At 37.0% G+C, this 144179-nt stretch overlaps 1 long non-coding RNA gene and 1 pseudogene across 1 annotated transcript; both read right to left on the bottom strand.

Moving 5' to 3' along the window:
* Positions 1 to 43611: 43611 nt before the first annotated feature.
* Positions 43612 to 78625, bottom strand: LOC104227415 (valine--tRNA ligase, mitochondrial 1-like; annotated as a pseudogene).
* Positions 78626 to 132355: 53730 nt separating this feature from the next.
* Positions 132356 to 137336, bottom strand: LOC138880417 (uncharacterized). Its single transcript, XR_011403056.1, has 2 exons — positions 136942 to 137336; positions 132356 to 132644 (listed from the first exon to the last, which is right to left on the bottom strand). It is a non-coding gene; the product is annotated as an uncharacterized lncRNA (long non-coding RNA).
* Between the last annotated feature and the right edge of the window lie 6843 nt (positions 137337 to 144179).

Here is a 144179-nt window from a genome sequence, read left to right as displayed (position 1 = left end):
TTTAGGGATTTTCATGGGAAATTGGGTGTTTTTGGGTGAAATTTGGGAATTTTGAAATTTGGGAATTTTGAAATTTGGGGTTTTAGACCTCAATTGAGGTCGGATTCCAAAACCAATTGCATATCTGGGCTCGGGGATGAATGGGTAATCGAGTTTTAATCCGAACTTCGGGTTTTGACCAAGCGGGCCCGGGGTTGATTGTTGACGTTTTGGAAAAAATATTGGAAAAACTATAATTAAGCATTGGGTTAGAGTTCTTTAGCATTTATTGATGTTATTAAGCTAATTATGACTAGATACAAGTGAATTGGAGGTGAAATCTAGAGGGAAAGCAGTATTTGAAGCTTGATTGGTGGCCGTGGAATCGAGATAAGTGTTTGGCTTAACGCTTGAGGGAATAGGTGTTGTGTCTTATTTACTACACGTTACTGTTGTGTACGACGTATAAGTGTGGTCACGAGTATCTATACGTTGGTGTCGAGTATGCCCGTGAGTTTTAAACTGTGACCGTTGTGATCCTTATTATGTACTATTCATGCTTAACTTGATAATTATCCATGTTGATGTTATTTTCTTGGTAATTGACCATTGTTGAGTATTGGCTCAAGTTGAGATTTGTTTTGCGAAGTTAACTGTTGAAACGAGATTGGTTATAGTTGATTTCCTTACAGGAATGTATTTATTTCTAATGTTGATCCCCTTGTCGGGATGTTATTGTTTCCACTATTTGGGTGAGGAAAGAGTAATAAAGCACGAAGGGTGATGCCATGCACATTCATAATTATGCATATGGTGAGGAAAGAGTGATAAAGCACGAAGGATGATACCGTGCATATTTACATTTATATTGATGCATATGGTGAGGAAGAGAGATAAAGCACGAAGGGTGATGCCGTGCACATTCCTATTATTCATATGGTGAGGAAGAGCGATAAAGCACGAAGGGTGATACCGTGCACATTTTCATTATTTATTGCATGGTGAGGATTGAGAGTAAAAGCACGAAGGGTGATACTGTGCATTTGTTTTTCTGTTACTGTGATTATTTGATGTTATCGGTTCAAGTGTCTTAATTGTTTTGTTTCCGTTATTTCTGTGTTCCCTTATTCTGGTACCCCCCCTCGTAGCATGTTTCCCCTTCCCGTAAATTTTTGTTAGCTTCTATTATTGTTATTCTGTTAGATATTGCCTAATTGCACAGGTTTATGATGTTGGTCGTGTCCTAGCCTCGTCACTACTTCGCCGAGGTTAGGCTCGGCACTTACCAGTACATGGGATCGGTTGTACTGATTCTACACTCTGCACATTTGTGCAGATCCCGATACTGGACCATACAGACCGTAGTTCGAGGTTGCTGCTTTCAGTCCAGTGTAAACCCGAGGTAGTCCTGCAGGCGTCCGCAGGCCTTGGCGTCCCCTTCTATCCTGCTTCTTTTCTGTTTTATCTATTTCTGAGACAGATTTGTATTCCTTTGTTCAGACCACTATTTGTAGTATTCGTAGACAGCCCGTGAAATTGCAACACCAGTTCTGGGTGGAGTTTTATTATGGATTTCGTATTTGTATTAAGTTAAATTGTTAAATTCTGTTCTTCTGCATTTTTGTTCCGCTGATTATCTTATATCGACTGGTAAATTTGATAAAGAATAAAGAAAAAAAGGTAAACTAATCAATAACGTTGGCTTGCCTAACCGGTTCAATGTTAGGCGTCATCACGATCCCGACGGTAAAAAATTCGGATCGTGACAAGAAACTTGGATGGGTCAGCTATCAATTTGAAATTGTTCCCAATTCAAACTAGGTTTGGTATAAGACTTCTATCAGAAACATGAATACTCTTGGGCTATTTGGACAACTAAACACGGTTCAATCAATTTTATGTATTTACAGCTCCTTGGAATTAATAGGCTTTGTCGATTTTCTTTATTAATTGGTGATGCTTTTTATTTTTCACCGTTATACTAATGATATTTAATTTTCAATTCAATAACTTACTTTTCACATTGTCTTTCTTTTGTTACAGATGGCAAATCTGTCATAAATTTGATGAGAAAATTTTAAATATCACCACGAAGTTCTAAACATCAATAATAGATCATATAAAATGTGTTGAACGATTGTTACGTTGCTACAACTCTTGGTTTAACAGTTTGATTGTACAGATAGCGGTGTTATGTATTGAATTTTGTTCTTACGGGTTTGGCGATTGAACGAGGTTACTTATTCCCATTTATGACAACTTGGGATTGGATGAAGACGAAGAATGGATCATATTTACATCTTAGTCGATACATATATATACTTCTAATAATCAAACTATTTTTTAGTATCTTTTAGTATTCTTTCGTGCGTAAACCATAACCACAAGATCTGAGAGGAAGCTGAGATCTCTATAGACTCTTTGAATAAACTTTGTGATGGAGGAAGGTTGTTTGTCGGGCGACGTGAAAGAACGTGGATGCCTTGCTAAGCAAGGATTCTACCCTTGGTTTGATAACTGTCATTTTGATGTTAATTACTCGGGGTTAATAAAATGTTTGATAGTATATATATATATATATATATATACGCACACATAGGCAATACTCAATAATTTCTTCTTTTTTGATTTTAAATTATACAATTGCTTGAGTTGTATGGTAGATAGTTGTGGGGTTAATGTTGTAGAATTTCTCTTGCTCATCAATGCTACTTGTTCTCTTCTATTTTGCTATATCGTGACTTAGACTTATATCACATAATTGAAGGTAAAGAACGGTCATATCTTTGAACATCTCATGCGTTGTTTTTGACCTTGAGGTATTATTACACGCTGATTTTTATTCGCAGAATAATTGAAAGATTGATCTTAACCTTTTGGGTGTCACTAAGATTTCATTAGAAATCACGGGGAGAGATCAGTGTTATATCGTTAGTCTATCAAATGGAAGATCCAAGTATCATCAATTTTTACTCTTATCATAAACAAATTGACTAAAGATCTACGTGCAACACACGTAATATAAAGACTAATACTATATTAAAAGTACGAACCCCTTTTTGCAAAATATCATTTGCCTTCCCCTACCCTTTAAAATAGGCTTCACAATAAATAAAAGTATAATTTAACTGTTTCCCTAATATTCAAGACTAAAAATTTAATTATTTTCCTAATATTTAGGAGTTATTTTCATTCTTTTTCCGAGAATAATAATTAGGAATTTGAATTCAACTATAATTCATTCAAAATGTGTAAGAAGGAAACCGTATATATCTTTGCTTAGAGAATATTCTGAAAACTTTGCTGCAGCTTATCAAACTGAAAAAAGAAAATTACACACTTAATTCCTCTTCTTTTTTGGAACCAAACCGTACGCGTTAGGATTCTTATGTTTTGTGCGTGTACACCAACTTGAGAATATAATTCCCCCAATCATTCAATTTTCTTAAATTATCCTCCAAAGCAATTAATAATTTAAATAAAAATAAATATATGCAGTTATAATTTTCTAATATAAATATACTTACGAAGAATAAAAAGTGATCTACATGCTAAAATATCTAACAAAAATTAAAAAAAAATAATTGGTTATTTCTTCTCATATGTACAAGTCTTGATAGACAGATTTACTTGGTACATATTACGTAAATAACAGGCATCCCATAAAATAAATCGAGATATGCACAAAGTGACTTTGACACTTACACAAAAAGTAAAAAAAATCATAAAATTCCTATCATAAAAAAATGGGAAAATAAATTTTTCAAGAAGGAATCGAAGGTTCTTCAATTGCTAAAATTCTAAACCAAATAAAAGAGAAAAGATAACTTTTCAAGAAGCAGTGAAAATTGTTTACACCTCCAAATTTGCTTTAAACATCAAATTCTCCCCTTAACTTTGAACAATAGACTTATATTTATTAGTTTAATGTTTAAACCTTTTATTTTATACACAAAACATACATTTTAATATATTACTAATCGAGAGCGAGATACACGCGCTGTTAGGGATATATTGGATATGACCTAGATCCAATGTCATATTTGATGATCTGAACGTATTTTTTTGAGAACGTTATTTCATATAAAATATATATATATGGCATTTGATATTCTTATATCATTGTTATTAATTGCTTGATTAATTTGATAAGGTCCTTAATTAAATTTTGAGACTTGACATTGTGATGGAGATCATGATAATGAGAGTGAAGTCTCTTATAATTTAATCTGAATTTTGTTCTTGATCATAGGATTATTAATTTGGACATTAATAATCCGGTTAGATCAATATCTATGTGATCATATTTATAGGATAAAGATTAGTTGATCTCATTAACTATATCACATAGATAAATGATGCATATAGAGATATGATCATTGAACCGAATCATTGGATAATTTCTAATGGTTAGAATTACCATAAACTGTCAATGGGATATTCTGTGGAAGAATGTGATGTAAGAACTTCTTTTGACCTGATATTATCATAGTAATTGACAAGTTATTTATTGTACTTTGATACTAGACACCTATGGCCCTAGGGCGAAAGTTGAAAGGATATTGAGTATGATTAACTACTTGTAGAATTAGTGATTGATCAAGATGGAATTTGTCAACTCTTGGTAATGAGTTTAAGCTTCATATTGTCATGAATTATAACCGATCAAATTAAGACCCTAGTCAGGGCGATTGAATGAAAGAAGAAAAGAGTTTCTTAGGTCATTCAATGGTTGATTATATTTTGACATAAACACATAGTTGGTCGCTTATTAGGATTTGACAGTTGAACCATATCCTAAGGTGACCCAGAGCTATAATGACAAAAGGAATTAATACATTATTCTTCTATAGGTTCTTGAGAGTAAATTGTATACTTCATGCTATTCCGTCGTTAAGGAGTGTTGTTAGACGTCACCCTTGATTAGTATATTGATGTGATCAATTTACTACCGGCTTAGTATTGAACCTATGGGGTCGCACACTAAAAAGTGTTTTGAACTTTGCTAAAGAATTAATTGCTTTATTATTTGATAATTAAATTAAAGAATTTAATTAGTCAAATAAATTTAGTTATTAGTCCAAATGAAATATTAATATATTCTTTGCTAACACAGAGGATATAATTAATATTGTGAATAAATTAAAATATATATATATATATATATATATATAATTAGCACTTATTTTATATAAAAAATATTACATAAAATATTAATAAAGTCTTGTTAGTAAATCTAATTCTGAATTGGATTAATTAACATGGAAAGTCCTTATGGTATTGTCTACAATTTTCAACCCATTTGATATTGTGACGACCCGGCCGGTCATCTTAAGAATTAACGCCCCGATCCCCGATTAACTTTTTTCCCTAAGTTTATTTCTGCTAATGTGATTTGCTGGGATGTTCGGTTTTGAGTTTCGGGGAGTTTTGGGACACTTAGTCCCTAAATGAGAGCCTAGTGTTGGAAAGTTGACCGTAGTCGGAATAGTGTGAAGACGGCCTCAGAATGGAAATCTGACGGTTCTGTTAGCTCCGTTGGGTGATTTGGGCTTAAAGGCATGATCGGATTGTGTTTTGGAGGTTCGTAGCTACTTTAGGCTTGAAATGGCGAGAGCCGAATTTTTGAAGTTTCCAGTTCGATAGTGAGATTTTGATCTAAGGGTCGGAATGGAATTCCGAAAATTGGAGTAGCTCCGTAGGGTTGAATGTGACGTGCTTGCAAAATTTCAGGTCATTCGGACGAGATTTGATAGACTTCTTGATCGAAAGCATAAGTTAAGAGTTCTTGGAGCTCTTAGGCTTGAATCCTATGTTAAATTTGTGATTTGATGTTGTTGTGAGCATTCTGAAGTTTTGAAAAAGTTTGAACGATGTCATGGGATGTGTTGATACAATTGGTTTGAAGTCCTGGGGGCTCGGGTGAGTTCCGGGTAGGTTCCGAAATGTTTTAGGTCGAAAATCATAGTTGTTGCAGGTCCATAAGAGTTGCAGGCCTCAGAACCCAGCAGTGCGGTCCGCACAAAGTCCAGTGCGTCCGCGGTGGGGGTTGTGCGGCCACACAAAATGCAGTGCGGTTCGCGGTGGGGGCTGTGCGGCCGCACAAAATGCAGTGCGGTCCGCGGTAAGGAAAATTTCACTGGTCCTACTTTGGAAGCACATATCTTTTGATCTACAAGGAATTTTGGGATGATTCTATACGAAAGTTGTAGCCCATCGTGTCTAGTTACCAGAAAGGTAAAGAAATCCCAATTTGGACATCTGTAGCAAAAGTTATGGCCAAAATACTAACGTCTGCCACTGCAATCAAAACCTGTGTGGCCGGCATCGTTTTTGTGCGGACCGCACTGGTTTTGTGCAGACCGTGGTCATTTTTGTGCGGCTCGCAGAGGTGGAAATCCAGGGGGTGCCCTATAAATACGAGGTTTTGGATTTTTATTTCATATTTTGACCTAGAGAGCTCGGATTTTGGCAATTTTTAGAAGGTTTTGTAAGAAATTCATCGGGGTAAGTGATTCTAACTCAGATTTGGCTAGAGTACATGAATCCATCATTGAATTCATCATTTAATTCGTGATTTCGGATAGAATTTGGGAAGAAAACTTGTGAAATCTTTCAAAAATGTAAAATGATGATTTGAATGACCAAATGGTATAGGAATTGGATAATTTTGGTATGGTTAGACTCGTGAGGGTATGAGGATTCAGAAAATGTAAATTTTACCCAATTTCGAGATGTGGGCCCGAAGGGCGTTTTGGTCATTTTATATAATTTCGCGTATTAGCTTAGAATTTAATTGTAGAATCAGCTACTTGAAGTGTTATTTACATTATGCAATTGAATTGAATAGATTTTGACCATTTGGAGTCGAGTACTCATGGCAAAGACGTGGTGTTGGGTTGATTTTGAGCCGGTTCGAGGTAAGTGGCTTGTCTAACCTTGTGTGGGGCACCTTCCCCTTAGGATTGGTATATTTGGTAATTGAAATGCCCTGTACGTAAGGTGACGAGTGCGTACTTGTGCTAGTTGTTGGAAATCCGGTTTTCTTAAGTAATTACTAATATGTTTCCTTTCCTGTTTCTATTTCTTGCACTATTAAGCCTGTTGTTAGCTTAGGAAAGCATGTCTAAGTGACTTAATTTGCTTTATTTGATTCAACCTGCCCTACTTGAATTCTGTGCAGCATGCTAGGCTAGAATCACTTGTTGCCTTAATATGAAATTTTGCCATTTCTGGATATCTTCCTGTTGTTGCTGTGTATTTATTTTGGGACTACGGATGTGGGATTCCGGTAGCTCACCCTTGTCTATTCACTTTGGGACTACGGGTTAGATTTCCGGTAGATCCCCTTGCACATTTACTTTGGGACTATGGGTTAGATTCCCGGTAGATCCCCATGTACAGTTATATGCTACGGGAATGCACCCGGTAGATTCCCCTAATACTGGGTATTTACATTTGGGACTACGGGACAGGATCCAGGGAGATCCTTCGGACATATGTATGATGGACTACGAGACGGTATCTCAGGAGATCCACCGGACAGTTGTAATTGGGACTACAGGATGGTATCCTAGAAGGCGCCTCGGTTGTTATCCTTGTGTTGAGCAGTATTTCTTTCCGTGGCTTGTTTTGTCTTTAATCTAGTTGTTGTTATTCTGTCAATTCTATGTTATTTCTTACTATTGCACTTATTTATACTGTTTTATTCCATATTGTTAACCCTCATATTGTATTTCACCTCAGCAGGGCCCTGACCTTCCTAGTCACTACCCAACTGAGGTTAGGCTTGGCACTTACTGAGTACTGTTGTGGTGTACGCATGCCCCTTCTGCTCATGTTTTTCATGTGCAGATCCAGGTACCGCTGATCAGGCCTACTATCATTGAGGAATGTGACTACTTAGAGACTCCGAGGTATATCAGTCGCGTCCGCAGACCAAGGAGTCTCTTTCTATTCCTGCTTTTAGTATTTAGCCCTTCTGTTCTTTACTAGAAATTCCAGAGTTAGAGCTATGTAGTATTTCTTTTCTTAGCTTGTGATTCATGGGTTTTCGGGTCTTGGATTTATGTTTGGTATTGAGAGTTAAACATGGTGTATGTCGAGCGGCACATTTATACACTAATACTGCTTTATTTCTGTTTTAAATTGTTTACTTCCGCAAGTTTTAGTTTTCTTCCGCAAATTAGACTTACCTAGTCGTAGAGACTAGGTATCGTCACGATGGTTCGTGGAGGGCGAACTGGGGTCGTGACAGATATGGAGATAATTTTTTAATAGGAAAATATTAATAAAAGAATTCAATTTAGAATTGAATTCTATAAATGTGTTGCATGTTTTTATTTTTAAATATTGACTATGTTATAAAATTCAATTTAGAATTGAATTCCATAAATGAGTTACATATTTTTATTTTAAAATGGTGACTAAGTTGTAGAATTCAATTTAGAATTGAATTCAATTTAGAATTGAATTCCAGAAATGAGTTACTTGTTTTTTTAAAAATGGTGACTAAGTTGTAGAACTAAATTTAGAATTGAATTCCATAAATGAGTTACATGTTTTTATTTTAAAATGTTGACTAAGTTGTAGAATTCAATTTAAAATTGAATTCCATAAATAAGTTACATGTTTTTTTAAAATATTTACCATAAGACATGTGATTTGTATTTTCCAATGGAATATATATATATATATATATATATATGTGTGTGTGTGTGTGTGTGTGTGTGTGTGAGTCTTAATTAAGAATTAATGAGACATAGATCTTATACATATTGTAAAGAAATCAAGAGAGTTATTCTTGAGAAGAAAAATTACTTTGAGAAAATAATAGTGCAATATAAAACCAAGATAGAAAATACTAGTACAAGAAAATTGTTTCTTGTTCTTCTACCTTTGAGTTGAGATTTTTGAGAAAAATTTCAACACAATATTTTAATTCAATTTGTTCACGGGGTTTCATTGATTAAGGAGTTGATAGCAAGGATCAGTCTCGGTGTGGATACACATTGAGTCTTCGCATTATCAAAGAAATTTAAAAACGAGACTCTCTTCACAAGGTACGTCTTAGATCTGATCTTTGATATGTAAATAAATTTTAAATATGAAAATTTCTACCTATGATTTCTTTTATCTTCCGCTGCGTATTATGAACACCTCTATGCAATCCTACAGTGGTATCAGAGCCGTGGTTTCTCGTATTTAAAATTTATTTACGAAATATTTTATGATTATATTTGAAAAGTTCAAACTATAATACATTTGTCTTGTGCACTAGACAAATTGTTTGAATGCATGGATTGATATTATTTTATTGTGAATAAAATAAGTATTCATAAAAGTTAAACTACTGAGATAGTTCGTAACTTGAATTTAAAATTTCGTATAAGATACGACGGTAATCTATAATAGTTATTAGATTATATAGTTATTTAAATTGTTATTACTTTATGAGGTATTAACTAATAATAATTTTCTGGCATGAATTATTTATGTGATATATGTGATATATAAGATAAACATGTTAGAAGTATGTTGAATTTCGTTTTTATGTCACATGCTTGTTCGGCATATGATTTTGAATTATTTATTACATGTGATGTAAATTAATTAAGGACAAAGCATGTAGACAACTTAGTTCAAATTCATGTGCTATGAAAGATTTGATCATCATATTATTAAAAGTTGTTTTAGTAACAATTCCCTCTTACTAAAATTTGAGTTCTTGAATAATAAAATATAAGATATTTTATTATAGAGTTATCCATCAAAGTAAATAATTTTACTTATATTTTGTTTATAAGGAGTGGCCTGACTACCAGGAGACTTATAGTTCAAGAATATGTTAAAATTATTTATTTGCATTAGATGTATGGATTGAAAGAATTATTCAATTTTACACTAGACGCCTGGACTACCCGGGGAGTATAAAATTTAATAAGTTTTTTGCTATCATGATGGTTGAACTCAACTATGCCAATAGGATTGACCTGACTACCAGGGGACTATTTGACATAGAGCTATTTAAGGAAGTTGTATAGGGATACAATTGGTAAGAGTACCTACCTTTAAGATATATGTGAGAAACGACTTGACTTCCTAGGGGCTTATACATATTGTTGAAGGTTTTTTTTACTCCACTAATAGAAATAAAGATTTCTTAAACTATAATGAGGGTAAATAGTTTAAAATAATTAGTGGAAATATCATTTAGATAAAAGTCCATGTCTTTATAATATATATAAATATGTTCTTATATTATTGCCTTTTATTTTCAATATTTTAGATTTCTCAATATGTCTGTTATATCACCGCGTGAAATACTTGAGACCAACACGTTAGTAGGACCAAACTTTGATGACTGGTATAGAAATTTGAGAATTGTTCTCATGCATGAAAAGCTTATTAATGTGATCGATAAGCCTGCAAAGATAATTCTACCAGAGAATGATGTTCAAAGCACCAAGGTTTATCAGAAACACTTGGAAGAATGCCTTGCTATTAAACACATCATTCACGCTTCTATGAGTTCTGAACTCCAGAGGAAACATCAGAATATGGATCCAACTGCAATTATTGAATATCTTAAGAAGATGGTTGATATACAGTTGGACATTGAAAACTCTCCGGTTGGACTCCTTGTCAATCATGTGATTTTTCTTGCCGAAGAACATGAGAAGTTGGGGTACAAGCTTGGTAAAGAGCTTTCTCAAGATTTGATCTTGCAATCGGTATATGATGAATGTTGTCACTGTAAGAAGAAAGGGTATTGGAGAGAAACTGCAAGGAGTATCTTGCAACTCTAAAGGACAAGAAACAAGCTGACATTAATGAAAAATGTTTTCAAGATTTCTTTAGATACTACTTATTCTTCATTGTGGGTATTAGATACTGGCAGTGGTTATAACATATGTAATATGTTGCAAGGGTTCAAGATAAGTAGGAGACTTAAGAAAGGAGAAATTAATCTACAAGTTGGAAATGGTGCAAAAGTTGCAGCCATAGATGTTGGATCAATTTCCTTACTAATGCCTTCGGGCAAAGTACTTATGTTAGATAATTGTTATTATATTCCTAAATTTATTTTGAACATAATTTCAGCTTCTATGTTGGACAAACGTGGTTTTCACATAAATATAGGTAATGGTATTTGCTCTATTTATTATGGTGATAATTTATATGTGAATGGCTATCTCCAACATGATGTTTATGTATTACCTAATGTAAATGCTAATTCGATTATACATGTTTCAAGTCTTAAGAGAAAAATAGATGATCAAGTAAATCATACATACCTTTGGCATTGTAGGCTTGGTCATATTGGAGAGAAAAGAATTAACAAGTTGTACAAGGAAGGGTACCTTGACAAATATGATTTTGAATCATATCCAACTTGTGAATCTTGTCTCAAAGGAAAAATGACCAAATCTCCATTTACTGAAACTGGAGAAAGAGCTAGTGAATTATTGGGACTAATTCATACTGATGTTTGTGGGCCCATGAAAATTCAAGCTAGGGGTGAATATTCTTACTTCATCACTTTCACTGATGATATGTCAAGATATGGATTTGTGTATCTTATGAAACACAAATCTGAATCTTTTGAAATGTTCAAAAGGTTCTGTAGTGAAGTTGAGAAACAGACGGGTAAAAGTATCAAGGTACTAAGGTCTGATAGAGGTGGAGAATATCTTAGTGAATATTTTACTAAGTATCCCAAAAAGAATGGAATACTCTCACAGTGTACACCTCCAGGAACACCACAACATAATGGTGTGTCTGAAAGGAGAAATCGAACCTTATTTGATATAGTAAGATCTATGATGGGGTTCACTGATCTTCCAATAAATTTATGGGGATATGCTTTGGAAGCAGCAACATACTTACTAAATAAAGTTCCAACTAATTCAGTCTCTACAACACCATATGAGATATGGAAAGTATGTAAGCCTAACCTTAAACATATTAAAGTTTGGGGTTGTCCAACTTATGTTAAGAGACTGCAGTCTGATAAACTTGACTCAAGATCTGATAAGTATAGGTTCATTGGGTATCCCAAAGAAACAATGAGATATTATTTCTATAACCCTTCTGACCATAAAGCGTTTGTGGCTAGAGGAACAACCTTTTTGGAAAGGGAATTTCTTTTGGAAGGAAATTATAGTGGAGATATAGAACTTGATGAAGTTCAGGAAACTAATGAATCAACACAAAATAAAGATCATGAGACCCAAGTTGAAGAACCTTTATTGGATGTTTTGAAGTTGCCAAGGAAGTTGTCATCTTCAACGGTTGAAGTTCAAGAACAGGTTAATGAACCAGTTCCAAACCAAATTTAAAAACAATCAAATCCAGCACAAGGTGAAAAAGTTGTACAAGTACCTCTTAGAAGGTCTACCCGAGAACATCATGTACCAACTAGATTAAATCAAATGGTACAAGATGATGTATCAAGTGAGGTTGATCATAATGATGATGACCCTAAGACCTATGAAGAGGCTATACAAAGTTCTGACTATGAGAGATGACAAAAGGCCATGGAATCCGAAATAGAATCCATGAAGGAAAATAAAGTATGGACTTTAGTTGAACCTTCAAAGGATATAAAACTTATAGGGTGTAAATGGGGTTTTAAGAAAAAGATTGGAGCAGACGGAAAGGTGGAGACCTACAAAGCTCGTATTATTACCAAGAGATATCGTCAAAAGGAAGGCATCGACTATGACGAGACTTTATCTCCTGTGGCAATGCTCAAATCAATTCGGATTCTACTTGCTATAGCGGCATACTATGATTATGCAATATGACAAATGGATGTGAAAACAGTTTTACTTAATGGTGAGCTATAAGAGGATGTGTATATGACACAACCTGAAGGTTTCACATCTCCGTCTGATCAAAATAAAATTTGCAAGCTACAAAGATCCATTTATGGACTGAAGCAAGCTTCTCGAAGTTGGAATATTCGCTTTAACAAGACAATTGAAAAGTTCAATTTTATTAGATGCGAAGAAGAACCTTGTGTGTACAAAAAGGTTAGTGGGAGCACAATTATATTGCTCATAGGGAATGATATACCGGCACTGCAAAGTACCAAGATTTGGCCATCTGAACAGTTCTCCATGAAAGACTTGGGAGAAGCAGCTTATATATTGGGAATAAAGATCTAGAGATAGATCGAGGAAGCTGCTTGGACTTTCCCAGTCTATGTATATTGATACCATTTTGAAAAGGTATAACATGGATAATTCCAAAAGAGGCTATCTACCGATAGGCACTAGAATTACTCTCAGTAGGGAGGATTGTCCTAAAACACCTTAAGAGAGAGAATGCATGAGTAGGGTCCCATACGCTAGTGTAGTAATAGCTATCATGTATACCATATCGTATGGCACCAGTAGAGTTGAAAGAATTGAAGGAGCAGCTTCAGGAGCTCCTAGACAAGTGGTTCATTCGGCCTAGTGTGTCACCGTGGGGTGCGCCAGTTCTGTTTGTGAAGAAGAAAGATGGCATAATGAGAATGTGCATTGACTACAGGAAGTTAAATAAGGTAACAATGAAGAACAAGTATCCTTTGCCTCACATTGATGACTTATTTGATCAGCTTCAGGGAGCGAGGGTGTTTTCAAAAATTGATCTCCGTTTGGGCTATCACCAGTTAAAAATCAGAGACTCGAATATTCTTACGACAGCTTTCAAGACTAGATATGGTCACTATGAGTTTCTAGTCATGTCTTTCGGGCTGACCAATTCCCCAACAGCGTTCATGCATTTGATGAAAAGTGTATTTTGGCCTTATCTAGATTCTTTTGTTATTGTATTTATTGATGACATTCTGGTGTACTCGCGTATCCAGGAGGAGCACGCCAAGTATTTGCGTGTAGTGTTGCAGAGATTGAGGTAGGAGAAATTTGATGCAAAATTCTCCAAGTGTGAATTTTGGCTAAGTTTTGTGGCATTCTTGGGACATATAGTGTCCAGCAATGGTATTCAGGTTGATCCAAAGAAGATAGAAGCAGTGCAGAGTTGGTCTCGACCGTCCTCAGCCACAGAAATCTGTAGTTTTCTCAGATTAGCAGGCTATTATCGCCGATTTATTCAGGGGTTTTCATCCATAGCGTCGCTTTTGACCAAGTTGACTCAGAAAGGTGCTCCATTTGAATGGTCAGACGAGTGTGAGGAGAGCTTTCAGAAGCTCAAGACAGTTTTGCCACAGCTCCAGTATTGGTTTTACCATCAGCTACAGGTTCATATACTGTATATTGTGATACTACGAGAGTTGGGATTGGTTGTGTGTTGATGCAGGAGGGTAGCGTTATTGCTTATGCTTCTCATCAGTTAAAGCCCCATGAGAAGAACTACCTTGTTCATGACCTAGAGTTGGCTGCAATAGTTCATGCCTTGAAGATTTGGAGGCACTATTTATATGGCGTATCTTGCGAGGTATTCACTTATCATTGCAGTCTTTAGTATTTGTTTAAGTATAAAGACCTTAATTTGAGGCAGCGGAGGTGGCTTGAGTTGCTAAAAGATTATGATATCACTATTTTATATCATCCGGGAAAAGCCAATGTAGTGGAAGATGCCTTGAGCCGAAAGGCAGTCAGTATGGGGAGTTTGGCGTACATTCTAGTTGGGGAGAGGACCTTTGCAGTTGATGTTCAAACCTTGGCTAATCGGTTTGTGAGACTGGACATTTCTGAGCCCAGTCGAGTGTTGGCTTGTGTGGTTTCTCGGTCTTCCTTATATGATCGCATCAGAGAACGCCAGTATGATGATCCGCATTTGCTTGTCCTTAAGGACAGAGTTCAGTATGATGATGCCAGGGATGTGACTATAGATGATGATGGCGTATTGAGGATGCAGGGTCGTATATGTGTGCCCAATGTAGATGGGCTTAGAGAGTTAATTCTGGAGGAGGCCCACAGCTCGCGGTATTCTATTCATCTGGGTGTCGCGAAGATGTATCAGGACTTGAGACAGCACTATTGGTGGAGAAGAATGAAGAAAGAAACTGTAGGTTATGTAGCTCGGTGTCTCAACTGTCAGCAGGTGAAATATGAGCATCAGAGACCGGGTGGTTTGCTTCAGCGGATGATTATCCCAGAATGGAAGTAGGAGAGAGTTACCATAGATTTTGTGAGTGGTCTTCCTCGGACTTTGAAGAAATTTGATTCTATTTGGGTGATTGTGGATCGGCTGACCAAGTCCGTGCACTTCATTCTAGTGTGTACTACTTATTCTTCGGAGCGGTTGGCAGGGATATTTATCCGAGAGATTGTGCGATTGCACGGTGTTCCAGTTTCCATTATCTCAGATATAGGTACTCAGTTTACTTCCCAGTTTTGGAGGACTTTTCAGCGAGAGTTGGGTACCCAGGTGGAGTTGAGCACAGCATTTCATCCTCAGACGGATGGACAGTCCGAGTGTACTATTCAGATATTGGAGGATATGTTGCGTGCCTGTATGATTAATTTCGGAGGTTCTTCGGATGAGTTTCTGCCACTTGCAGAGTTTGCCTACAATAACAGCTATCAGTCTAGCATTCAGATGGCACCATATGAGGCTTTGTATGGTAGGCGGTGTAGATCTCCAGTTGGTTGGTTCGAGCCCGGTGAGGCTAGGCTATTGGGGACAAATTTGGTTCATGATGCCTTAGATAAGGTAAAGGTGATTCAGGAGAGACTTCGTACAGTGCAGTCGCGTCAGAAGAGTTATGCGGACCAAAAAGTTCGAGATGTGTCCTACATGGTTGGTGAGAAGGTCTTGCTGAAGGTTTCGCCCATGAAGGGTGTTATGAGATTTGGAAAGAAAGGAAAGTTGAGTCCACGATTCATTGGACCTTTTGAGGTACTTAGGAGGATTGGTGAGGTGGACTATATGCTTGCTTTGCCACCCAGCTTGTCGAGTATGCATCCGGTATTTCATGTTTCTATGCTCCGGAAGTATGTTGGGGACGCATCCCATGTTTTGGATTTCAGCACGGTTCAGTTGGATGGTGATTTGACCTTTGATGTAGAGCCAGTGTCTATTTTGGGTCGTCAGGTTCGAAAATTGAGGTCAAAAGATATATCTTCTGTAAAAGTGCAGTGGAGAGGTCGGCCCGTGGGGGAAGCTACCTGGGAGACCGAGCGGGAGATGCGGAGTAGATATCCTCACCTGTTTGAGGCTTCAGGTATGTTTCTTGACTCGCTCGAGGACGAGCGTTTGTTTAAGTTGGGGAGGCTTTGACGACCCGGCCCGTAGTCTCATGAGTTATCACCCCATTTCCCCTATTTTTATGCTTCTTCATGTTTCGTTATCGGTATTCGGTGTTAGAGTTAAATCGGATTGGCTTTGATAGGAAATGAGACACTTAGTCTCTTTAAGGAAGGCTTGTTTTGGAAAAAGTCAACCGGATGTTAACTATTAAGTTAGAGGGCTCGGATGTGATTTACGGTGATTCGGTTAGCTTCGGGGGATGATATGTGGCTTAGGAGTGTGATCGGAATTTATTTTGGAGGTCTCGAGTAGAATTAGGCTTGAATTGGCAAAGTTAGTATTTTGGCAAATTCCGGTTGGCAGGTGAGATTTTGATACGGGGGTCGGAATGGAATTCCGAGAGTTGCAGTAGCTTTGTTAGGTGATTTTGGATGTGTGTGCAAAATTTTATATCATTCAAAGGTGTTTTGGTCGGGTTATTGATCAAATGCGTATTTCGGAAGTTTTTAAGAAATTAGGCTTGAATTCGATGAGTTTTGGGTAATTTAATGTTGTTTGAGGTGTTTTGATGATTGGAAGAGGTTTGAATAATGTTATGAATTATGTTGGCATCTTTGGTCGGGGTCCCATGAGGCTCGGATAAGTTTTGGAAGAGTTTTTGGAAGATTTTTACCGTTTGAGCATAAGCATGTAATGATCCAAAGGTCTATTTTTAGTTCTAGAGATCGAAATTTTATTTCGAGATTTCCAGAATTTAAACAATGAATTATAGGAGTGATCTGGAAAGTTTGGTCTAATTTCATCAAGTCACGATTGGGTTTTTGACCTCAGTCCAAGGTTTTAAATACTGTTTTACAAACTCAGCCATCTTTCTAAGATTTAAAAACTTAAATGATATTTCTAAATGATATTTTGGGTTGAGAACTACTGTTTTAGAAATGCCCAAGGGGCTTATGATGGTTTCTGGACAGAGCATGGATCGGGTTGCGCGCCGCAGTAGTATTACATTGATATTGAGGCCAAAAGCCTGGTTGAGTACATTGATATTTAGGCCGAGAGTCTGGTTGATTATACTGAGATTGATATGAGGCCGATAGCCTAGATTTGATGCCATGAGATGGCTTGATGTTGCGCTTGGGCTGTAGGAGCCCCTCCGGAGTCTGTACACACCCCCAGTGAGCACCGTCGATGATAAATAAATGGATGGCTCGGGTTGCACGCCGCAGTGGGTACTAGAGTGTACCATCATATGCATTGCATTGCACTCATGCATTTGTTTTTATCGGTTATACCTATCTCAGTATTTGGTACTCTGATTTAATTGACTTGTTGGTTCACTATTTGTTGTTCTAAACTGCCAGTTATAGTTTACTTTGTATTTTTCCATGATTTCTTATTCTCAACTTTTATTTATGTTTATTACTCACTGGGTCGGAGTACTCACATTACTCCCTGCACCCTGCGTGCAGATCCAGGTACACCACAGGCTGAGTGAGGATTTGTTTAGCTGAACATCAGTAACCATGAGTATTGAGGTAGCTGCATGGAATTCGCAGCCTTGATCTCTCCCCTCTATCTCTATCTTTTATTCCGCATTATTCCTAGACAGACTTGTAATAGGTGGATATTCTGTATTAGAGGCTCATATTCGTGACACCGGATTCTATTGGGCTATGGTGTGGTATTTTAATTGAACTTCCGTAGATTTTATTATTAATTATACACTTGAATGTAATGACTTAGTAAATTCTCAGTGATATTTATCTATAATCTGAATAAGAATTTGGGATAATATTGTTGAATAGTCAGGCTTGCCTAGCAGTGTGTTGGATGCCATCATGGCCGGGGTTGGGTCGTGACAGTGGTCAAGAACATTCTTAAGTACTTAAGAAGGACTAAAGATCAATTCCTCATTTATGAAGATTCTGAGTTGAAACTTGAAAGTTATACTGATGCAAGTTTATCTGCAGATAGAGATGATAGCAAATCTATTTCTGATTATGTATTCGCCATAAATGGTGGTGCAGTGAGTTGGAAAAGTTCCAAATAAGCTACAGTAGTTGATTCAGTAACTGAAGCAGAATATATAGCAGCTAGTGAAGCTGCTAAGGAAGCTGTATGGATGAAAAAGTTCTTAACTGAACTTGGTGTGGTTCCTTCAATAAAGGGTGCAATTCCATTGTAGTGTGACAATACTGGAGCCACTGTTGAAGCAAAAGAACCAAGATCACACCAAAAATCCAAACACATTCTACGGAGGTATCACTTGATAAGAGAAATCATTGAACGTCGTGACGTCGAGATTCAAAAGGTTGATGGAAAAGAAAATGTTGCAGACTCATTCACTAAAGCTCTTGGAGCAAAGGAGTTTGACAAGCACAAGTGGAAATTAGGAATGAAGTACAAGAGCGATTGGCTCTAGTGCAAGTGGGAGATTGTTAGGGATATATTAGATATGCCCTAGATCCAATGTCATATTTGATGATCTGAAGATATTTTTTTGTGAACGTTATTTCATATAAAATATATATATGGCATTTGATATTCTTTTATCATTGTTATTAATTGCTTGATTAATTTGATAAGGTCCTTGATTAAATTTTGAGACTTGACATTGTCATGGAGATCATGATAATGAGAGTAAAGTCTCTTATAATTTAATCTAAATTTTGTTCTTGATCATAGGATTATTAATTTGGACATTAATAATCCGGTTAGATAAATATTTATGTGATCATATTTATAGGATAAAGATTAGTTGATCTCATTAACTAAATCACATAGATAGATGATGCATATAGAGATATGCATCATTGAACCGACTCATTGGATAATTCCTAATGGTTAGAATTACCATAAACTCTCAATGGGATATTCTCTGGAAGCATGTGATGTAAGAACTTTCTTTGACCTGATATTATCATAGTAATTGACAAGTTACTTATTATACTTTGATACTAGACACCTATGGTCCTAGGGCGATAGTTGAAAGGATATTGAGTATGATTAAATACTTGTAGAATTAGTGATTGATCAAGATGAGATCTATCAACTCTTGGTAATGAGTTTAAGCTCCATGTTGTCATGAATTATAACCGACCAAATTAAGACCTTGGCCAGGGGCGATTAAATGAAAGAAGAAAAGAGTTTCTTAGGTCATTCAATGGTTGATTATATTTTGACATGAACACATAGTTGGTCGCTTTAAGCACGTGATTTTCTCCCTATATGAGAATTACTCCCAAAAAATTCAAAAATAAAATAATTTTTCTTGGTGTGCAATTTTGTGATATTTTGAATAATTATTTGTATGTTTGTCTGTGCATGTTTATTTGTTAAATTATTAAAAATACAAAAATATGTCGCATTTCGCATGTAAGATTTAATTATACAATTGTTAGTAATTAAGTTTGTTTTACAAAAAAATAAAAATTTACAAAAATAGGCATCGTTTGCATTTTTAGCATTTAATGTCCAAATATACAATTTTATGCTTAATTAATACTTAATTGTGCGTTAATTGTTATTGGGAGTTAATTTGCGCTTTTATAACTTAATTTAGTTCTTAATAATAGTTTAAGTATTTTTATAATTTAGTTTTAGAAAAATAAAAGAAGAAAAGAGAGCAAAATATAAAGAAAGTCGGAATTGGGCCTCTTCTTCGATTTCAAGCCACAGGCCCAAAAAATGGCCCAATCTTCCCAAACGACCCAGTCCATTTCGAACTGGGTCGACCCAGTCCAGTACCAACAACCCAACTCCCCCTCTTCATTTTCATTTTTCATTTTTTACAAAAACAAAAACAAAACAAACAAAAAAAGAAAAACAAAAGAAAACCCTAAAACTAAGAGATCCCCCCCCCTTTCTATCTTTCTTCTTCTTCTTCCTCAAGCAAGACCCCATCCATGGCTGCTCCCCCCACAAACCCCAGCCTGCAACGTCGACCACCCTCCCCCATGAACACCCCCTCACCCTGTCACACGCACCAACAACTCCATAGCTGCCCTCCTCCATCAAGCTTCGTCATCGTCGAGTTTGAGCTCATCCATGGCTTCCCCTACTGCGTTCAGCTGCTTCTCCTTCTTGCTGCGTTCAGCTGCTACTTCTTCTTCGTGTTTTCGTCGTCAACCCGTCGCGCTGCTTCTCCGTTCTCCAAACAAACAGGCCGCCACTGCTTCCCGTTTCTGCTCCCCGCGGCTACGGCTTCACGCCGCTTCTGCCGATGCTTCTTCTCCCGACGTCCTCCTCGACAAATTGCTGCTGCTGCTCGTCGTGGCAGTAGCTGCTGCTGTTACTCCTTTCCTCTTCGTTTCGTCAAAGGTCGAAGGTCTTTCGTTGAGTCGAAGCCCGGACAAATTTGTTTACAATCGAGTTCGTCGTTGATTCATCTCCGGTTAGTTGTTTTTGAGTTTTATTTTTTGTCCATATTTCGTTTTATATTTCTCGAAGTTAAAATCGTTAAATATTTGATCCTTGTTTTGTTCGTTGTTCATCGTTGAAATAATTTCTAGTGTGTTCATGTGTTTTGATTGAATTAATTTTCAGATTTCAAATGGAAAGTTAATTAGTGGTTTTTCATGTTTATTTCATGTTTGTTTTATTGTTTAAGTAAGAATTTGTTAGTTTGATATTTGTTAGATTCAAATTGAAATTTAATTGATTATTTCTTCAATTTGTTTCATGTTGTTATATATTTTCCAGAAATTATTAATGTTGTTTGAGTCATTTAAATCCGTCATGTTTGTTGTTTTAAAAAAAAAGATTCATTCATGTTCATACTTTGTTTGGATGATCTTGAATCCGAATTTTGTATAGTTTGATTTCTTGTTTATCATTTATGATTATTTCTTGAATTGGTCTCATAATCTTGTTTAAAGTTTAATATAAGAATTGTTTGTTGTAATGTTGTTAGAGTAGTTGATTTTAAGTTCAATATTATTGAATTTAGAAATCTAAATATACTTGTTTGTTGTTGTTGTTGAATCCGAAAATAGGATTGTTTGTTGCTAAAATATTGTTCAATCAAATTTTAGTTGTTCTTTGTTGTTCAATTTGTGTTCATGTGATTTGTTGTTGAAATGTTGTTGAAATCATGTTCATGTGATTTGTTGTTGAAATGTTGAAGAAATCATGTTCATGAAATTTGTTGTTTGAACATTGTTAGAAATTAATCATATTGTCTATATTTTGGTTAAGTTTGATTAATTGATGTGTTATAGCTGATGGGTAGTTTGGTAATTTGCAGTACGTTCAGGGGTAGTTTGGTAATTTCAGTAAGGTCAGAGGGGTAGTTTAGGAATTGTACATTTTGTAATTTTTTATGTGAAGCATGGGGGACAAAATGAAATGGGGTGGGTTGTGATGTAGTTGTTTAATATAAAGGGGGGACAAGACAAAATTTAGTGGGGGGAATCTTGTATTTGTTTATGTTAGGCATGGGGGACAAAATATAATGGGGTGGTGTGATATGTTTATTTAATGTAATGGGGATGAGTGGGAAGATAATGGGTTTGGTAGAGAAAAAGTATTGATTTTAATTGATTGAAAGATTTATGAGATGGGTTATATATAGGAAGTCTTGAAACAAGAACGAGGGAGAGAAAACGAATCTGAAAACAAGAGAGAGAAAAGGGCTGAACATTTAAGAGAGAGAAAATTCCGAAAAATATTTAAACTTTCAAATAAAAAAAACTAAAAAAAAATATTCTGCTTTCTTTCATTGTTTGAAATCAGAATTAATTGTTGTTTCATCAAAACTTGAAGCTTTTGTTTTTGGGATTACTGGTCTACTGGTTTGCAAACTCTTTTCCTGGTTTGTTACTGTTGCTGGGTTGTTGCTGCTGTGCTATACTGTTATTACTGCTGCTGATTCTCATCTTCATTTTCTTTTGCTTCCAATATCAGGTATATATTTTAGACTCATGTTGTGGAAAGCTTTAACATTGCCAAATAAATGAAGTTCGGAATTATAATTATGTCTTTTACTCGTTTAAATCTATTAGTTTAAATTTCAGTTTTGTTTCAGTTGGTTAATATAGTAGCTTACATTTGATGTGAGAACTGTTAGTTAATCATCCCTTTGAAATTCGCATAAGCTTTGTAATAATGTTATTTATTTCAGAATTTCATTAAGTATAGCTATATTCAAATTATAAGATAGAGAACATGGCAGAAAGCTAGCCATTAATTAAATCTTATGATATTGTTGGCTAAGTATGAAATAGTATGGAAGTATCAAGAAACTACATTACTAGCATATTTTGTCACAAAAGTCCGATTTTATTTAAAGCTAGATTGATGAAAGTTGTATGTTGTTCGTACATGGCGTGATAACAGTTACATGTATAACCATAAGTGAAAGGTGAGTTGATATAATTCGTTACGAGGTTAGAATATTAGGAATGGTTCAAACGTACAACTATATTGCATGTGATGCAATTTTATTGAATCAATTTGTATAATAGTTCTCTTTCTTATCAACTTGATTCTTATCTACCATTGTAAACAAATTAACCAAACAATTATAACTTTGGACTAAAAACAAGTATATGAGAAGGATATGGGATTTATAAGCACGAATTGCAACATTTTATGTCAAGGATATGTAGAAATAGAGTTCGCATTAAATATAACAATGAAAATTCTTCAGAAACTATTAATTTGTTTATCAAATTAATTCTTTTCCAGTTTTATATGCGATTCGATTTTTGGATATATTAATGTTGTATCCACGATAAAAATGGTAGTATTTTTAGTTACATGTTGTTTGTTTCTTTTTCATATCATTAATTCTTTAAAATTTGAATAGTTTTGAGGTATATAATTCATACGCGTAAAATAAGACTTGCGGTCAACACATAATAACTTTTGAATTTTTTTTCAAGAAAATTTGGAGACGTCTAAATCAGTGTTTCTCTATGGCTTTCATATAAAAATAAGTGGATGCAATAAACAATTTGTAGAGAATTTTATCAAGAATATTTTGTGAAATTAGGGATACGTTCGCGTGGCCTAAATTACATTTTTTAAGGCAGTTCGGATTATGCGTTCGCGCAACTTTGAGCCAAAATTTTAATAAAAAGAGATTCTTTGGAGGATATTAAATTAATTTCATAAAACCCGAGATGTGCGGTTCACTATTTAAGAAAGGCGAATGTTCTTAATTTTATTTTAAGCACAATTTCGAATATCAAATATTTATTTTTATAATAAAAATATAGAATATTACCAACCTTTTTGTGTACACGTATGCGTGGCACGATTCTCTACAATTATAAAAGGTATATAATACGAATATACGTACGCGTGATTCGTTTATATAATTGTAAACAATCTAAACAAAAGCGGTAATAAAATCGGGCAACAAGAAAAAAGGTATTTAGTAAATCAAGATAATTAAGCCAAATATAAAAATGGTTAAGCGACCGTGCTAGAACCACGGAATTCGGGAATGCCTAACACCTTCTCCCGAATTAACAGAATTCCTTACTCAGGATTTCTGGTTCGCAGAATAACAAACAGAGTCATATTCTCCTCGATTCAGGGATTAAAATCGGTGACTTGGGACGTCTTAAAATTCCCAGGTGGCGACTCTGAAACAAACAAACAAATCCCGTTTCGACTGTTCTTTAATTGGAGAAAACTCCTTGCACCCTCGCGGGGGCGGAAAAAAAAGGTGTGACAGCTCTGGCGACTCTGCTGGGGACGAACAGTGAAAACTGTAACCCAGAACCACTGGTTTAGGGTTTAAGAATTCGAGTTTAAAATAACTGTTATAGTTGGCATTATTTATTATCTGATTTTTACATGATATACGCCCAATATGCTAAATGATATTTTTACTGCTTTAATATTATTTGAATTGTGCATATACAACTGCTGTGAAACCCCCTTTCTTTCTGAGTCTTCTGAATTTATGGTGCACACGTGCGCGTGGCCCACCTTTCTGTTAAAAGTCATACCAAATAAGACGAAGTTGGGACAAGTAACTAGGCCGGGTAGACTTTCGCGCTCCCGGTACGTTTCCCCCACTTCGGCTCAAAATGTCCGTTTGGGTGAGCCAGGTCTAGAACAATATGCCTCAGGTTTTTTCACTTAGAATAACTCAGCTTCATGCCGGATCCCTAGTAGGAGCGATTGTTTGCATCACGTGCATTTGACTTTGGATGCTCAACACAGGGGTTGGGTCTGTCTAGGACAGGTGTACCAAAAAAAATGAAAATGACCATCCTGATGCATCTTACTTGCTGCTACTTGCGCATTTAATTGATCCGGATTTGTGTGTTGACTGACTTTTGAATATCAGGAATAATATTTTGAAATTGAAAAAAAAAATAGCGGTTAGGGAATTGATTGTTTATTTTTGAAAAAAAAACCAATGCCCAAATACTGTCAAAACTCTGCCGAGATTTTGAGAAAATGAAAAAAAAAATGTCTTATTAGTTTGTTTTATTAAAATCAAAGGAAAAATAGAAAAAAAAGAGAGATGTTCTGTATTGTTTTTCAAAAAAAAAAAAAATTAGAAAAAAAAATAGTTTGTCTTGCCATAAAAATGAAAATGAAAAAGAATCTTGTTTTTAAAATGGATTTTTATTTATTTATTTGTTTAGATGCCAAAATAAAAATAAAAATAATAAAATAAAAAGAGTTGGGCGTTGAAAGTAGTTTTATTATTTGTTGCAAATATATATATATATATATATATATATATATATATATATATATAAATCCAAAAAGTTTTTCTTTATTTCCAAAAAATGTATATATATCTTTATTTGTTGCAAAAATATTTGTCCTGCCAAAAAGTCTAGAAAAGTTTTTTTTAGACTCCCAATTTTCAAAACAAAAAATCCAAAAATATTTTCCATTATTGATTTCTTTAGAAAGTCTTTTTAATTATAAAAAAAATATATATAATAAAATAAAACAGATCCGAAAATATTTTCCTTCTTTTGAAAAGAAAATTCAAAATTCAAAAAAAAATTTAGAAAGCATTTCTTTTATTAGAGGTAAAATTCCAAAAAATATTTTCTTTCTTCTTTAGAATAAGAGAAAACAAATATGAATTCAAACAAAAAAATATCTTCCTTTTACTTTTGAAATTCTCAAAGTTCAAATCAAAAGAAAATGAATTCTTAGAAGTCTTTCTTTCAAAAAGAAAATCAATCAAAAATCCAAAAAAATAAATAAATAAATAAATAAATACTTCCTTTCTTCTTTTAAAGCAGTTCTTTTACAAATTAAAAAAAAATAATTTAAAATTAATTTATTTACTTTATTCATGACCTGCCCGAACTACGCGGGTTTGATTCTCACCGGATGTGAGATACGTAGGCAACCCTCATCGGGTCCAACCCCCATTTTTGCTAAAATAGCCAAAAACCAATAAATAATAAAAAAAAATATGTCAAATTTTAATTTTGTCATAAAGAAGTCGGGTGACGTTGTTTTATCAAGACATAGCCGAATGTTCCCGAAAGGGACGCCGGAAGGCTGACTTTGCATTAACAGCCACCCTTGGGTCATTTTTAAGATTTGGTCCAGTTGACCCACACAGCCTTAAAAATCTTCGTCCCCGAGACGTTGAAAGGTCGTGTTTGCAATATTGAGTTTGCTAATTTGGAAAACGATAAAAAGAGTCATGAATAAATCAGGTGACGTTGTTTTGTCATAAATAGACGAATGTTCCCGAAAGGGACGCCGGAAGGCGGACTTTGTATAAACAGCCACCTTTGGGTCATTGTTTTAGATTTTGTCCAGTTGACCCACACAGCCTTAAAAATCTTCGTCCCCGAGGCACTGAAGGGCCGTGTTTGCAACACCATGATTTCATTGTAATTTGAAAAAAAAAACAAAGAATCAGCGGTCAGGTGAATACCGTTTGGATTTTTGGTCAAAATAAGCCGAGCCAGCTTCGAACGCGTCTTAAACCGTTCTTGCCGAAATAGCCTTAGAGTATCTTTCAGTTGTCGAAAGGCTATTTTCGTAAAAGAATGAGCAAGTTTGTAAAGTGTCATAAAATAATCCTCTCCGACCTCAAAATTTGGAAGGGCTACATTTGCAAAAATAATCGTTCGGTTGCATTTGTCAAACGGAGAAAGGAAGCTTGCCGTTTGTTTTGGAGTTTGTAAATCTTTTAATTAGAATATGTGGGTTATTTGATTTTCGAGTTTGTAGGTCATCTTCAAACCTTTGAAACCCAGTTTATTTTAATATGAAAATTGAATAAAAAATGTTTATTGTTTATCTGTTATTGGTCCGAACTACGCAAGGTCTGATTCATGCGGGGTCATGATACGTAGGCAATCTCCATAAGATTCGACCACCACTGAAAAAGAAAAAAAAGGAAGAAAGAAAAATAAAGGAAAGCGCAAGTGCATCGCATCTCTGATAGAACGGTTTAACTGCTTAGGTGCATTGCATCTCTAATATATGATTATCTGTCAAATGCCCTGACACTAACGTGATGGCTTCCCTTTGCTGTGTTCATATATAGAAAAGTGGTTGGTTGTGGTAACTCCTCCCTGCAAAGCAAATGACACAGAACCTCAGAACAGGATGGGTCGGTACTGATGACCGACAACAATTGGTCGAACAGAACAACGGGTTGGTAGAAGAAGTGAAAATGCTTAGACAACATGTGGCAGACATGTATCAGGCATGGATAACTGGGAAAGCACCACCCCCACCACCGCCAAGCTTTTCAAACTCTGGCATTACCCATCCCCCATACTCTCCATCCCAACCCACTTATGACAGCTTTCCTAGCTACCCGAGTAGCTCCATCACTCGTCCACGCTACTCCCCTCCCCAATGCTACTTCTCTCCACGAGATTCCCAAAGATGGGCTTCACTTTCCAAATACCCAGCTCCACAGAAGGCCTATCCACCCTCACAAGCCTACCGGAAGCCCCCTGGATCAGGTTTCCGGCCCAATCAAGCATTTAGGAACGAAAGGTTGCTGAAACGAGGAAAGGCTCTCACCCCTATCGGAGTATCTTATGCAAGTCTGTTTGAAAGGCTAAAGCATGCTGGCTTGATTGAGCCGCTCCCCGCATATACTCCAGATCCACATGCAAGAAACTTTGATCCGGCAGCGCGATGCGCGTACCACTCCAATGTCATAGGGCACAACATTGAGAGTTGTCGTAATTTGAAAAAGGAAGTAGAGAAAATGATCCAAGAAGGGCGGATTGTGATCGATAACAGTGACATGGAGCACTCGAACCCTATCAAGAACTTGTTGACGGAGGTTGATGATGTGGAAGCTGATAATGGTCTTGGCAATACTAATGCAAAGCTTAGTGGCTAAGATGCCAATTTTGATAAAATGGGAGGACGCTCCGTTCCTTGGTTAGCAAGAGAGAAGCTGTTGGTGGTTTATTTTGTTGTCATTTCTGTTATCCGGATTATTCTTAGGGTTGTAATCCGAATATTGTCTTGTGTCAAACCTTCTTATCTTTCCATTTTTGTCGTATCAGTTTGTTTAAGTCTCGTTGATGTTGTGTTAAGATTTTATTCTGGTTGTTTTGTTTGTTTTTCTAACCATTTCGCCGGAAGTTTAATACAAAAGCCGGTCTTTTATTATTTCCAGTCATCTTTTTATTTAGTCCTTTTGTCATTTTCGTTCAATGCCGATTCTAGGGACATGACATGCGCACACAGTTTGGGCCTAGTCTATAAAGTTAATCATAAAACCCTGGGAAGGTGATCAAAGCATTTAAAGGAAATAAGAACGGTTTGAGATTATTTGAAGCCCGAGTCATGTGGAACTGGGGCAAGTAAAACATAAAGAAAACCGTTAAATGCAAGATTCGCCAAATTGGCATGAGGGTCGTGCATGAGAGTGAGAGTGTCGCCCAGCAGTGCTTTAGAAATGACAAATGAAAAAGCAAGTGTTTAACATAATTGTCAAGTCCAGCACCATCGGAAGAGACTATAAATCTATGTTCAATTGTGTTGTTTGCACTTGGCATGTTTTGAAGACTGGAATGACGAAGGCATTTTGTTCTGCTACCTAAACACTTTATCCTTCGTTACCCCTTTTGAGCCTTATTTTATTTTCTTTCATACCCCTCATTCGGAATCAATAGCAACGACTAGGAAATACGAGCCTGGAAGGTAAAGAAAAAAATCAACAAAAAAAAACAAAAAAAAAAGAGAAAAATGATTTAAAAAAAACAAAAGAAAATCAGTCATAGGGTGAATAGTGTGCATAATGTGCATGGTATGCATGGTGTAATAAATTAAAAAAAATTTAAATAAATAATCCCCAAGCAAGAAACTGGGGCAAGGGTTGCGCTCGTGGTAAGCAAAATTGGTTCCGAAGGTTGTAATTTTAAAACCCCAAATTTATTTTGTTTTTGAGCCTTTAATACCCTTTCTTTCTAGCCTATCTAAAACCCACATTACTGTCCAAAGAAAGACCTTCTGACCAGTCTGCAAAAGATGTCAAGTCAGACAAATGAGAGTCTTACCGGTGAACATAACACTCTGTTCCACAACAGAAAGGACTCTAATCTCCAGCATAGAGAGTCATACCGGCAACAGTCCAAATTCCCAGCGGGAAAGTGATACAAATGAGAGAGTCTTATCGGTGAAAATCTTCACGGACACCATAAGGCGATGAAAGCTGAGAGAAAAACCAAAATGAGAGAGGCTTGATAGTGAAAACCCTTCGGGCACTACAAGTCGAATAAGATTGGGAATCAGATGGGGAATTGCCAATTGAAGGTCTTGAAAGACGATTGACGGCAGAGGATAGGCCACATGTGCATGTCATGACCATTAGAGTCGGTATTTGCGTTTGATAGGTTTTTATTTATAGTTTCTTTTGTTAAAGAGTCATCTTTTTCCGTTGTCTTTTATTCTGTTCCCTTTTATCTTTTCCTTTCATAGAAATTTCCCCAGTAGAGTCTGTTTGGTCAGAACCAGTGGGAAATGACTTCAAAATAGGCCATCAGCTTTCCAAGATAAGATCTGACTAGTACATACAAATGGTATAGTCAGCAAGGAACAAGCGCGAGGCCAGTGTCAAGAAAGATATCCCCAGCAAAAGGGAATTGACAAAAGGATCAACGAGTGTCAAGAGAGATATCCTTGCCAAAATCAAAAGTTATTAAAACCTCAAGGCCAAGGCCCGTGGACAAACAAGGAGAGCAATAAGCATGATTTGGGAAATTCATGCGAGACTAAAAGGTCGGGAAAATACAAGTTTCTGAGCCATGCCACGAAAGAAGAGGGATATCCCCAGCAGAAATAGATTACCCCAGCAAATAATATCATCCCCAACAAGTTTTGGAACGCAGAGCAGGGAAGGAGAAAGGGAAAAGCCATCCCAATAGGCGTATCACAACCAACCACCATGTTTTAAACTAACAAATTTTGTTTAAATTGAAACAGGTAAGGGAAATGGCATTAATGACAGAAATGCATGCCATAAAGGAGACTGTCAAACTGGGGCAGAAAATTTTCCTTTCATTTGGAAAATTTTCTGGAAATCAGGTACCCATTTGGGGAAGAATAAAGATAGCACCAAGGAAGTGGTCTTTGAACCAGGGTTGCCCCCAACATAATAAGTTTCCAATGGAGGAAGTTGTTCCCCAGCAGACAGAACCAAAGAGATGAAACTGGTGTTTAGAAAACGCAAAAGCCATTGTCATCCCCAGCAGCTTCTAGAAGAATGAAGCATCGATTTGAAGGGATAAAATTCCCAAAGCAGCGTTATCCTCAACAACGTTATCCCAAGAAGATAACACTTTTATCCCCAGCAGTGTTGAGAGAAAATTAAAAAAAACAAAACAAAAAAAAACCAAAACAAAAAAAATTGAATTTGAAGGAGGGGAAGAAAGGAGACTCCCACAGTGGTATTATCCCCAGCAAGCAAGAACAAAACGACACAAAGGAAAAAGAAAAGAAAAGAAGAAATTGCAAAGGTAAGTTTCTCAAATCATTGATCTTTACATTTTTCTCCTAGGATAAAAAGTCCTAGTCTGATGAATTTCCCTCCCGATACAATTTTGGTCCGATGAAATTTTCTCCCAAGATAGGGTATTAAATCTTAGTCCGATGAATTTTTCTCCTAAGATATCAAATCTTAGTCCGATGAATCTTTCTCCTAAGATAGAAAATCTTAGTCCGATGAAATTTTCTCCTAAGATAGCAAATCTTAGTCCGATGAATCTTTCTCCTAAGATCACAACAAAATGGACCTAGTCTGACGATTTATCTCCTAGAGTCAAAATCTTGGTCTGATGAAATTTTTCTCCCAAGATAATATAATAAAATCTTAGTCCGATGAATCTTTCTCCTAAGATCACAACAAAATGGACCTAGTCTGACGATTTATCTCCTAGAGTCAAAATCTTGGTCTGATGAAATTTTTCTCCCAAGATAATATAATAAAATCTTAGTCCGATGAATCTTTCTCCTAAGATCACAACAAAATGGACCTAGTCTGACGATTTATCTCCTAGAGTCAAAATCTTGATCTGATGAAATTTTTCTCCCAAGATAATATAATAAAATCTTAGTCGGATGAATCTTCTCCTAGGATCAAAATCTAGTCTGATGAATTTTCTCCTAGGATAATTTGAAAAAAAAAAAAAGTTTGAATTTGAAAAAAAAAAATTGTTGTTGAAGTCAGGAGCCCGCCTGAAGAGAGGAATGGCGAATTATTTTCAAAGTTGTTGTTGAAGTCACGAGCCCGCCTGAAGAGAGGAAATGCGTTTTTTAAAAGTTGTTGAAATCTCGCCAACCTAAAGAAAGGAATGGCGATGTATGTCACGAAGTCAGGAGCCCCCCTGAAGAATAGAATGACGATTTAGTGGTTGAAGTCAGGAGCCCGCCTGGAGAGAGGAATGACGATTATTTTTAAAGTTGTTGTTGAAGTCAGGAGCCTGCCTGAAGAGAGGAATGACGAATTATTTTCAAAGTTGTTGTTAAAGTTAGGAGTCCGCCTGAAGAGAGGAAAGACGTTTTTAAAAGTTGTTGAAATCTCGCCAACCTAAAGAAAGGAATGGCGATGTATTGGTTGAAGTCAGGAGCCCCCCTGAATAATAGAATGGCGATTTATCGGTTGAAGTCAGGAGCCCGCTTGAAGAGAGGAAAGGCATTTTTTTTAAAAGTTGTTGAAATCTCGCCAACCTAAAGAAAGGAATGACGATGTATTGGTTGAAGTCAGGAGCCCGCCTGAAGAATAGAATGGTGATTTATTGATGGAAGTCAGGAGCTCGCCTGAAGAAAGGAAAGGCGTTTTTAAAAGTTGTTGAAATCTCGCCAACCTAAAGAAAGGAATGGCGATGTATTGGTTGAAGTCACGAGCCCGCCTGAAGAGAGGAAATGCGTTTTTTAAAAGTTGTTGAAATCTCGCCAACCTAAAGAAAGGAATGGCGATGTATTGGTTGAAGTCAGGAGCCCCCTGAAGAATAGAATGACGATTTACTGGTTGAAGTCAGGAGCCCGCCTGAAGAGAGGAATGGCGATTATTTTCAAAGTTGTTGTTGAAGTCAGGAGCCCGCCTGAAGAGAGGAATGACGAATTATTTTCAAAGTTGTTGTTGAAGTCAGGAGCCCGCCTGAAGAGAGGAAAGACGTTTTGAAAAGTTGTTGAAATCTCGCCAACCTAAAGAAAGGAATGGCGATGTATTGGTTGAAGTCAGGAGCCCCCTGAAGAATAGAATGGCGATTTAGTGGGTTAAAGTCAGGAGCCCGCCTGAAGAGAGGAAAGGCGTTTTTTTTAAAAGTTGTTGAAATCTCGCCAACCTAAAGAAAGGAATGGCGATGTATTGGTTGAAGTTAGGAGCCCCCCTGAAGAATAGAATGGTGATTTATTGATGGAAGTCAGGAGCCCGCCTGAAGAGAGGAAAGGCGTTTTTAAAAGTTGTTGAAATCTCGCCAACCTAAAGAAAGGAATGGCGATGTATTGGTTGAAGTCAGGAGCCCGCCTGAAGAGAGGAAAGGCGTTTATAAAAGTTGTTGAAATCTCGCCAACCTAAAGAAAGGAATGGTGATGTATTGGTTAAAGTCAGGAGCCCCCCTTGAAGAATAGAATGGCGATTAGTGGTTGAAGTCAGGAGCCCGCCTAAAGAGAGGAATGACGATTATTTTCAAAGTTGTGGTTGAAGTCAGGAGCCCGCCTGAAGAGAGGAATGGCGATTTATTTTCAAAGTTGTGGTTGAAGTCAGAAGCCCGCCTGAAGAGAGGAAAGGCGTTTTTAAAAGTTGTTGAAATCTCGCCAACCTAAAGAAAGGAATGGCGATGTATTGGTTGAAGTCAGGAGCCCCCTGAAGAATAGAATGGCGATTTAGTGGTTGAAGTCAGGAGCCCGCCTGAAGAGAGGAATGGCGATTATTTTCAAAGTTGTTGTTGAAGTCAGGAGCCCGGCTGAAGAGAGGAATGGCGATTTATTTTCAAAGGTGTGGTTGAAGTCAGAAGCCCGCCTGAAGAGAGGAAAGGCGTTTTTAAAAGTTGTTGAAATCTCGCCAACCTAAAGGAAGGAATGGCGATGTATTGGTTGAAGTCAGGAGCCCCCCTGAAGAATAGAATGGCGATTTAGTGGTTGAAGTCAAGAGCCCGCCTGAAGAGAGGAATGGCGATTTATTTTCAAAGTTGTTGTTGAAGTCAGGAGCCCGCCTGAAGAGAGGAAATGCGTTTATTTTAAAAGTTGTGTATTTGAAGTCAGGAGCCCGCCTGAAGAGAGGAATGACGCTTATTTTTTAAGTTGTTGTTGATGTTGGGAGCCCGCCCAGATAACAGAGGCATACATTTCAAATCTTTAATTTTCAAATATTGAAGTTGGGAGCCCGCCCATAAAACAGAGGCGTACATTTCAAGATCGAGTCAGAGGACAATAAAACAGAGGGTTACAATAGGAATCCTCAACAAGAAACAATAAAATTCCCCGGCACCGGGAAACAGAAGGTTGCAACAAAAGGTCCCAGCACAAACTCAAGTGATGTGTCAAAAAGAAGAAAAACACCGGAAAAAATGCAAGCAGACAATAAACCAAGGCAACAAGAAAAAATTGCAGTCTAGCCTAGCTTCTTGTTTTCTTTTAAGCACGGTGTAACAAGGAGATCGGTAAGCAGTAGTAATAGCATGCAACAACAGTAACATTGCAGTCCAACGGTAGTCCCAGCTACCAAAATTTCCCGAACTACATTGACCTGATTCCTGTTTAGCCCAGGATATGTAGGAAACCTTTGAAGCAAAGGTTCGGTCAAATCTTTTTCAAAAAAAAAAATGCTTCACACGGAGTACTCGGATGGGCAAAAATCGCTCGCTTTATCTTTACACGAAAACCCTTCGTGTCTTCGGGCAAAGAGGGGCAGCTGTAAGCACGTGATTTTCGCCCTATATGAGAATTACTCCCAAAAAATTCAAAAATAAAATAATTTTTCTTGGTGTGCAATTTTGTGATATTTTGAATAATTATTTGTATGTTTGTCTGTGCATGTTTATTTGTTAAATTATTAAAAATACAAAAATATGTCGCATTTCGCATGTAGGATTTAATTATACAATTGTTAGTAATTAAGTTTGTTTTACAAAAAAATAAAAATTTACAAAAATAGGCATCGTTTGCATTTTTAGCATTTAATGTCCAAATATAGTATTTTATGCTTAATTAATACTTAATTGTGCGTTAATTGTTATTGGGAGTTAATTTGCGCTTTGTTAACTTAATTTAGTTCTTAATAATAGTTTAAGTATTTTTATAATTTAGTATTAGAAAAATAAAAGAAGAAAAGAGAGCAAAATATAAAGAAAGTCGGAATTGGGCCTCTTCTTCGATTTCAAGCCACAGGTCCAAAAAATGGCCCAATCTTCCCAAACGACCCAGTACATTTCGAACTGGGTCGACCCAGTCCAGTACCAACAACCCAACTCCCCCTCTTCATTTTCATTTTTCATTTTTTACAAAAACAAAAAAAAAACAAAAAAAAAGAAAACCCTAAAACTAAGAGATCCCCCCCCCTTTCTATCTTTCTTCTTCTTCTTCTTCTTCCTCAAGCAAGACCCCATCCATGGATGCCCACCCACAAACCCCAGCCTGCAACGTCGACCACCCTCCCCCACGAACACCCCCTCACCCCGTCACACTCACGCACACACGCACCAACAACTCCATAGCTGCCCTCCTCCATCAAGCTTCGTCATCGTCGAGTTTGAGCTCATCCATGGCTTCCCCTACTGCGTTCAGCTGCTTCTCCTTCTTGCTGCGTTCAGCTGCTACTTCTTCTTCGTGTTTTCGTCGTCAACCCGTCGCGCTACTGCTCCATTCTCCAAACAAACAGGCCGCCACTGCTGCCCGTTTCTGCTCCCCGCGGCTACGGCTTCACGCCGCTTCTGCCGATGCTTCTTCTCCCGACGTCCTCCTCGACAAATTGCTGCTTCTGCTCGTCGCGGCAGTAGCTGCTGCTGTTACTCCTTTCCTCTTCGTTTCGTCAAAGTTCGAAGGTCTTTCGTTGAGTCGAAGCCCGGACAAATTTGTTTACAATCGAGTTCGTCGTTGATTCATCTCCGGTTAGTTGTTTTTGAGTTTTATTTTTTGTCCATATTTCGTTTTATATTTCTCGAAGTTAAAATCGTTAAATATTTGATCCTTGTTTTGTTCGTTGTTCATCGTTGAAATAATTTCTAGTGTGTTCATGTGTTTTGATTGAATTAATTTTCAGATTTCAAATGGAAAGTTAATTAGTGGTTTTTCATGTTTATTTCATGTTTGTTTTATTGTTTAAGTAAGAATTTGTTAGTTTGATATTTGTTAGATTCAAATTGAAATTTAATTGATTATTTCTTCAATTTGTTTCATGTTGTTATATATTTTCCAGAAATTATTAATGTTGTTTGAGTCATTTAAATCCGTCATGTTTGTTGTTTTAAAAAAAAAGATTCATTCATGTTCATACTTTGTTTGGATGATCTTGAATCCGAATTTTGTATAGTTTGATTTCTTGTTTATCATTTATGATTATTTCTTGAATTGGTCTCATAATCTTGTTTAAAGTTTAATATAAGAATTGTTTGTTGTAATGTTGTTAGAGTAGTTGATTTTAAGTTCAATATTATTGAATTTAGAAATCTAAATATACTTGTTTGTTGTTGTTGTTGAATCCGAAAATAGGATTGTTTGTTGCTAAAATATTGTTCAATCAAATTTTAGTTGTTCTTTGTTGTTCAATTTGTGTTCATGTGATTTGTTGTTGAAATGTTGTTGAAATCATGTTCATGTGATTTGTTGTTGAAATGTTGAAGAAATCATGTTCATGAAATTTGTTGTTTGAACATTGTTAGAAATTAATCATATTGTCTATATTTTGGTTAAGTTTGATTAATTGATGTGTTATAGCTGATGGGTAGTTTGGTAATTTGCAGTACGTTCAGGGGTAGTTTGGTAATTTCAGTAAGGTCGGAGGGGTAGTTTAGGAATTGTACATTTTGTAATTTTTTATGTGAAGCATGGGGGACAAAATGAAATGGGGTGGGTTGTGATGTAGTTGTTTAATATAAAGGGGGACAAGACAAATTTTAGTGTGGGGGAATCTTGTATTTGTTTATGTTAGGCATGGGGGACAAAATATAATGGGGTGGTGTGATATGTTTATTTAATGTAATGGGGATGAGTGGGAAGATAATGGGTTTGGTAGAGAAAAAGTATTGATTTTAATTGATTGAAAGATTTATGAGATGGGTTATATATAGGAAGTCTTGAAACAAGAACGAGGGAGAGAAAACGAATCTGAAAACAAGAGAGAGAAAAGGGCTGAACATTTAAGAGAGAGAAAATTCCGAAAAATATTTAAACTTTCAAATAAAAAAACTAAAAAAAAATATTCTGCTTTCTTTCATTGTTTGAAATCAGAATTAATTGTTGTTTCATCAAAACTTGAAGCTTTTGTTTTTGGGATTACTGGTCTACTGGTTTGCAAACTCTTTTCCTGGTTTGTTACTGTTGCTGGGTTGTTGCTGCTGTGCTATACTGTTATTACTGCTGCTGATTCTCATCTTCATTTTCTTTTGCTTCCAATATCAGGTATATATTTTAGACTCATGTTGTGGAAAGCTTTAACATTGCCAAATAAATGAAGTTCGGAATTATAATTATGTCTTTTACTCGTTTAAATCTATTAGTTTAAATTTCAGTTTTGTTTCAGTTGGTTAATATAGTAGCTTACATTTGATGTGAGAACTGTTAGTTAATCATCCCTTTGAAATTCGCATAAGCTTTGTAATAATGTTATTTATTTCAGAATTTCATTAAGTATAGCTATATTCAAATTATAAGATAGAGAACATGGCAGAAAGCTAGCCATTAATTAAATCTTATGATATTGTTGGCTAAGTATGAAATAGTATGGAAGTATCAAGAAACTACATTACTAGCATATTTTGTCACAAAAGTCCGATTTTATTTAAAGCTAGATTGATGAAAGTTGTATGTTGTTCGTACATGGCGTGATAACAGTTACATGTATAACCATAAGTGAAAGGTGAGTTGATATAATTCGTTACGAGGTTAGAATATTAGGAATGGTTCAAACGTACAACTATATTGCATGTGATGCAATTTTATTGAATCAATTTGTATAATAGTTCTCTTTCTTATCAACTTGATTCTTATCTACCATTGTAAACAAATTAACCAAACAATTATAACTTTGGACTAAAAACAAGTATATGAGAAGGATATGGGATTTATAAGCACGAATTGCAACATTTTATGTCAAGGATATGTAGAAATAGAGTTCGCATTAAATATAACAATGAAAATTCTTCAGAAACTATTAATTTGTTTATCAAATTAATTCTTTTCCAGTTTTATATGCGATTCGATTTTTGGATATATTAATGTTGTATCCACGATAAAAATGGTAGTATTTTTAGTTACATGTTGTTTGTTTCTTTTTCATATCATTAATTCTTTAAAATTTGAATAGTTTTGAGGTATATAATTCATACGCGTAAAATAAGACTTGCGGTCAACACATAATAACTTTTGAATTTTTTTTCAAGAAAATTTGGAGACGTCTAAATCAGTGTTTCTCTATGGCTTTCATATAAAAATAAGTGGATGCAATAAACAATTTGTAGAGAATTTTATCAAGAATATTTTGTGAAATTAGGGATACGTTCGCGTGGCCTAAATTACATTTTTTTAAGGCAGTTCGGATTATGCGTTCGCGCAACTTTGAGCCAAAATTTTAATAAAAAGAGATTCGTCGGAGGATATTAAATTAATTTCATAAAACCCGAGATGTGCGGTTCACTATTTAAGAAAGGCGAATGTTCTTAATTTTATTTTAAGCACAATTTCGAATATCAAATATTTATTTTTATAATAAAAATATAGAATATTACCAACCTTTTTGTGTACACGTATGCGTGGCACGATTCTCTACAATTATAAAAGGTATATAATACGAATATAAGTACGCGTGATTCGTTTATATAATTGTAAACAATCTAAACAAAAGCGGTAATAAAATCGGGCAACAAGAAAAAAGGTATTTAGTAAATCAAGATAATTAAGCCAAATATAAAAATGGTTAAGCGACCGTGCTAGAACCACGGAATTCGGGAATGCCTAACACCTTCTCCCGAATTAACAGAATTCCTTACTCAGGATTTCTGGTTCGCAGAATAACAAACAGAGTCATATTCTCCTCGATTCAGGGATTAAAACCGGTGACTTGGGACGCCTTAAAATTCCCAGGTGGCGACTCTGAAACAAACAAACAAATCCTGTTTCGATTGTCCTTTAATTGGAGAAAACTCCTTGCACCCTCGCGGGGGCAGAAAAAGGAGGTGTGACAGTCGCTTATTAGGATTTGACAGTTGAACCATATCCTAGGGTGACCCAGAGCTATAATGACAGAAGGAATTAATACATTATTCTTCTACAGGTTCTTGAGAGTAAATTGTATACTTCATGTTATCCGGTCGTTATGGAGTGTTGCTAGACGTCACCCTTGATTAGTATATTGATGTGATCAATTTACTACCGACTTAGTATTGAACCTATGGGGTCGCACACTAACGAGTGTTCTGATCTTTGCTAAAGGATTAATTGCTTTATTATTTGATAATTAAATTAAAGAATTTAATTAGTCAAATAAATTTAGTTATTAGTCCAAATGAAATATTATTATATTCTTTTCTAGCACAGAGGATATAATTAATATTGTGAACAAATTAAAATATTCTATTTAGAATAGAAAAATAAAATTATATCTCTTGGTTAAAAAATATATATATATATATATATATATATATATATATATATATATATATATATATATATATATATATATATAATTAGCACTTATTTTATATAAAATATTAATAAAGTCTTGTTAGTAAATCCAATTTTGAATTGGATTAATTAACATGGAAAGTCCTTATGGTGTTGTCCACAATTTTCAACCCATTTAATATGGGAGATAATTTTTTAATAAGAAAATATTAATAAAAGAATTCAATTTAGAATTGAAGTCTATAAATGTGTTGCATGTTTTTATTTTCAAATATTGACTAAGTTATAGAATTCAATTTAGAATAGAATTCCATAAATGAGTTACATGTTTTTATTTTAAAATGGTGACTAAGCTGTAGAATTCAATTTAGAATTGAATTCCATAAATAAGTTACATGTTCTTTTAAATATTTACCATAAGATATGTGATTTGTATTTTCCAATGGAAATTATGTATATATATATATATATATATATATGTGTGTGTGTGTGTGTGTGTGTGTGTGTGTGTGTGTGTGTGTGTGAGTCCTAATTAAGAATTAGTGAGACATAGATCTTATACATATTGTAAAGAAACCAAGAGAGTTATTCTTGAGAGGAAAAATTACGTTGAGAAAGTAATAATGCAATATAAACCAAGATAGAAAATACTAGTACAAGAAAATTGTTTCTTGTTCTTCTACCTTTGAGTTGAGATTTTTGAGAAAAATTTCAACCCAATATTTTCTTTCAATTTGTTCACGGGGTTTCATTGATCAAGGAATTGATAGCAAGGACCGGTGTCGGTGTGGATACACATAGTCTTCGCACTATCGAAAAATTTAAAAATGAGACTCTCTTCACAAGGTACGTCTTAGATCCGATCTTTGATATGTAAATAAATTTTAAATACGAAAATTTCTGCCTATGATTGCTTTTATCTTCCGATGTGTATCATGGCGCCGCATAAAGCCTATCTAAAGGGGAGCTCTCACTACACGAAATAAGCTAAGGATGTAAAGATCTTATTCATTCTATCACACCTCTTAGTGATAACTTTACCTGCTTAAATGTGAAGTATCATGATCAAGATAAGCTATAAAGAACAAAGAGCGACTAATTAATTTTGTGTAACAATTACATTGTCAGAATTTAGTGAAAATCATGATTTGAGACTTGGAGTTATGTTTAACAAGATGCACGATGACTCATACTACTACAGTTCTATATGTTTCGTGATAGTCTAAACAAATCCTTACACCATTAGCTTCTCCAAAAATTAAATAATTCGTAGTAAGTTTAGTAACTTGAAAAATAAAGCATATTGTTTGATACAACTAGTTCGAAGTCACTAAGAAGAAATTGAAAATAAAATATATATTATTTGTCACAATAGATTAAAAGACACTGATAGTAGTGTAAAAAATCTTTACACTATCAGAATATGTAAATTAGCTCTTTTCAAAGTGTACCTGTGAGTTCCTCCAAACACTTCAGATGGGCTTCGAACAACAACTTATGGAGAAGTAATTAAGTCCTCATGAATTGGTCAGGAGAACTCTAGGGAACAACCTGTTTACTTTATCAACCAACTTTTCCTTGCTATATTGTAAAAGTTCTTTACGCTATCAAAATATATAAATTAAATCCTTTCAAAGTGAATCCTGGAGTTCCCCCAAACACTTCAGCAGGGCTTTAAACAATAAGTTATGGAGAAGTAATCCCTCATGAAGCGGTCAAGGGAACTCTAGGGAACACCCTGATAACTACTAATCTACTTGTTTTTTTAAATCTGGCTACAACAGTCCTATTTATATTGTATTTTCAAGAGAAGCAAACCCCACATAAAAGAATTTCCATGACAAATGTGAAAGTGGGGTTTGCAGTGGGATAGGGGGTGACACTATTGAATCTGGCTACAAATATGGGTAATATTAAAGTTTGAGAATATATCAGAAAAAAGTACTTTACCATGCATATTGTACTTTACCATTTTTGTCCTTTCATCCCATGCATATTGTACTTTACCTTTTTTACTTTTTGTGTCTTAAAGTTCAGTGATGGCTTCACTTGTTAATTCTTATACCTATAGTTTTTTTGGGGCAAAAGTATTTTTTCTTTCTGCCAAAAATTAAAGTTTTTGGAAGGAAAAAAGTACTTTTGAAAAGAAGCAAAAGCATTTTTTGAGAAGCAAAAGCAGTTTTTGAGAAGCAAAAAAAAGTAGTTTCTCTCCAAAACGATTTTTCTGAGAAGCACTTTTGAGAAAAATACACATAGAAGCAGTTTTCAAAAGTTTGGCCAAACACTAATTATTGCTCAAAAGTGTTTTTCAAATTAATTACTCAAATACAAACTGTTTCTCACCAAAAATACTTTTTTAAAAAGTGCTTTTGAGAAAAATACTTCTCAAAATAAGCTGATTTTAAAAGCTTGGTCAAACATGCTATTAGTATTTTAACTTGTGATATTGAATTTGTACAACCTAATCAGTTATCAGCTTCACTTTACCTTTTTTTTTTTTTTTTTTTTCGGAATCTGCTGGAAATCTTTGCTGTATATGCCAATAAAGCATAAATATTTATGAAAGTTGATTAGGTTCCATACATCATTTTTCATAGCTGAACAAAATTTTATTTTGAGAGGGCAGAGAATCTGTATAACTACTTGATGAATGGTCATTCTCTAGCATTCACATGGCGTATGATACGAGCCAGGTTCACAATATAAAAGATTTTGGAAGCAAATGGATGATAAGATGCATCAAGGGAAAAATAGAAAAGAAAATAAAACCAACAATTATGTGTTTTACTGGTTATTCAGTTGTACACGAGGGCAAATAAAATAAGTAAAATAGTTTTTTGTACAAAAGGATATTCAACGTTGCACATCCACTCTTTGGGCTAATAGATGTCTATCCGTATTGAGTTTAACTTCTATCCAATGAAGAATTTTCACACTATTAAGTCTACTTAATAATAATTACAGGTAATTCACAAAAATGATACCAATCTGAAAAATGACACAAGTAACCTACTATACGAATAAAGTCTCACATTAGACCTTGATAAGAAAAAGACGCTACATATAACATGTAGTAATACCCTTAGGGGTGGTTTGGTATAATGTATAAGGCAATGAATCATGGTATAAGAATGTGTATAAAGTTAATACATTATTTGATTGTAATTTCAAATGTGGGATAATTAATTCATGTATTATTTAATACATCAATTGGTGTATTATTTTATCCCACCATTAACATAGAATAACTAATCCATGTATAAGCTATACATATATAGAAAAAGCGCCATAAGGATAAAATTATCTTTTTATCTTTTTCCAAGAAGCCTATGAAGACTAAATATCCTAGGGTATAATTGTAAATTCATTATTTTTTAGTTTAAAAGGCAGACAAATAATTTAGATGATACTTTGTATACTCAATTTTAGTGCAATGAACTAAACGACCAAACAAGAAATGATCCATGTACTATTAATCTCCAAATTATTAATTCTTGCATTACTAATCTTTGTATTATTAATCCATGTATAACTTGTCTTCAAACCAAACAATCTCTTAAAAACGTGAGGCTTTTGAGAGAAAACTATTTAGGCTTGGACCAAAACGAACAGTATAACACTATATATGTAAATAATGTATTTGGGTTGGCTTAGCAAAAACATTACTTGCCGGCCACTAGTGCAATACATGCATGAGTGGAACTGGGACTTTTCATCTCGGTACAAAGCACTTCCTTTTTAGAGTATAGCAGTAATATAGCCGAATTCATGTGAGCTACTGCCATGGATTTTAATAAAATTTTAAAAATAATAATATAAAAATATATTTTGTTGAAGTGTGTAACCATCTTATTTAAAAGCATATTAAACTATTGGATAAAGTATACTTTTATTTAGTAAAATACAATGTTATTTGGCGAAGGATGGAATGCAAGTTTACTTAAGCATAGTTAATATCAATAGTTTCAATTGGTTGTGTACTTGTGTTCATGTTGGCTGCTTGGCTGTGGATATGCAGTTGATCTTGGTAATTTCCATTTTCCATCCAACTTGGACCTGTGGATATTAGTTAAGATTGATGTGTCACTCTTATTAATTAAAGGATATTAGTTGATCACAACTTAAAACATTTCTAAATTTCAGGGAAATGGGAATTTTAAAGACATTAGCCTCTAAATTCTACTAACTCAATTTGGTCTACTATCCTCAAATGTTTACTCTGTAAAAAGTGAAGGAAATAAAAATATGATCAAATTGTTTGTTATCAGCTTTAACGGTTTCTACTACTCATTTTTCAGCTATCTTTTTTATATCAGTTTAAGTACTATTCCTTTTCAGATATATATTAACCCACAAAAGAAAAAACTTGATTGCAATAGCAACTCCTCAAGCGTCTTTCATCTCCTTCATAAGGCAATATGTCCGCATTTATCAATATCTTCAGCAATTTTGAATTGAGGGCAGAAATGTTAATAATATCATATAATGTTGAAATTAAATAAGTCAAAAGTTTAACTATAATTCAACTTTAATCTTTTAATTTACATTTTTAAGGAGATCTACAGCAAGTCTGATGATCAAAAGTTGTTGCTTAATTGGTAAAATATTATTTACAAGAGAATTTTAGTAGGAAATAGCCCATCTATACCAACTTCAATAACGTTACAAAAATATTATAAGTGTTGGAAAAGAAAAGTTACAAAAACCACTTTGGTATATCACAAATATGAGACTGAATATTTTGCGACTCAATTTAACATGGGATGCTCAATATTTTCTTCAATTGATTTCATTTCTTGCTTTAGGACACTAAGTTTCACTGTACTGTCTTCATGGATGTTAGGCGGAACTTTCTCTTTGTAGCCAGAGGCACTCATGATTTTGCTTTAGTACATTGTACATGGCAAATTGAACTGCTTGTGAACTTCACAATATAAACTGACTCAAATTTCACAATATCCACTTGAGTCCACTTTTGAATGAAGACAGCCGAGTGAACAAAAGCCAAATGTCATTCTGCACTATTCTTCAAACGGAAGCACTAATTGAACAGAAGTTGGTACAAATACCTTGGGATGAAAGCACTCACTTGCAGAACACAGGGGGAAAGGAGGAACATGATTTCGGATTAATCAAAGGAATAACATGCCAGTTGTATATTAACATCTAGTGAAAACCTAAATTGATCTTTTACACAATATCTTCAGCATCTTTCCTAACCTGTTTTTGCAAGCTAAAAAGCTATATATACTAAAAAAATTCTTTAAACGGAAAAGCGTCTTGTTTGCTTCTGTTTGACAGAAAATACAGATTGTTTAGCTCCGGGGAGAAATTCAGAGGCACTTATTCTACTAGTTAGAAAAACAATTTTGCAAACAAACAATAATACTCTATGAAATTTCACTTACTTCCTCGTCTCTTCTCTCTTCTTTTCAAGCCTTTCAACTTCAGTCTCTGAGTTACTAGTAGTCCCTTTTTCCTCTAGAAAAACTGTAACAGAATCATCCACTATTTTTGTCAGCCACCGAGTTGGAGTTGCATCACTGTCACTTGAGACCTGATGAAAATTAATGCAAGAAAAGTAGCTAGGCGGTAAGAAAAATGAGAAAATATAATTGAAAACCAATGCATATGCCATCACATGGTCTTTTCTGCTATTTCCAGCTTCATACTATGTGGGAGAGGAAAGGTATCAACGAAATAAGCATCTAGATTCTCTACTTATTAGTATACTTCTGTAGATGGGAAATTTTTCCATTATTAATAAAATCATTTGCTTTATCATAAAATAATAGGGAAGGCAAGGATGAATGACATGTTTTTTATGCAATTGCAAAACGACAAAACTAGTTTTTACAGCGCAGTTGCGGAAACTCACAAACCACATGCATTGGTTGGATTTATTTTCCCGGTGATACCGATGATCAATTAAAACAAAATTATAAACCATCCTTCTCAAATCAGACCATAAATAAGCAACAATACCAATACGACTTTTCTCTTCTTTCACAAACCGCAAAGATACCACAAGGAGGAGATGAAGACGTTTCGGATAAAAAACAAACAAACAAGACAGAGAAAGAGATACCTTCAAAGATGACAATGTAGCTAGAGTACAAATCTCCATTTTGCGTTTATTTATGGTCTCCACGGTATCAGTTGTCCGGCAAAGCACAAACGCTTCTAGCCTGAGGATAGCAAGATTCCATCGTTAGTTTGGAAAGTTAAAAGTCGTTATTGTCTTAATGAAAAGCTTTTTTCCTTGACTATCACATCAAGCCATAAAAAGAGAGCATAACACATCAATCTCTCGCAGTCACTTGTATGTATTAAAACTTTTTGAATGATTCACAAACACATAAGCAAGCAGATCATAGCATGCTGGTATCCTTCGTTAAAGTATCATACATTATTTATCTTGTGGACCTTTAGCATAGGTCCCTAAAGAAATTACAACTCAACAGTAATATCAACTGCAGCTGTATGAAAGCTGAAATAGCAAATTCCAATCTTCTAAAGATGGGCAAGGAAGATTGATATTATGAACAACCAAGATAAGAGATTGCATTAGGAATGAAAAATTAACTAATTCATTGATTGTCGATTATTTAATGAAAAGGCACTTGAAACTTCTTTATTTTTAATATACTCCCACCCAAACTTTGACTACTTTTAACTCTTTCCATATAGAACAAATTTGCTTTTAAGTTGTCTTACCATATAACTTTTCCCTCGAACAGATACCAAAGGAACCAAAAAATGTCACTTGAAATGTTCTTTATATGAAAAGATTAAGTTCACAGAAGATTACCTTGCAAATCTCTCTTTTGGAGGCAACAATGTCCTCTTTGACCTCAGTCCTTTAACAATTGATGAAACCTTTTCCATCTCAGCTTCCACACTATCATTATTCCAGCTCTGAAAAAATGAACAGACGTCAAAAAACATGGACATTAAACAACATAATAATCATGTAGCAGCTAGCATGGAGCATTATATTAAGTCATGTTTTCCACTACTAGACTCATCTTGATAATCTACCTTTTTCAGACCCTCAAGCAAGCTAACATATTCCAAATACATATTCTTGAAAAACAAATTGCGTACATTAGTTTCTTTTCACACATACTTGACGAGAAGTTTAACAACATACATGGGTGATCCGATATATAGATTTTTCGAAAATAGATCCCATACAGCTCAGAGTAATCATTAAGACTCTAGACCATAATCATTAAGACTCTAGACCATGACACTAAAACCAATGGCAAAAAGATAGAGGAAAAGAAGGGGGAAAAATTGTTATGTCGAGGAAGAGGCAAACCCGAAAATAAAGAAGATAAAGAACACCAAATTTTAACGTGGAAAACCCTTCAAATCGAAGGTAAAAACCACGGGATCACAAAGATCCAAAAAGCTCCACTATAACAATAAGAGGGTTACAAAAGTTCTCCAAATTGGCTACACAACAAGTGCCAAACACGGAGCAACAATAGCAACAAGAGCAACAACTAATCAATTGAAGAAAGAGTATAATCCACAAAAACGAAGCTGCTGTTCGAGGCTCGAAATAAGATACTACGAGACTCCAAATCCGATCTGCACTCTTCAAATCCAAGACAAAGATGTTACAAACACTCAGACAAACTTTCAGCCCGATCAAACGGTTAAAGAATTGGAAAACGTGATTTGAAGTTGGTTGGTCGGAATAAAAATCTGCAGCAAAACAAATATTTTTCTTCTCTCTTCTCTCTTGACGAAAGCTCTCTCAAAAACCACTCTTATGTGCTTAAGTCTTTCAAAGACTTGTATCAATGAGCATAGAATAATTCTCCAAGGTTGTCTTATTTATAGATCATGAGTGGTGCTTTCTCTTAAAGCCAAAACCCACTCAAAATAGGAATAAACCGAATCCAATTCCAAATAGGAATGGAAACCAAAAGAGAATAGGATTAGGCCATTGTGCCTTTGGCTGGACAACATGGGCATGTGCCCAAAAAAAACTACACTTTAACATGCACCAATGGAGGTAATATATCTAATATTCTGGTTTTTAAAATTTGTGCTTAAATCATACCTTTATAGTTGAAGGATAATCACTTATCACTATAGATTCTTTATTTATAGAATTCCCTCTAGCAGGAAGCCGCTGCCATAATTCTTCGGTGACAAACGGCATAAATGGATGAAGTAATCTCAACCCATTATCTAAACAAAGCCACAAAGTGTCTTGAGCAAATCTTCTTGCAGATACAAATTCTGGATTATCACTGACAAAGTATGGCTTGATTACTTCTATAAACACATCACACAGCTGGAACTGCCAAAATGAATATACCACTGTTGCTGCATCGGAGAAATCATAAGATTCAAGGGATGAGACAGTTTTCGCTATGGCCTTGTTAAGCGCTGAGAGTATCCACTGGCAGCTAAAAGGCATTTCACTAGGAACTATCTTTGTCTGAGGGGTGTAATCTTCACCCAGTTTATCCATGGCAAACCTAATGGCATTCCATAGTTTGTTACACCATTCACGATACCCAACCACTCTCTGGATATCCAGATTGATCTTATCGGACTGGAAGGACAAAACAAAAAGGTTAATAATATCCAAAGAAAGTTCAAAAGAAACATCTTATTAAATTTCAAGACACAAATGTGACAAACCTGGCCAGTATATGAGACTAGGGCAAATCGAAGAGCATCTGCACCACATTCGTGAATACCTTTAGGAAAGTCCTTTGAATGTCCCTCTTTCGCCCTCTCAAGTTCTTTGGCATCCAGGTTGCCCTCCTCTAATCTCTTATGAAGATCATCAAGGGTAATTCCATTAATAACTTCAAGAGGATCAACAACATTTCCCAATGATTTGGACATCTTACGTCCCTGTGCATCACGGATCATTGGATGCAAATAAACCTGCAAAACATATTAAAATAAATAAGATCTGTTATGATCTCAACAGAAAGATCAAGTTACATAACTACATGTAGATAAAATACGGATTTTTTTGTCTTTTTTATAAGTGGATAAAAAGAAAATTTAACTTTCAGAAGCACTCTACTTAAAATTCTGTTTAAAGCACTGAAAAAGCCATGGATCATGGAAACAGAACTATCTTAGCTATCAACTGCTCCTAAAATAGATTCAAAGAATCAAACCCACGTATACCATAAATCTCAATAAGAAAAATTGGCATTTTCTACGAGGGATGATGAAGTTTGCTAACCTTTGTAAATGGTACGTCATCTCCCAGTGTTATCCCCAACATCACCATACGTGCAACCCAGAAGAAGAGAATATCATGTCCAGTTTCAAGAACCGAAGTTGGATAAAACGTTTTTAAATCCGCAGTATCATCTGGCCACCCCAATACAGATAATGGGAAAAGACCAGATGAAAACTAAGTATCCAGCACATCTGGATCTTGAGAGAGCTCAACAATCTCCTTCCCTGAAAATTTCCTACAAACCAAATCTCGAGCCTCTTCTTCATTTCTAGCAACAATCCAGTGATCATCACAAACACCAAATTCCTTCTTCTTATCATCATGCAGTGTCACATACCAAGCAGGAATACGATGACCCCACCAAAGTTGTCTTGAGATGCACCAATCACAGAATATTCTCAAGCCATCTGCATGTTCACCACACAAGTCTTTGTGACATGGAACACAACAAATTTTTATGCAAGTGATGAATCAAGAAAAGAGCACAAAACATCCTTTATAAAGTTTATATTTAAAATCCATAACAAAAAACACAACCAAGTTTTTTGCATGTACACATCTATATCTGATGAGATAATTGCACAAAAGTAAATGATAGAATATCCATTTCCACCACAAACAAAAGACAATAACGAATAGAACCTAAAACAGTCATTAGACCCATCAAAATGCACTAGTCTACACATGGGTAGGGTAATGGGGACACAAATTAGCATCTCATTTAAACCATTGCAGTCATTTAATCAAAGCATTTTTAGGGGCTAGATCCGAAAGTACCTTTTCCATTCAGCAGCATATTGTTTTGGGATGATCTCCATTTTCCGATTGTCATCATCCATAACAGCATCCAAAGCCTGTTTGGCCATATTTTTGCAGTTGACAAACCACTGGGGCTTTATAAGAGGTTCCACTGCATCATTGTTGTTATGTCGAGGAAGAGGCAAACCCGAAAATAAAGAAGATAAAGAATACCAAATTTTAACGTGGAAATCCCTTCAAATCGAAGGTAAAAACTACGGGATCACAAAGATCCAAAAAGCTCCACTATAACAATAAGAGGGTTACAAAAATTCTCCAAATTGGCTACACAACAAGTGTCAAACACGAGTAACAAGAGCAACAACTAATCAATTGAAGAAAGAGTATAATCCACAAAAATGAAGCTGTTGTTCAAGGCTCTAAATAAGATACTACGAGCCACTAAATCCGATCTCCACCGTTCAAATCCAAAACCAAGATGTTACGAACACTCAGTCACAATTTCAGCCCGATCCAACGGTTAACGAATCGGAAAAGTGATTTGAAGTTGGCTGGTCGGAATAAAAATCTGCAGCAAAACAAATATTTTTCTTCTCTCTTCTCTTTTGACGAAAGCTCTCTCAAAAATCACTCTTATGTGCTTAAGTCTTTCAAAGACTTGTATCAATGAGCATAGAATAATTCTCCAAGGTTGTCCTATTTATAGATCATGAGTGGTGCTTTCTCTTAAAGTCATAACCCACTCAAAATAGGAATAAACCGAATCCAATTCCAAATAGGAATGAAAACCAAAAGAGAATAGGATTAGGCCATTGGGCCTTTGGCTAGACAACATGGGCATGTGCCCAACAAACTCCCCCTCCAGCCAAGGGGATAAATGTGTCTTCAAGTAGAGGAACTATTGACAGGCTTCATGCCTGCCAATTTTCTACAAAATTCATGTTTATCTGCAACCACCGCCTTTGTCAGCATATCCGAAGGATTTTCATCAGTGTGTATCTTCTCAACCTCAAATAATTTCACTTCCACGGCCATTCTTATCCAATGATACTTTCTATTTATATGTTTGGTCTTAGAATGAAAAGTGGAGTGCTTGGTGAGACAGATAGCACTCTGATTATCACAAAATAAGATGTACATTGGCTGCTCAAAGCCAAGATCAATAATAAACTCCTTCATCCATAATAGTTCTTTGGCACCTTCTGTGACAACAATATATTCGGCTTCTGTGGTGGATAGAGCTATGCACTTCTGTAGTCTAGATTGCCAAGAAACATCTCCCCCTGCAAAAGTGATCAAATAACCGGAAGTGCATCTTGAATTATCAAGATTGCCTCCTAAATCAGAGTCTGTGTAACAAACAAGTTCAGGCTTGCCATCGCCAAAGCATAGCTTTAAATCTGCAGTACCTTTCAAATACCTGTAAGCACGTGATTTTTGTCCTATATGAGAAATACTCCCAAAAAATGCAAAATAAAATGACTTTCCTTGGTGTGCAATTTTGAGTATTTTTTGTGATATTTTTTGGATAATTATTTGTATTTGTCTGTGTTTGCTTATTTGTTAAATTAATAAAAAATATAAAAATATGTCGCATTTTGCATGTAGGATTTAATTCTACAATTGTTAGTAATTAAATGAGTTTTACAAAAATTAAAAATTACAAAAATAGGCATCTTTTGCATTTTTAGCATTTTACGTCCAAATGAACAATTTTATGCTTAATTATTACCTAATTGTGCGTTAATTGTTATTGGGAGTTAATTTGCGCTTTTATAACTTAATTTATTTCTTAATAATAGTTTAAGTATTTTTATAATTTAGTTTTAGGAAATAAAAGAAGAAAAGATAATAAAAATACAAAGAAAAATCGGATTGGGCCACTTCTTCAAATTTCAACCTCAGGCCCAAATAATTGCCCAATCTTCTCCATGACCCAGTCCACTTCAGATCGGGTCGACCCGGTCCGCCCCATTAACCCATTGACCCAACACCCCTTCTTCATTTTTGTCCAACACAAAAACAAAACAAAAGGAAAGAAGACAAAAAACCCTAAAAAAGACCAAAAACATCCGCCCCCATTTTTGGCTTCTTCTTCTCCAAAATACCAAACACCCCAAGCCAACCATGGCTGCCCTCGCTACTTCCCTTCCCCCTCACGACCAACTTCTGCTCCTCCTCCTTCGTTCTTCATTCAAACCACCAAACGACACAACCACCCTCGCGTCCAAACGACCTCCCCGTCCTCCATTAATACCAAACAACCACCTTCAAGCTCGAGCTCGACATCCATGGTCGCTACTGCTGCGTCTTCGTCGTCAACAACCAGTCGTTGCTACTCCATTCCAGCTGCTTCTGTGTCCTCGCTCCAGCTGCGTCGTCCGCTTCTTCATCTGCATCTTTCGTCATCCGTTTCTTCAGATAATCGAGCTGCGACCATGAAGAGTGCCACTGATTTGGCTGCAATATGCCGTTGCTACTGTTTCAGCTTTCTTCACCTCCAACCATAACTGTTTCGTTTCCTCCTCCAAAAAAAATAGGAGTCCGCCATGGCTGCTTTCACTACTGCATTGTCGAGCTCCTACGGCTGCTGTCGCTGCTGCATCGACCAGCTTGTGCTTCAGTCGATGCGAGGCTGAACGTTCCCCTACGCCCCTCGCGGGGCGGAAAAAGGAGGTGTGACAGCTCTGGCGACTCTGCTGGGGATATAAACCCAGAACCACTGGTTCAGGGTTAGAAATTCGAGTTTAGATAAATTGTTATATTTGGTTTTATCTGATTTTTACATGTTTGAGCCTAATGTGCTAAATGCTGCTTTTACCGCTTTGATATTATTTGAACTGTACATATAAACTGTGCCGAAACCCTTCTCTTCTTACCTCCGGGGAGAAGCTCGCTGGTCGAGACTCCCTATTCTGTTAGTGTCAATACCTAAAATAAGAAAGAGGCCGGATAAGTTACAAAGTCGGACGACCCCGCGGGTCCCCGGTACGTAGCCCCCTCCTCGACTCGAGTTGTCCGCTCGGGTACACAGTCTAGAACAAATACCCATGTTATGAACCTAGAATAACTCAGCTTCATGCCGGATCCCTAGTAGGAACGTTTGTTTGCATCACGTGCATTTGACTTTGGAGGCTCAACACAGGGGTTGGGTCTGTCTAGGACAAGTGCACCAAAAAATGAAAATGACCATCCTGATGCATCTTACTTGCTACTACTTGCTCATTTATTTGATTCGGACTTGTGTGTTGACTGACTTGTGAATATCAGGAATAATATTTTGAAACTGAAAAAAAAAAAGAAATAGCGGTTAGGGAATTGATTGTTTATTTTTGAAAAAAAAAACCAATACCTAAATACTGTCAAAACTCTGCCGAAATTTTGAGAAAATAAAAAAAAATGTCCTATTAAAAAAAATAGAAAAAATAGTTTGTCTTGCCATGAAAATGAAAATGAAAAAAGAGTCTTATTTTTAAAAGAGTTTTTTTTTATGAAAATGCCAATAAAAAATAAAAAATAAAAAGAGTCGGGCGTTGAAAGTGGTTTTATTATTTGTTGCAAATATATCTATATATATATATATATATATATAAATCCAAAAAGTTTTTCTTTATTTCCAAATATATATATATATATATCTTTATTTTCCATTATTGATTTCTTTAGAAAGTCTTTTAAATTGTTTTTGGTTAAAATAAATAAATAAATAAAATAAAAATAAAAATAAAAATATTTTTCTTTTACAAAAATATAAAAATCCGAAAATATTTTGATTCGTTTTTCAAAATTGAAAAGAAAATTCAAAATTTTAAAAAATATTTTTTTAGAAGCATTTCTTTTATTAAAGGTAAAATTTCAAAAAAAAAATATTTTCTTTTATTTTCTTTAGAATAAGAAAAAAAAACAAATGAAAATTCAGAAAAAAAATATCTTCCTTTTACTTTTGAAATTCTCAAAGTTCAAATCAAAAGAAAAGGAATTCTTGGAAGTCTTTCTTTCAAAAAAAAATCAATCAAAAATCCAAAAAAATAATACTTCCTTTATTCTCTTAAAGCAGTTCTTTCACAAATTCAAAAAAAACAAAAAAAAAATTATTTACTTTATTCATGACTACCCGAACTACGCGGGTTTGATTCTCACCGGATGTGAGATACGTAGGCAACCCTCATTGGGTCCAACCCACCTTTTGCTAAAATAGCCAAAAACAAATAAATAATAAAAAAAAACATGTCAAAATTTTAATTTTGTCGTGAATAGGTCAGGTGATGTTGTTTTGTCATAAATAGCCGAATGTTCCCGAAAGGGACGCCGGAAGGCTGACTTTGCATAAACAGTCGCCTTTTGGGTCATGTTTAGGATTTTTTGTCCAGTTGACCCACACAGCCTTAATAACCTTCGTCCCCGAGACGCTGAAGGGCCATGTTTGCAACACCAGGTTTATATTGTAATTTAAAAAGAAGAAAAAAAAACAAAAAAAAAACAAAGAGTCAGCGGTCAGGTGAATACCGTTTGAATTTTTATCATAATAAGCCAAGCCAGCTTCGGCCGCGTCTTAAACCGTTCTTGCCGAAATAGCTTTAGAGTATCTTTCAGTTGTCGAAAGGCTATTTTCGTAAAAGGATGGACAAGTTTGTAAAGTGTCATAAAATAATCCTCCCGACCTCAAAATTCATATGAATGCAGAAGGGGCCACATTTGCAAAAATAACCATTTGGTTGCATTTGTCAAACGAAGAAAGGGAGCTGGCCATTTGTTTTGGAGTTTGTAAATCTTTTAATTAGAATATGTGGGTTGTTTGATTTTCGAGTTTGTAGGTCATCTTCAAACCTTTGAAACCCAGTTTGTTCTAATATGAAAATTGAAAAAATATTTATTATTATTTATCTTTTATGGTCCGAACTATGCAAGGTCTGATTCATGCGGGGTCATGATACGTAGGCAATCTCCATAAGATTCGACCGCGACAAAAAGAAAAAAAATGGAAAAAGAAAAGAAAAATGAAAAAAAAAAAAGCAAAAAAAAAAGAGAATGAAAAAAGAGAAAGGAAAAAGAAAAAAAAAAGAAAAAATCGAAAAAAGAGAAAGAAAAATGAAAAAAAAGAGAAAAAAAAGATGTTGTTAATAATGAGGACCGACTGAGTCCATTCTAACCTGTTGGTTTTGCAAAGAAAGTTAAGGTGGTTGGTTTGTGGTAAGCCGGACGATGACACCCAGAATCCTTTACCTGCATATCATGACACACACTTTGCGGGGATCAGGCCTCATAACAGAAGCGCTCGAATCCTATAGGAACTTGTGGACTAAGGTTGATGACATTGAAATTGGCAATGGGCTGGACAATACTGATGCGAATCTTAGTGGCTAAGATGCCAGTTTTTGATAAAGTGGGAGGACGCTTCGTTCCTTGGTCAGCAAGAGAGAAGCTTGTGGTGGCTTATTTTGTTGTCATTTCTGTTGTTCGGATTATTAGGGTTATAAGTCGGATATTGTCTTGTCTAGTTTGTTTTAGGATTTTGTTTTGGATTGTTTTGTTTGTTTTGTTATTTAAACCACTTCACCGGTAGTCTAATACAAAATCCGGTCTTTTATTATTTCCAGTCATCTTTTTGTTTAGTCCTTTGTCATTTTATTCGACGTCGATTCTAGTGGCATGACACGCACACACAGTTTGGGCCTGATCTTAAAAGTTAATCATAAAACCCCGAAAAGGTGATCAGACCATTTAAAGGAAATAAGGACGGTTGAGATTATTCAGAGCTCGAGTCATATGGAACCGGGGCAAGTAAAATATGAATAAAACCGTTAAAAGCAAGATTCGCCAAATTGGCATGAGGGTCGTTCATGATAATGAGAGTGTCGCCCAACGGTGCTTTAGAAATGACAAAGGAAAAACAAATGTTTAACATAATTGTCAAGCCTAGCACCATCGGAAGAGACTATAAATCTATTGTTTAATTGTGTTGTTTGCACTTGGCATGTTGTGAAGACTGGAATGACGAAGGCATTTTGTTCTGCTACCTAAACACTTTGTCCTTCGTTACCCCTTTTGAGCCTTATTTATTTTTCTTTCATACCCCTCGTTCGGAATCAGTAGCAACGAAGAAAAAAAAAGAGAAAGAAAGAAAACAACAAAACGAAAAAGAGAAAAAATAAGAAAAGAAAATGATAACAAAGAAAAAAAGAAAGATGAAAAAGAGGAGTTGGGAACTACGTTTGACCTGATTCATCAAAGAGGATACGTAGGTGCTTCACGGCTCGGTCATAGTTTTGAAAAATGAAAACAAAAATCAATTAAAATATCCCCAAGCAAGAAACTGGGGCAAAAGTTGCGTTTGTTGTAAATAAATCTAGTTCCGAAAGTTGTAATTAATAACCCAAAATCGATGCATTTTTTAGCCTTTAATACCCTTTCTTTCTAGCCCTATCCAAAACCCACATTACGGTCCAAAGAAAGACCTTCTCATCAGTCTTCGAAAGATGTCGAGTCAGACAAATGAAGAGTCTTACCGGCGAACATAACATTCTGTTCCACAGCAGAAAGGACTCTAATCTCCAACAGAAAGAGTCATACCGGCAACACTCCAAATCCCCAGCTGGAGAGAGATATAAAACGAGAGAGTCTTATCGGTGAAAACCTTCACAGGCACCATAAGGCGATGAAAGCTGAGAGACAAACCAAAATGAGAGAGACTTGATAGTGAAAACCCTTTGGGCACTACAAGTCGAATAAGATTGAGAATCAGATGGGGAATTGCCAAATGAAGATCTTGAAAGATGATTGACGGTAGAGGATAGGCCACATGTGCGTGTCATGACCATTAGAGTCGGTATCTGCGTTTGATAGGTTTTTATTTATAGTTTCTTTTGTCAAAGAGTCATCTTTTTCCTTTGTTTTTTTTATTCTGTTCCCTGTTATCTTTTTTCCTTTCATAGAAAAATTCCCCAATAGAGTCTGTTTGGTCAGAACAAGTGTGAATTGACTTCAAAATATGCCATCAGCTTTCCAATTATGCAAGATGAGATCTGACTAGTACATCCAAGTGATATAGTCAACAAGGAACAAGCGCGAGGCCAGTGTCAAAAATATATATCCCCAGCAAAAGGCCCGTAAACAAAGCAAGGAAAGCAGTGAGCAGGATTTGGGAAATTCATACTAGACTAAAAGGTCGGGGAAATGCCAGTTTCCGAGCTATGCCACAAAAGAAGAGGGATATCCCCAGCAGAAGGGGATTATCCCCAGCAAATAATATCATCCCCAACAAGTTGTGGAGCGCAGAGCAAGGAAGGAGAAAAGGAAAATCCATCCCCAGTAAGAGTATCACAACCAACCACCATGTTTTAAACTAACAAATTCTGTTTGATTTGAAGCAGGTAAAGGAAATGGCATTGAGGCCAGAAATACATGCCACAAGGGATATTATCAAATTGGGGCAGAAAATTTTCCTTCCATTTAGAAAATTTTCTGGAAGTCAGGTACCCATTCGGGGAAGAATAAAGATAATGCCAGTCTCAAGGGAAGTGGTCTTTGAACCAGTGTTGCCCCCAAAATAATAAGTTTCAATGGAGGAAGTCGTTCCTCAGCAAATGGATGAAACTTGTGCTCAGAAGAGCAAAAGGCTAGTATCATTCCCAACAGCCTTCCGAAGAGTGAAGCACTAGTTCTGAAGGAATCAGAATCCCCCAGCAGTGTTATCCTCGACAGCGTTATCCCCAGCTGATAACATTTTTACCCCCCAACAGGTAAGTAAATAATTCTCCAACAGTGTTATCCCCTGCAGTTTCGAGGAGTCCAACACAAGTTTGGTGAAAATCGGTATCCTCAGCGGTTCCTTTCGGGGAAAGGCAAAACGAGTCTTAAGGGAGTTAGTCTTCAAAGGAAGAAGCTAACAATAACAATAAATAACAATAATAATAATAAAAATAATAAAAATATATATATATATATATATATAAAATAAAAAAAAGGGGAAGTAGTTCTGGAAAGAGTAAGACAACATATTTACTCAGCAGAGTTATCCTCAGCAGTGTTATCCTCAGCGGATCATCGAGATGTAGAAGCATCCTCGAAAGAGTTTTGGGCAACCCAGAGTGGGTAAGGGAAAAAGTGAAAATTCATCCCCCGCAAAATAATCCCCGGCAAGTTTTCGAGGTAAGACATATTTTGGGTTCATCCGCCCTCGAACAGGATATGTCGGGTTCGTCCGCCCTCGAACAGGATATGTCGGGTTCGTCCGCCCTCGAACAGGATATGTCGGGTTCGTCCGCCCTCGAACAGGATATGTCGGGTTCGTCCGCCCTCGAACAGGATATGTCGGGTTCGTCCGCCCTCGAACAGGATATGTCGGGTTCGTCCGCCCTCGAACAGGATATGTCGGGTTCATCCGCCCTCGAACAGGATATGTCGGGTTCATCCGCCCTCGAACAGGATATGTCGGGTTCATCCGCCCTCGAACAGGATATGTCGGGTTCATCCGCCCTCGAACAGGATATGTCGGGTTCATCCGCCCTCGAACAGGATATGTCGGGTTCATCCGCCCTCGAACAGGATATGTCGGGTTCATCCGCCCTCGAACAGGATATGTCGGGTTCATCCGCCCTCGAACAGGATATGTCGGGTTCATCCGCCCTCGAACAGGATATGTCGGGTTCATCCGCCCTCGAACAGGATATGTCGGGCTCATCCGCCCTCGAACAGGATATGTCGGGTTCATCCGCCCTCGAACAGGATATGTCGGGTTCATCCGCCCTCGAACAGGATATGTCGGGTTCATCCGCCCTCGAATAGGATATGTCGGGTTCATCCGCCCTCGAATAGGATATGTCGGGTTCATCCGCCCGCGAATAGGATACGTCGGGTTCATCCGCCCTCAAATAGGATTTTATTTTTTTTTAAAAAAATTGTTGTTGAATACAGGCGCCCACCTGAATAACGAGAGGAATACTTTTTTGTCTGTCCATTTCATATTTTAGGCGCCCACCTGCATAACAAGGGAATACATTCCACGCCTTTACCAATAAGAGACGCACTTCCTAGGTCAAGTTTTGCCAATAGGAGACGCACTTCCTAAGTTTTACCCATAGGAGACGCATTTCCTGAATTAAGATTTCACGCATAGGAGACGCGCTTCCTAAGTTAAAGATTTCATTAATAGGAGACGCACTTCCTAAGTTTAGTTTTACCGATAGGAAAAGCACTTCCTAAGTTCATTTTACCCATAGGAGATGCATTTCCTCCTAAGTTTACTTTTACCCATAGGAGACGCATTTCCTCCTAAGTTTAGTTTTACCCATAGGAGATGCATTTCCTCCTAAGTTTAGTTTTACCCATAGGAGACGCATTTCCCCCTAAGTTTACTTTTACCCATAGGAATACTTTTCTGTCTTTTCATTTCATGTTCTAGGTCGCCTACTAGTATAATGCGGGAATACATTTCTGTTCTAGGTCGCCCACCAGTAAAATGCGGGAATACTTTCTGTTCTAGGTCGCCCACCAGTAAAATGCGGGAATACTTTCTGTTCTAGGTCGCCCACCAGTATAATGCGGGAATACTTTCTGTTCTAGGTCGCCCACCAGTAAAATGCGGGAATACTTTCTGTTCTAGGTCGCCCACCAGTAAAATGCGGGAATACTTTCTGTTCTAGGTCGCCCACCAGTAAAATGCGGGAATACTTTCTGTTCTAGGTCGCCCACCAGTAAAATGCGGGAATACTTTCTGTTCTAGGTCGCCCACCAGTAAAATGCGGGAATTCTTTCTGTTCTAGGTCGCCCACCAGTAAAATGCGGGAATACTTTCATGTTCTAGGTCGCCCACCAGTAAAATGCGGGAATACATTCATGTTCTAGGTCGCCCACCAGTAAAATGCGGGAATACTTTCTGTTCTAGGTCGCCCACCAGTAAAATGCGGGAATACTTTCATGTTCTAGGTCGCCCACCAGTAAAATGCGGGAATACATTCTGTTCTAGGTCGCCCACCAGTAAAATGCGGGAATACTTTCATGTTCTAGGTCGCCCACCAGTAAAATGCGGGAATACATTTTGTTCTAGGTCGCCCACCAGTAAAATGCGGGAATACTTTCTGTTCTAGGTCGCCCACCAGTAAAATGCGGGAATACATTCTGTTCTAGGTCACCCACCAGTAAAATGCGGTATACATTATGTTCTAGGTCGCCCACCAGTAAAATGCGGTATACATTATGTTCTAGGTCGCCCACCAGTAAAATGCGGGAATACTTTCTGTTCTAGGTCGCCCACCAGTAAAATGCGGGAATACTTTCTGTTCTAGGTCGCCCACCAGTAAAATGCGGGAATACATTCATGTTCTAGGTCGCCCACCAGTACAATGCGGGAATACATTTCTGTCTCTTCATTTCATGATTCTAGGTCGCCCACCAGTACAATGCGGGAATACATTCAGTCTTTTCATTACAAGCGTTGAAGTTGGGAGCCCACCCAGATAACAGAGGCATACATTTCAGTCTTTAATTTTCAAGTGTTGAGGTTGGGAGCCCGCCTATAGAACAGAGGCATACATTTCGAGATCAAGTCAGAAGACAATTAAACAGAGGGTTACAACAGGAATCCCCAGCAGTAAACAATAAAATCCCCAGCACCGGGAAACAGAAGGTTGCAACAAGAGGTCCCAGCACAAATTCAGGCGCATGAGTCAAAAGGAAGAAAGGACGCGTCTTGAAAGAAGCAGCTGGTGAACATTAAATCATGCCCAGCATAACAAGTCTGATGAAGAGAGTCGTACCCACTAGAGGAATCGCCGAAAAGCTTGATGAAGAAAGTCATGCCCCTAGCGGACCGAGCAAAATAATGAAAACTGGTATTCAGAAAAGCAAAGGGCCAGTATCATTCCCAAATTCCCGGAAGAAAAGCACCGGAGGAAGCACAAGCAGACAAGAAAGCCAGGCAACAAGAACAAATTTCAGTCTAGCCTAGCTTCTTGTTTTATTTTAAGCACGATGTAATAAGGAGATCGGTAAGCAGTGATAACAGCATGCAACAGCAGTAACATTGCAGTCCCATGGTAGTCCCAGCTACCAAAAATTCCCGAACTACATTAACCTGATTCCCCTTTAGCCAGGGATATGTAGGAAACCTTTGAAGCAAAGGTTCGGTTAAATCTTTTTCAAAAATGCTTCACACGGAGCACTCGGATGGGCAAAAATCGTTCGCTTTATCTTTGCACGAAAACCCTTCGTGTCTTCGGGCAAAGAGGGGCAGCTGTAAGCACGTGATTTTTGCCCTATATGAGAAATACTCCCAAAAAATGCAAAATAAAATGACTTTCCTTGGTGTGCAATTTTGAGTATTTTTTGTGATATTTTTTGGATAATTATTTGTATTTGTCTGTGTTTGCTTATTTGTTAAAAAATATAAAAATATGTCGCATTTTGCATGTAGGATTTAATTCTAAAATTGTTAGTAATTAAATGAGTTTTACAAAAATTAAAAATTACAAAAATAGGCATCTTTTGCATTTTTAGCATTTTACGTCCAAATGAACAATTTTATGCTTAATTATTACCTAATTGTACGTTAATTGTTATTGGGAGTTAATTTGCGCTTTTATAACTTAATTTAGTTCTTAATAATAGTTTAAGTATTTTTATAATTTAGTTTTAGGAAATAAAAGAAGAAAAGATAATAAAAATACAAAGAAAAATCGGATTGGGCCACTTCTTCAAATTTCAACCTCAAGCCCAAATAATTGCCCAATCTTCTCCATGACCCAGTCCACTTCAGACCGGGTCGACCCGGTCCGCCCCATTAACTCATTGACCCAACACCCCTTCTTCATTTTTGTCCAACACAAAAACAAAACAAAAGGAAAGAAGACAAAAAACCCTAAAAAAGACCAAAAACATCCGCCCCCATTTTTGGCTTCTTCTTCTCCAAAATACCAAACACCCCAAGCCAACCATGGCTGCCCTCGCTACTTCCCTTCCCCCTCACGACCAACTTCTGCTCCTCCTCCTTCGTTTTTCATTCAAACCACCAAACGACACAACCACCCTCGCGTCCAAACGACCTCCCCGTCCTCCATTAAAACCAAACAACCACCTTCAAGATCGAGCTCGACATCCATTATCTCCACTGCTGCGTCTTCGTCGTCAACAACCAGTCGTTGCTACTCCATTCCAGCTGCTTCTGTGTCCTCGCTCCAGCTGCGTCGTCCGCTTCTTCATCTGCATCTTACGTCGTCCGTTTCTTCAGATAATCGAACTGCGACCATGAAGAGTGCCACTGATTTGGCTGCAATATGTCGCTGCTACTGTTTCAGCTTTCTTCACCTCCAACCATCACTGTTTCATTTCCTCTTCCAAAAAAATAGGAGTCCGCCATGGCTGCTTTCACTACTGCATTGTCGAGCTCCTACGGCTGTTGTCGCTGCTGCATCGACCAGCTTGTGCTTCAGTCGATGCGAGGCTGAACGTTCCCCTGCGCCCCTCACGGGGCGGAAAAAGGAGGTGTGACAATACCTTAATTTCCATTTTACTACATCCCAATGTTCTTTTCCAGGATTAGAAAGGAATCTACTAACAGTACCAACGACATGTGCAATATCTGGTCTAGTGCAAACCATAGCATACATCAAGCTACCAACGGCAGAAGAGTAAGGAATACGAGACATCTTTTCAATCCATACAGGCTCTCTTTCAATTTGCAGACATAATTTTCTTTTCCCTTAGTTACAAAGCCCTCAGGTTGCTCCATATAAATATCCTCATCTAAATCACCATGGAGAAAAACAGTCTTGACATCCATCTGCTCAACCTCTAAATTCAGACTTGCAGCTAAGCCTAGAACCACACGAATAGAAGACATCTTCACAACAGGGGAGAAAATTTCATCAAAGTCAACTCCCTTCTTCTGGCCAAAACCTTTAGCAACTATCCTCGCCTTGTATCTAGGCGCAGAGGTATGGTTATCTTGCTTTATTCTGAATATCCATTTGTTAGATAAAGCTCTCTTACCTTTCGGCAATTTCACTAACTCATATGTGTCATTCTCATGGAGTGACTTTATCTCATCTTCGATCCACTGATCTCTTTGAGTATCTTGCATGGCTTCATCATAATTCTCAGGTTCTCCCATTTAAACATACCATCTTGAATTGTTAGGTGTTTGCCATAATTTTCTTAACATATTTGGTTTTCCTATTTGTTGAAAGAAAGGGCAATATAATTACCTTAATTGAGTTTTCCTTTTTGTAGAAGAAAATTATAATTCTCCTATACTTGGCTAGTCCTTTTTCCTGTAGGAAAAGGTTTGGACTTCTATACATTGAGGGTCCTTCCTTCTCATTCAGTAGCATTCACAATGTAGCCATAGGGGCTTAAGAGTCGTGTTTAGGGGGAGAACTTTATGGGACAAGTGTTAGTGTGTCACTTGTGTTTGCCTCTTCGTGAGGTTGTTCTCTCGATATTTTGTACTCTTTTTTATATAGTGGATTGCTCATCTCCGCGGTGGACATAGGTCAGTTGACCGAACCACGTTAAATGTTTGTGTCTCTTTTGGTATATTTCTCCTTTGTTGTATGATTTATCGTCGCTCAAGGTTTGCTTTGCTAGCTTCCGCATAACACCTACCTTTTGCGGTCCTAACAAGTGGTATCAGAGCCTTGGTTAATTATTCGGGTTGTTACGGAATGGAGGCGAATATGAGAAGCAAGATGAAAGACTTGTTGTTCGTGAAGAAGATGCATTTACCCGTTTTTTCAGCTCATAAACCCGAGAGTATATCCGATGAAGATTGGGATTTCGAGCACCAACAAGTATGTGGATATATACGACAATGGGTAGAAGATAATGTTCGCAACCATATTGTGAACGAGATATATGCGAGATCATTGTGGGAAAAGCTAGAGACTCTTTATGCTTCAAAAACCGGGAACAATAAATTATTTCTGCTAAAGCAATTGATGACCTTTAAATACAAGGAAGGCATCCCTATCCTTGATCACATAAATGATTTTCAGGGCGTCCTTGATCAGCTATCTGGAATGGGAGTTAATTTTGATGATGAGATACAAGGACTTTGGCTTCTTAATACTCTGCCAGACTCTTAGGAAACTCTTCGTGTTTCTTTGACAAATTCAGCTCCTGGAGGTAAGGTGACCATGGAATATGCCAAGGGTGGTGTGTTGAACGAGGAAGTAAGGAGAAAATCTTAGGGTTCGTCCTCACAAGCAGATATCTTGGTTACAGAAGACCGGGGGAGAGATAGAACAAGAGGCTCAAGGAATAGAGGTAAAAGTAGAAGCAAGTCAAGGTCCAAATACTATAATATTACATGCAACCACTGTGGCAAGAAAGGACACATCAAAAGGTTTTGCCGCAAGTTGAATCAAGACACTAGAGAAGGAAATAAAGCTGAAAATAACGAGAACAATGTTGCTGCTATTGTTCGAGATGACCTTCTTTTTGCTTATGATGAAAACGTCATCAATTTGGTATACCATGAGACGAGCTGGATAGTAGATTCTGGAGCTACCTCACATGTCACACCAAGAAAAGATTTTTTCTCATCTTATACTCATGTTGATTCTGGAGTGTTAAAGATGGGCAATGCCAGTGAAGTTAAGGTGTTTGGTGTTGGCACAGTTTGTTTGAAAACTAATAATGGTTCAATGTTAGTCCTTCAAGATGTCAAGCATGCTCCAGACTTCCCTTTCAATTTGATCTTCGCAGGAAGATTAGACGATGAAGGTTACCATAATGCCCTCTTTAATGGCCAATGGAAGCTTACCAAGGAATCGTTAGTAGTAGCTCGAGGAGTAAAGTCTGGTCAATTATATGTGACACAAGGCTCTATTCTTAATGACTCTATAAATCTGGTGGAAAATGATACTTTATCAGAATTGTGGCACCGAAGACTGAGTCATATGAGCGAGAGGGGGATTACGTGTTTGGCTAAGAAAAGTTTGCTTTCTGGAGTGAAATAAACAAAGCTGAAAAGGTGTATCCATTGTTTAGCTGGCAAACAGAAAAAGGTTTCCTTTCATAGTCATCCTCCCTCAAGAAAGCCCGATTTATTGGAGCTAGTACACTCTGATTTGTGTGGTCCCTTTAAAGTAAAGTCAAAAGGTGGTACACTTTACTTTGTGACCTTCATTGATGATCATTCTCGTAAGCTCTGGGTGTATCCTTTGAAATCTAAAGATCAAGCACTTAGCGTGTTTAAGGAATTTCATGCCTTAGCTGAGAGACAGACGGGGAAGAAATTAAAATGTATTCGTACTGACAATGGTGGAGATTTGGAGATCCGACCTGTTGAAGGCTATGTGAAGAAGGTGGATCAAGTTTATTTTGTCAGAAAATTCCGGCTAAGGGGGAGAATTGTTAGGTGTTTGCCATAATTTTCTTACCATATTTGGTTTTCCTATTTGTTGAAGGAAAGGGCAATATAATTATCTTAATTGAGTTTTCCTTTTTGTAGAAGGAAATTATAATTCTTCTATACTTGGCTAGTCCTTTTTCTTGTAGCAAAAGGTTTGGACTTCTATAAATTGAGGATCCTTCATTCTCATTCAGTAGCATTCACAATGTAGCCATAGGGGCTTGAGAGTCGTGTTTAGGAGGAGAACTTTATGGGACAAGTGTTAGTGTGTCACTTGTGTTTGCCTCTTCGTGAGGTTGTTCTCTCGATATTTTGTACTCTCTTTTTATATAGTGGATTGCTCATCTTCGCGGTGGACGTAGGTTAGTTGACCGAACCACGTTAAATGTTTGTGTCTCTTTTGGTATATTTCTCCTTTGTTGTATGATTTATCGTCGTTCAAGGTTTGTTTTGCTAGCTTCCGCATGACACCTAGTTTTTCGGTCCTAACAATTGCTTCTTGAACAAATCCCAAGGTGCATCTCATTATCCTTAGCACCCCTGTAGAGACCCTGTAACATGAACCAGACATCACATCTTAGCCACATTCTACTCAACTAAGTCTCTCATAGAAAGCCCTATGCCCCATTTTACATAACATAGTTCCATAGGTAACAAACTTAAGCACACTTCAAAAGTCTCAAGAACTAATAAAGCTAAAAGTCAAACATGATGTTACATACCAAAAGGAACAAGTTGGAACAGAATGTAGTTTCACCCAATTCCAAGTAATAAAATACTCAAAATCCATCTCACTTTATGTTATGGAGTCTACTAGGTCTGAAGTATAAGGTGTTAATTTGACTCGTGTGTTATATGCTCGTGGTAAAAAAAGTTTCGAAAAGGAAACGCAAACAGCAAGACCTGGACACTCATTGAACCGGAAGTTCAAAGATGGAGAACCGCTACCAAGGCTTCTGGAGATCTGCTAATAGATCCTCTGCTACTGAGACCCTACGGCATAACTTGTTTTCGTTAATAAGCTGAATGCAGCTCATGCCATTTAAGTCTTATTTTCCCTAGTTCTGAGTGTAGTGGTTGTAATAGGGAATCATAGCCTCCGCCCTGATACATATGACATTTTCTGTTTTGGGACATCTCAAGTTTTTTACGCACTTAGACTTACTAGTATTTTTCATATTTGATAAACGCATAACATAAAAAAATCATCTACAGTATATGAAAATATATGAAAAGCCAATATTTCGATGATACTTTAATAATAATTAATACAAGATTTTTTTATAATAAATCATCTTAAGTATGTTGGCCTAGGCTATACTATATATAGCACATGTATTTGTGTGTTTGTGTGCAGACAGACACACACATAGCAAATTGGAAATTCTATTTGAAGGGTACTTGTATATTAGGCACCCATCAAATTTGAACCATGGATTTTACAGAATGGTCATAAACACAATGCCCAATAGAATATATTTTTTTTAGAACATGTACAACACACTTCTTACATTGTCGAAATACTCTTTCATTTATGCTAACACATGCCTGAGAACAATTTGTTTACCTTTTCCTGGACATGGAATGATGGGTTCAAACAGAGAAAGAATATATAAAGATAGACCAACCTTTATGGCTATTATATTTCAATTTCTTCATATACCTTGACATACTCATGCTGGATAGACATGGGTACAAACATGGATATTTCAGATGCTAGTGGGTATATCACATCCATGGATCTTTTTTTATTTTTTGATGAAGACGTTGTTGAAGTTTGGCAAAATGCCAAAGTCCCACATTGGTTGAGAGTTAAGTTTGGAGGGGATTTTTCCCCTATAAAAGAAGGCCTAATGTTTAGGATTGAGACACACCTCTCATTTGCCTTCTCATCTGTTTAAGGCATTTGTATCTTCTCTCTTTAGTATTATTTCACTTGTATTTTTGGAGTGGAATAAAATATTGGTTGTGTCCGAGGAGTAGGCAAAATTAGCCGAACCTCGTAAATTCTGGTGTTTCCTTTATTGTTGTTTTATTGTCTTATTTATTATTTGGTGGCTGTCATAATTTTTGGTATAGTAGTTGTGACTTATTCACACTATATACATTTGGCTTCCGCAACAATTGGTATCAGAGCCAAGGTACTGTCTAAGTATGCTCTGTGGTTGCAGCATAGTCTGATCTTCCACATCAGAAAAGATTTATCTTGGTAACTGAGTCAAGGTTCTGTCTGAGTATGCTCTGTAGTTGCAGCTTAGTCTGATCTTCTACATCAGAAAGGAAATAATCTTGATTTGTGTCGTCAGCTATTAAATAATATTTGTGTCAAATATGGGGGACAATAAACAAGAAGAATCTACATCAAGTGTCAACAATACGTCATCATTGGCATCTTCGCTTATGACAAGAATTGTGTCAAATGCGAAATTTGCGGTAGAAATTTTTGACGGGTCCGGACATTTTGGGATGTGGCAAGGCGAGGTTCTAGATGTCCTTTTTCAACAAGGGCTAGATCTGGCCATTGAAGAAAAGAAACCAGATGTTATTGGAGAAGAAGATTGGAGAATTATCAACCGTGTTGCTTGCGGTACCATTCGATCCTACCTTGCTAGAGAGCAGAAATATCCATACACAAAGGAAACTTCTGCAAGTAAATTATGGAAAGCACTGGAGGATAAATTTTTGAAGAAAAACAGTCAAAATAAATTGTACATGAAGAAGAGACTGTTTCACTTCACCTATGTTCCTGGTACCACGATGAATGAACATATCACCAGTTTCAATAAGTTGGTCACAGATTTGCAAAATATGGATACAACTTATGATGATGGTGACTTGGCCTTAATGTTGTTGGCGTCACTTCCTGATGAGTACGAGCACCTTGAAACTACTCTACTCCATGGAAATGACGAAATTTCTCTCAGAGAAGTTTGTTCAGCTTTGTACAGCTATGAACAAAGAAAGCGAGAAAAACAGAAGGGCGGAGAAGGAGAAGCACTGTTTGTGAGGGGTCGTCCTCAAAATCAAACGAGGACAAAGAAGGGAAGATCCAAGTCAAGATCCAGACCCAGCAAAGATGAATGTGCCTTTTGTCGAGAAAAAGGGCACTGGAAGAAAGACTGTCCGAAGTTGAAGAATAAGGCCAAACATAACAATGGAAAGGCTATTATGGATTCAAATGTAGCTGATTGTGATGATTCAGACTTCTCATTAGTTACAACAGAGTCATCAACATCATCAGACATATGGTTGATGGACTCGGCTTGTAGCTATCATATGTGTCCCAACAGGGACTGGTTCGTGGAATTTCAAGAAGGAGAATATGGAGTCATCCACACAGCGGATAACAGCCCTCTTACCTCATATGGCATTGGTTCAATACGATTAAGGAACCATGATGGAATGATCAGAACATTGATAGATGTTCGATATGTACCGGATTTGAAGAAGAATCTCATCTCTGTGGGAGCCCTAGAATCAAAAGGGTTCAAAATCATTGCAGAAAATGGAGTGATGAGAGTATGCTCCGGTGCACTAGTGGTAATGAAGGCTAATCGGAAGAATAATAATATGTACCGCTATCGTGGCAGTACAGTTATTGGGACAGCGACAGTAACATCCAGTGACGACAAAGAGGCAGAAGCAACCAAGCTATGGCACATGCGCTTGGGACATGCTGGAGGAAAATCCTTGAAAACTCTATCAGATCAAGGATTGTTAAAAGGAGTAAAGGCTTGCAACTTGGAGTTTTGTGAGCATTGTGTTAAAGGGAAACAGACAAGGGTTAAATTTGGTACAGCGATCCATAATACTAAAGGCATTTTGGATTATGTACACTCTGATGTTTGGGGTCCTTCCAAAACACCTTCATTGGGTGGGAAACACTATTTTGTAACCTTTGTTGATGATTTTTCCCGAAGAGTATGGGTGTATACAATGAAGAGCAAAGATGAAGTGTTGGGAATTTTTCTCAAATGGAAGATGATGGTGGAGAATCAGACAGGCAGGAGAATCAAGTGTATTCGCACAGACAATGGAGGTGAATACAAAAATGATCATTTCAATAAGGTCTGTGAAAATGATGGCATCATCCGACACTTCACTGTTAGACATACACCACAACAGAATGGAGTGGCAGAACGTATGAACCGGACCTTGCTGGAGAAGGTACGGTGTATGTTGTCCAATGCTGGCTTGGGCAAAGAATTTTGGGCTGAGGCAATTACATATGCATGCCACCTCATTAATCGTCTACCATCTGCTGCTATTGATGGCAAAACACCATTTGAAAAATGGTACGGAAAACCTGCTGTAGATTATAACTCTTTGCACGTGTTTGGCTCAACTGCATATTATCATGTGACGGAGTCAAAATTGGATCCAAGGGCAAAGAAGGCTATTTTTATGGGAATTACTTCTGGAGTCAAAGGATATCGCTTATGGTGTCCTATGACAAAGAAAGTAATATTCAGCAGAGATGTTACCTTTGATGAATTTGCTATGGTAAATAAGGTAACAGAAGATACCAAACAAAATGAAGGTGCTTCTAAGCAGGTGGAGTTTGAGGGAAAATTTATTTTTCCTACACAAGAAGCAGAGGAGGAAACAAATGAAGATTACCCTCTGGAAGGAGAGCCAGTAGAGGAGATTCCAACTCAGGAATCTCAACAACAACTTGAATCAATAGCAACCAGCAGGCCAAAAAGAACAATAACGAAACATGTTCGTCTCATAGAGACGGTTGCTTGTGCAACCTCAATTGTAGCTGATGATGTTCCTACTACTTATAAAGACGTTGTCCAAAGTTCAGAAGAAGATAAGTGGAGGATTGCCATGAATGATGAAATACAGTCCCTTCATCAGAATCATACATGGAGATTGGCCAATCTCCCGAAGGGAAAGAAAGCAATTGGGTGCAAATGGGTATTTGCAAAGAAAGAAGGATTTCCTAACCAATTAGATGTTCGCTACAAAGCAAGATTGGTGGCCAAAGGATATGCTCAAAAGGAGGGAATTGATTACAATGAAGTGTTTTCTCCAGTTGTAAAACATTCCTCCATTAGAATTATGTTGGCTTTGGTAGCACAATTGGATTTGGAACTAGTTCAGATGGATGTAAAAACTGCATTTTTACATGGAAACTTGGAGGAGGAAATCTACATGACTCAGCCAGAAGGATTCAAAGTTGTTGGAAAAGAAAATATGGTGTGCAAACTTGAAAAATCGTTGTACGGATTGAAACAATCTTCTAGACAATGGTACAAGCGATTTGACGAGTTTATGTTGCGGCAAGGGTACAAGAGAAGCAAATACGATCATTGTGTGTATTTGCACAAGCTTAAAGATGGTTCATTTGTATATCTTCTCCTATATGTTGATGATATGTTGATAGCTTCCAAGAATTTGGAAGAAATTGATAAGTTGAAGATTCAACTGAAGAAGGAGTTCGAGATGAAGGATTTGGGTGAGGCAAAGAAAATTCTTGGCATGGAGATAATTAGAGATAGACGTTCAAAGAAACTCTGTTTATCTCAAAAGGAATATTTGAAGAGAGTACTTCAACGTTTTGGCATAGATGACAAGACTAAGCCAGTTAGTACTCCACTTGCTTCCCATTTTAAGCTAAGTACTACTATGTCGCCAATGGATGAAGCTGAACGAGAGTATATGTCAAAGGTACCATACGCAAATGTTGTTGGTAGCTTGATGTATGCAATGGTTTGCACAAGGCCTGACATTTCACAAGCTGTTGGAGTTATTAGCAGATATATGCACAATCCAGGGAAGGAGCATTGGCAAGCTGTGAAGTGGATTCTACGGTATATTCATAATACTGTAGATGTCGGGTTAGTTTTTGAGCAGGAAGACAATCAGTCTGTAGTTGGATATTGTGACTCAGATTTTGCGGGTGATATGGACAAACGAAGATCAACTACTGGTTATGTGTTTACTTTTGCAAAGGCACCAGTTAGTTGGAAGTCTACTTTGCAGTCAACAGTTGCTTTGTCTACAACAGAGGCAGAGTACATGGCTATTACAGATGCTGTGAAAGAGGCAATTTGGCTTCAAGGATTGCTAAAGGAGCTTGGTGTTGAACAAAAAGGTATCACAATTTTTTGTGATAGTCAAAGTGCTATTCAATTAGCGAAGAACCAAGTTTATCATGCAAGGACGAAGCACATTGATGTTCGGTATCATTTCGTACGAGAAATCATAGAAGAAGGTGGAGTCACGGTGAAGAAAATTCATACTACAGAGAATCCTGCTGATATGCTGACAAAGGTGGTGACTGCGGTCAAGTTTCAACATTGTTTGGATTTGATCAACATTGTTGAACACTGAAGATTGAAGATGAAGACACAACCAAAATTTGTTATTGAGAGAGAATTGAAAATGTGGAATTTTGCCAAGGTGGAGATTTGTTGAAGTTTGGCAAAATGCCAAAGTCCCACATTGGTTGGGAGTTAAGTTTGGAGGGGATTTTTCCCCTATAAAAGAAGGCCTAATGTTTAGGATTGAGACACACCTCTCATTTGCCTTCTCATCTGTTTAAGGCATTTGTATCTTCTCTCTTTAGTATTATTTCACTTGTATTTTTGGAGTGGAATAAAATATTGGTTGTGTCCGAGGAGTAGGCAAAATTAGCCGAACCTCGTAAATTCTAGTGTTTCCTTTATTGTTGTTTTATTGTCTTATTTATTATTTGGTGGCTGTCATAATTTTTGGTATAGTAGTTGTGACTTATTCACACTATATACATTTGGCTTCCGCAACAGACGTCCATGGATTTTTTACATGCAAGACCACACAAATTGTCATAAATAAGAACAAATTAAATTTCCATATATACATGCATGCAAGTGTTTTAAATTTCATTTCTAGCTAAGACAGTACAGAAAAGTTATCAAGGTACCTTTTCCTTTAAAGCTTCAGTCACAGCGACACGAGCTTTGAAACGAGGCATTCCTTCAAAGTATGCACCTGCATTCCTATTTATTTTCCCATCATCAGTAAAAATACTAATGAATTCAAGTTTGTGACGCTGTCCAACCTCAAAATCATTAGGATCATGGGCTGGAGTTATCTGCAAGGATATTCAGAGAAATGGTCCATAAGCAATGATGGATATTTGGATATACAAGGAATTGTTTCTCCACATTCAAAATATAAGGATATAAAGTACCTTAACAGCACCAGTCCCGAAGTTCATATCTACTAGTATTTCATCACAAACTATTGGAAGCTTTCTTTCATTGAATGGATGAATAGCAAATTTCCCATGAAGGTGACTGTATCTTTTGTCTTCAGGATGTATAGCAATTGCAGTATCACCAAGCATAGTTTCAATTCTGGTGGTCGCCACAACAATTTCACCAAGGCCACCTTCCAAGGGGTAAGCAAATGATGTCAGCACCCCGAACTCCACAGGCTCTTCATATCCAGGAACATTCAGAAATGTCTTCTCCTTGATGTCTGCATATTCAACCTACAACAAGCAAGTAGATTCTACAGTGTATAAGAAGTATTTGCTACACCATCTAAAACTTGATACTGAAGGACGACTTGGCTCACCTCGATATCAGAGATTGCGGTACGCAAGACACAATCCCAATGCACCATACGTGGAGCCCTTGATAGATGATAACTAAAGGTTAATATAGAGCCAGAACTAAAGAAACTTGCGCACTCAAGAAAATGTTACATCCTATCCATAGGCAAGAAGATAGCAGTAATGAGAAGAGATGGCAGAGAGAGGAATCCTATTCACATGCACGGTTAGAGAATAGTAGACAGAGAAAATGGGTACATCCTATTCACATGCACATAATGAGAAGAAATGGCAGACAGAGGAAGAAAAAGAGCTACATACCTGTATATAAGACCTTCATTGCCCAGCCTAACAAATGCTTCCGTAACAGCCTTAGACCTTTTCTCATCCATGGTAAAGCACTGATTTGGGAGAACATGTGTTAGAGCGCAATAAATAAATAAGTAAAGTATACCTAGAATAACTTCACGATTTTCTCGACAGACGGAGAAAAGAGTAAAATCTCGATTCATACCTCACGAGACCAATCAAGTGAGGCACCCAGGCGACGTAATTGCTTCAGTATTGTACCCCCACACTCATTCTTCCAATTCCAGACCTAAAAAAAGCTCAGCAAGTACAATTAATAAATCTATGGGCGCAATCAATTGTTAAAAGTTAGTACTTGGCTTCTTTATTTAACTCTTCAGCAGAGACCTTGTTTCAAACAGAAAAAGGCAACAGTTGGAAGGAAATTATAGCCATTAAAGTCATTTTTTGAGGGGAATAAATAGCTAATAATGATAGACCTCAAAATAAGTTCAAGACATTAAAAAGGTGTTAGCACTTAATAGTATTTACTCACTTCAGATATGAAGCTCTCCCGACCAATATCATGTCTAGTCTGATTCCTCTCCCGCATGATCTTCTTCTCCACAACAACCTAGATTCAGCATCCACGACGCACGGTTAGAGAATAGTAGATAGGAAAGCAAATAGCAGAAAAGATCATTTTATTATAAGTAAAAGAGAAAATGCATAAAGTACCCATTAAACTTGTCAGGAAAAATCGTTTACACACCTAAATATTACGGGCAATCTTTTACCCCCTTATTCTAATCTTAAATGAATTTAATACCCCATTGAGTGATGACCTGGCATGAAAAATGCAGTTCATTTCCTAGATGCGCGTGAGACACAAAAAACAGCTTAAAATTAATTTAATTGTCCAGGTGTCACTTTCCTATTGGATAATCTAACTAATTAAACTTAATACTAATTTTTTCTCTTTACTAATTCATTTTTCTTTTCTTTTTCGTTTCTCTTTCTTCATTTTAACAGAACCATGGTTCTCCACTGGCCTGCCATTATCATCTCGTGCCATCCTCTTCCTCCCCATGCTTTGAAACTAGTCATGTTTTATTTTTTGCTTCTCTGTTTTTCTTGTTGAATCTCTATTCTCACTCTTCTTTTTCCTCCGCCATATTCACCTAGCTTTACAAACTCCATTTCATTGCTCATATTTTCTCCCTTTAATCTCCTCGATTTGATAGAAACATAAGTTCTCTTAACCAATTGGGTCATGGATTTAGGTTGGAATAATTTTAATACTTGATTGGAGAACTTGATATTTGCCAATACCATTTTTCGTACAAGGAATTTTCTCTCCTTTTCTCTTCGATCTGGGTGTGTGAGATTGATGTGAAGGAAAAGTTGTCAAATTAGAGGTTTGAAAGTGAAGTGGTAGGGGGAGGTGGTTTTGATTTTTCAGAGACAAAGTTTATGGGTTTAAGGGAAGTTATGGTTGTGACTGCCTTCCATGGTTGCGGGCTGCAAGAATAATGATGAAGGAAGGTGGAGAAGATGAAAAGAAAAAAAGAGGGGAAAAAGTAAAATAAAAAAAAAACGAAATAGTGCAGTATTTAATACATGGCGCGTGTTAAACACAGCCCACCATAAGACTCGTTAGGTATTTTGAAGAAGGTATTAAATTTAGTCTAGATAAGAATAGTGGGGTGTTAGGACACCCGTAAATTTAAGATATGTAAATGATTTTTCCGAACAAGTTTAATGGGGTCTTTATGCATTTTCTCTAAGTAAAAAATAAGTGGATTAAATTAACACCCTGCTATACCACGATCTAACCCCCTAACAAATCTTCTAGAAACAATATTGTAGAGGTTTAGGAACACTAAACTTACTGACCTAAATATTATCTTATTGTTTTAACTTTTAGTAGCTATTTAGTCTTTGACTCTGATTCATCTTGATGAAAATGTAATCTCAACAATCCTCTCCAAGTAACTTTGATATTCAAGTTGTGGCGATATGAATGTATCCAAGTAATTGTCATTCCGTAAAGACCATACTGAAACACTTCTTCTTTTGTTTTTCTTCTACATGAATATGATGTTGAGATTTTTTCCCCGAACGTGACTGGTGCATTCTAATTTAAGAAAAATATTATTACTTTAGTCCATCTTTCTTTTCTGAATATTGACATATGATCCAAAAAGCCTGTCTCTAGCAATTTGCATATCATGTTCAAACTCTGAACGAGTTCTGTTCCAGGCACCAAAGCAGTATATATAGAATATTCTTCTTGAGTGACAGCAGTTAGCAAAACCTAAAAAAGAACTCCACATACATCTGTATAATATTTTTTTTTTTTTTAATAAGTGTATCTGTCTGAACATCATGCCCCTCATAACACAAAATCTAACAGAAGTCCTATCTCACATAGTTCCATATACTCTGCAAATGCAAACAAACATGAAAACTGGTTAAACTCATGATTTGACATGTTTGACACACCTGGGTCGCTATCCCAGCATGATCCATCCCTGGGATCCACAAGGTATTGTATCCAGACATTCTCCGCCAACGACTAATTGTGTCCTGGAAACAAAGGTAAAATATAAAATCCGTATAAATAGATGAACCTCGGTACTACGATCGGTGATTCTGATACCTCGATGGAAGCAGTCAGTGCATGCCCTATATGGAGAGCACCAGTCACATTTGGGGGGGGCAAGACCTGCATTTAAACAAAGAGGTAAGCAGCTCAGGATAAAGGAGTCCAAGCTATACCAGGTACACAGTAACAAGCAAGACTTTCATCTCAGCTTAATTCCCTCCCGAATTATTGAGCAACACAATTTACCAAGTGATTGTCTCAAATGAAAAGATACCAGTAAAGTCCATCTTTATCATACTCTGTATAGATTTTGTTGGGATATACTATTAACCATGCGGTTTGAACATAGTATTATATTTTATTCTTTATAGAATAATTGTTTATTTAATTTATTTAATTCAATAAAGTACTATTTTAAATAGATCATTTGTTACATGTATGTCCTTTTAGTTATGTAGTAGACAATTTAGTGTATGGAGTCTTAGCTCATGCACAGAAGATTAAATTGTTGGTTCTCATAATTAATAAACTATGTTCACAATCAAAAATATTGTTGGACAAAATATCTTGATGATTGTAGCACAAGATTGTTGTATAATTTGTCTTGATTATGGGAGTAATTTTACTCCAACTTCTTGTGCTAGTATACTCAGTGTATATTGAACGGACCAAGTAGAGAAAAGATGTTTTTGTACTGAATATATAAAATATTTTCTCTAATTCATTAAATGAGCTTATACTCCTAATCTTGATATAATTATTATGATCAATGTAATTTGTTTATTGTTTTGATTTATCAAAAGGTACGACTCTATTTAGAGTTAGTATATGCCTAATAAATTGGACAATAACGAATAACATTTGTGAATAATAATTAGTTGATAGAATCTATGACTCGGTTTTGGGTTTGATGATACCCCTTTATGTAAGCTTATAAGTTTTCATGTGAAAACCCGGCCGGTGGATTTTGTATCCGTCACATGAAATAGTTTAAGCGGAATTATAAAGGATTTAATTAGTTAATTGAATTAAATTTTCAGTAATTTAATTTAATTAACTGGTATTTGAAATCTTAACATGGAGAGTTAAAATAAGTGTTAATGAATTTTCGAAATTCATATTGAGGAGTTCAATTGCAGTTTTTTAGTGGAATAAATTGCAATTAATTATAGTAAGAATTAATTCATGCTAATTTCGAATTAATACTATAATTAGTAGCCTCTTATTATTTCTGTGGTCCCTGCTATACCTAGTAAAAATCTGGACAGACTTGGGTAAAAAGTAGCTTGGGAGAAAAGTTTTCCTTTTGAGTTAGAGTATGATTCTACTTGTAGAATCCTACACGTTTTTTGAGCCCTATTGTGGCTTAATTTCGGGTCTATTAAAGGAAGACTAGTTTCACCTAATTACTTACCAGTTAGTTGTATTGTTCTTGCCCACCAAATAGCAAAATCGTCCAAGGTTTTACTAGGCAAATAGCAGAAGACTGCAGCCCTGGATTCTTGCTGTTTGGAAGGTTTGTGCAACTACTTCAAGAGGTCAGTGTTTCTAATCTCGTTATTATTATGTTATCTAGTTTACATGTATTTGATGCCTGGTTTGTATGCTTGCTTCTGCTGCGCATGTTCTAACAGATTTTTCATTTTTTAAATTTCTGGGCCTATATGAGCATTCAGCCATTCACTGTAAGTAAGTAAAAGGGAGTCTCTCCTTGATGACATGAAATTCCATCCAGGCAGAGCTTTGGTGGGTAATCTGGAGAAAAAGCAACTCCAGAATGTTTAAAGACCAAAAGGATTATATACTTAGTCTTAAGCTCAAATGTACTGTTTTGCTTTTTATGTTGGAACAAAATGGCTGTTGTAAATGATTTTGACTGCCATGTTTGACTTTATTAGCTCACTGTGGAATATGTGAAGTCTAACATTTGTTTCTGTTGCTCTATGAAACTAGAGCACACACCTGGTACCAGTCTGTCTTAATAAAATAAAATAAAGTAAATAAATTTCCCTCTAATTGAAATAATAACATCCTCCCCATAAAAATCCTAGAGAAATGAGAGATTGAAATTGACAACACTGTCCGAGAATACTCAAGGAAAATGAGCAACTGAACCTTCCCTTCCTCTTTTTGTTTAGGGCACTTCTGCTATCCATGAGAACGAGGGTAGAAAAAAGTTCCCAAAACTCAGATTATGACACCAAAGCAATAACAAATTTAAGGGGTCTAGATGTACACATATTCAAACTTTAACATCCCAGTAAGTAAAATTGCTATGTTATGAGATAGCAACATGTGCTTCGCCTTATAAACTATCTCCTAACTCATAGTAAACATAGTTCCTATATGTCCTAGATATTCATTCGACGGTAAACTTACCATCACAAAAGCAGGTTTAGAGATGTTTGGGTCTGCAGTGAAGAAATTGGACTTTTCCCACCATGCATACCACCTATTCAGTTTAGAATAAAGAATCATAATAGTGTGCTAACAAGAGAAATATCTTTTCTGAATAAACATTGTTTTTTAAATAAGTATAATTAGCAAGTAAAGGTGAAAACGAATTTCAAACTCACGATTTCTCTACAGCACTTGGATTATAAGTCTCTGCCATTTTACGGAGAGCTGTTTCTTCTCCCCCAGAGGTGTTTCTGGTTCAACATAATCCGTAGGATTTTCCGTTTCTTCACCTTCCCTTTTTGAGGTCTTCTTCTTAGCCGTCTTGGACACATTGGAGACCGCTTGTGCCTTAAAGCAGACAAAACCATGTCAGAGAAGCAAAAATTAGATAAGACCAAAAACAACTTTCATAATTTTAATTTATCACCTCTTGTAATAGATGCACCAAGAGTTCCGTAATTTCTTTTCCTTCAAAATTAATATATGGCATAACAGAGATAGCTAAGAAGATAAATATTTATGAAATACACAAATAAATAAAAGTAGTAGGAGTAGTTTTTTTACCTGTTTTGCTGCTAATTCCGCTTTTTGTGCAGCCTTGAGTTTTTTCAATTCTTTCTCTTTGGCCTATCACATCCAATAAACACAAATGTACCACTTAGTAAGGTGTAAGCCCCAGTAAACACATATTGAAAGCACTAAAAGATGTTAAATATTACTCCGTCTGTCACAATTTATCACTAAATTTTAACTTTTAACTTCCCAATTTACCTATTTGTAACCTAATCTCTATGACTTACTTTAGACCACAAGTTTCAAAAGTTTTTCTTCTTTCTTAAATCCGTCCCCATTCAAACAACATCGGCAATATCTATCTTAGAATGTCTTGAATCAATCAATCAACTGCTTCAAACCTAGTTTAGAATCTACATACTTGAATATCACGAAAATTATTGTTGCAATGTCGAATTGCAACGGTTCATTGTGAAGAATTATCCATCACAACAAAACTAAATAAAAAATATGGTGTTCAATCGAACCTTTTTCTCCTTTTTCTTTTTCCTTTCCAATTGTTCAGGAGTTAATTCCTTTCCATCTGATGCTGATGTTGCGGCTGACACCTATCAAAAATTAAAGTCACTCTAAAAGCAAAAAACACAAAATAGCAAATCAAACAGAAAATTTGATTCTTACCCTAAAGCGGCGTATAAGAATACGAAGAAATTGGAGTATGACGAAGAACCAGCGACCGATCGACTGAGTCCGGGAGGGTTTTGAGAAGACCTAACACAAGCCGTAATGAGTTTAAGAAAAAAGCTTGAACCTTCAAAAGGTACATAATTACATACAGCACCAATATGCCAAAAAGAAAAAACAAATCAGCTTTTTATTATTGTGCCATGAAAAGCATGCAGACCTCTTCAATCTTCATGCCAGTTGAAATTCAATAAATAATTTACCAAAAAAACACATAAAAGTAATCAGAACCTAACATTAAAGTCATGAGTCCTTTTCAAGCCAATCTCAATCCCCCAAAAAAAAAATCTAAACAATGCACAAAGAACAAAAGCTTTGGGTGTAACGAGAAACCACAGTCGAAAGAATCATTAGAACTACCTTTAAAATTGACGAAAAAGTAAAGGAAAAAGGGCGAAGTTGCTTGTTGAAACCCTGTTGTGTACTTTACTTTCGGGAGTAGTGATTGATGAAGGGGCGGATTTATTTAAATTGTCTAACTATTTTCGAGTTTTTGATCAAAATTGTCTCTTATGGTTGAGGGTAGGTTTAAATTTGTCCTTTATATATTATTTTGAGCACTTATTGTCCCTTAAGTTTAAATAATTTGATGCACAAAACTAACGGCTGCTTTAGTTCTGTCATGAAATGCCTGACGCCGTAAAAACAAGACCCAAATCGAAGTCTTCTTCCTAGCTAGAGCTAATGAAACTAGATACCTGAATTTGCCAATGATATACTCTGCAACAGTATCCGCTCCTTATTCCTCATAGCTTTCCGAAAGATTCTTGCCCATTCAACTAGTCAAGGAATTACATGAGTTTGAGAAAACTGATCTAGCCGACTAGTTAGCTGCACGTGGAAACTGGAAAGATTGATCTTGTGAGTGAATACCGTGAGCAAATTTGTGAAATTGCTATAGCAGAATCTGCTAAGATAACTTACACTAAAAACTTATTATCTTCAAAGCATGGATGGTTCTCATGCGTTGTTTGACCACTCAACTAAAAATTAATAATTGCAAGTGTGTGAGCACGTGATTTTTGTTTTACGCGACAATCACTCCAAAAGAAACAAAATAATAGCAATTGGTCTTGCTGTACATTTGCTGGATTTTTATGTGGCATTTTTGGCTAGTTATTTGTGATTTTGCGCATGGTTGTTTTATTAAAAAAAATATATAAAAAATATATGTCTATATGTCGTGTGAACCGTAATCTGTTTATTAAAAGAAAAATAAAATATGTGCGTCCTTCATTGTATTTTGTCATTAAGTGTTTAGTATAATTAAATGTTAATTGTGTGATAGTTGTTGTCCAATGTTTACATGGTATTATTTGGCAAATTATTTTAAGGAATTAAAAAGAAAAAAAAAGAAAAAAAAAAGAAGGAGTTTCGGACTTGGGCCAGTCCGGTTTTTAAAGCAAACAGGCCCAAACAAACAGCCCAAAACCCAGGCCTGCCCGGTCCAGTCCAACCTGATACCCAAGGCATCCAAACGACGCCGTTTTAATAAAGCCTGATCTGGGCCGTTGATCTCAAATTGATCAACGGCCAAGATCAATTCCCCATAACCCACCAACAAACCCGACCCGTCTCACCCGGACCGACCCCAACCCTTTACCCTTGAAACGACGTCGTTCCCTGTTAACCGAAGGATCCTAGCCTTTCATCTCATCTCATCCAACGGCCAGGATCCACTCACCCATTAACTATATAAGACCATAATCTTACCCTGCCCCCCTATCCGAACCCCAGCCTCGTCGTCTTCACCAGAACCCCCAAACCCTAGAGCCGCCCCTGTACTCTTCGCCATGAAAGCCGGCGGCATGGACGCCGGTAACCTTCCCCTTAACACCCTAGAATCCCCTTGCCATCCTGAACATGGATCTGTTAACCATGTAGTTCGAATCCTTCCCCACCTTCTCGAATCTTCATTTGAAGATTCGAGTCAAAACTCAATCTACATAGTTTAACCCCAGTCTCACACCAGATACTCCCCAGACCCCCCTCGTGACCAAACCATACTTGGTTTGGTCCGAATCTGACCAGGGAAGCATGAATCCCAGATCTGAGTTTTGGAAATTTTGTAGTTCTTCGTCACTGGTTCAACCGAAGAGATTAAGGTCTAATGGACTTTAATCAAAGTGTTTCTCATCTGAGAAACACTTCGATTAAAGTCCGTTCAGCCTTAAGAAAGGTCTGTCCAAATCCGATTTCAAACTTTCGATTTTTCGAGTTTTAAGGTGAGTTTGCTTTCTTTCCTTTACTTGTTTTAGTCCGTGTGATTTGTTTTAAAAGTCTGTTCATATTTGTTTTAATTTTATCAACTTTTGTTTGTCCACTTTACCTGAATCTCTGTGTTTGTCTGAATCCCCCCTCCTATTCTGATAAGGCATATGTATCTGTTGTGCAATTAGTTTGAATTTCAAATTTGTACTGATTAACTGATTCCTCGAAGTACAGTTCTGTTTAATCAGTATAAGTCGAGTCATGTGTCCTATACTTTTGAATGTCTGATTTTTGACTACGATTGTGTATGTTAATGCTAATATAGTCGAGTCGACATGTGTCGTCAATTAGTTTCAACTGTCCGAACAATAACAAATCGACTTACTTCTGCTAAGCATTTGTTGAATCAATTAAGAACCAGTTTTGTTTACTTATAGCTGTTGATTTGGATCAGTAATGTAAAAAGGATGTTTGGTTTAAATGCTGAATTGGAGGGCATGTGCACTCGTGCACAACATGTGCATTGGTGCACCTCATGTGCTTTGTGCACAACCTGTGGCCTGCATAAAGGTCTTTGTTAAGTTTTAAATAATTTGACAGCATATGTTGTCAGATAAATTCTACTGCCCATACCTTGCTTTAGTTTAAAAGTATTAAACCTTTTAAAAGTTAAGTCTGCCAGGGAATGTTGATGGGGGTTAATACTTAAATAACTAATTGGAATCTGAAAATAAAAAAGGGCACATGGGAGGGGTACTGTGAGATTCTAAACAGGCTGTTAAAAGGAGTAATGTGAAGGCTTATAAAGGGGACACATTGAGAGATATAAAGAGGGGGATATAGATATATAGAAAGAGGGGGGGAGAAAGAAAAATAGACAGACTGTGAGGAGTTTTGAAAGAGAAAGCTTGAAATACATACAAAGAGATACAGACATAGAGGGATACCTAGACTGAGAGGATTGAAAAGGAGAGAACTGATTATAGGAAAACACAGATAGAGAGAGGTTAAGAGATAGAAAGTATACAATCAACAATCAGAAACTGTTTCTTCCTATTGTTATTTGGGTTTCAGTTGTTCAACTTGTTAAATCAATTCTGATTCTTTGAAGTTCCAGTTGTGTCTATTAGTCGAGTGCTTTCATTGGTTTACTACTGGTTTGGTCTGCCTGGAGTTCTGATTCTACTCCACTGGGTGTTGCTGTCATTTGGCTACTTCTTTCTATCGACCATAGTTGCATTTCTGCACTTGAGCATGTTCTACTGTTTAGTGCTGTTATTGCTGCTGCACTTGTTGTCATTGTTACTCTGCTGATTGCCCTCTTCTTCAATTATCGAATATTTCCAGGTACACAACCTCTGAACCATGTATTGTTGAAAGTTTGAAGTCGAAGCAGAAATGAAGAAATAAACATCTGTTTATGTTATAACATTGGTGTTGAAAATAGGTTGAATGTTAGTTGGGCCTGTATTTGTTTAACTGCAAACTGCAAACATTCTGTATAAACTAACATACATTCTGTTTGAGACGAACTATTAGATAACATTGTTCAATAATAATGACAGTATGACATAGACAGTATATTTGATTTAGTATACATTCAGTTCAGTATAACACTCTGTTTGACTTAGTTATGACTGTATAGCATAGAGTCATTGGCAAGCACTTGGATGTATTTTGCCTAGACCACTGAATTGACAAATCTGTGGTACTAAGTCTGGGATAAATGTATCCCAAACAAACTCTCATGCAGTCACGTTAAGAGTCTGGCTATGAATGCCAGCTCTCCTGTCAGATTATTTGTTCCAATATAGGTTCGATATCGGGTCTCGGTATAGATTTCTTGTTTCGAAATAATGTGTTGATTGTTGAGGAAAACTAATGGTTATCTTGAGTTCAATTAGTAGTAATTTTCCTAATAAACAGCCAATTTCGTTTATCAATTTCAAATAGGTTAGAGTTTAAAATAAAACTTAGAGGTCGTTAAATATAACTCAGTATATGTTGTTAGTTTGCTTGCAATCTCACTTAGCAAATTAATGAGCGGATTCACTCGATGAAGACAAAGCATGAGGTAACTCTCACCTCATAAACAATCAATCAGGTAATCAAACAAATTTAGGTTCGGCAAACATAATAAAGATTCAATCTGTATTTGTTCAACAAGTAAGTTCGGTATCATCTTTTTTTTTTTTTAGAGACAAACATAGTAGAAATGTAATCACTGTAGGATACCTTTCTAAAATAAAGAGACGAGCCTCGCCAAATAAAAATGTAAATTGCGGGGCCCTCGATAAACAACCATAATAAATATTTTAGAATTCAGGCTAGGCCGTTTAGTGAATCTCACGGCCTTCCACTAAATAATAACGCGCTAGACTCTTCAGGCACGGTTTAAGTAAATTATATTCTTAAATTCGGGTGCACATTGATGTGACCCAAATTCAAATCTCAACGAAGTCGAAATGTGTTAACAACTACGGGTGCATTGATTGTGACGTGGTTCGAGATGCATTTTCACGACGTTGCAATTCTATAAAAATAAGTGATAATGATAAAAGCGGTTTAAACTTAATAAAAGCACGTAAGTCATAACATGTATTTAAATCAGATATTTAGCCATTATAACAATTTAAGCGACCGTGCTAGAACCACGGGATTCGAGGGTGCCTAACACCTTCCCTCGGGTCAACAGAATTCCTTACTTAGAATTTCTGGTTCGCAGACTTCATTTGGAAAAGTCGAAAATTTCCTCGATTTGGGATTCAAGATAAACCGGTGACTTGGGACACCAAAAGCCAAACCTTTCCCAAGTGGCGACTCTGAATTAAATAAATAATCCCATTTCGAATATTGTCACTTAAATTGGAAAAACTCCCTCGCGCATTTAACCCTTCGGGGCGGGCGCGCAAAAGGAGGTGTGACAAAAAGTTAAAAACCTTTTTAGAGGAATTAACCCAGAACCACTGGTTCAGGGTTCAAGAATTCGAGCTTAGAATAATTGTTATATTTGGCTTTATTATCTGATCTTTATTACATGTTTTTGCATAACGTGCTAAATGTTGTCTTTTACCGCTTTGATATTATCTGAACTGTATATAAACTGTGCCGAAACCCTTCTCTTCTTACCTCCGGGGAGAAGCTCGCTGGTCGAGACTCCCTATTCTGTTAGTGTCAATACCTTAAATAAGAAAGAGGCCGGACAAGTTACAAAGCCGGACGATCTCGCGGGTCCCCGGTACGTAGCCCCCTCCTCGACTCGAGTTGTCCGCTCGGGTACACAGTCTAGAACAAATACCCAGGTTACGAACCTAGAATAACTTAACTTCATGCCGGATCCCTAGTAGGAACGCTTATTTGCATCATGTTGCATTTGACTTAGGGGACTCAACACAGGGGTTGGGTCCGTCTAGGACAGGCAACCTGAAATGAAAAGACCACCCTGCTGCATCCTATTTGTTTTGCGCATTTATTTGCTTCGGTTCCGCATGCTGACCGGTTTCTAAAAGAAAAAAAGAGGAAAAATAGCAGCGTATGGAGATAATTACTTATTTTGGAAAAATAAAACCAATGTCCAAGTAGTGTCAAAACCTCGCCGGAATTTTTCTAAAAAAATAAGAATAAAAGCAAAATTTGTTTTCTTAGTTTGAATTAAAAAAAATATATATACAAAAATTTTCTTTTCATCATTTTCAAAATAAAAAAAAAAGAAAAAAAAAGAAGGTATTTATATAAGAGTAAAAAAAACGGAAATTCATAATTCAAAAAAAAACATGTTGTTTCTTTTGTAGTACCCCTTTTATAAATTCAGGCTAATAGTCCAAATATTTTCAAAAAACTAATTAGTAATAAATATTTTCTTTAATATTTATCTCTTTTCAAAAAAAAATATATAAAAAATACGTATTCTTGATTTTTGGGTTTATTTGATTTTCTCTATTCACAATGGCCCGAACTACGCCGGTTTGATTCTCACCGGATGTGAGATACGTAGGCAACCCTCGTCGGGTTCAACCCCATTTTTGCTAAAATAGCCAAAATCAATAAATAAATAAAAAATGTGTCAAATTTTAAAAGAGTCGTAAATAAATCGGGTGACGTTGTTTTGTCATAAATAGCCGAATGTTCCCGAAAGGGACGCCGGAAGGCTGACTTTGTCTAAATAGCCACCTTTGGGTCTTATTTAGCATTTTTACCCAGTAGACCCACACAGCCTTAAAATCTTCATCCCCGAAGTGTTTAAAGGCCGTGTTCAAAACTTGATCCCCTCTGTAAAAATATTTTTGAGTCAGTCATTTTTGTTAAAATCACCTTAATAAATGTGCAGGATGAGCACGATGCAAAATGAACATTTTTCAATAATGACCAAAATCCCTGTCAAGTTACGGCTATGGTGGAATGATCTAGGTGTTGAAGGACAAAATGAGGTTAAGAAATATTTGAAAGGTCTTGTGGGTCTGTTGGAAATCCAGCCTCGGGGAGATATCATAAGAGCTTTGGTTACCTATTGGGACCCGGCGCACAATGTTTTCCATTTCTCTGATTTTGAGCTCACCCCGACTTTGGAAGAAATGGCCGGATACATCGGGAATGCTGAACTTCCGTTAAGACAAAAATACTTGGTTGCCCCAAGAGTCGTCACGGTACATCGGTTCCTAGATTCATTGAAGATACCTAGGACAGTCCATAACCCGGATCTGGCAGCCGGATTTTGTACTCCATGCTTCATATATGATAGATACGGTCATGAGGGGGGATTCAATAATCCAATCAACAAACTGTGCAGCAAAGGAGTTCGTCAGAAGTGGGACGAGCACAGATGGGTAGCGTTCATGATATTGTTCCTGGACCTTCTGGTATTTCCAAGGAAAGATGGAAACATTGATTTGAAGATATCTGGGGTCGTCAGCACTTTACTCACGCAAAATGACAGTACTCTCGCGCCAATGGTGGTATCTGACATCTTTCGGGCTCTTATAGCTTGTAAAGCTGGGGGAAGTTTCTTCGAAGGTTGTAACTTGCTCCTACAGATATGGATGACCGAACACCTCTGCCATCATTCCGAGATTTTGAGCCATGGTTCCCCGGAAAAGACCCGCATAGAGGAATCTTACACGAGGACCAAAGAGATCATTTTGCCCGAAGGAGTCCTGGCATGGACCTCGTTCTTTCAAGCTCTTACTGCCAGCCAAATACAATGGACGTTGGGATGGTCGCCTGTTGATGAGATCCTATATATGTCTGCAGCTAAAACTCATTTCTTACTGATGGGGCTTAAGAGCATTCAACCTTACGTACCCTGCCGAGTGTTGAGACAATTCAGAAGATGCCAGACAGTACCTCATGAGGAAGATCTTAGCACTCAAGCAGTTGAAATAAGTCCTAACGGACAATTCCCAGAAGCAAAGATTCGCCAAATCTGGAGTGAGTGTCAATATTTGAAATCAGATACTTGCGTGCGGGATCGAGCCAAGGGAGAGACGGCGTCAGGTTACCTTGCATGGTATAGAAGGGAATTCGAGCATGAAAGTCCGGCTAAGAGACCTCACGTCCGGAATTTTACCGAATCATCACAAAGGCAGTGGGATTGGTTAGCAAAGGAAAGAGGCTATTGCGCCGAAACCAGCAAGTTAAAGCAACAAGTGGAAAGCTTGAAATACGAACACAACATGCAAGTTGCTACCGATCTTGGAGAGCGGAACAGGTTAATTCAAGAAAATGAAATGCTCAGAGCCCAGATCAAACAGATAAGGGTGGATGCGGATAAACAGCCAAGGCGTCGATCAGACGAGCACCTGATAAAGAGGCTAAAAAGCGAAATCAGAGAATGGCAAGATGGTTTGGAGAAATCTGAAAACGTCATAGCAGAGCTCAAAGCACAGTGGGATACAAGAGCAGATAAGCATCGTCGATACCTGAATCAATTGGAAGGCGACCACGAGAAAACTGTTGCTAAAATAAAGAGAGAGATGGCTGCACTTGAGATCAAAGCAGTTAATCAGGCCAAGGATTTCCAAATTGAGAGCAGATACTGGTACGACTCAATAGCCCAGATAAAGTTGGAAGTACGGCGACTGAAGCATCAGCATGTACAAGATGCTCAAGTCTTCAAGATATGCAGCGATCAGATAAAACGCCTGCTCCAAGTTCAGGATACACCGGAAAGGGCAGGTGGTAGGTTTGTTTGCACGGAATCCCGTCTCATGAAGGAAAGCGCCTCGTTTCGTTGGTACGATTGCCCAAGCCTGATGGATCATGACGTTTGATGGTGTTTAAAGAGGAAAGAGAGAAATCTTCCCCAGCAGGTCCGCCTTCAGACAAATCCCCACAGAGTCTCCCCCTGTACAAATCCCCACAGAGTCTCTCCTATTGTACAATCTCCCACAGAGTCTCCCCAACATACAAAAAAAAAAAAATAAAAAAAATGGAATCTCCCCAGCACATCCCAGCGAGTCCTTTTGTAAAAATTCCCCAACAAGCTTACCCCAACAAATCCTAGAAATCCCGCTTTGAAATAAATCCCCAGCATGCCCCATTGTACAAAAATCCACACAAAGAATCCACTTTGTAAATATTCCCCACAGAGCTTCCTTTTTGTACAAATTCCCACAAAATACTTCCAATAAAATCCCCGTTGAGAACCTCCAAGCAAAACGGGACACACAAAAAAAAAAAGAAAAAAAAAGAGCCTTACGGAGCAAGTCATCACAGAATCCGGAAATACAAGCTTGAGCAGTCTAAAGGTTTCGCCATTCGAATCAAATCAATGGAGGGACTTCGCAACAGAAATAGAGATGCAACAAAGCAATTGGGAACAATCAAGGTCACCAAACCGACCGTCATTTCCGAACTAACAATTGTTCTTTGTCTGAAAAGTTGAAACAGGTATAATCCAAGACAACCGTGCAAGAAGCAGGTGTCGCCCAAAGAAGAAGGTACATGGGTACAAGAAACATTTTGGCAATAAGGAATTCACTTGAAAGTTAAGCTTCCACGAAACTCCCTTTTATCCTCTACTAAAACAAGAAAATTCAAAAAAAGGAGATCGTTTAGTATTCTCGAACTTTGTCCCCAGCCAATCAGCATTAGGGTTTTAAACCCTAAACTGAATTTTCCTTTTAATCAGCATTAGGGTTTTAAACCCTAAACTGAATTTTCCTTTTAGTCAGCATTAGGGTTTTAAACCCTAAACTGAACTTTTTCCTTTCAGCCAGCATTAGGGTTTTAAACCTTAAACTGAGCTTTTCCATGCAATCAGCATTAGGGTTTTAAACCCTAAACTGAATTTTTCCTTTAGTCAGCATTAGGGTTTTAAACCCTAAACTGAACTTTTTTCATTCAGCCAGCATTAGGGTTTTAAACCCTAAACTGAGCTTTTCCATGCAATCAGCATTAGGGTTTTAAACCCTAAACTGAATTTTTCCTTTAGTCAGCATTAGGGTTTTAAACCCTAAACTGAACTTTTTCCTTTCAGCCAGCATTAGGGTTTTAAACCCTAAACTGAGCTTTTCCATGCAATCAGCATTAGGGTTTTAAACCCTAAACTGAATTTTTCCTTTAGTCAGCATTAGGGTTTTAAACCCTAAACTGAACTTTTTCCTTTCAGCCAGCATTAGGGTTTTAAACCCTAAACTGAGCTTTTCCATGCAATCAGCATTAGGGTTTTAAACCCTAAACTGAATTTTCCTTTTAGTCAGCATTAGGGTTTTAAACCCTAAACTAAACTTTTTCCATTCAGCCAGCATTAGGGTTTTAAACCCTAAACTGAGCTTTTCCATGCAATCAGCATTAGGGTTTTAAACCCTAAACTGAATTTTCCTTTTAGTCAGCATTAGGGTTTTAAACCCTAAACTGAACTTTTTCCTTTCAGCCAGCATTAGGGTTTTAAACCCTAAACTGAGCTTTTCCATGCAATCAGCATTAGGGTTTTAAACCCTAAACTGAATTTTCCTTTTAGTCAGCATTAGGGTTTTAAACCCTAAACTGAACTTTTTCCATTCAGCCAGCATTAGGGTTTTAAACCCTAAACTGAGCTTTTCCATGCAATCAGCATTAGGGTTTTAAACCCTAAACTGAACTTTTTCCATTCAGCCAGCATTAGGGTTTTAAACCCTAAACTGAGCTTTTCCATGCAATCAGCATTAGGGTTTTAAACCCTAAACTGAATTTTCCTTTTAGTCAGCATTAGGGTTTTAAACCCTAAACTGAACTTTTTCCATTCAGCCAGCATTAGGGTTTTAAACCCTAAACTGAACTTTTTCCTTTCAGCCAGCATTAGGGTTTTAAACCCTAAACTGAGCTTTTCCATGCAATCAGCATTAGGGTTTTAAACCCTAAACTGAACTTTTTCTTTCAGCCAGCATTAGGGTTTTAAACCCTAAACTGAGCTTTTCCATGCAATCAGCATTAGGGTTTTAAATCCTAAACTGAATTTTTCCTTTAGTCAGCATTAGGGTTTTAAACCCTAAACTGAACTTTTTTCATTCAGCCAGCATTAGGGTTTTAAACCCTAAACTGAACTTTTTCCTTTCAGCCAGCATTAGGGTTTTAAACCCTAAACTGAGCTTTTCCATGCAATCAGCATTAGGGTTTTAAACCCTAAACTGAATTTTCCTTTTAGTCAGCATTAGGGTTTTAAACCCTAAACTGAACTTTTTCCTTTCAGCCAGCATTAGGGTTTTAAACCCTAAACTGAGATTTTCCATGCAATCAGCATTAGGGTTTTAAACCCTAAACTGAATTTTCCTTTTAGTCAGCATTAGGGTTTTAAACCCTAAACTGAACTTTTTCCTTTCAGCCAGCATTAGGGTTTTAAACCCTAAACTGAGCTTTTCCATGCAATCAGCATTAGGGTTTTAAACCCTAAACTGAATTTTCCTTTTAGTCAGCATTAGGGTTTTAAACCCTAAACTGAACTTTTTCCTTTAAAGCCAGCATTAGGGTTTTAAACCCTAAACTGAGCTTTTCCATGCAATCAGCATTAGGGTTTTAAACCCTAAACTGAATTTTCCTTTTAGTCAGCATTAGGGTTTTAAACCCTAAACTGAACTTTTTCCTTTCAGCCAGCATTAGGGTTTTAAACCCTAAACTGAGCTTTTCCATGCAATCAGCATTAGGGTTTTAAACCCTAAACTGAATTTTTCCTTTTAGTCAGCATTAGGGTTTTAAACCCTAAACTGAACTTTTTTCCATTCAGCCAGCATTAGGGTTTTAAACCCTAAACTGAGCTTTTCCATGCAATCAGCATTAGGGTTTTAAACCCTAAACTGAATTTTTTCTTTAGTCAGCATTAGGGTTTTAAACCCTAAACTGAACTTTTTCCTTTCAGCCAGCATTAGGGTTTTAAACCCTAAACTGAGCTTTTCCATGCAATCAGCATTAGGGTTTTAAACCCTAAACTGAACTTTTTCCTTTCAGCCAGCATTAGGGTTTTAAACCCTAAACTGAGCTTTTCCATGCAATCAGCATTAGGGTTTTAAACCCTAAACTGAATTTTTCCTTTTAGTCAGCATTAGGGTTTTAAACCCTAAACTGAACTTTTTCCTTTCAGCCAGCATTAGGGTTTTAAACCCTAAACTGAGCTTTTCCATGCATTCAGCATTAGGGTTTTAAACCCTAAACTGAATTTTTCCTTTAGTCAGCATTAGGGTTTTAAACCCTAAACTGAACTTTTTCCTTTCAGCCAGCATTTGGGTTTTAAACCCTAAACTGAGCTTTTTCATGCAATCAGCATTAGGGTTTTAAACCCTAAACTGAACTTTTTCCTTTCAGCCAGCATTAGGGTTTTAAACCCTAAACTGAGCTTTTCCCTGCAATCAGCATTAGGGTTTTAAACCCTAAACTGAATTTTCCTTTTAGTCAGCATTAGGGTTTTAAACCCTAAACTGAACTTTTTCCTTTCAGCCAGCATTAGGGTTTTAAACCCTAAACTGAGCTTTTCCATGCAATCAGTATTAGGGTTTTAATCCCTAAACTGAATTTTCCTTTTAGTCAGCATTAGGGTTTTAAACTCTAAACTGAATTCTTCCTTTGTTCGGCGTTAAGGTTTTAAACCCTAAACTGAACCTTTCCCCAGCTAGTCGGTATTAGGGCTCCAATCCTGAACTGAGCATGCATATCCTCTTTCATCAATTTTATGAACTTCCTGGCGAATAATTAACGAGATTTTCCTAGTGAAACTGGGGCAGAAAATTTCGTTCGTTTGTTTTTCTCCCGTAGGTCTAACATCGAGCCACATGGATCGAAATGACCCACGAGATGAGTCCCAGTTCGGAATCAACGAAGAAAAAGAAGAAAAAGAAAGAAGATGTCCTGAGATATCGGAGTAGATGGAAGGCGGATTGATTCCAACATTTGATTATGGTCCTGAACCCTGCCGATCGCGCCTCACTCAGTATCCCAGAGGTTAAACAAGTCGCCGCAACTCGCAAGCATCAGGATTCAGATCGGAGTCTACAAGCAGAATCAGCTAAGACCCAAGATCAAGTCGTAAAAGAATCATAGATAGGAATCTTGTAACTAGCAGTTGACATGCATATAAGTAGTTAGTTCAGTTTCCAATTTTCGTTTGGTTGTAATAAGGCGGTCAGTGACGCAGCAGTGACAACAGCAACAGCAGTAGCAGCAAGCATTGCAATCCCATGGTAGTCCCAGCTACCAAAACCTCTCGAACTACATTGACCTGATTCCTGTTTAGCCCAGGATATGTAGGAAATCTTTGAAGCAAGATTCGGTCAGATCTTTCAAAAACATAGGTCCATAGGCAAAAATTGCTCATACACGCTCACTTTATCTTTGCACAAAAACTCTTCGTGTTTCCGAACAAAGAGGGGCAGCTGTGAGCACGTGATTTTTGTTTTACGCGACAATCACTCCAAAAGAAACAAAATAATAGCAATTGGTCTTGCTGTACATTTGCTGGATTTTTATGTGGCATTTTTGGCTAGTTATTTGTGATTTTGCCCATGGTTGTTTTATTAAAAAAAATATATAAAAAATATATGTCTATATGTCGTGTGAACCGTAATCTGTTTATTAAAAGAAAAATAAAATATGCGCGTCCTTCATTGTATTTTGTCATTAAGTGTTTAGTATAATTAAATGTTAATTGTGTGATAGTTGTTGTCCAATGTTTACATGGTATTATTTGGCAAATTATTTTAAGGAATTAAAAAGAAAAAAAAAGAAAATTCGGACTTGGGCCAGTCCGGTTTTTAAAGCAAACAGGCCCAAACAAACAGCCCAAAACCCAGGCCTGCCCGGTCCAGTCCAACCTGATACCCAAGGCATCCAAACGACGCCGTTTTAATAAAGCCTGATCTGGGCCGTTGATCTCAAATTGATCAACGGCCAAGATCAATTCCCCATAACCCACCAATAAACCCGACCCGTCTCACTCGGACCAACCCCAACCCTTTACCCTTGAAACGACGTCGTTCCCTGTTAGCCGAAGGATCCTGGCCTTTCATCTCATCTCATCCAACGGCCAGGATCCACTCACCCATTAACTATATAAGACCATAATCTTACCCTGCCCCCCCCTATCCGAACCCCAGCCTCGTCATCTTCACCAGAACCCCCAAACCCTAGAGCCGCCCCTGTACTCTTCGCCATGAAAGCCGGCGGCATGGACGCCGGTAACCTTCCCCTTAACACCCTAGAATCCCCTTGTCATCCTGAACATGGATCTGTTAACCATGTAGTTCGAATCCTTCCCCACCTTCTCGAATCTTCATTTGAAGATTCGAGTCAAAACTCAATCTACATAGTTTAACCCCAGTCTCACACCAGATACTCCCCAGACCCCCCTCGTGACCAAACCATACTTGGTTTGGTCCGAATCTGACCAGGGAAGCATGAATCCCATATCTGAGTTTTGGAAATTTTGTAGTTCTTCGTCACTGGTTCAACCGAAGAGATTAAGGTCTAATGGACTTTAATCAAAGTGTTTCTCATCTGAGAATTACTTCGATTAAAGTCCGTTCAGCCTTAAGAAAGGTCTGTCCAAATCCGATTTCAAACTTTCGATTTTTCGAGTTTTAAGGTGAGTTTGCTTTCTTTCCTTTACTTGTTTTAGTCCGTGTGATTTGTTTTAAAAGTCTGTTCATATTTGTTTTAATTTTATCAACTTTTGTTTGTCCACTTTACCTGAATCTCTGTGTTTGTCTGAATCCCCCCTCCTATTCTGATAAGGCATATGTATCTGTTGTGCAATTAGTTTGAATTTCAAATTTGTACTGATTAACTGATTCCTCGAAGTACAGTTCTGTTTAATCAGTATAAGTCGAGTCATGTGTCCTATACTTTTGAATGTCTGATTTTTGACTACGATTGTGTATGTTAATGCTAATATAGTCGAGTCGACATGTGTCGTCAATTAGTTTCAACTGTCCGAACAATAACAAATCGACTTACTTCTGCTAAGCATTTGTTGAATCAATTAAGAACCAGTTTTGTTTACTTATAGCTGTTGATTTGGATCAGTAATGTAAAAAGGATGTTTGGTTTAAATGCTGAATTGGAGGGCATGTGCACTCGTGCACAGCATGTGCATTGGTGCACCTCATGTGCTTTGTGCACAACCTGTGGCCTGCATAAAGGTCTTTGTTAAGTTTTAAATAATTTGACAGCATATGTTGTCAGATAAATTCTACTGCCCATACCTTGCTTTAGTTTAAAAGTATTAAACCTTTTAAAAGTTAAGTCTGCCAGGGAATGTTGATGGGGGTTAATACTTAAATAACTAATTGGAATCTGAAAATAAAAAAGGGCACATGGGAGGGGTACTGTGAGATTCTAAACAGGCTGTTAAAAGGAGTAATGTGAAGGCTTATAAAGGGGACACATTGAGAGATATAAAGAGGGGGATATAGATATACAGAAAGAGGGGGGGAGAAAGAAAAATAGACAGACTGTGAGGAGTTTTGAAAGAGAAAGCTTGAAATACATACAAAGAGATACAGACATAGAGGGATACCTAGACTGAGAGGATTGAAAAGGAGAGAACTGATTATAGGAAAACACAGATAGAGAGAGGTTAAGAGATAGAAAGTATACAATCAACAATCAGAAACTGTTTCTTCCTATTGTTATTTGGGTTTCAGTTGTTCAACTTGTTAAATCAATTCTGATTCTTTGAAGTTCCAGTTGTGTCTATTAGTCGAGTGCTTTCATTGGTTTACTACTGGTTTGGTCTGCCTTGAGTTCTGATTCTACTCCACTGGGTGTTGCTGTCATTTGGCTACTTCTTTCTATCGACCATAGTTGCATTTCTGCACTTGAGCATGTTCTACTGTTTAGTGCTGTTATTGCTGCTGCACTTGTTATCATTGTTACTCTGCTGATTGCCCTCTTCTTCAATTATCGAATATTTCCAGGTACACAACCTCTGAACCATGTATTGTTGAAAGTTTGAAGTCGAAGCAGAAATGAAGAAATAAACATCTGTTTATGTTATAACATTGGTGTTGAAAATAGGTTGAATGTTAGTTGGGCCTGTATTTGTTTAACTGCAAACTGCAAACATTCTGTATAAACTAACATACATTCTGTTTGAGACGAACTATTAGATAACATTGTTCAATAATAATGACAGTATGACATAGACAGTATATTTGATTTAGTATACATTCAGTTCAGTATAACACTCTGTTTGACTTAGTTATGACTGTATAGCATAGAGTCATTGGCAAGCACTTGGATGTATTTTGCCTAGACCACTGAATTGACAAATCTGTGGTACTAAGTCTGGGATAAATGTATCCCAAACAAACTCTCATGCAGTCACGTTAAGAGTCTGGCTATGAATGCCAGCTCTCCTGTCAGATTATTTGTTCCAATATAGGTTCGATATCGGGTCTCGGTATAGATTTCTTGTTTCGAAATAATGTGTTGATTGTTGAGGAAAACTAATGGTTATCTTGAGTTCAATTAGTAGTAATTTTCCTAATAAACAGCCAATTTCGTTTATCAATTTCAAATAGGTTAGAGTTTAAAATAAAACTTAGAGGTCGTTAAATATAACTCAGTATATGTTGTTAGTTTGCTTGCAATCTCACTTAGCAAATTAATAAGCGTATTCACTCGATGAAGACAAAGCATGAGGTAACTCTCACCTCATAAACAATCAATCAGGTAATCAAACAAATTTAGGTTCGGCAAACATAATAAAGATTCAGTCTGTATTTGTTCAACAAGTAAGTTCGGTATCATCTTTTTTTTTTAGAGACAAACATAGTAGAAATGTAGTCACTGTAGGATACCTTTCTAAAATAAAGAGACGAGCCTCGCCAAATAAATATGTAAATTGCGGGGCCCTCGATAAACAACCATAATAAATATTTTAGAATTCAGGCTAGGCTGTTTAGTGAATCTCATGGCCTTCCACTAAATAATAACGCGCTAGACTCTTCAGGCACGGTTTAAGTAAATTATATTCTTAAATTCGGGTGCACATTGATGTGACCCAAATTCAAATCTCAACGAAGTCGAAATGTGTTAACAACTACGGGTGCATTGATTGTGACGTGGTTCGAGATGCATTTTCACGACGTTGCAATTCTATAAAAAATCAATGATAATGATAAAAGCGGTTTAAACTTAAAAAAAGCACGTAAGTCATAACATGTATTTAAATCAGATATTTAGCCATTATAACAATTTAAGCGACCGTGCTAGAACCACGGGATTCGAGGGTGCCTAACACCTTCCCTCGGGTCAACAAAATTCCTTACTTAGAATTTCTGGTTCGCAGACTTCATTTGGAAAAGTCGAAAATTTCCTCGATTTGGGATTCAAGATAAACCGGTGACTTGGGACACCAAAAGCCAAACCTTTCCCAAGTGGCGACTCTGAATTAAATAAATAATCCCATTTCGAATATTGTCACTTAAATTGGAAAAACTCCACCCGCGCATCTTACCCTTCGGGGCGGGGCGCGCAAAAAGGTGGTGTGACAAAGTGCACTAATGGCCCACCAACATATTCAATCTTTTAGTTTCTGATGCAAAAATGCTCTTCAATGACTGTCTAATTGCAAAAGTAATGGTGAGAACGTTCGTTACAATCATATAATTTTAACAAAAGAGAAATACACAAACAAAAAGAAGAGTCGTTAAAGAGAGAGAGAGCTCTTCTGGCACCGAAGATGAAAACAATCGACGGAGACACTGACGGCGAGAGTAGGTGAAGAAGACCCTGAGCTGGGTTTTATTTTACTGTGCTATGTTCATTGCACTGGGAAAAGAACTTAGACTATCCAAGCACCAAATTTGACATCAAATGTCGTAACATCAAATTTATTCCAACCACTACATTATTTTTTACACCAAATCTTTTCTCTTTTTTATATTATATTATTATCTTCTATTTACTTTTCATTTTTTATTTCCTTCAAACTAATACTATCTTTTTTCTTTTTTCTGTATCCATTATATATAATTCACATTCACCACTTATATAATCATTTATTACAAAATTATTTTAAAGGATAAATCAATTAAAAGTGAAATCATTGATAAAAGATAATTAAATAAATATTACATCATAGTCAAATTTAATTTAAGTACCACATAAATATTTAACTTTCGCCTCTGTTCTCTCATAAATGCTCGATTAATGCACTACGAAGTGCGAAATGCGCATCTATCCTTAGATATCTTACATTTGCATTTTATTTTTCACTTTTCAATTTTAGCAACATTTGTATTTTTTATTTTTAAATAATGGTTATATATCTTTTTATACAATTATAATAATAATAATAATAATAAAATTAACTTATAATTTTATATAAATATAATATATATACAAAAATTAATATATCAAAAAATAGGATATAAAATTAAAATTATAAAGATCTTAATATAAAAATTAATTATATACACAATATATGATAAATTAAAAGTCCAAAAAATAAAATAATTGAATAAAATAATAATAAACTAAATTTGGAGTGATGAATAGTGTTGCACCAAATTTGGTGCAACACTATTCATGCTCTATAATGGTGCAAGATTTAGTATTGCATTGGAGCAAAAAAACACCATTTCTTGCACCAAATTTGGATTTGGTGCAAGAAATGGTGCAGCCTTGGAGATGGTCTTAGAGGTCGTTTGGTTGGAATACGATTTATACCGGTATAAATTATGCTGGTATAAGTTATATTGAGATAAGTTATGCTGGGATTGTTGTTTATTCATTGTTTGGTATGTTGTATTAAGAATGACAATTGCATAATTTCTAAGAAGAAGGTATAAGTTATATCGGTGCTAATTACCCCACCTTCTATAAGGTATAAGTTATCACAGTGTTAAAGTTAACACCAGGAAAACTTATACCTGGTTTGCTAACCAAACAGAATATTAAGGTGGTATTAAATTTTATATCACCCTTATACCTTCTTATACCTCATACCAAACGACCCCTTAGTTTTGTGCATCTGTTTGGGTTTGGTGTTAACAGAGACTAAAGGTGCTCAACTTACATAAACTTAAGGGACTATGAGGATTTCTTTGAAAAAATTCGAACACTATGAGGATTTGCTCTATTCTTAGGCTGTTATTTTAGGTTTAAGACTCTCTAAAACTGTATAAAATGTATGTATATATATATATAAAGGAAAATAGTTGTTGCATGTGTATTATCTTTACATTCTTATGTACCTACTTAAAAAGAGGAGGAATAAGGATGCATGCATAGATGGGATCTGAGTTTACATAATTATAGTTATAGGCATAGATGATTGCATGAAAAACATTTGGATGCCACCACAGACAAAGTCCTTTGAACAATACCAAACCCTAGAACTTCACTCTTAAAAGTAGACGCGGAGTCAAAATTCTAAAGTTTATAGGTTCTGAATTAGCCATTAAATTTAAGATTTATACATATTTAATTGATTTCATAATATAAATACATAATCTACACAAAAACTCTTAGTCCAAACCCGTAGATAAAATTGTGGCTCCCCCTTGCTTATAAGGAAGCAAACAAAGTCTTGAATTAGCCTAATTAACTTCAAGAGAAATTCAAATTTCTATCCTCCAAATTACGAGTATGCCATTAGTACCCAACATTATATATGCGTAGTTGATCTTAGTAAGATCCATGATTTCATCCAACTTGGTGTAATGATCCGGCCAGTCGTTTCGAGAGTTGTAGTCTCGTTCCCCTCATTTTCTACTCCTTTTGTACTATACAGCTGTTATATGACTTATCGGGTTGGTTGGTTCGGGTCCAGAGAGATTTTTGAGTGAATTGAGACACTTAGTCTCATAATTAAAATTTTAAGTTGAAAAAGTTGATCGGATGTTGACTTATGCATAAACGACCTCGGATTTAAATTTTGACGGTTCCGTTAGCTCCGTTGGGTGATTTTGGACTTAGGAGCCGAATTGTGATTTGGAAGTCCGCAGTAGAATTAAACTTGAAATGGCGAAAGCTAGAATTTTGGAAAATTTGACCGGAAGTGGACTTTTTGATATCGGGATCGGATTGGATTTCCGAAAGTTGGAGTAGGTTCGTGGGTCATTTGTGACTTGCGTGCAAAATTTGAGGTTAATCGGACGTGATTTGATAGGTTTTGACGTTGTTTGTAGAATTTGAAAATTTCAAAGTTCATTAGGCTGGAATACGTGTGCAATTCGTGTTTTTATGTTGTTTGAGGTGATTTGAGGCTTCGAATAAGTTCGTATTGTATTTAAGGACTTGTTGGTATGTATGATTGATATACCGGGGGCCTCGGGTTGATTTTAGGTGGTTGACGGACTTGGAATTGAGTTAGAGAATCAGATGAAGTTTTGTTACTACTCGTGTAATCACACCTGCGGAGTGGGCACCGGAGGTGCAAGCCCGCAGAAGCAGGAAGGAAGCGGTAGAAGCGGTCAAGGATGAGATGAGCTGGGGTCGCAGGTGTGAAGATTCTCCCACACCTGCGAGGCTGAAGATGCGGCGAGTAGGGCACAGAAGCGGAGCTTGAAGGAACAGAGGGGTGTAGGCTGTTTCCGCAGAAGCGGATCGTGGGCTGCAGAAATGCCTGTGCAGGTGCGAGACCTGGAGCGCAGGTGCGAGCCCATGTGGGTTAAGTGACTTTCGCAGGTGCGTAATTTTCACCGCAGAAGTGGATTTTGGCAACAGGTGCGGAAGGCCTCGACAGAACATATATAGACGAGGGTTCCGAGATTTTTCATCATTTCTATTATTTTGAGCTTGGATTTTGGAGGTTTTTGAGAGGATTTTCAAGGGAATTCTTGAGGTAAGCTCCTTGTGTTCATTCTTCTTCAATAATTTCGTTTCTTCACTGATTTTCCACCTAGTTGGTGAGTTTTTTAGGTGAAATTTAGGGGTTTGAGGCTAGGGATTTGGAGAGTTAATTTTGGGGATTTGAATGGCCATTTGGGGTTAGATTTTGATGAAATTGGTATGACTAGACTCGTGGGTGAATGAGATTTCGAGTTTTATAACTTTTGTCGGATTTTGAGACGTGGGCTCGGGGGCCGGCTTTTGGTTAATTTCGGATTTTGGCTTATGATTTCACATTTTTCTTATGAAATTGATTCTTTTAGCCCGTATTGATTGTATTGTACTGCTTGTGGCTAGATTCGGGACATTTGAAGGCCGGTTTGCGAGGCACATTGGAATAGAATTTTTGCTCGGATTGAGGTAAGTAACAGTTTTAAATCTGGTTCTAAGGGTATGAAACCCCGAATTTATGCGTAATGTGATTGTTTTGGAGGTGACGCACATGCTAGGAGATAGACGTGTGGGCGTGCACCGTGGGAATTGTGACTTGGTCCATTCCGTGAAACTGTAAAGTGGAATAACTTGTTGTTAGCTATATGCTTTCCATTTGTTATAGAAAGTTAACAGTAAATCATGTTAGAAATCATGTTTAGGCTATGTGTTGGTACTGTAGGGACCCACAGAGGCCGTGATACCTGTTGAATTACTTGTTAATTACTACTTGTACTCAGTCATAGGCTTACATGCACATTTTACCTCCGTCTATATTATTCATTGTTGATATGTTATATCATTTTTGTTTTGGGCTGATTTCCATGGTTACTGAGAGACTATAGAGGTTGATGACTGAGTGAGGTCGAGGGCCTGATAGTGATATATTGATACCATATCACGTGAGTTGTCCGTATGGATCCAGATATTTATACTATAGCACGTGAGTTGTCCGTGCGGATCCTGATATGATACTATAGCCCTTGTGTATCACGTGAGTTGTCTGTGCGGATATAGCGCTTAGGAGCCCCTCCGGAGTCTGTACACCTCCAGTGAGCGCATGTACCTATTGAGTGTGAGTGTTGAGAGCTGAGAGCCGAGTGATGAGCTATTGAGAAAGACTGAGTGACTGTTGCCCTGAGAGGCTGTATCTTCTTTCATTGGTATTGCACATAGTTGCTATATGTCACTATTTTGAAACTTCTGGGTATATTATATCCGGTTTTTACTTGAATTTGGCATGTACGAATTGATTTGACTTGAATTGCCGGATTTGAAAGCATGTCTACTTTCTTGTTGAGATTACTGAAAATGAACTATAACTGTGTAGCTTGCCACTATCTTTCAGTTCCTTATTTATTATTATTATTTACTGAGTTGGTTGTACTCATGCTACACCCTGCATTTCGTGTGCAGATCCTGGTGTTTTCGGATACGGTTGGCGTTGATATCATGCACGGTTGATCTTTGGAGACTACGAGGTAGCTGTCCGACATTCGCAGTCCTTGTTTCTTCTTCCTTATCTTTTCTTTACTTGTATTTCGATCCAGACTTTCGTAGACATTTTTTTTTCTAGACAGGTATAGACGTTCATGAGCTCAGTGACACCCCGATTTGGGAGTTGTTTTCTGCATTTGTGTTTTGGGTCTTTACCCCGTTTTTATGAAAACTCTGATTATTTAAAATTTCTTAATTCATTTTCTGTTAAATGTCGGAGGTATTTTAGAAATGTCGGCTTTGCCTAGTACCACAATAGGTGCCATCACGACAGGTTAGAATTTGGGCCGTGACACTTGGACAAGGCTAATTCATCCATTGCCTTCTCCATTGGTGCCCAATCAAGCATGGATAAAAATTATTGCATTTTCATGTTATGATAAGATTGTAATAATGAAGTTTTCTACTATAATATATAATAGAAGCTAAGACGAGCTTCCGCACAATTGCTGCGTGTCCACAGAAAGTTTGGATATTACGTGAACTGATCCTTCACCTAATGGAAATTAAACCTCTTGTTTTCGATTATTATTATCTTGGCTTGTGCATGCATATATATAATATTACTTTGGGAAGGAGGATAAAAGAACACCTGCAAAGTAATAGATTTTAGTTTTCCTCATGCTTATAAGACGTAGCTAAAAAGAATTGTTAAGAAACAAAGAAATCAGTTTAGTTTCCATAACTAGGGACAAATAACAACAAAATTCAAGAAAAATACAGGAGCCTGATCAATAGCATATACTAAATAGCTCTCTTCAGATACGTACCAAGACTTTTACGAATTATTTTGAACTCCAAAATAATAAACTTATGATAATTTTGATGTCAGGTGGCTCCCAGAGTTCCCCCAAACACTTCAGTAGGCATTATTGAAATCCCAATGAAGTGATTCAGGAGAACTCTAGGGGGAACCTGACCTTTTTTTATTACTAGTCTTCTATTGCTAGTTGATAGGAAATGATATGCTGCTCTCTGGATTGGAAAAAATTAACCTATTTATAGAGAAGCCAAAGAATATAATTCATGTGGCTAAAATGTGTAATTTTAAGATAGTAATATCCTTTCTGACACGATTGCAAAAAAGGTAAATGCATTTTGGTATCAGATTGAACCTGGTCATAACTATGGGTTGAGTGCAAGAAATGGAATCATACTTTTGTAACAAGTGACCACAAATCTCTTACCTTTTGTTACATTGGGATCCAAGTTTCTGCTCGACCATGCTCTATAAATTAGTAGATTTGTTTTTGACTTTATTCCAAGGATAATGAAAACAGTGTAGATAATTACAGAATACAGAAAAGAAAATCATAATTTATCTCTTTGATTCTCATCTTCATCTAACCCGTAAATTGGCCTAAATTCAAAGCCTTGATCTTTTTCCATCCATTTCTTTTTTTCTTATCGTACTAAGTCGAACATGATATTAGTTTTGCAACTATATATATGATTTTATAGGATAATTATATGTAAATTTTTATGATAAGCGTTAACGGATAACCTGATAAAAATTGTACTAACTAACATGCTATAATGGCTTAGACAACACTGATGATGTTAAGAGAATTTGCATTGTCAATGTGTAAAATTAGCAAGAATATCTTTATGTATGTCTATTAAAGCGTACCGTAAATTTCAAATACAAGATATATTAATTTTTCGTACATCTAATTTGTCATAGCTTTATGTAGCTACAGACTGATTTCATGATAATGCTGTAATAGATTTCAACAAAGGTAGTGTATAAGAAATATGATAGCAATTTTCTTTTTCTTTTTTGAATCTGAAAATGAGCATTACAATACCACTAAAATTTGATGCTAATAGGTAAATTATAAGAGTAAAATTGCTCCCCCAGAAAGAGAGAGCTACAACAATTTTATCTCAGGAATATGCAGTTTTTTCATCATGCAATCTCACTGGGAATTTCTAGGGCCAGAACTTGGTAGCTTTTCACACTGCAAAAGAAAAAGACGGATAAAATATATAGCATTTCAAAACTGTTTATTTATAATAATAAAAAGAATATTGATGAGATGAAAACTGACCCCTGTTTTAACTTGGTCCATCTCCTTGAGCACTTGTTCAATGATTTTCTCTTGTTTTTCACGTTCTCTACATGTAGAGCATATTAGATTCTTCTTCTTTTCACTTAGCAATTTGTTTTCCAAGCGGAACATTTCATTTTCGAGTTTAAGTGCCTCGATTTCATTCCTCCTTTCGCTAAAAATTGAAAGCACCATAAAAACTTATTGAAGACTATAAAATAAATAACAAGAAAAGAAGAAAAAGAAAAATGAAATGGAAAAGAAACTCACATCGAACTAGAACCCCGTTTCCGAGAAGCCATTGATTAGAAACTAGAGCAAATTAAGAACAAAGTAGCTTTTTTCTTTAGTTTGCTATGTGACTTGCCTGTTGCAAGAGAAGAAAGCCCTTTAAATAGATTGTCTTCATAATGTTGTTACCAAATGTAAGATTCAAGATTCATATTATTGTAATAGGAAATTTATGAATTTTGAAAATTTAGCATATCTTGAGAAAATGGTAAGAAATTGATTTTGTTGCTCAATTTTATGAGATTAATTGAGAGTAACCTAGGAAGGCATAGATTGAGTTTCTAGATCTAGAAATATAAGTAGGTAGAATCAAATTTGAAATATGACAACTACTTTCCAAATAGGGGTAACCATAAATATTGTGAGTATGATGACCCAAAAGGTCATCTTATATTTTAGAACTCGACTTCCGTGTCCCGACGCTTTTAATATCTCATTTTATTCCTCATCGATTTGCGTACGCAATCCAGGCGTTTTTCCGAAGAGCTTTTATGTTGAAAGTTGATAAAAATAAGGAACTTTGTTTAAAACATCATTTGAGTTGACTTCGGTCAATATTTTTGGTACACGGACTCGGACTCATATTTTGACAGTCCCCATGGGTCCGTATCGAAATATGGGACCTGGGCGTATGTTCGGAATCGAATTCCGAGGTCCCTAACTCGAGGTATGAATTTTTGTTGAAAATTGAAAGACTAAAAATCTAAAGGCTTTAAGAATTTGATTAATATTTGATCTTCTTGGTATTGAGTCCGTATTTTGGTTTCAAAACCCGGTACAGGCTCAATATAATATTTATAACCTATCTATGAAATTTGGTGAGAAACGGAGTTGGTTTGACGTGATTCGGACGTCCAGTTGAGGAAATAGAAATTTTAAGGTGTTCTTGAGAATTTCATTTGATTTGGTGCAAAATTTGTAGTTCTAGGTGTTATTTTGGCGATTTAATCACACGATCAAGTTCGTATAATGTTTTAAGACTTGTGTGCATGTTTGGTTTGGATCCCCGAGGGCTCGGGTGAGTTTCGGATAGGTTACGGAGTGGATTGAACTTAAGAATTCTTGCTTGTGTGCTCACAAATGCGAGTCTCACATTTGCGAAGAAGCTTCACATATGCGAGCAGTTAGGCTGGGAGGGGACCTTCGTAATTGCGAAGCTCATCATCGCAATTGCGATCATTTCAGGCCGCAAATGCGAACAACTGTTCGCATTTGCGAAGGCGGCAGAGCTGGGGAAACTTCGCATTTGTGAAGGTTTTCACGCAATTGCGGGCTTCGCATTTGCAAAGCCTTGGTCGCATTTCCGACACCTGCAGCTGATGAAAAGAGACTTAGACGGGATTTTTCTCTCAGTCCTCAAATTTTCAAAACCTAAGACCCAAGAGGCGATTTTCCAAAGACCACTTCTTCCCCAAATTAAAGGTAAGTGATTTTAAACTAGTTTCTTTCAATCTTTCACTTCATTTTACAAGATTTCAACCTAGAATCTAAGGTCTTCATGGTGGAATTGGGGATTTTTGGGTAGAAACTAGGGATTTTAAAATTTGGGGATTTAGACCTCAAATTGAGTTCGGATTCCAAAACCAATTATATATCCGGACTCGGGGGTGAATGGTTAATTGGATTTTGGTCCGAATTTCGGGTTTGGATCAAGCGGTCCCGGGTATTGACTTTTGTTAATTTCTTAAAAAATGGTTTAATTGAATTCCTTACAATTGTGGGTAAGTTCCTAAGGCTTAAATTGAATTGTTTGGTTGGTTATTTGCTAGATTCTATTGGTTCGGAGGTTTGTGTGAAGGGAAAAACAGTATTTAAGCTTTGAGTTTGGCCTTGGAGCGAGGTAAGTGTCGTGGTTAACCTTGGTTTGAGGGATTAGGTCTTATTTACCTAGTTGCTACATGTTTGAATGCTTAGTACAACGTATAGGTGAGGTGACGAGTACCTATGCGTTGTTGTCGTGATATAACATTCGAGTGGGTCCTATTCTTGTGATTGTCGTTTTCTTCGATCATATTGACCATGTTTAGATTTGTTACTTGTTATGTTGAGCTCTCTTATCATGTTTACGGACCTTGGTATTGGTTGAGTATTGATTCAAAGTTGAGGTTGATATTGTGGAACAAAATGTTGAAATAAGACTTGTTAGTGTCATTTCTATCTCCCTATTTCTATTGTTTCTTATTTTGGTGAGGGAGAGTGTTAGTGCACGAAGGGTGATTCCGTGCCATGTTCTGTGACTGATAATGCACGAAGGGTGATGTCGTGCCATATTGCGAGTGGTAATGCACGAAGGGTGATGTTGTGTCATTTCTATTGTTTCATATGGTGAGATTGAGAGTAAAAGCATGAAAGGTGATGCCGTGCAGTTTCCTTTACCACTTTTACATGTTCTATTTGTTTAAGGCATATTAATTGATCAAGTCTTTATCACTACTTTGATTCCTTATATTGTGATCCCATCAGCATGTCCCCCTCCCAATATTTCCTGTCTTGTTTCTTTTACTACTATTATTGGTATATGTTTGGTTATACTACACAGGTTATTTGTGGGTGTCTTGTCTTAGCCTCATTACTATTTCGCCGAGGTTAGTCTCAACACTTACCAGTACATGGGGTCGGTTGTACTGATACTGCACTCTGCACTTCCTGTGCAGATTTTGGTGTCGATCCGAGTTGATCTTGAGACTAGCTGCTGACTTCATTCCACAGGACACCCATGGTAGATCTGTCGATGTCTGCAAACCCTGGAGTCCCCTTCTAGCTGTTCTAGTTTATTGTTTCCTTACTTTCAAACAGTTGCACTATCTTTTAGCCAGTTACTTGTAGTTAATCTTAGAAGTTCGTGAATTGTGACACCAGATTCTAGATAGTTGTGTATACGTATTAAGGTTATTATGGATTTTCGTACTTTTATACCTTGCTATGACTTAATTGTTGTTAATCAGTGAATAATTTAAGTATTTGGCTTAATAATTTCCAATGTCAACTTGCTTAGCAAGTGAAGTGTTAGGCGGCATCACGGTCCAGACGGTGGGAAATTTCGGGTCGTGACAAGTTGGTATCAGAGCACTAGGTTGCCTAGATCTCACAATTCACGGACATGCTCAGTAGAGTCTGGGAGATTGGTACAGAGACGTCTGTACTTATCTCCCTGAGGCTATAGAGTTTAGGAACAATTTCACTTCTATTGTTCTCTATCGTGCGATTTTGTTCTCTCAATGCTAATTGAACTCTTCTACTCTTGTTCTTTCGTAGATGGCGAGAACACGCACCGTGTCTTCAGCTAAGAAACAACCAGAGCCCCTAGTAGCAGCTCCTACGAGGGGCAGAAGATGAGGCCGAGGCCGTCCCAGAGGCCGAGGCAGGGCTCAGCCCAGAGCTCGAGCAGCAGCACCAGTGGGGAGCCTCAGGTAGAGTTTGATGAGGAGGCTCCGGCCCAGACCATTCTAGCAGGGCCAGCTCAGGTCCCAGATGGTTTCATCGCCATCCTAGTACTTCAGGATGCTTTGGTCCGTCTAGTGGGCCTCATTGAGCGTGTGGCAAAGACCAACACATTCCCTGTAGCACCAGCCGTCTCTCAGGCCGGGGGAGGAGCACAGACTCCCGCTACCCACACTCTAGAGCAGATGGCTCCTCAGTTTCAAACTCCAGCAGCTCAGCCAGTTGGGGCAGTTTTGCCGGGTGTTGCAACACAGACAGGTGATGGATCAGCTATGTCATCAGAGGCTTTGTGGAGATTGGATAGGTTTACCAAGATTTTCCTAGTTCACTATGCGGTACATCTTCAGAGGATCCCCAGGACTATCTAGATAGTAGCCATGAGGTGTTACGAAACATGGGGATAGTGGAGACCAATGAGTCAACTTTGCTGCATTTCATTTGTCGGGTTCCGCCAAAAAATGGTGGAGGGATTATATGTTGGCCAGACCAGTTGGGTCACCGTCTTTGACTTGGGACCATTTCTCTCAGCTATTTCTTGAGAAATTTATACCTATCACTTAGAAGAGGACTATCGGAGGCAGTTCGAGCGTCTGCAGCAGGGTTCTATGACTGTCACCCAATACAAGACTCGATTTTGTGGATCTGGCCCGACATGCTATTCTTCTGCTTCCACCGAGAGAGAGAGAGAGAGAGAGAGAGAGAGAGAGAGTATTATACTCAGAGAGAGAGAGAGTATTATACACAGTAACAAGCAAGACTTTCATCTCAGCTTAATTCCCTCCCGAATTATTGAGCAACACAATTTACCAAGTGATTGTCTCAAATGAAAAGATACCAGTAAAGTCCATCTTTATCATACTCTGTATAGATTCTGTTGGGATATACTATTAACCATGCGGTTTGAACATAGTATTATATTTTATTCTTTATGGAACAATTATTTATTTAATTTATTTAATTCAATAAAGTACTATTTTAAATAGATCATTTGTTACATGTATGTCCTTTTAGTTATGTAGTAGACAATTTAGTGTATGGAGTCTTAGCTCATGCACAGAAGATTAAATTGTTGGTTCTCATAATTAATAAACTATGTTCACAATCAAAAATATTGTTGGACAAAATATCTTGATGATTGTAGCACAAGATTGTTGTATAATTTGTCTTGATTATGGGAGTAATTTTACTCCAACTTCTTGTGCTAGTATACTCAGTGTATATTGAACGGACCAAGTAGAGAAAAGATGTTTTTGTACTGAATATATAAAATATTTTCTCTAATTCATTAAATGAGCTTATACTCCTAATCTTGATATAATTATTATGATCAATGTAATTTGTTCATTGTTTTGATTTATCAAAAGGTACGACTCTATTTAGAGTTAGTATATGCCTAATAGATTGGACAATAACGAATAACATTTGTGAATAATAATTAGTTGATAGAATCCATGACTCGGTTTTGGGTTTGATGATACCCCTTTATGTAAGCTTATAAGTTTTCATGTGAAAACCCGGCCGGTAGATTTTGTATCCGTCACATGAAATAGTTTAAGCGGAATTATAAAGGATTTAATTAGTTAATTGAATTAAATTTTCAGTAATTTAATTTAATTAACTGGTATTTGAAATCTTAACATGGGGAGTTAAAATAAGTGTTAATGAATTTTCGAAATTCATATTGAGGAGTTCAATTGCAGTTTTTTAGTGGAATAAATTGCAATTAATTATAGTAAGAATTAATTCATGCTAATTTCGAATTAATACTATAATTAGTAGCCTCTTATTATTTCTGTGGTCCCTGCTATACCTAGTAAAAACCTGGACAGACTTGGGTAAAAAGTAGCTTGGGAGAAAAGTTTTCCTTTTGAGTTAGAGTATGATTCTACTTGTAGAATCCTACACGTTTTTGAGCCCTATTGTGGCTTAATTTCGGGTCTATTAAAGGAAGACTAGTTTCACCTAATTACTTACCAGTTAGTTGTATTGTTCTTGCCCACCAAATAGTATGATTCCACTAGGTTTTACTAGGCAAATAGCAGAAGATTGCAGCCCTGGATTCTTGCTGTTTGGAAGGTTTGTGCAACTACTTCAAGAGGTCAGTGTTTCTAATCTCGTTATTATTATGTTATCTAGTTTACATGTATTTGATGTCTGGTTTGTATGCTTGCTTCTGCTGCGCATGTTCTAACAGATTTTTCATTTTTTAAATTTCTGGGCCTATATGAGCATTCAGCCATTCACTGTAAGTAAGTAAAAGGGAGTCTCTCCTTGATGACATGAAATTCCATCCAGGCAGAGCTTTGGTGGGTAATCTGGAGAAAAAGCAACTCCAGAATGTTTAAAGACCAAAAGGATTATATACTTAGTCTTAAGCTCAAATGTACTGTTTTGCTTTTTATGTTGGAACAAAATGGCTGTTGTAAATGATTTTGACTGCCATGTTTGACTTTATTAGCTCACTGTGGAATATGTGAAGTCTAACATTTGTTTCTGTTGCTCTATGAAACTAGAGCACACACCTGGTACCAGTCTGTCTTAATAAAATAAAATAAAGTAAATAAATTTCCCTCTAATTGAAATAATAACATCCTCCCCATAAAAATCCTAGAGAAATGAGAGATTGAAATTGACAACACTGTCCGAGAATACTCAAGGAAAATGAGCAACTGAACCTTCCCTTCCTCTTTTTGTTTAGGGCACTTCTGCTATCCATGAGAACGAGGGTAGAAAAAAGTTCCCAAAACTCAGATTATGACACCAAAGCAATAACAAATTTAAGGGGTCTAGATGTACACATATTCAAACTTTAACATCCCAGTAAGTAAAATTGCTATGTTATGAGATAGCAACATGTGCTTCGCCTTATAAACTATCTCCTAACTCATAGTAAACATAGTTCCTATATGTCCTAGATATTCATTCGACGGTAAACTTACCATCACAAAAGCAGGTTTAGAGATGTTTGGGTCTGCAGTGAAGAAATTGGACTTTTCCCACCATGCATACCACCTATTCAGTTTAGAATAAAGAATCATAATAGTGTGCTAACAAGAGAAATATCTTTTCTGAATAAACATTGTTTTTTAAATAAGTATAATTAGCAAGTAAAGGTGAAAACGAATTTCAAACTCACGATTTCTCTACAGCACTTGGATTATAAGTCTCTGCCATTTTACGGAGAGCTGTTTCTTCTCCCCCAGAGGTGTTTCTGGTTCAACATAATCCGTAGGATTTTCCGTTTCTTCACCTTCCCTTTTTGAGGTCTTCTTCTTAGCCGTCTTGGACACATTGGAGACCGCTTGTGCCTTAAAGCAGACAAAACCATGTCAGAGAAGCAAAAATTAGATAAGACCAAAAACAACTTTCATAATTTTAATTTATCACCTCTTGTAATAGATGCACCAAGAGTTCCGTAATTTCTTTTTCTTCAAAATTAATATATGGCATAACAGAGATAGCTAAGAAGATAAATATTTATGAAATACACAAATAAATAAAAGTAGTAGGAGTAGTTTTTTTTCCCTGTTTTGCTGCTAATTCCGCTTTTTGTGCAGCCTTGAGTTTTTTCAATTCTTTCTCTTTGGCCTATCACATCCAATAAACACAAATGTACCACTTAGTAAGGTGTAAGCCCCAGTAAACACATATTGAAAGCACTAAAAGATGTTAAATATTACTCCGTCTGTCACAATTTATCACTAAATTTTAACTTTTAACTTCCCAATTTACCTATTTGTAACCTAATCTCTATGACTTACTTTAGACCACAAGTTTCAAAAGTTTTTCTTCTTTCTTAAATCCGTCCCCATTCAAACAACATCGGCAATATCTATCTTAGAATGTCTTGAATCAATCAATCAACTGCTTCAAACCTAGTTTAGAATCTACATACTTGAATATCACGAAAATTATTGTTGCAATGTCGAATTGCAACGGTTCATTGTGAAGAATTATCCATCACAACAAAACTAAATAAAAAATATGGTGTTCAATCAAACCTTTTTCTCCTTTTTCTTTTTCCTTTCCAATTGTTCAGGAGTTAATTCCTTTCCATCTGATGTTGATGTTGCGGCTGGCACCTATCAAAAATTAAAGTCACTCTAAAAGCAAAAAACACAAAATAGCAAATCAAACAGAAAATTTGATTCTTACCCTAAAGCGGCGTATAAGAATACGAAGAAATTGGAGTATGACGAAGAACCAGCGACCGATCGACTGAGTCCGGGAGGGTTTTGAGAAGACCTAACACAAGCCGTAATGAGTTTAAGAAAAAAGCTTGAACCTTCAAAAGGTACATAATTACATACAGCACCAATATGCCAAAAAGAAAAAACAAATCAGCTTTTTATTATTGTGCCATGAAAAGCATGCAGACCTCTTCAATCTTCATGCCAGTTGAAATTCAATAAATAATTTACCAAAAAAACACATAAAAGTAATCAGAACCTAACATTAAAGTCATGAGTCCTTTTCAAGCCAATCTCAATCCCCCCCAAAAAAAAATCTAAACAATGCACAAAGAACAAAAGCTTTGGGTGTAACGAGAAACCACAGTCGAAAGAATCATTAGAACTACCTTTAAAATTGACGAAAAAGTAAAGGAAAAAGGGCGAAGTTGCTTGTTGAAAGCCTGTTGTGTACTTTACTTTCGGGAGTAGTGATTGATGAAGGGGCGGATTTATTTAAATTGTCTAACTATTTTCGAGTTTTTGATCAAAATTGTCTCTTATGGTTGAGGGTAGGTTTAAATTTGTCCTTTATATATTATTTTGAGCACTTATTGTCCCTTAAGTTTAAATAATTTGATGCACAAAACTAACGGCTGCTTTAGTTCTGTCATGAAATGCCTGACGCCGTAAAAACAAGACCCAAATCGAAGTCTTCTTCCTAGCTAGAGCTAATGAAACTAGATACCTGAATTTGCCAATGATATACTCTGCAACAGTATCCGCTCCTTATTCCTCATAGCTTTCCGAAAGATTCTTGCCCATTCAACTAGTCAAGGAATTACATGAGTTTGAGAAAACTGATCTAGCCGACTAGTTAGCTGCACGTGGAAACTGGAAAGATTGATCTTGTGAGTGAATACCGTGAGCAAATTTGTGAAATTGCTATAGCAGAATCTGCTAAGATAACTTACACTAAAAACTTATTATCTTCAAAGCATGGATGGTTCTCATGCGTTGTTTGACCACTCAACTAAAAATTAATAATTGCAGAAGTGCACTAATGGCCCACCAACATATTCAATCTTTTAGTTTCTGATGCAAAAATGCTCTTCAATGACTGTCTAATTGCAAAAGTAATGGTGAGAACGTTCGTTACAATCATATAATTTTAACAAAAGAGAAATACACAAACAAAAAGAAGAGTCGTTAAAGAGAGAGAGAGCTCTTCTGGCACCGAAGATGAAAACAATCGACGGAGACACTGACGGCGAGAGTAGGTGAAGAAGACCCTGAGCTGGGTTTTAATTTACTGTGCTATGTTCATTGCACTGGGAAAAGAACTTAGACTATCCAAGCACCAAATTTGACATCAAATGTCGTAACATCAAATTTATTCCAACCATTACATTATTTTTTACACCAAATCTTTTCTCTTTTTTATATTATATTATTATCTTCTATTTACTTTTCATTTTTTATTTCCTTCAAACTAATACTATCTTTTTTCTTTTTTCCGTATCCATTATATATAATTCACATTCACCACTTATATAATCATTTATTACAAAATTATTTTAAAGGATAAATCAATTAAAAGTGAAATCATTGATAAAAGATAATTAAATAAATATTACATCATAGTCAAATTTAATTTAAGTACCACATAAATATTTAACTTTCGCCTCTGTTCTCTCAGAAATGCTCGATTAATGCACTACGAAGTGCGAAATGCGCATCTATCCTTAGATATCTTACATTTGCATTTTAGTTTTCACTTTTCAATTTTAGCAACATTTGTATTTTTTATTTTTAAATAATGGTTATATATCTTTTTATAAAATTATAATAATAATAATAATAATAATAAAATTAACTTATAATTTTATATAAATATAATATATATACAAAAATTAATATATCAAAAAATAGGATATAAAATTAAAATTATAAAGATCTTAATATAAAAATTAATTATATACACAATATATGATAAATTAAAAGTCCAAAAAATAAAATAATTGAATAAAATAATAATAAACTAAATTTGGAGTGATGAATAGTGTTGCACCAAATTTGGTGCAACACTATTCATGCTCTATAATGGTGCAAGATTTAGTATTGCATTGGAGCAAAAAAACACCATTTCTTGCACCAAATTTGGATTTGGTGCAAGAAATGGTGCAGCCTTGGAGATGGTCTTAGAGGTCGTTTGGTTGGAATACGATTTATACCGGTATAAATTATGCTGGTATAAGTTATATTGAGATAAGTTATGCTGGGATTGTTGTTTATTCATTGTTTGGTATGTTGTATTAAGAATGACAATTGCATAATTTCTAAGAAGAAGGTATAAGTTATATCGGTGCTAATTACCCCACCTTCTATAAGGTATAAGTTATCACAGTGTTAAAGTTAACACCAGGAAAACTTATACCTGGTTTGCTAACCAAACAGAATATTAAGGTGGTATTAAATTTTATATCACCCTTATACCTTCTTATACCTCATACCAAACGACCCCTTAGTTTTGTGCATCTGTTTGGGTTTGGTGTTAACAGAGACTAAAGGTGCTCAACTTACATAAACTTAAGGGACTATGAGGATTTCTTTGAAAAAATTCGAACACTATGAGGATTTGCTCTATTCTTAGGCTGTTATTTTAGGTTTAAGACTCTCTAAAACTGTATAAAATGTATGTATATATATATATATAAAGGAAAATAGTTGTTGCATGTGTATTATCTTTACATTCTTATGTACCTACTTAAAAAGAGGAGGAATAAGGATGCATGCATAGATGGGATCTGAGTTTACATAATTATAGTTATAGGCATAGATGATTGCATGAAAAACATTTGGATGCCACCACAGACAAAGTCCTTTGAACAATACCAAACCCTAGAACTTCACTCTTAAAAGTAGACGCGGAGTCAAAATTCTAAAGTTTATAGGTTCTGAATTAGCCATTAAATTTAAGATTTATACATATTTAATTGATTTCATAATATAAATACATAATCTACACAAAAACTCTTAGTCCAAACCCGTAGATAAAATTGTGGCTCCCCCTTGCTTATAAGGAAGCAAACAAAGTCTTGAATTAGCCTAATTAACTTCAAGAGAAATTCAAATTTCTATCCTCCAAATTACGAGTATGCCATTAGTACCCAACATTATATATGCGTAGTTGATCTTAGTAAGATCCATGATTTCATCCAACTTGGTGTAATGATCCGGCCAGTCGTTTCGAGAGTTGTAGTCTCGTTCCCCTCATTTTCTACTCCTTTTGTACTATACAGCTGTTATATGACTTATCGGGTTGGTTGGTTCGGGTCCAGAGAGATTTTTGAGTGAATTGAGACACTTAGTCTCATAATTAAAATTTTAAGTTGAAAAAGTTGATCGGATGTTGACTTATGCATTTTTGACGGTTCCGTTAGCTCCGTTGGGTGATTTTGGACTTAGGAGCCGAATTGTGATTTGGAAGTCCGCAGTAGAATTAAACTTGAAATGGCGAAAGCTAGAATTTTGGAAAATTTGACCGGAAGTGGACTTTTTGATATCGGGATCGGATTGGATTTCCGAAAGTTGGAGTAGGTTTGTGGGTCATTTGTGACTTGCGTGCGAAATTTGAGGTTAATCAGACGTGATTTGATAGGTTTTGACGTTGTTTGTAGAATTTAAAATTTTCAAAGTTCATTAGGCTGGAATACGTGTGCAATTCGTGTTTTTATGTTGTTTGAGGTGATTTGAGGCTTCGAATAAGTTCGTATTGTATTTAAGGACTTGTTGGTATGTATGATTGAGATCCTGGGGGCCTCGGGTTGATTTTAGGTGGTTGACGGACTTGGAATTGAGTTAGAGAATCAGATGAAATTTTGTTACTACTCGTGTAATCACACCTGCGGAGTGGGCACCGGAGGTGCAAGCCCGCAGAAGCAGGAAGGAAGCGGCAGAAGCGGTCAAGGATGAGATGAGCTGGGGTCGCAGGTGTGAAGATTCTCCCACACCTGCGAGGCTGAAGATGCGGCGAGTAGGGCACAGAAGCGGAGCTTGAAGGAACAGAGGGGTGTAGGCTGTTTCCGCAGAAGCGGATCGTGGGCTGCAGAAATGCCTGTGCAGGTGCGAGACCTGGAGCGCAGGTGCGAGCCCATGTGGGTTAAGTGACTTTCGCAGGTGCGTAATTTTCACCGCAGAAGTGGATTTTGGCAACAGGTGCGGAAGGCCTCGACAGAACATATATAGACGAGGGTTCCGAGATTTTTCATCATTTCTATTATTTTGAGCTTGGATTTTGGAGGTTTTTGAGAGGATTTTCAAGGGAATTCTTGAGGTAAGCTCCTTGTGTTCATTCTTCTTCAATAATTTCGTTTCTTCACTGATTTTCCACCTAGTTGGTGAGTTTTTGAGGTGAAATTTAGGGGTTTGAGGCTAGGGATTTGGAGAGTTAATTTTGAGGATTTGAATGGCCATTTGGGGTTAGATTTTGATGAAATTGGTATGACTAGACTCGTGGGTGAATGAGATTTCGGGTTTTATAACTTTTGTCGGATTTTGAGACGTGGGCTCGGGGGCCGGCTTTTGGTTAATTTCGGATTTTGGCTTATGATTTCGCATTTTTCTTATGAAATTGATTCTTTTAGCCCGTATTGATTGTATTGTACTGCTTGTGGCTAGATTCGGGACATTTGAAGGCCGGTTTGCGAGGCACATTGGAATAGAATTTTTGCTCGGATTGAGGTAAGTAACAGTTTTAAATCTGGTTCTAAGGGTATGAAACCCCGAATTTATACGTAATGTGATTGTTTTGGAGGTGACGCACATGCTAGGAGATAGACGTGTGGGCGTGCACCGTGGGAATTGTGACTTGGTCCATTCCGTGAAACTGTAAAGTGGAATAACTTGTTGTTAGCTATATGCTTTCCATTTGTTATAGAAAGTTAACAGTAAATCATGTTAGAAATCATGTTTAGGCTATGTGTTGGTACTGTAGGGACCCACAGAGGCCGTGATACCTGTTGAATTACTTGTTAATTACTACTTGTACTCAGTCATAGGCTTACATGCACATTTTACCTCCGTCTATATTATTCATTGTTGATATGTTATATCATTTTTGTTTTGGGCTGATTTCCATGGTTACTGAGAGACTATAGAGGTTGATGACTGAGTGAGGTCGAGGGCCTGATAGTGATATATTGATACCATATCACGTGAGTTGTCCGTATGGATCCAGATATTTATACTATAGCACGTGAGTTGTCCGTGCGGATCCTGATATGATACTATAGCCCTTGTGTATCACGTGAGTTGTCTGTGCGGATATAGCGCTTAGGAGCCCCTCCGGAGTCTGTACACCTCCAGTGAGCGCATGTACCTATTGAGTGTGAGTGTTGAGAGCTGAGAGCCGAGTGATGAGCTATTGAGAAAGACTGAGTGACTGTTGCCCTGAGAGGCTGTATCTTCTTTCATTGGTATTGCACATAGTTGCTATATGTCACTATTTTGAAACTTCTGGGTATATTATATCCGGTTTTTACTTGAATTTGGCATGTACGAATTGATTTGACTTGAATTGCCGGATTTGAAAGCATGTCTACTTTCTTGTTGAGATTACTGAAAATGAACTATAACTGTGTAGCTTGCCACTATCTTTCAGTTCCTTATTTATTATTATTATTTACTGAGTTGGTTGTACTCATGCTACACCCTGCATTTCGTGTGCAGATCCTGGTGTTTTCGGATACGGTTGGCGTTGATATCATGCACGGTTGATCTTTGGAGACTACGAGGTAGCTGTCCGACATTCGCAGTCCTTGTTTCTTCTTCCTTATCTTTTCTTTACTTGTATTTCGATCCAGACTTTCGTAGACATTTTTTTTTCTAGACAGGTATAGACGTTCATGAGCTCAGTGACACCCCGATTTGGGAGTTGTTTTCTGCATTTGTGTTTTGGGTCTTTACCCCGTTTTTATGAAAACTCTGATTATTTAAAATTTCTTAATTCATTTTCTGTTAAATGTCGGAGGTATTTTAGAAATGTCGGCTTTGCCTAGTACCACAATAGGTGCCATCACGACAGGTTAGAATTTGGGCCGTGACACTTGGACAAGGCTAATTCATCCATTGCCTTCTCCATTGGTGCCCAATCAAGCATGGATAAAAATTATTGCATTTTCATGTTATGATAAGATTGTAATAATGAAGTTTTCTACTATAATATATAATAGAAGCTAAGACGAGCTTCCGCACAATTGCTGCGTGTCCACAGAAAGTTTGGATATTACGTGAACTGATCCTTCACCTAATGGAAATTAAACCTCTTGTTTTCGATTATTATTATCTTGGCTTGTGCATGCATATATATAATATTACTTTGGGAAGGAGGATAAAAGAACACCTGCAAAGTAATAGATTTTAGTTTTCCTCATGCTTATAAGACGTAGCTAAAAAGAATTGTTAAGAAACAAAGAAATCAGTTTAGTTTCCATAACTAGGGACAAATAACAACAAAATTCAAGAAAAATACAGGAGCCTGATCAATAGCATATACTAAATAGCTCTCTTCAGATACGTACCAAGACTTTTACGAATTATTTTGAACTCCAAAATAATAAACTTATGATAATTTTGATGTCAGGTGGCTCCCAGAGTTCCCCCAAACACTTCAGTAGGCATTATTGAAATCCCAATGAAGTGATTCAGGAGAACTCTAGGGGGAACCTGACCTTTTTTTATTACTAGTCTTCTATTGCTAGTTGATAGGAAATGATATGCTGCTCTCTGGATTGGAAAAAATTAACCTATTTATAGAGAAGCCAAAGAATATAATTCATGTGGCTAAAATGTGTAATTTTAAGATAGTAATATCCTTTCTGACACGATTGCAAAAAAGGTAAATGCATTTTGGTATCAGATTGAACCTGGTCATAACTATGGGTTGAGTGCAAGAAATGGAATCATACTTTTGTAACAAGTGACCACAAATCTCTTACCTTTTGTTACATTGGGATCCAAGTTTCTGCTCGACCATGCTCTATAAATTAGTAGATTTGTTTTTGACTTTATTCCAAGGATAATGAAAACAGTGTAGATAATTACAGAATACAGAAAAGAAAATCATAATTTATCTCTTTGATTCTCATCTTCATCTAACCCGTAAATTGGCCTAAATTCAAAGCCTTGATCTTTTTCCATCCATTTCTTTTTTTCTTATCGTACTAAGTCGAACATGATATTAGTTTTGCAACTATATATATGATTTTATAGGATAATTATATGTAAATTTTTATGATAAGCGTTAACGGATAACCTGATAAAAATTGTACTAACTAACATGCTATAATGGCTTAGACAACACTGATGATGTTAAGAGAATTTGCATTGTCAATGTGTAAAATTAGCAAGAATATCTTTATGTATGTCTATTAAAGCGTACCGTAAATTTCAAATACAAGATATATTAATTTTTCGTACATCTAATTTGTCATAGCTTTATGTAGCTACAGACTGATTTCATGATAATGCTGTAATAGATTTCAACAAAGGTAGTGTATAAGAAATATGATAGCAATTTTCTTTTTCTTTTTTGAATCTGAAAATGAGCATTACAATACCACTAAAATTTGATGCTAATAGGTAAATTATAAGAGTAAAATTGCTCCCCCAGAAAGAGAGAGCTACAACAATTTTATCTCAGGAATATGCAGTTTTTTCATCATGCAATCTCACTGGGAATTTCTAGGGCCAGAACTTGGTAGCTTTTCACACTGCAAAAGAAAAAGACGGATAAAATATATAGCATTTCAAAACTGTTTATTTATAATAATAAAAAGAATATTGATGAGATGAAAACTGACCCCTGTTTTAACTTGGTCCATCTCCTTGAGCACTTGTTCAATGATTTTCTCTTGTTTTTCACGTTCTCTACATGTAGAGCATATTAGATTCTTCTTCTTTTCACTTAGCAATTTGTTTTCCAAGCGGAACATTTCATTTTCGAGTTTAAGTGCCTCGATTTCATTCCTCCTTTCGCTAAAAATTGAAAGCACCATAAAAACTTATTGAAGACTATAAAATAAATAACAAGAAAAGAAGAAAAAGAAAAATGAAATGGAAAAGAAACTCACATCGAACTAGAACCCCGTTTCCGAGAAGCCATTGATTAGAAACTAGAGCAAATTAAGAACAAAGTAGCTTTTTTCTTTAGTTTGCTATGTGACTTGCCTGTTGCAAGAGAAGAAAGCCCTTTAAATAGATTGTCTTCATAATGTTGTTACCAAATGTAAGATTCAAGATTCATATTATTGTAATAGGAAATTTATGAATTTTGAAAATTTAGCATATCTTGAGAAAATGGTAAGAAATTGATTTTGTTGCTCAATTTTATGAGATTAATTGAGAGTAACCTAGGAAGGCATAGATTGAGTTTCTAGATCTAGAAATATAAGTAGGTAGAATCAAATTTGAAATATGACAACTACTTTCCAAATAGGGGTAACCATAAATATTGTGAGTATGATGACCCAAAAGGTCATCTTATATTTTAGAACTCGACTTCCGTGTCCCGACGCTTTTAATATCTCATTTTATTCCTCATCGATTTGCGTACGCAATCCAGGCGTTTTTCCGAAGAGCTTTTATGTTGAAAGTTGATAAAAATAAGGAACTTTGTTTAAAACATCATTTGAGTTGACTTCGGTCAATATTTTTGGTACACGGACTCGGACTCGTATTTTGACAGTCCCCATGGGTCCGTATCGAAATATGGGACCTGGGCGTATGTTCGGAATCGAATTCCGAGGTCCCTAACTCGAGGTATGAATTTTTGTTGAAAATTGAAAGACTAAAAATCTAAAGGCTTTAAGAATTTGATTAATATTTGATCTTCTTGGTATTGAGTCCGTATTTTGGTTTCAAAACCCGGTACAGGCTCAATATAATATTTATAACCTATCTATGAAATTTGGTGAGAAACGGAGTTGGTTTGACGTGATTCGGACGTCCAGTTGAGGAAATAGAAATTTTAAGGTGTTCTTGAGAATTTCATTTGATTTGGTGCAAAATTTGTAGTTCTAGGTGTTATTTTGGCGATTTAATCACACGATCAAGTTCGTATAATGTTTTAAGACTTGTGTGCATGTTTGGTTTGGATCCCCGAGGGCTCGGGTGAGTTTCGGATAGGTTACGGAGTGGATTGAACTTAAGAATTCTTGCTTGTGTGCTCACAAATGCGAGTCTCACATTTGCGAAGAAGCTTCACATCTGCGAGCAGTTAGGCTGGGAGGGGACCTTCGTAATTGCGAAGCTCATCATCGCAATTGTGATCATTTCAGGCCGCAAATGCGAACAACTGTTCGCATTTGCGAAGGCGGCAGAGCTGGGGAAACTTCGCATTTGTGAAGGTTTTCACGCAATTGCGGGCTTCGCATTTACGGAGCCTTGGTCGCATTTCCGACACCTGCAGCTGATGAAAAGAGACTTAGACGGGATTTTTCTCTCAGTCCTCAAATTTTCAAAACCTAAGACCCAAGAGGCGATTTTCCAAAGACCACTTCTTCCCCAAATTAAAGGTAAGTGATTTTAAACTAGTTTCTTTCAATCTTTCACTTCATTTTACAAGATTTCAACCTATAATCTAAGGTCTTCATGGTGGAATTGGGGATTTTTGGGTAGAAACTAGGGATTTTAAAATTTGGGGATTTAGACCTCAAATTGAGTTCGGATTCCAAAACCAATTATATATCCGGACTCGGGGGTGAATGGTTAATTGGATTTTGGTCCGAATTTCGGGTTTGGATCAAGCGGTCCCGGGTATTGACTTTTGTTAATTTCTTAAAAAATGGTTTAATTGAATTCCTTACAATTGTGGGTAAGTTCCTAAGGCTTAAATTGAATTGTTTGGTTGGTTATTTGCTAGATTCTATTGGTTCGGAGGTTTGTGTGAAGGGAAAAACGGTATTTAAGCTTTGAGTTTGGCCTTGGAGCGAGGTAAGTGTCGTGGTTAACCTTGGTTTGAGGGATTAGGTCTTATTTACCTAGTTGCTACATGTTTGAATGTTTAGTACAACGTATAGGTGAGGTGACGAGTACCTATGCGTTGTTGTCGTGATATAACATTCGAGTGGGTCCTATTCTTGTGATTGTCGTTTTCTTCGATCATATTGCCCATGTTTAGATTTGTTACTTGTTATGTTGAGCTCTCTTATCATGTTTACGGACCTTGGTATTGGTTGAGTATTGATTCAAAGTTGAGGTTGATATTGTGGAACCAAATGTTGAAATAAGACTTGTTAGTGTCATTTCTATCTCCCTATTTCTATTGTTTCTTGTTTTGGTGAGGGAGAGTGTTAGTGCACGAAGGGTGATTCCGTGCCATGTTCTGTGACTGATAATACACGAAGGGTGATGTCGTGCCATATTGCGAGTGGTAATGCACGAAGGGTGATGTTGTGTCATTTCTATTGTTTCATATGGTGAGATTGAGAGTAAAAGCATGAAGGGTGATGTCGTGCAGTTTCCTTTACCACTTTTACATGTTCTATTTGTTTAAGGCATATTAATTGATCAAGTCTTTATCACTACTTTGATTCCTTATATTGTGATCCCATCAGCATGTCCCCCTCCCAATATTTCCTGTCTTGTTTCTTTTACTACTATTATTGGTATATGTTTGGTTATACTACACAGGTTATTTGTGGGTGTCTTGTCTTAGCCTCATTACTATTTCGCCGAGGTTAGTCTCAACACTTACCAGTACATGGGGTCGGTTGTACTGATACTGCACTCTGCACTTCCTGTGCAGATTTTGGTGTCGGTCCGAGTTGATCTTGAGACTAGCTGCTGACTTCATTCCACAGGACACCCATGGTAGATCTGTCGGCGTCTGCAGACCCTGGAGTCCCCTTCTAGCTGTTCTAGTTTATTGTTTCCTTACTTTCAAACAATTGCACTATCTTTTAGCCAGTTACTTGTAGTTAATCTTAGAAGTTCGTGAATTGTGACACCAGATTCCAGATAGTTGTGTATACGTATTAAGGTTATTATGGATTTTCGTACTTTTATACCTTGCTATGACTTAATTGTTGTTAATCAGTGAATAATTTAAGTATTTGGCTTAATAATTTCCAATGTCAGCTTGCTTAGCAAGTGAAGTGTTAGGCGGCATCACGGTCCTGACGGTGGGAAATTTCGGGTCGTGACAAGTTGGTATCAGAGCACTAGGTTGCCTAGATCTCACAATTCACGGACATGCTCAGTAGAGTCTGGGAGATTGGTACAGAGACGTCTGTACTTATCTCCCTGAGGCTATAGAGTTTAGGAACAATTTCACTTCTATTGTTCTCTATCGTGCGATTTTGTTCTCTCAATGCTAATTGAACTCTTCTACTCTTGTTCTTTCGTAGATGGCGAGAACACGCACCGTGTCTTCAGCTAAGAAACAACCAGAGCCCCTAGTAGCAGCTCCTACGAGGGGCAGAAGATGAGGCCGAGGCCGTCCCAGAGGCCGAGGCATGGCTCAGCCCAGAGCTCGAGCAGCAGCACCAGTGGGGAGCCTCAGGTAGAGTTTGATGAGGAGGCTCCGGCCCAGACCATTCTAGTAGGGCCAGCTCAGGTCCCAGATGGTTTCATCGCCATCCCAGTACTTCAGGATGCTTTGGTCTGTCTAGTGGGCCTCATTGAGCGTGTGGCAAAGACCAACACATTCCCTGTAGCACCAGCCGTCTCTCAGGCCGGGGGAGGAGTACAGACTCCCGCTACCCACACTCTAGAGCAGATGGCTCCTCAGTTTCAAACTCCAGCAGCTCAGCCAGTTGGGGCAGTTTTGTCGGGTGTTGCAACAAAGACATGTGATGGATCAGCTATGTCATCAGAGGCTTTGTGGAGATTGGATAGGTTTACCAAGATTTTCCTAGTTCACTATGCGGTACATCTTCAGAGGATCCCCAGGACTATCTAGATAGTAGCCATGAGGTGTTACGAAACATGGGGATAGTGGAGACCAATGAGTCAACTTTGCTGCATTTCATTTGTCGGGTTCCGCCAAAAAATGGTGGAGGGATTATATGTTGGCCAGACCAGTTGGGTCACCGTCTTTGACTTGGGACCATTTCTCTCAGCTATTTCTTGAGAAATTTATACCTATCACTTAGAAGAGGACTATCGGAGGCAGTTCGAGCGTCTGCAGCAGGGTTCTATGACTGTCACCCAGTACAAGACTCGATTTTGTGGATCTGGCCCGACATGCTATTCTTCTGCTTCCACCGAGAGAGAGAGAGAGAGAGGGTGAAGAGGTTTATTGAAGGACTTGCTCAGCCTATCAGATTGCAGATGGCTAACGAGACTAGGAGTGAGATTGCTTTTCAGGCGGCAGCCAATGTCGCTAGGTGAGTCGAGATGGTACTAGCGCAGGGAGTGGTCAGGGATCTAACAAGAGACCTCGTCATTCGGGTGGATTCAGTGGTGCCTCGTCTGGAGGCAAGGGTACTTTGGTAGGGGCCATCCTTCCAGGCCGTTTCATTCAGCACTCCAGGCATCCTATGGTTCTTCAGGTGGTCGTGGTCCTCATATGCATTATTATGATCAGCTAGCCTACAGTGCACCACCAGCTCCTATTAGTGTACCTCCTCTCTAAAGTTTTTAGGGTGATTACTCAGGCCGTCAGGGTCATCAGCCATAATAGCCGAGATCTTGTTATACTTGTGGTGATCCGAGGCACATTGCTAGGTTTTGCCCTCGAGCATCGGCTAGTTCTCAGCATCAGGGCTCATGCCATGGTTCCGGCACCAGGTGCTTCACCGCTCGCTTAGCCAGCTGGATGTAGGGGTCAGAATGCTCTAGGTGGAGGTCAAGGCATTAGAGGTGGAGGTCAGACCGCTAGAGGTGGAGGCCGGCCAGACACGACCCGTTCTCAAGATATAGTTCAGAGTGGTGGGGCTCAGCCCCAATGCTGTGCTTTTCTAGCAGGCCTGAGGTTGAGTCATCTGACGCGGTTATCATGGGTATAGTTTCAGTTTGCAATAAGGATGCCTCAGTACTATTTGATCCGAGTTGTATTTATTCGTATGTGTCATCCTATTTTGCTTCATATTTGGTTGTGCCCCGTGATTCTTTGAGTGCTCCCATGTTTGTGTCCACCTCTATGGGAGATGTTATTATTGTAGATCACGTTTATCATTCGTGTGTGGTTACCATTGGGATTCTTGAGACTCGTATAGATCTCCTACTTCTCGATATAATCAATTTTGATGTCATTTTGGGATGGATTAGCTATCACTTTATCATGCTATATTGGACTGTCACGCCAAGACAGTGACCTTAGCCTTGCTGGGGTTGCCTCAATTAGAGTGGAGAGGAACTCCTGGTCATTCTTCCAGCAGGGTTATCTCTTATATGTAGGCGCGTCGTATGGTCGAGAAGGGGTGTCTAGCTTATTTGGCTTATGTCCGCGATTCTAGTGCGGAGGTTACTTCCATGGATTTTGTACCAATCGTTCGAGATTTTCCAGAGGTATTTCCTGCAAACCTGCTGTCACACCTCCTTTTTACACACCCGAAGGTATATAAAGGAGTTTTTCCAATTAAAGTGACATTATTCAAAATGAGATTATTTTATTTAATTCAAAGTCGCCACTTGGAATAGTTTATTTGGTGTCCCAAGTCACCGGTTTATTTTAAAATCCCAAATCAAGGAAATTATTATTTTTTAAAGTCTGCGAACCAGAAATTCTAAGTAAGGAATTCTGTTAACCCGGGAGAAGGTGTTAGGCATTCCCGGGTACCGTGGTTCTAGCACGGTCGCTTAAACTATTAAAATTGGCCTATTATCTGATTTACTACATGTTTTAAATCTATTGTGCATTTTTAGCTTATTAACCGCTTTCAATAATTTTGAAACGCTTTTAGGAAGATTCAACGTCATTTAAAACATGCCTTGAACCACGCCACATGAAATGCACCCGCGGTTCGCGACACGTTCTATTTAACATTGTTAAGAATTAAAATTGGGTCACATGAAACGTACACCCGAATTTAATCATTAAAAGAAAATCAATTTAAAGAACGCGCCTAAAGCAACTACGAAGGTTCAAACTAATAACAAAGTTTGCGAGGGCCATGAAAAATTCAACTGATGGCACACATTAATTTTTAAAGAGTTAGTATTAATTATATGAGGGTCATGGGTTATTTAATGAGAATGACACACCTCAAATTTCAACAAAAAAAGCTAACTAGTTTTGTGAGGGTCATGGGCTTAGGGATTTTATTTGGCATGGCACGCCTCAAATTTCTACAAAAAAAAAGCTAACTAGTTTTGTGAGGGCCATGGGCTTAGGAGTTTTATTTGGCATGACATGCCTCAAATTATTTCAAAAGGGATTTTATTATTTGAAGTTGTTATAATCGGGTTACATGAAATGCACCCCCGAATTGAGATTTACGTATCGTGATCATGCCATGAGAACCGTACCCATGACCACAATGATTCATTTATGCACCACAATTTCCTCAACTTAAGATTCCATTTTTTAGCTTTTATATTAGATAACAGACGAACTTTAAACTTAATATCACATCTTCTTTCATGATACAAGAAATCAAAATAATTGAAACAAGTAACAGAACATCAGCCAAGGAACAAAAATCTACCATAAATATTATTGATAAAATGAATTTTCTTTAGAGCACTATTGACTTATTTACTTTCTTAGCTTAACATGAATTTATCAAATTAATTAAACTAACAACGTGAATGAGAAGTTCAAGTTTTGGTTTCTTGCAAAATTGATTTCAATCAAACAAACAAAATAAAACAACGAAAAGAAAAGAAAAGGTGATACAATATTTAGATAGATCTAAACCAAAATAGAGCATTATATAAAAGAGAAAACAGTAAATTAAATGAACAAATCCTTCGTTGATAGAGTTCTAACCGTTTGGTGCATACAAAGAAACGACACTCAAATGAGGTACTGACTGAAACCTCGGACCGGCGACGCAACCTCAATCGGAAAATTGAAACTCAAATCGTCGGAAAATCGCAAGACTCAGTTGTAACTTTTGTTACTGTAATTGCAAAACATGCTTGCGACATGAACGGATTCAACACTCATTACATTGGATTGGGCAATGACGGAGCTGCTGATTGTATTTGGATTGAAGGAGACCATTCAAATTTCTTTTAAAAAAATGGAAAGGGCTGCCGTTTTTTTTCTTCTTCGAATTGGAATTCAATCAAAGATTGCCTTCGATCTCCTTTTTAGATCTTAGAGTCAAGTTTTTTCTTTCTTTTTTTGTATTTCTTATCATTTTTCGTTGATGGCTCCAATGTATTGTGGCGCTGATTAGCTTTTTCAGTCTTTAGGTCTTTTTTGGGCGTTGGTCTATTTTAGGTGTTAGGTACTATTATATAAGGGTAGAAATTAGGTTAAGATTATGGACATAGGAATTATGGGCTTGGTAATTATGGACTATGGTAAAAAATTAGGCCTAAAAATGGGCTGCTCGAGCTCAAGTTTTATTGTTTCCCCGCGAACGAGATTAAAATACGATCTCATTTATTAATTAGTCCTACTTAAGTAAAATAACTGTTAAAATAAGACTGACCATTAAAACAAAACTATTTTTTGGTATTTTTCAAGATTATAAATGACTACAAAACATTAATGAAATAATTTTTTGTAATTTTTATTTTTCTTGTAATAAAATAAAGTAAAAGAGTAAAAATTAGTTGAAATAGCTATATTAGGCCTAAATTAAATATTTACGTGCTAAAATATGAAAAAAAAAATCTTGGGGAGGGTCAAATATCACATGTTTACTGCTGCCCCTCTTTGACTGGAAACGTGAAAAGTTTTAGGAAAAAGAATGACTAGATAGGTTTTTTGACCCGACCCTTATTTAAAGAGACCAAACGAAAGGAGAATGTGACCGAGCCTTGGTATCTGAGCTGCCTACATATCCTTGACTATAAAGAAATCAGGTCACGTGTAGTTCAGAAGTGAATAAGGTGATGGAGTACCGAGGTTGAGAGCCGAGCGAGGTACCGTCAAGGTTCCGGTCCGCGGTCCTGTTATTACATCAAAATCAAAAATTAAAAAGACTAACTAAGCCTATTAGCTACGAGTTACAAAATTCCTATCTATGAGAGTCTTCTGAAGCTTGATCTTGAGTCTTGGTTGGTTCTTCATGCAGACTCTAATCTGGATCTTGATGCTTGCTAGCTGCAGGTGCTAGTCAGTTTTTCTTCAGCTTTTTCAGGTCAAGATGGGCCATGCAGAGCTTGTGACTTCAATTAAGTCTTGAGCAGTCCATATCATTTCTCTGCTTCTGCACTTTAGATTCACTTTTTTTCTTTTCTTCTTTTTCCTTTTATTCAGGATTGAGACTACTTCTTTTGGTCGTCTCTAACCCTGTGACTCGAGGTAAAACCTTCTCAAAGAACAAAACAAACAAACGAACGAAATTTTCTGCCCCAGTTTTCACAAGGAAAATTCGTGAGTTATTGCAACAAAATCCTAACCTATTTCTTTATTGAAAGCAATAAAATTAGGATTGTGTATCTTTAAGAGAAAGAGATTAGGGAGTGGAGCCCTATATCTATACTAAAAATCAACCAGGGAGTGGAGATCCTGTGTTTGGAAAAAGCGACTAGGGAGTGGAGACCCTATGTCTAAAATAAACTCAACTAGGGAGTGGAGACCTTATGTTGGCAAAAGGCGACTAAGGAGTAGAGACCCTATGTCTAAAATAATCTCAACTAGGGAGTGAAGACCCTATGTTGGCAAAAGGCGACTAGGGAGTGGAGACCCTATGTCTAAAATAATCTCAACTAGGGAGTGGAGAACCTATGTTGGCAAAAGGCGACTAGGGAGTGGAGACCCTATGTCTAAAATAATCTCAACTAGGGAGTGAAGACCCTATGTTGGAAAAAGACAACTAGGGAGTGGAGACCCTATGTCTAAAATAATCTCAACTAGGGAATGGATACCCTATGTTGGCAAAAGACGACTAGGGAGTGAAGACCCTATGTCTAAAATAATCTCAACTAGGGAGTGGAGACCCTATGTTGCCAAAAGGCGACTAGGGAGTGGAGACCCTATATTGGAAAAGCGACTAGGGAGTGGAGACCCTATGTCAGAAAAGCGACTAGGGAGTGGAGACCCTATGTCTAAAGTAAAATCAACTAGGGAATGGAGACCCTATGTTGGAAAAGCATAAATATAGATTGGGGATCCTAGACTACCTTTTTTTGAGTTTTCTTCTTACCTTTTTTTTTCTTTTTTTGTTTCTTCCTTTATTTCATGGAATGAGTAAATGCGGGAAAGAATTTGTAAGGGACTTCCCTTTTGGATTGATTATTGCTGCAAAGCTATTTCTAGCCCTTGCGCAGTTTCTCTTTGGTTGCACCTGCTTATCGCAAGGTTGCTTTGGATTGCACCTGTTTCATATTTTTAAACAAAGAACAATTGTTAGTTTGAAACGGTGGTTGGTTTTGTGTCCTTGATTGTTTTGATCACTTGATCTCAGCCCTTTCAACTGCAACTGGTTGCTTCCTGAATACCGATTGCCTTTCTGACTCTGGAGAAACTCTGGCTTTTCCAGACTTTGTCATGATGATTGGTTGGTGGAACTCAACCTTTTCGACTTTATCTTTCCTTCGTAGGCCTTTCCCTTCTAATTTCTCTTTTTTTCTTTCTTTTTTTTTTTTCATCATTTGTTTTCTTTTCTTCGGAGCATTGGGGAACTTTCGGCTCCTCAAACTTTGCTGCAACGGCTAGTCGCGTGAGACTTAACCTTTTTCAACTTTATTTCGCATTCGAGGCCTTTCTTTTCTGGCTTCATTCTCCCAACATCAAATTCAGAGCATTTAGGGTACCTTGGCTTTTTTCAACTCTTTGCCGAGACGGTTAGCCATGTGGGACTCAACCTTTTCAACTTCATTTGCCTTTATAGGCGCTCCATTTGATTTTCTCTTTTCAAGAGTTTTGATTTCAAAGCATCAGTCGCCATGGCTAGTCGGGGTCGACTTGATGCCCGTGATGAGGCTAGGTGCCTTTCTGCACATTAGCTCGCGCCAAATGAGAACCTTGTAAATCAGACTTGCCATCTTTTTTTTTTGTCATAGTTTCGGAACGGTGTTAGACCGAAAGGGATTCAAAGAAAACAAACAATGGAATGGAGAATGAGTTTAAAACAAGAAGTGTCCCTTTCTGGGAAAGGAAAGAAGGACTTATCTGGAATACATGCGAACTTCAATGAACATGACATGCCTTTTGGTCTGGATGCCTGATATGTGTAAACCGTCCGACTTTCAGAAATTCATCACAATTTTTGCCTCAAAATCAAGAAACCTTGCCAGGACTCTGACTCTATTAGGGGTGGGCATTCAGTCGGTTCGGTTCGGTTTGAAGAAATTCGGTTCGGTTATTCGGTTTTCGGTTTTGTAAAAGTAGTAACCGAAACCGAACTGAAATAAGTTCGGTTTAGTTCGATTATTCTAATTTCGGTTCGGTTATTTCGGTTTGGTTTTCGGTTTGAACATTATCATATTGGACTCCTTCTATGTAATAATACGACTGGCGAATTTGTTGATTTTTCCCAAAACTTCGAAATTGTTGGAAATATTGTGTTTATAGAAAAAAATAGACTAAACTTTGCACACTTTATGGATCATAAAATTCAAACATAGTGTAAATTATAACTCTGTGTGAAATTCTTCCGGTATCTATCACATATGCTATGGAAGTTTTAATAGACTGAAAGTCTTTAAGATTGGAAAGTTGATGGACTTACTTAATTGAGTTGAGTCTTCGATAGATTGGACCTAATAGTATTAATTTATTACCTATGGGCTTAGCATATGTATAACTTAAAGAACATATATGTTAATAATTCGTTTTTTCGGTTAACTGAACTAAAAAACTTAATAATCGAAAACCGAACCGAAAAACCGAAATTTTAAAATTTTAAACCGAAACCGACCGAACAAACCGAATAACCGAAACCGAAATACAAAAAAATCGGTTCGGTCGGTTTATTCGGTTCCGACCGAAATATGCCCACCCCTAGACTCTGTCGGTGCCGATGGCTGTGAGGATCCTCTTTTCGATCAGGGGCGCCCTTTGCGGGTTTTCACGAGCTGACCTCTCTCATTTCTCTTCTTGTCTTTTAGTTCTCTTTACGAGTTTTCACTAATAAGACTCTCTCATTTTTCATTTCTCTGCTTACCATCGCTTCATGGTGCCCGTGTGGGTTTTCACCAATAAGACTCTCTCATTTTATTTCTCTCATTCTTATTGCATCGGATCCAAGTAGCCGTATTCTCTGATCCTTGAACATTCTCACCGATTGATCGGAAGGACTTGAAAGGATTTGGGTAAAAATAATTTGGATCAAATTACAACTTTGGAACCATCCAGGCGGGATCATCACCGGACTATTACAACATCTGCTCCAGTTTCACTTTTGGGGGAATTTGGATTTTTATTTTGGTGTGACTGAACCCCAGAGAGATGATGCCTACGTATCCTTTCGGAATCAAGTCGAACGTAGTTCAGGAAACTTTGTTTTTGATTTTATTTTGTTTCTCTATTTTGTTTTGTTTTCTCTTTCTTTTTCCTTTCCTTTTTTCTCTCTTTTTTTCATTTTTTTTCATTTCATTTTCTTTGTCTTTTCTTCCTCTTTTTTGTATATTTTTTTTATTTTTATTTTTTTCATTTCATTTTTAAATAACACTTTCAGGATCAAAGAATGGGAGCCAGCTCAAAGGGTTTGCAAAGGGTTGATAGTGTTTGGGTAGCGAGAATGAAAGCCTTCGTCATCCCAATTGAATAATATTAGTACTATATGGAGGATCCAACATAGTACCTTTTGACTGCATTTGCATTGACAGTTATTTCAGGGACATTTCCTTCGATGTGTCCCAAGAACAACTCACTCTTTTGGCAGTACTCTTGTTGCAATGTATGGACCTTTTCAATCCGGGAACCAATTTTTCTTCAGTTGTTCCAACTCTTTATTTTATTTCCTTAAACTTTATCTTCATTGCGATCTAATCCTTAATTCATTATTTCGAGGTCTGACAGCTTTCAGGATCTGGGCATGAAGTCCACAAGCATGTCATGTTATTGAAATCTGCATTTAACAGAACTAAAAAGAGAATAAGAAAGAAAAATGACAAGATTAAGAAAAGAGACATTCCTGGACAAATGAAATATTAATTTCATTTGATTTTTGATTTTTGATTTTTTTTTTCAATTTTTTGAAGATAGAAGGGTTTGCATCAGAATGTAAGACAATAAGGTAAAAAATCCGGATCACACCCTAAGATAATCCAGATACAGAAAGGATAGCAAGACTGGCTACTAAGACTCCCGTCTGATGGGGAACTTTCATGCTTGGCGACCATTTTTTGGATTTTCTTCTGTCTCGGCAATGACTGCAATGACCTTCAGTGCCGGATCAAATTCCTCAGCTTCACTCATTCCGACTATTGGCCCGATGTTGTGAGCATTCAACAGATTGTTCATCACATCAGGAGCTTCTTCATCCCGAAAAGCGATTCTTTCAGCTTCAATCAAATCTTTAACTACCCTTTTGAGGGTCCAACAGTCCTTTGTACTATGTCTCACTGCTTCAGAGTGGTATTCACATCTAGCGTCAGCTCAGTGCGAGGAGGACTCGGGGTTTGGCAGGTTTGGGGCCACCGGCTGCATCAGACCTCGCTTGACTAGCTTTTGGAACAAACCCGAGTATGATTCACCAATAGGGGTGAACTGATTCCTTTTGAAAGGCTTTCTTGGGCGAGGATTGTCCTAGAAATATTTGATTTGGGATTATATGGAGCTTGGTAAGGTTGGGCATTTCTTGGAGGTAGAGCTCGATTTTGTGTATAATATTGTGATCGCATGCAAGGTTGCGCGTTCATCACCGCATACCAACCAAACCAACCACCTAAACAAAACATGACTAATTTGCTCACACCACAACCTTGTTAGTTTGAGACATTTAACATATAGAAAATCGCATGTTGGGATGCAATGCACCTAACAGTTAAATGCTTCTACCATGTGTTTGAACGGTTGCATGTTTCATCCCGGCCTTAACTAACTCTTTCAGTATATACCTCTTTTCTTTTATTTCTGCCTCTCTTTGAACAGTCTTGATTTTTCATCTCGTTTTTGCCGCTCTTTTATTTTTGGCACTCTCTTTTTCTCTTTTGTTTGTCACTCTTTATTTCTTGTCGCTCCTTTTTGTCGCTCTTTTCTTTCTTTTTCACTCAAAATTTTCTTTTCTCTCTTTTTTTCAGTTTATTTTTCACTCAATTATTTTATAGCTATGATCGAATCCGATGGGGATTGCCTACGTATCATGACACCGCATGAATCAGATTCTGCATAGTTCGAGAAGATCGAAAATAGAGTAAGTAAACTAATTTTTTTTTGGTTGGAATTTTTGAAAGAAATACTTTACAAGAAGAAAGGAAATATTCTTTTTTGATTTTTTTATTTTGATTTTTGTTTTGTTTTTGAAAGAAAGACTTCTAAAAATTTATTTGCTTTTGATTTGAACTTTGGGAATTTTAAAAGTAAAAAGAAAATATTTTTGTTTGAATTTTCATTTGTTTTATCTTTTTCCAAAGAAGAAAGAAAATATTTTTGGATTTTGGATGTTGCCTCTTAATTTTCGAAAGAGGGACTTTTAAGAAAAAGTTTTGAATATCTGAGTTTTATTTATTTACAAAAACACTTCTAAAGAAAAGCGAAAATATTTTTGGACTTCAATTTTTCAAATTTTTTTTGAAAGAAAGACTTTTAAACAAGGAAATATTTTTTTTTCATTTTTTTCATTTTTGAGAAAAATACTTCAAAATAAAGGAAATCCGTATGTTGGATTTTGATTTTTTTTTCTGTATGAAAGACTTTAGAAAGAAGGAAACAACTTTTTTGAGTTTTTAAAAAAACTTTTTTTTTTTTAAATTTTCTAAGGAAAGATTTCTAAAGAAGGAACTAATGGAAAATATTTTTTGGATTTTTTGAAAATTAGGGTCGGAACCGATAAGGTTTGCCTACGTATCTCACATCCGGTGAGAATTAGACTGACGTAGTTCGGGCAGATTTGACATAATAAAACGATACTAAGTTTTTTTAAAATAAAAATTTCTTTCTTTTTTTTTTCTTCAAAATTTCAGCAGAGTTTCGGTACCTTTTGGACATCGGGTTTTTCAAAAACAGGTAATTATCTCTCTTAGCCCTCACATTGATTTTTCTTTTTCACAACTTTTCACCTATTATTCATAAGCCGGTCAACATGCAAATTCGAAGCAAATAAATGCACAAGTAGCATGTAGAATGCACTAGGATGGTCTTTTCATTTCGGGTACACCTGCCCTAGACATACCCAACCCCTGTGTTGAGTCTCCAATGTCAAATGCACGTGATGCAAACAAACGTTCCTACTAGGGATTCGACATGAGGCTTTGTTACATGTCACGACCCCAAATACCGGACATGATGGCGCCTATCACATTACTAGGCAAGCCAACTAATCAATAACCACAACCCTTTTTCTAATAACATTAAGCCATTTTCTAACGCAAGTTTTAGATACCAAATTCATTATAAGCGTTAAGGCAATAAAAAATATGCGGAAAGTCAAAATAACAATAAACTACATAAACCCAACAATCTGGTGTCACGAGTCTAGAGCCTCTAATACAAGTCTGAATACCTAATGCATCAATAGTCTAGGAAATGCGGAAAAATAATAAGATAGGAGGGAGAGAACAGGGCTACGGACGCCATGCAGCTACCTCGAAGTCTCCGTCAATTACTAAAATAGCTGAAAAACCTCACTCGGCCGTCATGCACTGGATCTGCACACAAGGTGCAAGGAGTAACGTGAGTACGCCAACTCAGTAAGTAACTAGAGTAAATAAGGACTGAAAGCAGTGACGAGCAGTTCAAAAATACATAACTGAATAATCATCAGAATATCAGGTCATCTTTACCGTTTAAAATCCGTTTCCGTTAAAAAAATCACGTTTCCAGTTTAAGCATTTGAAATCAAATACTTAGCGTCTTATCAAACAGAGGCTTATTTAAAAGAAGAGTGAAATCAGTGAAAACATCATAACAAAACCTCTCGGGCAGGGAATCACTCAGAATATGGCCCCTCGGGCAGCCTCTCAGTCACTCGTGACTTAACTCTCGTCACACAGTACTCACTTTCAACACTCGGCTCATTAGTATCTCATAATAGTAGAAATCATAGTAACCGCTGCGGTGTGCAGCCCGTTCCATATATAATAGTCGACTACACTCACTGGGGTGTACAGACTCCGGATGGGCTCCTACAGCCCGAGCATTACATCGCTGCAGCGCGCAGCCCGATCCAATATGTATATCGCTGCGGTGTGCAGCCCGATCCATATAAGTATTGATGCGGCGTGCAGCCCGATCCATAACTCACATATATACAAATATCCTCCCTATCAGGTTCTCAACCTCTCTCAGTCATTAACCTCACAGCCTCTCAGGGTTATCAATAGAGATTAGGGAACTCAGCCCAAACAGTCCTCACAATTAGGAGTAGAGTGATAAAATCGGTTTTAAACATTTAAACGGGTAAAACAAGATTGAGGATATACTTCTAGCAAGTAAAGTGAGGAAAATAGTCAAAATGCCCCCAAGGGTTGCTACAGTTTGGCACAAAGCTCCAAACATGGCATACAACCCATAATACAATATAAATATACAAGATACGAGATAACATAATATTTTCAAATCAAATACGCGACTTAATAGTCGCTACGGGACAGACCAAGTCGCAATCTCTACCGGTGCACGCCTACACACTCGTCACCTTGCATGTGCGACATCGCGTTTATCAAAAATAAGTCGAATACCGGGGTTTTGTACCCTCAGTTCCACATTTACAAAGTACCTCAAACCGGTGAAAATACTACTCTGCGAAAGCCTTTGCCCCCCGAATCGGCCTCCACGCACGTAGAATCTATCCAAAATCAGAATCACAGTGTCAAAATATGCTAAGGGAGTGAAGCCCAAGCAAAAAACAATCGAAAAATTCCAAAAATCCCAAAATTACCAAAACCCGACCCCCGGGCCCACGTCTCAAAATTCAGAAATTTTTACATCAATAGATTTCTCATCTCCCCACGAGTCTATACATATCAAGAACACTAAAATCGGAGTCCAAATGACCCCTCAAATCCTCCTTCAAAGGCCTCTTAAACTCAAGCCCTAATCCTCCATTTTTAGCCCGTTAATTCCTTTATTACAGCCTTAATCCATGAAATACTACCATAGGAATGTGTTTTAGGTCCAAAATCCTACCTTAACGAAGTTTCCTTGATTTCTCCCTTCAAAATCGCCCAAAGCTCCCGAATCCGTGTTTAAAAATGGTGAAACCTTTCAAAAATCACGAAGGAATACATATATACATTCTGCCCAGGGATACTCGCATCTGCGGTCAAAAATCCGCTTCTGCGGTACCACATACGTGGTCTATCTTCCGCTTCTGCGGAAATCACTTAGCGATCCAATCTACGCGTCTGCGACTCCGCAGGTGCGGTTCAATTACCGCATCTGCGGTTCCTGCCTCTTCCTCTCAAATCCGTTTCTGCGACTCCCCTTCCGCACGTGCAGCGCCGCACCTGCGGTCCCTAAATCGCAGGTGAGAAAACATCAGAAGCAGCAAAGTTCAGCAGCTGCAATACATATCAACTTCCCCGTTAACCACCTGAAATCAGCCTGAGGCCTTCGGGGCCTCAACCAAAAGCACAAACATATTCCAATACATTATTCAAACTTGTTCCAATCATCAAAACACCTCCAACAACATTAAATCACCCAAAACACGTCGGATTCAAGCCAAACTTTCTAAAATCTTCCAAATTACATTTTCGATAAAAAAACCCAACCAAACCACATCTGAATGACCTAAAAGTTTGCACACACATCCCAAATGATACAACGAGACTATTGCAACTCTCAGAATTCCATTCTGACCCATATATCAAAATCTCGCCTACCAACCGGAATTGCCAAAATATCAATTTCGCCAATTCAAGCCTAAATCTACTACGGACCTTCAAAATTCATTCCGATCGCACTCCTAAGCCACAAATCACCTCTCGAAGCTAACCGAACCATCAGAACTCACATCCGGGCCCTCTAACACACGAGTCAACATCCAATTGACTTTTCCAACTCAAATTCCTTAAAAGAGACTAAGTTCTCATACCTTACCAAAATCCTTCCGGATTCGATTCGACTAACCGATACCACAAAACACGGATAACGAAGCATAAAGAAGTAGAAATGGGGAAAACGAGCTGGTAACTCATGAGACGACTGGTCGGGTCATCACATTATATTAGGTTTAAAACCTGGGTGTGTTGTTCTAGACCTGGATTACCCGAGCGAATAGCTCGAGCCGAGGGGGGTAGCGTACCGGGAATACAGAAGCTTCACTGGGCTTGCAACTTGTTCGAACCTCGTTCTAAAATTGGAATAAGACTCTGACAGAAAAGAAGTCACACGAAGTACACACTTCCCAGATGATTTAGAAGATTTAGAGGGAGGAGGGTTTCGTAGCAATTTATATACAGTCCAAACAATATCAAAGCAGTAAAGCAGCATTTAGCATATTAGGCTCAACGTGTAAAAATCAGATAAAACAAGCCAAATATAACAGTTATTCTAAGCTCGAATTCTTAAACCTTGAACCAAAGATTTTGAGTTCTTATCCCTAGCGGAGTCGCTAGAGCTGTCACACCTCCTTTATACACACCTGAAGGTATATAAGGGATTTTTTTTCAATTAAAGTAACATTATTCGAAATGAGATTATTTTATTTAATTTCAGAGTCGCCACTTGGAATAGTTTATTTGGTGTCCTAAGTCACTAGTTTATTTTAAAATCCCAAATCGAGGAAATTTTTATTTTTTAAAGTCTGCGAACCAGAAATTCTAAGTAAGGAATTCTGTTAACCGGGGAGAAGGTGTTAGGCATTTTCGAGTTCCGTGGTTCTAGCACGATCGCTTAAACTATTAAAATTGGCCTATTATCTGACTTACTACATGTTTTAAATCTATTGTGCATTTTTAGCTTATTAACCGCTTTCAATTATTTTGAAACGCTTTTAGGAAGATTTAACGTCATTTAAAACATGCCTTGAACCACGCCACATGAAATGTACTCGCGGTTCGCGACACATTCTATTTAACATTGTTAAGAATTGAAATTGGGTCACATTAAATGTACACCCAAATTTAATAATTAAAATAAAATCAATTTAAAAAACGCGTCTAAAGCAATTACGAAGGTTCAAATTAATAACAAAGTTTGCGAGGGCCATGAAAAATTCAATTGATGGCACACCTCGATTTTTACAGAGTTAGTATTAATTATATGAGAGTCATGGGTTATTTAATGAGAATGGCACACCTCAAATCTAGTTTTGTGAGGGTCATGGGCTTAGGGGTTTTATTTGGCATGACACGCCTCATATTTCTACAAAAGGCTAACTAGTTTTGTGATGGCCATGGGCTTAGGGGTTTTATTTGGCATTGCATGCCTCAAATTATTTCAAAAGGGATTTTATTATTCGAAGTTGTTATAATCGGGTTACATGAAATGTACCCCCGATTGAGATTTACGTATCGTGACCATGCCATGAGAACCGTACCCATGGCCACAATGATTCATTTATGCACCACAATTTCCTCAACTTAAAATTCCATTTCTTAGCTTATATTAGATAACAGACAAACTTTAAACTTAATATCACATCTTCTTTCATGAAACAAGAAATCAAAATAATTGAAACAAGTAACAGAACATCAGCCAAGGAACAAAATTCTACCATAAACATCATTGATAAAATGAATTTTCTTTAGAGCACTATTGACTTATTTACTTTCTTAGCTTAACATGAATTTATCAAATTAATTAAACTAACAACGTGAATGAGAAGTTCAAGTTTCAATTTCTTGCAAAATTAATTTCAATCAAACAATCAAAACAAAACAACGAAAAGAAAAGAAAAGGTGATACAACATTTAGATGGATCTAAACCAAAAAAGAGCATTATATAAAATAGGAAACAGTAAATTAAAAGAACAAATCCTTCGTTGATAGAGTTCTAACCGTTTGGTGCATACAAAGAAACGACACTCAAATGAGGTACTGACTGAAACCTCGGACCAGCGACGCAACCTCGATCGGAAAATCGGAACTCGAATCGTCGGAAAATGGCAAGACTCAGTTGTAACTTTTGTTACTGTAATTGCAAAACATGCTTGCTGCAGGAACAGATTCAACATTCATTACATTGGATTGGGCAATGACGGAGCTGCTGATTGTATTTGGATCGAAGGAGACCATTTAAATTTCTTTTTAAAAAATGGAAAGGGCTGCCATTTTTTTCCTTCTTTGAATTGGAATTCAATCAAAGATTGCCTTCGATCTCCTTTTTAGATCTTAGAGTCAGGTTCTTTTTTTTTTTTTTTTTGTATTTCTTATCATTTTTCGCTGATGGCTCCGATGTATTGCGGCGTTGATTAGTTTTTCAGTCTTTAGGTCTTTTTTGGGCGTTGGTCTATTTTAGGTGTTAGCTACTATTATACAGGGGTAAGAATTATGTTAGGGGTATGAGTCTAGAAATTATGGACTAGGTTCAAAAATTAGGCCTAAAAATGGGCTGCTCGAGCCCAAATTTTATTCTTTCCCCGCGAACGAGATTAAAATACGATCTCATTTATTAATTAGTCCTACTTAAGTAAAATAACTGTTTAAATAAGACTGACCGTTAAAACAAAATTATTTTTTGGTATTTTTCAAGATTAAAAATGACTACAAAACATTAATGGAACAATTTTTTGTAATTCTTGTAATAAAATAAAGTAAAAGAGTAAAAATTAGTTGAAATAGCTATATTAGGTCTAAATTAAATATTTACGTGCTAAAATATGAAAAAACATCTTGGGGAGGGTCAAAAATCACATGTCTACACCTGCTAGGGATGCCACCCTACAGGGATATTGACTTCTGTATTGATTTGGTTCCAGGCACTCAACCCATTTCTATTCCGCTATATCGTGTGGCCCCGCCAGAGTTGAAAGAGTTGAAGGAGCAGTTGCAAGATTTGCTTGATAAGAGATTCATTAGACCTAGTGTCTCGCTCTGGGATGTGCCCGTGTTATTTGTAAAGAAGAAGGATGGATCGATGAGGATGTGCATAGATTATCGGTAGTTGAACAAGATCACTATCAAGAACAAGTATCCATTGCCGATGATTGATCACTTATTTGATCAGCTTTAGGGAGAAGGTGTTTTCAAAGATCAATTTGAGGTCTGTATACCATTAGTTGAGGATTAGGGCATTCGATGTCCCTAATACAGCTTTTTGGACTCGATATGAGCATTATAAGTTCCTGGAGATGTCATTTGTCTTGACAAATGCCCCAGCAACAAATGGATTTGATGAACTAAGTGTTCAAGCCTTACCTGGATTCTTTTGTAATTGTGTTTATTGATGATATCTTGATCTACTCCCACAACTGAGAGGAGCACGAGCAACATCTTCTGATCGTACTTCAGACTCTGAGAGACAGTTAGTTATATGCTAATTTTAGAATGTGCGAGTTTTGGTTGGACTCGGTTGCCTTCTTGGGGCATGTTGTATCAGTAGAGGGTATTCAGGTGATACCTAAGAAGATTGAGGCCGTTCAGAATTGGCCTAAGCCTACTTAAGCTATAGAGATCCGTAGTTTCTTGGGATTGGCAGGTTATTACCGTCGATTTTTGGAGAGGTTTTCATCTATAGCAGCCCCGTTGACCAGGTTGACCCAGAAGGGTGCTCCGTTCAGATTGCCAGACGAGTGTGAGGTGAGCTTTCAGAAGTTCAAGACAGCTTTGACTACGATGTTGGTGTTGGTGCTGCCCACAAGTTCAGGGCCTTATACTGTGTATTATGACGCATCTCGTATTGGACATGGTGCGGTATTGATGCAGGGTGGCAAGGTTATTGCATATGCTTCACGGCAGCTGAAGGTTCACGAGAAGAATTACCATGTTCATGACTTAGAGCTAGCAGCCATTGTTCACGCACTGAAGATTTGGAGGCACTATCTTTATGACATGTCATATGAGGTGTTCACGGATCATCGGAGTTTGCAGTACTTATTTAAGCAAAAGGAGCTCAATTGGAGGTAGAGGAGGTGGTTGGAGCTATTGAAAGACTATGATATCACCATCTTGTATCATCTTGGGAAGGTCAATATGGTGGCCGATGCTTTGAGTAGGAAGTCAGCTAGTATGGGCAGTCTTGCATACATTCCAATCAATGAGAGACCGCTTGCATTAGATGTTCAGGCCTTAGCCAATCAGCCTATGAAGTTGGATGTTTCTGAGCCCAATCGTGTTTTAGCTTGCACAGTCGCTTGGTCTTCTTTGTTTGAGCGCATCAAGGAGCGGCAGTATGATGACCCTTATTCACTTATCCTTAGGGACACAGTGTGGCACGGTGATGCCAAGCAGGTTACAGTTGGAGATGATGGAGTTTTGAGGATGCAGGGTCGTGTTTGTGTGACTAATGTAGATGGACTTCGTGAGTTGATACTAGAGGAGACCCACAGTTCCCGGTATTCTATTCTTCCAGGCGCCGCCAAGATGTATCAGGACTTGCAGCAGCATTATTGGTGAGGAGGATGAAGAAGGATATAATTTCATATATAGCTCGGTGTCTAAATTGTCAGCAAGTAAAGTACGAGCATTAACGACATGGTGGTTTGATTCGGAAGATAGAGATTCATGAGTGGAAGTGGGAGCGTATCACTATGGATTCCCACAGACTCAAAGGAAGTTTGATGCAGTTTGGGTTATTGTGGATAGACTAACTAAGTTAGCGTATTTCATTCCCGTGGCAGTTACCTATTCTTTAGAGTGGTTGGCAGAGATTTGTATCCGTTAGATAGTTCGTCTTCACGGTGTACCCGTGTCTATCATTTATGAATGAGGTACGCAGTTAGGTATGCATGTTGAGTTGAGCACAACATTTCATCCTCAAACGAATAGACAGTCCGAGCATACTATTCAGATCTTGGAGGATATGTTCCGCGCATGTGTTATAGTTTAGAGGATCGTGGGATCAATTCTTGCCGCTAGCAGAGTTTTCCTACAACAACAACTATCAGTTGAGCATCCAGATGGCTCCCTATGAGGCATTATATGGTAGACAGTGTCGGTCACCGGTTGGATAGTTTGAGCCAGAGGAGGCTCGGTTATTGGGTACAGATTTGGTACTGGAGGCTTTAGATAAGGTTAAGATAATTCAGGATAGACTTCGCACAGCTCAGTCCAAGCATAAGAGTTATGCCGACCATAGGGTTTGTGATGTTGCATTCATGGTCAAAGAGAGAGTTTTGCTTCAGGTATTACCCATGAAGGGTGTAATGAGGTTCGGAAAGAAGGGCAAGTTGAGCCCTAGGTATATCGGGCCTTTTGAGATCCTTGAGCGAGTAGGAAAGGTGGTCTACATATTGCATTTCCACCAGGTTTATCAGCGGTACATCTAGTGTTTCATATGTCCATGCTTCGGAAGTATCACGACGATCCATCCCACGTGTTAGATTTCAACACTCTCCAATTGGACAAGGATTTGACTTACGAGGAGGAGCCCATAGCTATTCTAGACCGGCAGGTTCGTTAGTTGAGGTCGAAGAGTTATCCTTTAGTTCGGGTGCAGTTGAGAGGTCAGCCTATTAAGGCAACCTGGGAGTCCGAGTCCGTTATGCGGAGTAGATATCCCTACCTTTTCACTAGCTCAGGTACTTTTTTATGCCTGCTCGAGGATGAACGGTTGTTTTAGAGGTGGAGAATGTGAATGGGTCTTATGTTTTAAAACTCGACTGTCGTGTCCCGAGGGATTTAAAACCTCATTTTATTCCTCATCGATTTGCTTGCACAGTCTAGGCGTGTTTTCGAAAAGATTTTAGGTTGAAAGTTGATAAAAATAAGGAATTTTTCTTTAAAACCACATTAAAGTTGACTTTGGTCAATGTTTTTAGTAAATGGACCCGAACTAGAATTTTGATAGTCTCGTTGGGTCCGTATTGAAATATGGGACCTGAGCGTATATCCGGAATCGAATTTCGAGGTCCCTAGCTTGAGATATAAATTTTTGTTGAAAATTGAAAGACTGAAAATCTAAAGATTTTGAGAATTTAGTTAATATTTGATCTTGTTGGTATCGGGTCTGTATTTTGGTTCCCAATCCCAGTAAAGGTTCAATATAATATTTATAAATTATCTGTAAAATTTGGTGTGAAACAGAGTTGGTTTGACGTGATTCGGACGTCCGGTTGAGGAAATAGAAATTTTAAGGTGTTCTAGAGAATTTCATTTGATTTGGTGCTAAATTCGTAGGTCTAGGTGCTGTTTTTGGTGATTTGCTCGCACGAGCAAGTTCGTGTGATGTTTTAAGACTTGTGTGCATGTTTGGTTTGGAGTCCCGAGGGCTCGAGTAAGTTTTGGATAGGCTATGGAGTGAATTAAACTTAAGAATACTTCTGGTGTGCTTCATGTCTGCAGACCTCGCATTTAGGAGGTCTGGCTCGCAAATGCGAGCCTTGCATTTGCGAAGAAGCTTCGTATTTGTGAGCAGTTGGGCTGGGAGGGGACCTTCGCAATTGCGAAGCTCATCATCGCAATTGTGATCATTTCAGGCCGCAAATGTGAACAACTGTTTGCATTTGAAAAGGCGATAGAGCTGGTGTGCTTTAGGTCTGCAGACCTCACATTTGTGAGGTTTGGCTCGCAAATGCGAGCCTCACATTTGCGAAGAAGCTAGGCTGGGAGGGGACCTTCACAATTACGAACAACTGTTCGCATTTGTGAACGTAGAGCTAGGGAAACTTCGCATTTGCGAAGGTTTTCTTGCAATTGCGGGCTTCACATTTGCCACATCTGCAGTTGATGGAAAGAGACTTAGGCGGGATTTTTCTCTCATTCTTCAAATTTTCAAAACCTAAGACCCAAGAGGTGATTTTCCAAAGACTACTTCTTTCCCAAATCATAGTTAAGTGATTCTAAAGTAGTTTCTTTCAATCTTTCACTTCATTTTACAAGATTTCAACCTAGAATCTAAGATCTTCATGGTGGAATTGGAGATTTTTGGGAAGAAACTAGGGATTTCGAAATCTGGGGATTTAGACCTCAAATTGAGGTCGGATTCCAAAACCAATTATATATCCGGGCTCGGGGTGAATGGGTAATCGGGTTTTGGTCTGAATTTCGGGTTTGGACCAAGCGAGCCCGAGTATTGACTTTTGTTGATTTTTTAAAAAATGGCCTAAGAATTTTAACTATTAAAAAATAGTTTTTGTCTCCTTATTATTTTTAATATTGTAATTTATTTTTATTTTGTTGTATCATTGTCATCGTTAATATTACTTGTATTCCTACAATTAATTATATTTTTTGATAATGTTATAAATGTTATTGTTGTTATGAGTAAAAGATCTTCTTAGAATTTTCAGATCTCCAATAGATTTGTTGTGATATAGGGTGTGTTTGGTATGAAGGAAAATGTTTTTCTTGGAAAATCAAATATTCTCTCATTTTTTAAGGAAATATTGGTATGAAGAGAGAGGCGGCAGAAGAATAGGGAGAGAGGAGATGAGAAAAAAAGGGTTTGATTGAATCACTTAATTGAAGGCACTAAGTTCTTTAAAGGAAAATGTATACAACTTGTAAAGAAAATACAGTTAGATTTGGTAAATAGTAAAACTTTAGTTGAAACGTCTAGAAAAAAGTCAACAATTCATAAGAAAATAAACACATTAATTAAAGCTTGGTAAGAGTTGGACGGGTTGGTCTATGACCCTACCATTAAGGCGTGATATGCCAGTTATGTTCGTTCTCACTCTCTCTTCCTTCTCTCTCTATCAACAAGTTTCTCAATACTCTCTCTTCTCCCTCAAGGCAACCGTTGTAGCAGCCATTTTCAGTGGCGATGGTGGACTTTCCGTAGCGAAGAGAATAGATCTGAAGCAAAGATGGAGTAGGTGATCAAATCTGGCCATGACTACGGATTGAGTTTTTAAAAATCTGAAGCAGAATCATAACAGCCATTTATTTATATTAATATTTTTGCTTTTCTTCCCTTACAAGTCATAATAAATCCAATTATAAAGAGACTCGAAGTCATAAACCTCCAACTTCGGCTGAAGAAACGAATATACACCAAACTTTGCCTCTTGAGAAAAAGGAGAAGTAATATATACTAGTATTCCTAGTAGAAGCAGAAGGAGAGAAAGACAAAGAAGCAATAAGAGAAAAAAATGGAAATCAAGAAAACCTCACCATCGATCCACAAAATGAAGCACTCATCAACACATTCTGTGAAATCAATTCTGCTTCCAAACCCGAAGCTTTTTCTTCTTCGAAAGCCACAACTTCGTTTTGGATTCCACCATTTCCACTTTCTTCTCTTCTTTGTTATTTAGTCACATACAATGATACAAATACATTGTATTCTATACAAATACACTCAAATACATTGTACTTTTGTATAAATATATTATTTTTCGCATGTATTTATATATTCTAAAGGTTTGTATTTTTGAATACAACCAAATATCACTGTGTTTGTGATTTTTGTTGTTTCAATATAGTCAAATTGAATACGAGTGAATGCAATTTGTAATAGTGAATAATGAATATCTGTGAATTAAATATAACGTATACAGTTGAATTGAATAGAATAGTATACACCTATTTCTTGATTACCTCATTGTAATACAGTCGCGCAAATACATGGAATACAACACAGTAGCAGGGAAATTTATGTAGAATTGATTTTGTTGAGTTAAATTTGGAGTGATACACGCTAATTGATCCTCTTTCTATTATTAAACAGCTGGACTCCCTATTTTTAGGAGAATTTCGAATACAACAAATATAGTTGCGTAACAACTAAATAGTATAGTCAAACCTCTCTATAACAGCCTCATTTGTTCCGAATATTTTTGGTTGTTAGAGCAAAGTGCTGTTATAAAGAATACATATTATAACATAACGTGAAAATTAGTTCCGAAAAAACTTGGCTTTTATAATGAAGTGTTGTTATATAGGGAGGTTGTTATAGAGATGTCTGACAGTATCTATAGGAAGTAATTATGTATATGGTAGCTGTAATGACCCGACCGGTTGTTTTAAGCTCTAGCGCGTCGTTCGGCAGTTTGAGGCCTTGGGCAGCTTCATTTCAGGTCTTATGACTTGTACGCATGGTCGGAATTGAATTTTGGGAGGTTCAGAGTTGATTTGGAAAGAAAGTTTTCATTTCAGAAGATTTAAGTTGGAAGAATTTGACTAAGGTTGGATTT

Source organism: Nicotiana sylvestris, chromosome 10 (assembly GCF_000393655.2).
Source record: "Nicotiana sylvestris chromosome 10, ASM39365v2, whole genome shotgun sequence".
NCBI lineage: Eukaryota > Viridiplantae > Streptophyta > Magnoliopsida > Solanales > Solanaceae > Nicotiana > Nicotiana sylvestris.
Note: the sequence above shows the minus strand (reverse complement) of the source record. Positions and strands in the feature narration are given on the sequence as shown.